Below are 144,179 nucleotides of genomic sequence, written 5' to 3'. Positions count from 1 at the left end.
TAACATCAATTACGGCGACCGACAATCCTCACACGCACCGTCACAAATCACTTGCATAACTTGATCACGCTGAAGGACTGATCACTACCAGCAATATGCCAATTCAACTATGGCTAACCAATCTATCTTCTTCCAATTTGTCCTTGATTGCCATAGAAATAATAATAAATCCATTCAAACTTAACACACTCCATTCGCACTCATCCCGAGTGACCTTGAATCACGAGACCACACTGTCTCAAATCCCACGAACCATCTCATACCTCTAAATTGCTACACTACAAGTCAAAACATTATAGAACATTCTGGGCCTCTTCTCATAAGCTGCTACAAAGCTTGATTCTTAACCGCACCTATAGGCTCGAAATCATTAGGCACCACACTTTAACCTTTGAATCCACTAGGACCGTTGTTGAGAGCCACCCGCTCTGACTTGGCCCCGAATATACTCAACTCCATGAATTTTCTAGCACATGAATACCCTTTCGAAGAAGCACCCGGCAGAATCACTTCCCTTGAAACCCGCATCTATACAAGGCATAAATTATGAATCCTTCCCCAAGTCTGAACATGAGCCAATAAGGCCAACTATAGCACACCTTTAACAATTCGTTTGCTCAAATTACCACTTATGTTCTTTTCCCGTATCTGAAATAACCCATCAATATGCTACTAACCAGAAACCTCGTAAGTAGTTAACCATGCAACCCAATCATAGGCGGTAGGACTCTCCCACTTAGCTTGAAGCCACTATTACGTACCTCTGGGATTCACTAGGATTCTTTATCTCTTATTGACATAACCTTGCGCAATCAACCGCCAAAATTCTCGAAATCTTACTGTAAAACCCCTTTTTATACTTTGAATCATCGACCACATTCGCACGACCGATCTCTTTGCTGTATAACCAATAGAATTCTTTGCAGAAGCTTCGACAACCACGCGACTGCCGATTTGCTCGCTAGAGATAACACACCTGTGGAATTTACGTACCGACATCTTCCAACGCTGCTGCACGGGGTACAATCACCATGACATCAATAACCCATCCGGAGTCCGAGCTCACTCACTAGCTGCACAAGTCCATTCACCCCTCGTGGACATCAATTAAACATGCGGCAACCTCCTTCCAATTCGAAGTTATGTTGTAACCTTCTTCATTTCAAGCAGCTCCTTTTCGTCATATGAAATCTACTGCCGCATAATAGCCCATACTTCAAATTAAATCTACTTCAAATTAAATATGTAGATCCCAATCACCAATCACTAAAATTCCCAAATCATTACAAACTCTCCTTAAGGTGCATAATCATCCTACCACAATGCCCATATGCAACTCTACCACTCTCCTACTTTGGCAGAACTCATTCCTTTAATCGACTACTCGACCTTTGCTTCTTATACCTGGCCTTCTAGAAATCTTAACCACCGCCTCACACTTCCCACATGTCTTTCTTCATCCTTTGCTACTCAGTTGTTGCCTTAATAAAATCTACCTTCGTAGCACTTGAACCCACAAATCGCTATTAACTTTAAACTTTTCCGGGGATCATCTTTATCGAGCCGTCGATATTAGAAACACCGATTCAATCCTGAACCACCGCACCCCGCGATCTCTAATCGTCACTTCTTCAATACTGACTCGCAATATCCTACTCCAAAGGTGAATTGTTAAAGATCATAACGCAAACTTAGTACATTCAATAAGGACAACGACACCTCATCATAGAAGAAAACTCCACCACGCTCGCAAATACCAAGTCTCGTTACCCCATCAACCTAAATCTGAACCGTCTTAGCCCGATTGCCTTTCCTCTGCCGGGAATAAAATACCGAATCTCTAGATCATGCACTGAGTAAATCTCCCTTCAAGCCATTCACTACCTTGACATCTAGGCAAACATCCTACCATCATATCAATACTGCGGAACAATCGTTCATAAGCATCATGGCAACTTGTGCCTAGCCTTAGAGCTCTCAGAAGTACCACTACTGAGCTGAAACAATAGAATATCCTTCCACAAGGCGACGATAATAGCTCAACAACCCCGTAGGGAGAAACACCTCGCACCACATTCGTAGTACCATTACAATCCTTAAATTCTCGATTTATAACAAGCGGTTCGCGTTGCGTAAGATTGAGTAGGAAGGAAACAAGGGCATAAGCCTCAAGGAATCAAATCCCACCATAAGGAATCAAGAAGGGAAGTACTCCTAACAGCACTGTAGCCTCCAAAAGATAAGTACAAATGTCTCTGTACCGATCCGCGAGACTCTACTAGACTTGCTCATGACTCGTAGACCTAAGGGAACCTAGTGCTCTGATACCATGTTGTCACAACCCAAAATCCAATAAGGGTCGTGATGGCGCCGGACATCGCTGTCAGGCAAGCCAACACCGAATAACTAGTAATTTCTTGTTTTGATATTTTTGAAATCATTTGTTTTAAGCATTAAACAATAAATAATTTATTTCACTGAATAAATAATGATATTGTTAACAATCTTAAAATATTGAATAATCCCATAGACATCCCAGAATCCGGTGTCACAAGTGCATGAGCTATCTCTAGGAAGTAAAATAATACAACAACCGTCTGGAATACAAACTGAACAGAAAGTAAATACAATAATCCGAAAGAGACTTTGTTAGCTGCGGGTCGTCTCGAGAAGTGAAGCTCACCTAAGTCTCTGAATCGACCAGCTGCTACACCCACTAGGCCACTAGAGATGCATGTCCCTGTGCAACAAAAATACACAGAAGTGTAGTATGATTACGAAAACAACATGTACCCAATGAGTATCCCATCTAATCTCGAAGAAGTAGAGACGAGAGGTCGACTTCGACACTTACTAGTGGTCCAATAATGTTATCTCAATAATATAGTAAATCGGTGATTTTTATAAACATGATTGTAATTCAATGGAATGAAGCAAATAAGCAATCCTTTCTTTTATAGGAAATTCCAAATTCCTTTTCATCATATATACAAATATTCTCAAGCTGGGAAGAGGCAATAACAATTTCAATAAGTTTCAAGGCAAGCAATACAAGCATGCACAAATCATGCCGAGGACGTACAACCCTATCCAACAAAATTTAAACTATGCACTGCCAGAGGGTCGAATGACGCGAACCATAGATGCATTTGTTTAATCTACCGAGGCGTTCGGCCCGTTCCGAAATTTAAACACACACAGACAGTCAATCAAGAAATCAATAGGGAACAATTATCCAAAGAAAAGCCAATTCTCTTTTAACAATTTAAGAAAATGAAGTTTAATCTTTTTAGAAATTCATTTACTAATTCGATGTGGTTTAAGCAATTCAAACTGTCAAAAAGATTACAAATATCACAAGTATAACATGCTTTTGAGTCCTAGACTACCCGGACTTAAACATAATAGTAGCTACGCATGGACTCTCGTCACCTCGTGCGTACGTAACCCCCACAAATATGAGCACATAATCAATTATTTCACCTGTGGGGACAATTCCCTCTTACAAGGTTAGAAAGGAGACTCACTTCGCTCCGAAGATCCATAATCGGCATTCCACGCTCTTCCGTAGAGTCGAATCGATGCACAATGCTCCAAAACTAGCCAATAATTGTGTAAATCCATTAATATATGCTCAATTACTCATTACAATATGATTTATAACAATTTCTAACCCCGATCGAAAAGTTGACGAAATTGCCCTCGGGCCCACGTGCCCGGATTCCTAACTTTTTCGAAGATAAAGTTTACCCATAACCTCACGAACTCAAATATATAATCTACTCTCAATTTCATACCCAAAATCGTGGCCAAATTCCAAGAATGTCAATTTTCTAGGTTTTTCCTCAAACCCCAAGCTTCTACCAATTTTCATACTCAAATCTGAAACAAAACTATGTATTTAACTCAAGATAGGTAGGGTTAGCTTACCTTGTTGATGATGACGAAAAACCCCACTTGAAGCTCTCCAAAATCATCCATACCAAATGAAAAATGGGGGAAAAATGATCATCTCCCGAGTTTAAAAGAATACACTGCCTCCAGCATTTTCACACCTGCGGTCACTTGACCGCTTCTGTGGTTCCGCAAGTGCAACCGCCTACCCGCTTCTACGGTTTCTCACCAAGCTACCCTTTTCCACTTTTGCGTCCTCTCCACCGCAGGTGCGGGCCCGCTTCTGCGGTGACCTGACCGCATTTTGAGGTCCCAACCTAGCCGTCCATTTCTGCTTCTGCGGCACGAAGGCCGCTTCTGCGGCTCCGCACCTGCGGCCCTTGCCTCGCAGGTGCGGTTATACTAGCAACTAGCAACTTCAGCCCTTTCCAAAATTCCATTTTCGATCCGTTAACCACCTGGAATCCATCCGAGGCCCCCGGGACCCCAACCAGTCATACTAACTAGTCCCAAAACACATTACGGACTTGCTCGAGGCCTCAAATCATATCAAACGACGCTAAAATCATGAATCGACCTCCAATCCAAGCTTTATGAACTTTAGAACTTCAAACTTCTACTTTCGATGTTTAAACCTAGAAAATCACGTCCGATTGACCTCAAATTTTGCACACAAGTCATATTCGATATTATGGACCTACTCCAACTTCCGGAATCGAATTCCGACCCCGATATCAAAAAATTCACTTCCGGTCAAACTTCTCAAAAACCTTCAAATTTCTATCTTTAGCCAAATGACTCCAAAACGACCCATGGACCTCCGAATTCACTTCCGATCGCGCTCCCAACTCCAGAATCACCATATAGAGCTACTCCCAGACTCGGAGTCTCGAACGGACATCGATAACACTGAAATGCACTTCAACCCAAACTTATGAAATTTCTTCCAAAATGCTAACTTCCACAATAGGCGCCAAAACGCTCCCGGGTCATCCAAAACCCTATCGGGGCATACGCCCCAGTCGAAAATCATCATACGAACCTACTGAAACCTTCAGATCCCGATCCCGAGATCGTTTACTCTGAAATCCAATCTTAGTTAATTCTTTCAACTTAAAGCTTCCGAAATGAGAATTCTTCTTCCAAATCAACTCCAAACTACCCGAAATGAAATTCTGACTATGCGTACAAGTCATAATACCTGAAGTTATATTGCTCATGGCCTCAAACCGCTGAACAACGCGCTACAGCTCAAAACGACCGGTCGGGTCGTCACATACAAAATTTAATAACAATTTAAAATAAAGGGTAGCAACAACAGTCTTGAATATTCGCGAGCAGAATATTCTCAAAGTGGTCACAATAATGAATTCTCAATTATGTTCGGTTTTTCTTTTTCTTCCGTAATTGTGCTTCATATCCACGTTGAAACACTTATTAATTAATTAAGTGATATATTTAGTTGCAAATTCCAAGTTAGTTTGACCCACAATCAACTTTGTAGACTTGTCAAGTGTAGTTTAAATTGGGAAAGAATTCCAGCCTTAGGTGCTTTACAATTGTATCCTCAAGTTATATAAATATTTAAGGTTATAAAAGTCTATCAATATTTCGAGGATATTTTAGTCGTTCAACATTTACCATAAATTATTCGTGCTTTTATATATATACTAGTATTATCACCCGCGCGAATGCGCGGATACTAACCATGTAATATATTTGAGTTATTTAGATTATATGTAAATAATCTTAAAACTTAAACTTTCTCTATTAAATATAGATAATCATTGGATATTAATTAAGAAACACTACATGAAAAAGATTAACCATTTCTCAAATTTCCTTGATATAATTCTATTTTTCTTTTTTGATACCATTCTCACCAGTGTCATTGGATCCTAAAATTAGTCGGGAAGCAAAATAATAACTCATATTTATCATAAAACAATCAAAGGTTGAGATTACGAATGACTCTTTAGATACGACTTGACTCTTTTACTACTACTTGAACTCTTATTTTTTGTGTTGATATCTTTCAAAAAATATTCCTATTTTAAAATTTCAATTTCTAAAACTTTATTTGTCAATAATAATTATTTTTATAATAATGTAAGTGAAAATACTATCCTTAATTCAAAACTCATTTTAGTCGGCTATCTAAAAATTTAAAAATAGCCAGTATTTTTTTTTTCCAGTATGACTCGATTTTGATATTTGATATTAACCATGTTAAATATCTAAGTTATTTGAATTATATGTAAATAACCTTAAAATTTAAACCTTCTAGATAATCGTTAGATATCAATTAAGAAACGTTACATGAAAAAGACTAACATTTTCTCAAATCTCGTAGTGATAATTTTATTTTTGCACCATTCTCATTGGTATCATTGGAACCTAAATATAGACAAAAAGTGAATAATAACTCGTATTTATGTCAAAGCACAAAGGTTAACACAATACGAACGATTCTTTGGTTACGACATGACTCTTTTACTACGACTTAAACTCGTATTTGGTATGTTGTTATCTTTCAAAAAATATTTCTATTTTGACATTCCAATTTCTAAAATTTTATATATATAATTCACTTTAATCGGCTATCTAAAAATTTGAATGATTCTTTAGCCGGTGAAATTTTATTTCAATATGACGTCATTTTGAGTCTATTGATATCTCTAGCCACATATTTTAAATTTGGAATACCCTACATACAAAGGTGGATCCAGGATTTATACTTTATGGATTCAATTTTTAAGGTATAGCATTGAACTCATTATATTTTTAGAGTTATGCGTTCATACCTACTATTTTTATAAATTTAATGATTTGTTACACACAAATTTTTGCTCAGCGTGAAAAGTTATGGGTTCAATTGAACCTGTCGTCAACACTCTACAGCTGCCTCTACATATATATATATATATATATATATATATATATATACACACACACACACACACACACAATAGTTTTTTTCTTTGAATCATTAAATGTTAAATTAGTTGACTGTTATTATATAACATTGCATATATTATCTTAAAATTGGCAAATAGTTTTTCTCGACACCATACTTGGCTTAACCTCAATTCAAACTACTCAAATTGCATTTATATTCAAATTCAGATATCATATCAGTTTGTTAATAATAATAATTTTTCAAAATCGACACACAATGGAAATTAAAAAAATATTCTAAGATATCCTTATCTTATAATCTATGTATTTGAGTTAAAAAAAAATTAAAATCGAAGATATCAACTTCCAAATATTTTATACTTAACATCGATGAAATAGAAGAAATTCGTTGTCATCTCTTATTTCTGGTTTTTAGATTTTTCATAAATTTTTCTATATTTATTTTCTTTTATTTTTTTCTATCCTTTTTTTTTTACAAAAAATTAATTTATTTCGCTATAAAAGGATGAGTTTAAATAGAAATTGTCTACATAAGAACTTTATTTATATTTTTAATCTTTAGCTGAAATTCTTTCATATTTTTTTTTTGCTTTATCTAATCAACCTAAATAAGTGCTCGCCTTACCACTTAAATTTAAAAAATTGAAGAATGTATAATTTATATATAATATGTGTATAATCGTGTATTGCCAGGATATCATCTATGGATATTAGCTATAAAAAGTAAACAATAAATTTGGCCGAATATTTATATAAATATTTCATAAGATTTCGGTTTCTTGATTTTATCCATGATATGACTTTTATTATAATAATTTAAAAACTCTAGCAAAATTCAAAAATATCTTATCTTTTTATTTTTAAAAATTATTTTTAAAAAATAATCCCATTGAAATAATTTGTTTACATTTTAAAAACAATATTTCACGTCATACCAATTTTTTTTAAATATATTTTTTATTACACTTGAAAATTGTTATAGAGACTATCAATTAGAAACCAATGTCCCTCTTGTTGAATTCAAGAAAAATAACTTTTCACATAATCCAATGATTCAAAACTGATATTCTTCAACAAAAAATGTTAAACCCTTGCAATGCTGGCTTGACTGCAGCTAAATAAAGAGGTTTCAACTTATACCCTTCAATTCCTAGTAGGTGCTAAATTAAAATTAATGATAGCAATTGTATAGTCAAAGTTTTGTTATTTGTTTGATGTCCATTTATACAAATTGACTCTTCAAACAAAAATTCTTCAAAAACAAAAAAATAATTTTTTTAATATTGATTGATTTTTGTGATGTTTCTTTCTCCAGCATGTAGGTTTACTTAATTATATATGTAAGTAAACTTTTATTCGATTTTTAAACTCTTTTTTGTTATCTGAATAATTATAGACGTGTACTCTATATATTACAATTATTTTAAAAGAAATTCGATTTACTCAAATATAGCTATATTATTTTAAAGAACTATAATTATAGGGTTTTAAATGTGAAAGAGTTTTATAGTTATATGGAATATTTTTTTTCTTTTTTGACACATGCGCAGTAGTATTTAAATAATCAGAAAAGATAACAAAAGTTCCTAGCATGATTGCATATGATCATTAATCGAATTAAGTATGATAACTTGTCAAAAAAAAAGATAAAATTCTTTTTGTTATTTTAATTCAAATTTAAGAAAAGGATATATTTATTTATTTGACTAACACAGTCAAATATAGAATAAAGTTACCATATATACTATTTGCATTTATTAGCTTATCACTTGACTTAACCACACAAATTATATATGGTAACTTTATTCCTTTAATATATATATATACAATGTAAAATATTTTTGACATATTATCAATTTTAGCCCGCGTCAGAAACTATTTACAGCTGGTAGTCGAAAAAATGTATAAAATTTGAATAATTTTTCTGTATAACATACAGAATGTATGCATATACAAAAAATATGCAAAATTTATATATTTTTTCGACTATTATTTTTAAAATGACTATACAAGGTAATTTTTCCAATTTTTTTACGCTCACCACTTCTTCGGGAAAGAAGTGTAAAACCTTTTTGGTTTACTTTACTTTCTTTCCTTTTTTGGGTCCACAGTTTCCTTTATTTATGTTGTCCTTTCCCAAGGAAGAAACAAAATGGACAAATTTCCTTACTGCAAAAAATGATCAACTGGAATCAAAGTTATGAGAAAATTAGAAATAATTCCCTTTTTTCTTTAGAAGTTTTTTTTTTTCACCCCTCGATTATTTGAAAATTAATGCTGAAAAACACTTTCTCTTTTTTTTTCCTTTCCTTATCACCACTGTAACAAATAAAGTCGTCTAAAGTAATTTTATTTAGCAAATAAAGCATAAGCATAATCCGTCTCAATTGGGAAAGAATTCCTACCTAAAAGACACGTGTCAATTACAAATTTAACCTTAAAAAGATGAGCCGCAGAGAATCGCAGTTGGAACCCAAAAACGGAATATTCCATCCTAAATTGGAGAATTTAGTTCCTCATACTCGAATATTCTCTCATATTCCCGCGCTTAATTTTCCCTTAATCGCCGCGCTAATCAAAACCAATGTATATACCAAAAGAAAAACCTCGCTTTTAGCCGTACGATGATCCGTTCAAATCCCGGGTCTAGAAAATCAAACGGCTAATATTTTGCCAAAGCACAAGGATTATCAAAACTTAATTATGAAAACATGAACTGAATATAATTTCATTTTATATATTTCTCAACATTACATTTATGAAGTTCTTGAGGTCTAAACGGAAGGAAGAAAAAAAAAAGTTGAACACGTATTAAATAACACTAAAATCATTGATCATGAATTACATATTCTACACTTACTTCTGCACAATTAATTTATCAAGATTTACTAGTCATTTAAAGGATTTTTTTTATTGCAAATCATACAAAGAACGAATCATAGATTACTCTCCTAAATTAAGAGATAACAGCACACTTTATGAGCAATAATTAATATTTTTTCATAAAAGCAAATTTAGATTCCTACAATGTCTAAACACTAATATCAGCATAATCTTCTCCATTAATGTAGAACCATAAATGTGAATATTATATGATATAAAAACAGTTCAATGACTCAATTATGACTCACAAAACATATGAAAAATGAATTCAACGAAAATATTACTAGTGATCTTCTTTATCTTTCTCTTTTGTAAATCCTTGTTTGGGCGATTTGATTGAAGATGTTTGTCGAAAGTCCAGTGACTACAAAATATGTGTCGAATCTCTTAGAGCAGACCCAAATAGCTCTTCTGCTGATCAAAAAGGCTTGACACGTATTATGCTTCAATTGTCTTTAGCTAAGGCTAAGAACATTTATAATGAAGTCTTAGTTCTATTGCAGCAAACAAAAGAAGCCGTTCTCAAGCAATGTCTTCAAATTTGTAAGGACAATTATGATGACATTACATCCTCTATTAAATATTTAGATGCAAATGAGTTTTTTTTTGCCGGTAATTCTGCAATAGAAGCCACTGATGATTCTAGCTCTTGTGAAGAATCATATTCCCAAGCCTCCATTAAAACCAAAGAGCGACGATTTTTTTCATTTTGTTGAGACAACAGTGACTTTGATAAACTTGTTAAGAAATTTGTAAACGCATCTCTTTTAGAGTTGCACCCTGAAACAAAGACTTTAGTAAAGCAGGATAAACAAGCTTTCATCTTATTATAAGATATTGTCACAATTACTATTTAATGATTTATCCTAAAGTTTGCTTTATAAGTTATTGTCTTCTTTGTCTCTTTACCTTCATATTCAATCTTTATATTAAAATTAACTTGCTATGAATATTACTTTTAGAATTCGTAGTTTTTATAGATGTTTTTTCCTAATTAATTCAAGAAACAAATTTATGTTGTTTACTCAAATGTTAAATTAGTTTTTATAACATTAAGGATAACAAATACTATTATTTGAGTTGACAAACATTGGTGTGTGAGGTCTTTTAAGAAAAATCGTGTGGGTTTCGCTCAAATTGAACAATATAACATATGTTAAGAGCATCTTCCGATTGGTTGAGCCCAATAACACATAAGTTTTCTATGTCAAGAGGATTCAACAACTTCATCATAGTTTCGACTACAATTTCGAGAAAAAATTCATGATAGGAACCTTTAAAGAGTTTTCAAATACTTAGTCAGAAATATTCAACCATTTTCGGGTCGTATTGCAAATTAAATCATATGACTACTGTAGTCGGAAGTCTTTTCCAACAATTTGGCAGTCGAAAAATCACTATTTTTTTTGTGGTGAAAAAATCTTTTTTACTCTATTTACATTTATAATTTTACGACGATGAACCCCCTTTACTTTACCTAGTTCATGCTTGCGATGGGATACATGACATAGATGTGTAAGGGATCTCTTTGTTGGTGATCAATGGAATTATGGTTGGTTGGGATGGCGTATTTACATAATCATCAATAAAAGCAACAAATCAAAAAAAATAATAATACAAGTGGGCCTTAGCCCATCACAAACGTAAATTAGCATCAGGAAAAAGGAAAGTGATTTTTATATTCCTATGCCATATTGTAAACTATATTACCCTACATGCTTAACTTTTAATATAATTATCTTTTATATACCTAATTATCATTTATGTACATTTTAGGGGTTTTAATGGTATTGATTAGTCTCCTAATTTAACTCTATCGTATATTCTCACTCCCCCCAAGTTTCTCTCTCCAAATCCCACTCCCTCACCCACGTATCAAACCACACCCCCACGATTTCCTCTTCAATCACCCACTATTTCCTCTTCTAAAACCAGCGAAAATCTGCAACCCCTCCACCATTGACAACCATTAAAAAAACTTTGAAGATTTGAATTCAAATTTGAGTTTTCAAAAGAGATTGTTTGTTTGGATTGGATGTTATTGCAAAGAATTGAGAATTCTCTCTACGTCTCTCTCTATCTCTCAATCCCAAATTTTAGTAATGTAAAGCAAAGGAAAAGAGAACAGCAATTCCACCATTGACAGCCATTAAAAAGCTTTGAAGCTTTGAATTCGAATTTGGGTTTTCAAAAAATCATTATTTGTTTGGATTGGGTGTTGTTGCAAATAATTGAGAATATGGTTTGGAGTTTATATCTCAATTTTGAGGGGTTTTGGTGAAGATTAGACTTGGTTTTGACTGGATTTCATATTGAAACTCGAAGAAGAAGAAGAAGACATGACATGCATTATATTGCAGAAATTGTAGTAAAATTATAGAAAAATATATTATGTGGTTTTTTTTTATTTTTCATTTATTCATTATACTATTGTATGAAAGTTGAACAACATTGTATAAAAATTATATTTATGTATGATATTATAGTTGTATATAATTGAGTAGAAATAATGTATGAAAATTGTAGATAAGTTATACATAAATTGTATAATATATAATTAGTTGTATGAAATTTATTTTTACTATGTATAAATTAGATACAAAATATACAAAACACATATTGTATAAAATTTGTATAAAATTGTATTAAAGTGATATTATATTGTAGTTGCATATAACTGGGTAGAAATAATGTATGAAAGTTGTAGATAAGTTGTATAATACATAATTGTTTTATAGGCAAATTGTAGTAGAAGAAGAAGAAGAAGACATGACATGACATACAATATAGTTACAAAATTGTAGTAAAGTTGTAGTAAAATTATAGGCAAATTATATTATGTTGTAGTTATATATATATATATATATATTTGAATGTTGTACGAAAGTTGAAAAATAGTTGTATAAAATTGTATTTAAGTTGTAGGATATTGTAGTTGTATATAATTGGGTAGAAATAATATATGAAAGTTGTAGATAAGTTGTATAATACATAATTAGTTGTATTCCCAAATTTATTTTTACTATGTATAAATCAGATACAAAATATACAAAAGACATTGTGTAAAATTTATATAAAAATTGTGTTTAAGTTATATGATATTGTAGTTGTATATAACTGGGTGTAAATAATGTATGAAGGTTATAGATAAGTTGTATAATATATAATTAGTTGTATGAAATTTATTTTTACTATATATAAATCAGCTACAAAATATACAAAAGACACATTGTATAATATTTGTATAAAATATATGGGACTCACTGCCAGGCTTTGGAAGGTAATTCTCTAATCCATGATCATGAATTTGACTTTTATATAATATGGGTAAGCTAAATTATGGACTAATTGAATTACTCATAGCATGGGGTAAATATAATTTGACGAAATAAGTTTCAAATATGAAACTCAAGGGCTTAGTATTCTAAATTAGCTTCAACAAGAAAATTAACATGAGATCGATGTTGAAGTGATTATAGATTGATTGAAGGAAGTCGTACAAGGTTGTCCAAGGTGATGAGTTTGATATTTCGGCATGAGTACTGTGAATAATGATCTTACCGCAATTTATGTTTTCATAACCTCCATGGTTTATACATTATCTTGAAAATAAAATGTATTACCAAATGTTTGAAATTTGCATGTGGGACAAGTCCTTTACTTGATATGGTACTGAATAGTTTACTTGATAGATTTACAATTATTTAGAATGTTCTCGCTGTTACTAGACAAGTTTTACTATTACTTGAGATATGATTACCGTTATCGAAATCGGATTACATGGTTTGATAAGAATTAAAATGCCATGTACTATTTTAAAAATGCTTTCATGTGAATATTTATTCTTTACAAAGAAAAGTATAAATCGGAGGAGACTTTGAAGGATCCCGTAGGTAACGGCGGGTTCGTTAAAACTGGTGCACCTTGTATTTACAGATTACCGATTACAGTTATAGCCCTTGCTAGTGGAAAGTTAGAACTAATATTTGACTCTTTTTACGAATGAGTCCACACAGTGATACAACTTACATGATCCTTTCTTGGAAACCTCCCAAACACAAGGAATTGATAGGACATAGTGCTTACTGAGTTTATTACCGAATTGTTAAATTGATTTTTGTCTCAAAAAGCACATGATGAGATTGATTATTCTTACCGTTTTAAATGGCATTTTATTTTTATGATAATTTCTGAATTTTATTATACATGCATGTATTTCTGACTTGTCCCAATAAAAAATGGTTGTGGTTGAGTGTTATTACTCACTGAGCTAGCGGCTCACTCCCGTTGTTTTTTATACAAAGACAACATTTGAAGCGGGCGAGAATTTCGTTAATTAGAGTACACGAGTTGATAGTTCCTGGTGAGCCTCGCACTTGTTCGCAGGGTAAAGAGTTTATTTATTGTTAATGTCTTTTCTTTTGAACTCTTAAAGTCGCTCCATAGTCATTTTTATTAATGTCTTGAGTATCCATTCGTTATATTGGACTAGTTACTAGTATTGCATTTTCATTCCATATTTTTGAGATGGGCTTTAGTATTATTATGGTAGTTTTGGTGAAAACTCGTTTTCTGTTAGTTCATGAAGGTTGTGGTTGATTTAGGTGAATATTGGTTGGTTGTATATTGCTTATGAGATAGAAAAACTTTTGAATAGTTCTAAAACGTGGGAGATTCTGTCCATAAAATACCGATGAAGCTTACTTGGAAGCACTTGCTCCTAAGCGCCCCAATCATGATCTTAAATCGGGTCGTGACAAGTGGTTGCGGGGCAAACCCGCGTAAACCTGCAAAGACTTCAACCCGCCTTGATTATTTCATGATTTCAAACTGCTCTCCCCACCCGCATAATCCTGTCCTACGTAACTTATTTTAAAAAAATTCCATTTTTTGAAAGAATTTGATTGTAAAATTCTTTTTCGTTTTCTGCTAAGTAGTATTAATTTTATTTAAAAGTTTTACACCATCTTTTAAAATACGTATGGAAGATGTTCTAAGTAAATTAGGATAGAAAAAATAAACAAAATAATATGATTAATTGCAGTGACCTCCGCTGTAGTTTATCATATTTAATTTCAAATTACCTATTCCCTGTGGATTTAGGTTACTTATCATTTAATTAAAGTAAATAAGACATGACTCAATAGAGATGAAAAACACGCAGTATTCCACATCAACTCTATGTGTTTAATATTTATATTTACCAAAATTAAAGATAAGAAGTTGCTGGTTCTTCAAAATTAGACATCTGTTACAGAGGCTGATAAACCACAATATTGTTTTATGATATTCAGCTTAAACAGGAATGCAATCCAACGAATATGGTTGTTGAATGTGAGTTATTATCCGGTCCTTATTCCGGGGATAACGTCCTTCAAAATACTACTAATATTTCTTTGCAATGTTTCAATCTTCTTTTTCATTTCACTGATTTCAAACTTTATTGGACTCAAACCGTATCTGGTAGGTATATATCTTCTCTGTAATAATTTGTAGAAAACTGTTGTTACAGCCACACTAAGTAGTGTTGCCTTTTTCATTGTCTTGGCTTCTGATGGTGGTGCTTTGAATGTATCCTATAAATTATTCAACAAATTATGACATCAAAGTCAGTAATGATTACATTATGTTTTTGTTCGAGAAGAAAGTGAAGCCTTGGCGTAACTGGTAAAGTTGCTGTCACGTGACTAGGTCACGAGTTTTAGTCGTGGAAACAGTCTCTTGCAGTAATGCATGATAAGACTATGTACAATGGACCTTAGTGGTCCGCCGCTTCCCCCGACCCGTATAGCGGGAGCTAAGTGTACGAGACTTGAAAGCTTCTCCAAATCTTCTTCATTTCAGTTACTTCAGTTCCAATACTAATCCCAGTGAGACTTCCTTGGATTTTTCCTGTTTCTGCAATTCAAATGGCAGGGCAAGGACAAAAAAAGTGAGCAAAACAGTAGCTAAAATTGCAAGATTTTGAAGGTCAAAAAGGTAAAATTTCAACAGACCTGCAACTTGGGAAACTCCTAAACCGAGACCAATGGTAGAGTATGTAAATGACATAACAGCAGCCACAATAGAAAGCCACAACAGCAGCCACAGTAACACTGATGCAGCTGGTTCATATTGCAATTGAAAAATTCTTGATTATTTGCACTTTTGAGAGTAGTTTGGACGAAAGTTCCCTTGGAAAGATAGGATAGGAATTATGATACCTTCTAAGTGTAGCTGTCGCATGCGTACAAACAATTGGCAGGAGCTGCGTGGGGCTATATATTTGTTTCAAATATTGAGGTCTGCGCAATCAAGGATCCTTTCTCTACCAAAGTATTGAGGTCCCTGCCATGTTAATGGTTCCCTTCATCCTTTGGCATTTTTGGATTATACGTAAATCATAATCTTTTTCATAATTCCCACAAGGAGTTGTTTGTCACTACTATCATGTATCATCTTATAGAATTTTATTTTCTTTCACCAGCCCGTTATCCTAAAGCTAACCCGTGCACTCTTTGCGTTAAATGGTACCCTCCGCCTAATAACTTTGTTAAGCTTAACATCGAAAGAGCCTTCAATCAAGCGACTCATAGACGGGAGCTGTAGGGATTTTTCTCAACTCCAACAATTACTGGATCTGTGGAGTTACAACCAGCTTAATCTACTTCTCTGCTACTGAAGTTGAACTAGTAGCATGTCGGCTAGGCTTACAGTTAGCTAAGGACTTTAGCCTCTGGCCACTTTAAATAGAACCTGATTCGCATGTACTATGCACCATGGTCGAACATGGCATGAACTTTACTTACCTGTTATTTGACTGCAAGTTACTGATGTTGTCACGACCCAAAATCCAACTAGTCGTGATGATAGCTAACCAACCCGCTAGGTAAGCCAATTAACCTCTGTCCAATTCCAATGAAATTCAATAAGACAACTAAGTAAAAGAAAATATCTAAATCTTATACATTTTCCCAAGGACTGGTAGTACAAATCATGAGTTTCTAAGATTAGAGTTTACAAAGCTGGTATGAAATAAAGACATCATCTATTCGAAATGTACATAAACAGATTTTTGTTAATCTAAAGCTACCATGAACAAGAGGCAGCTACAACCGGAACGCAAGTACATTTTCAAATCCAGCTCCTATCGAATACAGCAACATTAGCATTCAACATCTGCACGCAAGGTGTAGAAGTGTAGTATGAGTACAACCAACCCCATGTACTTAATAAGTAACAAACCTAACCTTAGGTTGAAAGTAGTGTCGAGCTGGAACAAAGGTCGAGTCCAACACAAATAGCCAACAATAGTTCATAACAACGTAAAACAAGTAATAAAAGAAGTAACTCAGAGATAAAATGTTCAGCTTAATCATGGTTCCCGAAAATAGTTTCGCTTTTCAAGTATATCAGTGAAAATCCAAGTCTCTTACCAAAATTGCCGAAAACATGAGTAAGTTTGAAAACTGTAATTTTTTCCAAAAACTTTCCACGGTAAATGTTTCATTTTCAAATGGCATGAGGAAAATACATCTCTATGCCTATAAGCCAATATATGTGAGAAGTCATAAATGACGTGATATCGTACAACATGAGGAAAAATACATCTCTATGCATGTATGCCATATGTGCATGCCAATGCCATGTACCTCAAAGATGACCTCATGTACTCACACTCGGAGAGTACTCAATCTCATTGTCTTATACTTTCCACACATCATTCTCAATCACTCAGTACTGTATATTGCCAATCCGGCCCAGAGAAGATCCATCCCAGAATATATATATCAACTGACCATCAGTCACTCAGTACTGAGAAGGGCCAAATCCAGCCCGTGGGGAAGATCCATCCCCAGGTATATAAATGCTTTGGACAATATCCATGTCCAGGGAAGATCCATTCCTCAATATAATTAACCGCGCTCACTGGGGTGTGTACAGACTCCGAAGGGGCTCCTTCAGCCCAAGCGCTATAATAATCCAGATCCAGGCATAAATCAATATAACATGCTGCGGCGTGCAGCTCAATCCCATAATATCACTCACACTCAGGCCCTCGGCTTTACTCAGTCATCAATCTCTCCAGTTTCTTGGGCTCACAATGCCATAAAACTAGCCCAAAATAATGATATAATGTGTCAATAAATAACAACAGAGACTGAGATATGATATGAAATGAATGAACATGACTGAGTATGAAATTATAATTTAAACAAATAATTCAATAGCAATATGACCTTAGTGGGTCCCAACAAAATAAACATGTAGCCTAGACATAGTTTCTAACATGAATCACAGCTCATAGCTCTAGTACATAGAGATTTTCATGGTTACAGATAAGATTAGGTAGCTACACAGTATCAGAATTCACACGGTGCACGCTCACACGCCCGTCACCTAGCATGTGCGTCACCTCAACACCAAACGCATAACACGTAGTTCGGGATTTCATACCCTCAGCACCAAGTTTAGAAGTGTTACTTACCTCGAACAAGCCAAATCCAATACCCAGCAAGCCAAACGATGATCCAAAAATGCCATCCTGCGCGTACCGATCTCCGAACGGCTCGAAACCCAATCCATATGGTGAAAATCACCTCTAAAAACTATCCAAATTCGAGCTTCCCAACTCAAAATATGAACAAATGTACAAATCTTCGATATTAAGTATTTTTGCCCAGCTATTCTGCCTCGTTTTGTGTGCTAAACGATCCCGAAACTCACTTTTGATGCCTCCAATGGATTCCTTGTAAAATTTCAGTCAAGTTAGGCTTTTGAATCACTCCATTTGACCTTATATTGAAGGAGATATGTTGGTTTCAATATTTAAAAATAGTGCAGATTTTTAAATACGAAGTCAGTGACAATTTCGTAATTAATCTGAAAAATCTGGCAACCCAATTCTTAGTAAAATGGCCGTAAAATCCTCATATGTTGTTCAAATTCGACGATTCCTTTTGTTATGACTCCGTAATTATGATACAGATCTAATACTTCAATCAAAACAGAAATCGGAGCTTATTTGTTTAATGTGGTACCATTTATACTTAAAGAAACGACATCGAAACATAAGAAAAACGAGCGCAACATAGCCCAAATCTATCCGAAACTCACCCAGGCCCCTTGAAACCCCATACGAACATACCAACAAGTTCCATAACATAACACAGGCATACTCAAGGCCTCAAATCACGCATAACAACATCGAAACGACGAAACGCAACTCAAATCAAACTTAATGAACTTTCGAACTTTCATTTTTCCAAAAACTCGCGCCGAAACATATCAAATCAATTCGGAATGAATTCAAATTTTGCATATAAGTCCTAATACATCATATGGAGCTGCTCGTTCCCCCAAACTACCGAGCAAAGTGCAAATGCTTAAAACGACCGATCAGGTAGTTACAGATGTTGGAACTAGACGCGTGGAGCTTAGACATGTCTACCGAGAAGCTAATGTTGTAGCAGATGTCTTGGCTAAGTATGGCATGAACCTCACTCCCTCGGATGGACGACAGCCATGGAATCCCTTATACTACTTATCTCCCCCTCCCTTTACTTTATCAGCTTTCAATAAGGACTGTTATGAAAGCTTGAACATTCGAACATTCTTGGCTTGTAATAACTACAACTTTTATATTACTTAATTTCTTATATAAGTCTCCTTATTAGCAAAAAAGAATGTTAGTAAAATTTCACCATAATTTTATAAGCCAAAGGAAATTTAAGTCCAACAAAATTTGAACTTTCCCTAGAGCAACGATATTGTGGATATATTGAGAGGGAGAAGAGAAGTAACGTTGCAAAATCAGATTTGGTGTTTTCAATGTTTTTTAGAGAGAAACAGAGATATTTAACCAATCGTAAAAGACATTTAAATAGCAGATCACGCATCTTTAGATTAAAATTCAAGTTTGTCTTTTCTTCTCTTTTCAATCACTAACTACACTAATAGGAAATGTTAAATAAAATTAGGATTATGCTCGAATAATTAGAAGTAGAATCTGTGCTCTTGCGCGAGATTCCCTGCTTGCTCTAGACTAGTCCTAAGTTATTATACATGAATACTAAAGAGTGACTCTTTGGTTATGGACATATTGCTTCCTTTTATAAATGATCGAAGTTTTGCATACTGATAGCATCAAGAACAAAGATATAGTTAAGGACAATGATAGAGATGATAGAGTTTTGGAAGTTCCAAGGCCATTTACAAGATCTCAAGCTAAAGAGTTGCAAGCTAAGGTTGCTAGACTTCAATGGCAAATAAAGAAGCTTTTAATTGTAGAGGAAGAGCTCACGCCCAAAGGAGATGAATTGTCCAAGTTTTACAATTATTTAGTAGTCCAAATTGAAGTCTAAGAGGAGGAAGATTGGGTTACCAAATCAGCCCTTGAAGTCCACCAATAGGGCTCAAAATGACCTTAAAAGAGGTCCAAAAGGGGGTGTTTCAAAAGGAGCCCAATTGGAGTCCAAACCAATGGCCCAAACTAATAGTTTTAAGGCCCAAATCTGCCCTAAAAGGATTTGGCCGCCCCCACTTAATTTTGATGGCTTTTGTTACCCCTTAGGAGCCACCTACCTAAGTTTGATGGTTATTGTGACCCCTAGCAGCCCCTACCTAATTTAGATGACTTTTTAGCAACCCCCTACATTATTTTAAGTGCTTTTAACTCCTATAAATAAGGAGTTCTTCTCATTCATAAGATACTACATTTATTGATTAAGTATATCATACTTTGAGAGTTCTTTTGAACCTTTGTTATTTGTGCTTTGAGATTTATCTTTCAACCTTTACTAGTTCTTAGTTCAAGGTAGTAAGATTACTTCTCTTTTATGATATCTTTGATTCCTTTATGGTATTCTTAGAAGGCGATTAATACTAGTTATTAATTGTTGTCTCAAGTTACTCGTAAAGTGGTCAAGATCCGAATCTATTATTTTGATTTACTTTTTAAGTAAAGGCGTTTGATTTCTTCCATAAATCAAGACGTTGTTACTTTGATCTTGTCAAGGCTATAGAACTTGCGTTCTTGGAAGTTCTTGAAATTCTTTCCTTGAATTCTTCCCATATCCTTTATTTTCATCTCTTTAATTCTAGTTGTTCAATACCTTGTTGTTATTGCTTCCGCATTTAATTCTCAAATTCTTACTCTAATTTGGATTCCCGACCTAGTTGTTATCAAGTGGTATCAGAGCGGTTTTATCAAGACTTCGTTCTTGGTAAGTCTTGGGATTTCTTGAATACTAAGAGCAAAGAAAAGAAAAGAAAAAAATTAAAAAAAAAACGAAAATCAGTTTTTAGAACAAAAAATAGAATTGCGTGCTCTCCGGGATATTTCTTTTGTATCTAATTTGTTACCAAAAATTAACAAAGGAAACAAGAAGAGGGGATCCTAGATTTTCTTACTCTTTCTAATCTAAACATATAATCCTTTCCTTTTTGTTCGCGTCATGTTTCAACCGAGCCTAATAGTTCTAGGATTTGGTTTTTCTTTCATTAGTTCCCCAAAAATCTGAATTTTACTACTAAGAATTTCATACGAGTTGGATTTAATTATAAATCTACAAAGTATTTTGTTCAAAGGTTATTTCGAGAAAAAAAAAGAGCTAATTTTTGTGATACAATTTACACTTTTTTTAAAGATGTCGCGTACAGGTAGTGATGATGAACGAAGGGTTCTCCAAGAAGCTGAAATCAAAGCAAGAAATGATTTTACCTTGCAAGCTATGCATCAACAATTTGAAAGGTTGAATTTGCAACTCCAAGAGATGAGGGATACCATTGCTGATCAAAATGATACAATAGCTGAACTTAGGAGGGAAAATAATGTTAGACCCCAAGCTAGGAGAAATGTACCCCATGCTCCCATTGTAAATCAAGAAAACCATATAGATGATTTTAATGATATTGATTTTGATAGGGTGGGAAGAGATAGGAGGGGACAAAGAGGTAGAGTAGAAGATGACAATATAAGTAGTATAAAGATGAAGATGCCATCATTCAAGGGAACAAGGGACCTAGAATTGTACCTTGATTGGGAGAGAAAGGTTGAAGCCATCTTTGATTGTCACAACTACTCTGAGGGTAAGAAAGTTAAACTTGCTGTTGTTGAGTTTTCTGACTATGCTGCTATTTGGTGGAAAAAGCTTGCTAGGGACAGATTGCAAGAAGGACAAGCACCAGTTGCTACTTGGGCTGAGATGAAGAGGGTGATGAGGAAGAGATTTGTGCCATCACACTTTCAAAGAGAGCTACAACAACGTCTTCAAACATTGAAGCAAGGGTCCATGTCTGTGGATGAGTACTTTAAGGCTATGGATATGGCTATGATCCAAGCTAATTGTACAGAGGAAGAAGAGGCTACAATGGCTAGGTTTTTAAATGGTTTAAATAAGGAAATAGCTGATGTAGTAGAATTACAACAATATGTAACAATAGATGAGTTAGTTGATTTGTGTGTAAAGATAGAAAATCAAAATAAAAGAAAGCAGACTAGCTCGTGGAAAGGTCGGACAAGCACCATCTCGAAGAAGCCATGGCCATATCATGAGATGAAGAGTTCTTCTAGACCTCAAGAAGACAAGGGTAAAGGTAAATTTGAGAACAAAGAGGGAGGTAAAACCTTTAACCCTAAACCTTTTACACCTTCTAGTTCTATTCAATGTCATAAATGTAAAGGAAGGGGACATATGATGCATGAATGTCCAAGTAGAAGAAACATCATTCTTAGAGAAGATGGAGGATATGAGAGTGAAAAAGGTGAGGGAGAAGAAGAGGGAGATGTGAGTGATGAAGATGATGTAGAACTACCTAATGAGGGCATGATTGGGGTAGTTAGAAGGATTATGACTATCAATTTGGCAAGCAATAGTGAAGAACAAAGGGAGAATATATTCCATACTAGGTGTGGGATAAAGGGAAAAACTTGCTCTATGATCATTGATAGTGGTAGTTGTGCTAATGTGGTGAGTTCATACTTTGTGGAAAAATTGGGACTTGCATGCATGAAACACCCTACTCCATATAGACTCCAATGGTTAAATGTTAGTGGTGAACTAAAGGTAAACAAACAGTGCATGATTTCATTTAATGTTGGTAGATATGAGGATGATATTCTTTGTGACATAATACCTATGCAAGCTTGTCATATCTTACTGGGTCGTCCTTGGCAGTATGACAGGAATGTTTTTCATGATGGAAGAAAGAATAGATATTCTCTTGAACTAAATGGCAGGAAATTTACTCTTGCACCTTTATCTCCTTCTCAAGTGTTTGAAGATCAAAAGAGATTAAGGGAAACAATGGGAAAACCAAGGGGAGAGATAAAAAGTGAGCTTGAGGAAAAAGAAAAGAAAGAAGGCCAAGAATTAGAAAAAAAAGAGAGATGGCCAAGAGAAAGAGAGAGAGGGCAGCAATTTGAGAGAAGAGATAAAAAAGGGTTTGAATAAAAAAAATAGACAGTCTTGGTGAGAGGAAAGAAGTTAAGGAAAGAAAAAAAGAGAGTTTTTATATAAAAACCAAAGAGTGTTTAAATGCAAGAAAAGAGGGGCTGCCCATAATACTACTTACTTACAAAGAGACTTTGATTAATTCTGAGTTGCTAACTTCTTCTTTGCCAAGTAGTATTTTTTCTCTTTTGCAGGATTTTGAAGATGTCTTTCCAGAAGATATTCCTAATGGATTGCCACCTTTACGCGGCGTTGAGCATCAAATTGATTTTGTACCTGGATCACAAATCCCAAATAGGCCAGCCTATAGGAGTAATCCAGAAGAGACAAAAGAACTTCAAAGACAAGTTGAGGAATTGCTTGAGAAAGGCTTTGTGAGAGAAAGCATGAGCCTTTGCTTGGTTCCCGTCCTATTGGTACCAAAAAAGGATGGAACTTGGAGGATGTGCGTGGATTGTAGAGAAATCAACAAGATTACGGTAAAGTATCGCCACCCTATTCCTCGTCTTGATGACATGTTGGATCAATTACATGGATCCAAAATCTTTTCTAAAATTGATCTAAAAAGTGGTTACCATCAGTTTCAAATGAATCCTGAAGATGAATGGAAAACTGCTTTTAAGACCAAATATGGGCTTTATGAGTGGTTAGTTGTGCCTTTCGGCTTGACTAATGCACCTAGCACTTTCATGAGATTAATGAATCATGTTTTTAAGGATTTTCATGGAAAATTTGTTGTGGTTTACTTCGATGATATCTTGGTCTTTTCTAACACTTTAGAAGAGCATGTAGAACACCTAAAACAAGTTTTGAAGTTCTTAGAAAGCAATTTTTATTTGCTAATCTTAAAAAGTGTACTTTTTATGTGGATCGTGTGATTTTCTTGGGTTTTGTAGTTAGTTCTAAAGGATTTGAGGTTGATGAAGAGAAAATCAAAGCAATAAAAGAATGGCCTACACCTAAGAGTGTAACTGAAGTTAGGAGTTTTTATGGACTTGCTAGTTTTTATAGGAGGTTTGTGAGAAACTTTAGCACCATTGCTTCTCCTTTAACTGAAGTTATTAAAAAGGATAAGATTTTTAAATGGAGAAAAGAACAAGATGATGCTTTTAACTTGTTGAAAGAAAAGTTGTGTTCTGCTCCATTTTTACAATTGCCTGATTTTTCTAAATCTTTTGAAATTGAATGTGATGCTTCAGGCAAAGGAATATGTGTTGTTTTGATGCAAGATTCTAAACCTATTTCCTACTTTAGTGAAAAGTTGAGTGGAGCCACATTGAACTATTCCACTTATGACAAAGAGCTATATGCTTTGGTAAGGGCTTTAGCCACATGACAACATTACTTGTGGCCAAGAGAGTTTGTCATTAAAACTGATCATGAATCCTTGAAATACTTGAAGAGTCAAGGTAAGCTTAGTAAAAGACATGCTAGGTGGGTTGAATTCATTGAAACGTTTCCTTATGTAATTTCTTACAAACAAGGGAAAGAAAATGTTGTTGCTGATGCACTTTCAAGGAGGTATGTCTTAGTTTCTACCCTGACTTCTAAATTAATGGGTTTTGATCAAATCAAGTGACTTTATGCTAATGATATTGATTTTGGCAAAATTTTTGCAGATTGTAAGTTGAGTCCTTTTGAGAGGTTTAACCTCCAAGATGGCTTTCTCTTTAAGGAAAATAAGTTGTGTATTCCTAATTGCTCTTTACGTGAAGTATTTGTAACGAAAGCACATTGTGGAGGGCTTATGGGACACTTTGGAGTCCCAAAGACACTAGACATACTGGCTGAAAATTTCTTTTGGCCTGGAATGAGAAAAGATGTTGAAAGAATGTGCTCACAGTGTTTGGAATGTAAACAAGCTAAATCTAAAGTGTTACCACATGGTCTTTACACGCCATTACCTGTTCCTACTTCACCTTGGATTAATATTTGCATGGATTTTGTGTTAGGTTTGCCTAGAACAAGATATGATAAGGATAGTATATTTGTTGTGGTTGATAGGTTCTCCAAAATGGCTCATTTTATTCCTTGTTTAAAGATTAATGATGCCTCACATGTTGCTGATCTTTTTGTAAAAGAGGTTGTCAAATTTCATGCTATACCTAGAACTATTGTTAGTGATAGGGATGTTAAGTTTTTGAGCCACTTTTGGCGTGTGTTTTGGGGGAAGTTAGGTACTAAATTATTGTTTTCTACTTCTTGTCACCCACAAACTGATGGACAAACTGAAGTAGTTAATAGAACCTTAGGAAATATGTTGAGGGCTGTTTTGAAAGGTAAATTAACTTCATGGGAAGATCACTTACCTATGATTGAATTTGCTTACAATAGAACAATCCATTCTTCTACATGTATGTCTCCTTTTGAGGTTGTTTATGGTTTTAATCCCCTCACTCCCCTTGATTTATTACCATTACAAACTAATGATATTGCTAATCTTGATGGTAGGACAAAGGCTGAGATGATGAAAAAAATTCATGAACAAACAAGGCTTGCAATTGAGAAGAAAAATGAGCAAACTGCCTTGAGAAAGAATAAGGGAAGGAAGCAAGTTATTTTTAAACATGGAGATTTAGTTTGGGTTCACTTTAGGAAGGAGAGATTTCCTTCCAAAAGGAAGTCAAATTTGCATCCTAGAGGAGATGACCCATTTCAAGTCCTTGAAAGGATTGGAGACAATGCTTACAAGTTGGACCTTCCTGGTGAGTTCCAAGTAAGTGCCACATTTAATGTTTCTAACTTATCTTTGTTTGATGTAGGATCGAATTCGAGGACGAATTCTTTTCAAGAAGGGGGGAATGATAGCATCATGAACAAGGATATGGTTATTGTGACCCCTAGCAGCCCCTACCTAATTTAGATGACTTTTTAGCAACCCCCTACATTATTTTAAGTGCTTTTAACTCCTATAAATAAGGAGTTCTTCTCATTCATAAAACACTACATTTATTGATTAAGTGTATCATACTTTGAGAGTTCTTTTGAACCTTTGTTACTTGTGCTTTGAGATTTATCTTTCAACCTTTACTAGTTCTTAGTTCAAGGTAGTAAGATTACTTCTCTTTTATGATATCTTTGATTCCTTTGTGGTATTCTTAGAAGGCGATTAATACTAGTTATTAATTGTTGTCTCAAGTTACTCGTAAAGTGGTCAAGATCCGAATCTATTGTTTTGAATTGCTTTTTAAGTAAAGACGTTTGATTCTTCCATAAATCAAGACGTTGTTACTTTGATCTTGTCAAGGCTATAGAACTTGGGTTCTTGGAAGTTCTTGTAATTCTTTCCTTGAATTCTTCCCATATCCTTTATTTTCATCTCTTTAATTCTAGTTGTTCAATTCCTTGTTGTTATTGCTTCCGCATTTACTTCTCAAATTCTTACTCTAATTTGGATTCCCGACCTAGTTGTTATCACATACTCATGTCATTCTAATTATATGTCTATCAAGAATAATTTGTATGGCCGCGGTGGGGCAGAGCCACCTTTTGCTAAGGGCAATCAATTGACCAGATATAGTGCATTTATCAGTTTGATATAAGCATGAGGTAATTTCTCCTAATTTTCTGGACATTAAATTCAATGATTGTTATTTTTCGGTGTGATTTGAGGGGAAATAAGTAACGGAAATATCTTCTACATTGAGACAATATTGAAGCATTTGGGAATAATGGATTGCTTCTCGGAGATTTATTCTAACCCAGGATATGTTGATGCGGAAGGAAAACTTAGAATTCAACCTTACCATGATTTTCACACTTGCCCTTATGGCTGCAGTCTTTGCCCTCCCAACATGTGTAAGGTAAGACACAACTATCACGACCCCAAATGCCCGATCGTGATGGCACCTATCACATTATTAAGCAAGTCAACCCAAACCATTAACCACAATAAATTTCTTTTATAAAACCATTTTTTAGCACTGATTAAATCTCAAAATTTTCATATGAAATGTATAAAACAACTGAAATGTGCAGAAGCATTACAGAAAATAGACTAACACAGCCTAACTATCTGGTGTCACGAGTCTAGAGCCTCTAAATACACAAATCCGACTGTCTAATACATAACTAGTCTAAAATACAGAAAGAAAATAAGATATAAAGGAGGAAAGCAGGGCTGCGAACGCCATGCAACTACCTTGCAATCTCTGGCAAACTCCGACAATGCTGAGGACCCTCACTCTGCCGCTCGGGCACCTGGATCTGCACACAAGGTGCAGGGAGTAATGTGAGTACACCAACTCAGTAAGTAACTAAAGTAAATAAGGTCTGAAATCAGTAACGAGCAATTAAAAATCATATAAAAGAGTAAACAACAGAATATCAAGTCAACTCTATAGTTTCAAAACAGTTTCTTCATAAAGCTTCAGTTTCAATTGAATTACTTTGAAATCATTTACTTAGCAGTTTTCAACAGAGGTTCATTATAAAAAAAGGGTGAAATAGCAAAAATATCATAAATGGGCGAGGTATCACTCATAAATATAGCCTATTAGGCAAGCCTCTCAGTCACTCGTGGCTCAACTCTTGTCACTCAGTACTTACACTTAACACTCAGGCTCAATAACACCTCATAATAGTAATAATCATAATAACCGCTGCGGCATGTAGCGTGATCCATAGTTTATAATTAACTACGCTCATTGGGGTGTACAGACTCCGGAAGGGATCCTACAGCCCAAACGTCATATCGCTGCGGCGCGCAGCCCGATCCATATAAGCATCGCTGCGGCGTGCAGCCCGATCCATAATAGATACATGTAATATTGCTGCGGCGTGCAGCCTGATCCGTAATATTTACAATCCTCACCATTAGGTCCTCAACCTCTCTTAGTCATTAACCTCACAGCCACTCAGGCATAACAGAGAATTCAGGGAACTCAATCCAAACAGTTCTCACATTTAAGGAGTAGTGTGATAAAACCAGTTTTAAAGATTAAACGGGTAAAACATGACTGGGGATATGCTTTCAAACAAATAGAGTGAGGAAAAAAAAAGTAAAAATGCCCCTAAGGGTCTTAACAGGTCGGCACAAGGCCCCAAACATGGCGTACAACCCATAATACAGTATAAATGTCTAAAATATGAGATATCATAAGATTTCAAATCAAATATGCGGCTTAATAGTCGCTACGGGATGGACCAAGTAACAATCCCTACCGGTGCATGCCACACGCTCGTCACGTAGCATGTGCGTCACCTCATTTATCAAAACAATTCGCAATACCGAGGTTTTGTACCCTCAGTTCCAGATTTACAATGGTTACTTACCTCAAACCGGATGAAATACTACTCCGCAATGCCTTTGCCTCTCGCCTCGGCCTCAAATCGCGCCGAATCTACCCAAAATCAGAATCATAACATTAGAATATGCTATGGGAATGAAGTCCAAACGAAAATAATCAAATTATATCAAAAGTACGAAATTGGTCCAACCCGACCCCCGGGCCCACATCTCGAATTTCGATAAATATTACATCAATGGAATCCTTATCCTCCCACGAGTTCATACATACCAAAACACCAAAATCTGACCAGAAATGGCCCCTCAAATCCCTAGATTAAAGTCTCAAGTTTCCAAGCCCTAACTCCCCAATTTTGGCTTCAAATTCCCCAAATTTCATGTTTAATTAGGTAGAAATCACAATAGGATCGAGTATTAAGTCCAAAATGCTTATCTCCAACAAGTTCTCTTTGATTCCCTCTTCAATCTCTCTCAAAAAGCTCCAAAACCGAATAAAAAATGGTGAACTTAGGCCAAAACTCGCGAAAATGACCTTTTAAACATTCTGCCCAGCGATCAGAAGTCTTTCTTCGCGAACGCGGTCAAAGCCTCGCGTTTGCAAAGCACAAAAATACCATTAAACAAAATTCTCTTACGCGAACGCGACCACCCCATCGCGAACGCGATGCCTCAGCATCTCAAACCATCGCGAATGCGTCAGACATCTCGCAAACGCGATGCTTCTTATTCCAACCTTTCGCGAATGCAGGACTTCCCTCGCGAACACGAAGGCCAAATCTCGAGCCTCCCATCCTAACCCTTCGCGAACGTGAAGAACAATTTGTTTACAACACTACAACAAATTTCTGCAATTTCCTTTAACTTGAAATGGTCCGTTTAACCACCCAAAACTCACTCGAGGCCCTCGGGACCTCAACCAAACCTGCCAACATATCCCATAACCTCATTCAAACTTGTTCCAACCTTCAGAATGCCCAAAACAACATCAAAACACCAAAATCACATCGGATTCAAGCCTAAGAATTCCAAAAACTTCTAAATTCCACTTTCGATCAAAAAGTCTATCAAACCACGTCCGAATGACCTGGAATTTTGAAAACACATCCCAAATGACACAACAGACCTATTGTAACTCTCAGAATTCCATTCCGACCCCTATATCAAAATCTAACCTATCAACCAGAAAACGCCAAAATTCCAATTTCGCTAATTTAAGCCTAAATCTACTCTGGACCTCCAAAATACATTTCGATCACGCTACTAAGTCCCAAATCACCTCCCGAAACTATCCGAACCGACGAAACTCATATCCGAGTCCTTCAACACATAAGTCAACATCCAGTTGACTTTTCCAACTTAAGCTTACTCAAAAGAGACTAAGTGTCTCAAACCTTACCAAGACCTCTCCGAACCCGAACCAATCAACCCAATAACATATAATACAACTGAACAAAATAATAAGAAGCAAAAATGGGTAAACGGAGTGGTAATTCATGAAACGACCGACCGGGTCGTTACATCCTCCCCCTCTTAAATAAACGTTTGTTCTCAAACGAGTCAACAAATGTACCTGAAGCCTCAAATATGTGAGGATATCTGCTCCGCATCTCCCACTCGGTCTCCCAGGTAGCCTCCTCCACGAGCCGACCTCTCCACTGCATTTTCACTGAAGCTATATCCTTTGACCTCAACTTTCGAACCTGACACTCCAAAATGGCTACTGGCTTCACATCATAGGTCAAATCATCATCCAACTAAACCATGATGAAATCCAAAACATGAGACAGATCGCCAATACACTTTCGGAGCATAGAAACATGAAATACCGGATGTACACTCGATAAACTAGGCGGTAAAGAAAGCTCATAAGCCACCTCCCCAATCCTCTGAAGTACCTCAAACAGCTCAATGAACCGAGGACTCAATTTACCCTTCTTCCCAAATCTCATAACACCCTTCATGGGTGAAACCTTCAACAGAACCTTCTTACCAACCATGTAGAATACATCCTGAACCTTCCGAAATCAATGACACAAGCACGCAACATGTCCTCCAATATCTAAATAGTACGCTCGGACTACCCGTTCGTCTGAGGGTGAAAAGTTGTGCTCAACTCAACTTGAGTACCCAACTCTCGCTGCACAGACCTCCAAAACTGTAAAGTAAACTGAGTGCCCCTATCTGAAATGATGGAAACTTGGACACCATGCAAACGAACAATTCCCGGATATGGATCTATACCAACCGATCTGAAGAATAGGTAGTACACACAAGAATAAAGTTCACAGACTTGGTCAGCCGATCCACAATCACCCGAACTGCATCGAACTTCTTCAAAGTCCGTGGGTGCCTAACTACAAAGTCCATGGTGATCCGCTCCCACTTCCACTCTAGAATATCCATCTGCTAAAGCAAGCCACCCGGTCTCTGATGCTCATATTTTACCTGCTGACAATTGAGACACCGAGCCACAAATCTCACTATGTCTTTCTTCATTCTCTTCCACCAATAATGCTGTCTCAGATCCTGATACATCTTCGTGGCACTCGGATGAATGGAATACCGCGAGCTATGGGCCTCCTCCAGAATCAACTTCCGAAGCCCATCTACATTGGGCACACATATCCGGCCATGCATCCTTAATACTCCATCACCACTAATTGTCATATCTCTGGCATCGTAGTGTTGAACTCTGTCCTTAAGGACAAGCAAATGAGGATCATCATATTGGCGCTCTCTAATGCGATCCATATAAGGAAGACCGAGAGATCACACAAGCCAATACCCGACTGGGCTCCGAAATATCTAACCTCACGAACCGATTGGCCAAGGCCTAGACATACACTGTAAGAGGTCTCTCCCTAACTGGAATATATGCCAAACTCCCCATACTCACTTCCTTTTGGCTCAAAGCATCGACCACCACACTGGCCTTCCCCGGACGGTACAAAATAGTAATATCATAATCCTTTAGCAACTCCAACCATCTCCGCCGCCTCAAATTGAGATCCTTCTGTTTGAACAAGTGCTGGAGGCTACGATGATCAGTAAACACCTCACACGACATACTATACAGATAATGCCTCCAAATCTTCAACCCGTGAGTTATGGAAGCCAACTCTAAATCATGAATAGGGTAGTTCTTCTCATGGGGCTTCAACTGACGAGAATCATAAGCAATAACTCTACCCTCGTGCATCAATACACACCCAATACCAACTCTCGAAGCATCGCAATACACGGTATATGAGCCTGAAGCTGATGGCAACACTAACACTGGAGCTATGGTCAAAGCAGTCTTGAGCTTCTGAAAGCTCTCCTCGCACTCATCCGACCGCCTGAATAAAGCACCCTTATAAGTTAACTTGGTCAAGGGCGATGCGATAGATGAAAAACCCTGAACAAACCGGTGATAATAGCCCGCCAAACCAAGAAAGTTGCGAATCTTTGTGGCTGAGGACGGTTTGGTCCAACTCTAAACCGCCTCTATCTTCTTCAGATCAACCTAAATACCCTCGCTAGACACCACATGCCCTAAGAAAGCCACTTAACTGAGCCAAAACTCACACTTAGGGAACTTTGCATAAAGCTTCTCCTCCTTCAATCTCTGCAACACAACTCTCAAATGCTTCGCGTGCTCCTCCTGACTACGCGAATACACCAGAATATCATCAATGAAAACTATGACAAATGAGTCAAGATAGGGCCGAAACATGCTGTTCATCAAATGCATGAACACTACTGGGGCATGGTCAGCCCAAAAGACATCACCAAGAACTTATAATGACCATATCAGGTCCTAAAAGTCGTCTTAAGAATATCCGAGTCCCTGATATTCACCTGGTGATAACCTGAACGGAGATCAATCATGGAGAACACTCTCGCTCAATAAAGTTGGTCAAATAAATCATCAATGCGAGGCAGAGGATACTTGTTCTTAATTGTTACTTTGTTCAACTGCCTATAATCAATGCACATCCTTATAGTGCCATCCTTCTTCTTCACAAACAAAACAGGCGCAACCCAAGGTAACACACTAGGCAAAATGAACCTTTTATTAAGGAGTTCCTGAAGTTGCTCCTTTAACTTCTTCAACTCCGCTGGTGCCACACGATATGGCAGAATAGAAATGGGCTGAGTGCCCGACACCAGATCAATACGGAATTCGATATCCCTGTCCAGTGGCATGCCTGACAAGTTTGCAGGAAATACATCGGGAAAAAACCTCACAACTAAAACAGAATCAATATTGGGAGTCTCTACACCGACATCCCTCATAAAGGCTAAGTATGAAAGATAACCCTTTCCAACCATCTGCTGGTCCTTCAAAAATGAAATCACCCTGCTGGGGACAAAATCAGTAGAACCTCGCCACTCAATCTGTAGCACACCCAGTATAGCCAATGTCACTATCTTAGCATGACAGTCCAAAATAGCACGACACGAAGATAGCCAATCCATGCCTAATATAACATCGAAGTCTACCTTACACAACAATAATAAATCCACTCGGGTCTCCAGACCCCCAATAGTCACCACACAGGACTGGTACATATGGTCTACAATAACAATATCGCCCACCGGAGTAGATACACGAACATGTAAAATAAGAGACTCACGAGGCATGTCCAAATAACGAGTAAAGTACGATGACACATAAGAAAAAGTGGAACATGGATCAAATAACACAGAGGCATCTCTGTGGCCGACCGAGACAATACCTGTAATGACAGCATCATAAGCAATAGCATCGGGTCTAGCTGGAAGTGCATAGAAATGGGCCTGACCGCCACCTGATCGACCTCCCCCTCTAGGGCGACCCCTAACTGACTGACCCCCAGATAACTAGGGATTATGATGCGTTTTGCACTCCTTCTTGCTAAAGTTTTTTTTAGAAATGTGTACAAGATAGTCCCAAAGGCTCACAAGTTGTACTTGATTGCAGGGTTTGATCAACAAGGTGACGAAGTGTCTAAAACCAGCTCAAAAAGGAGTGAAACATGCACAAGTACCAAGACTAAGGCCAAGCTCAGTCAAACAGGGCCAGTGCGGCCGCATACCATTTTGTGCGGTCCGCAAAGATAAAGATCAGAGAGTATGCTTTTCCGGCAGCCAGGCAATACGGTCGCAAAGGATTTTGTGTGGACCGCATTGACTTCATTGCGGACGCACTTGATTTTGTGCGGTTCGTAAAGCTCAAGTTCAGAGAGGTGACACTTTGGAGGAACCTGGACAATGGGTCCGCGGTCCATTCTGTGCGGATCACAGTAGAAGCCACCGCGGCCGCGATGCATTTTGTGCGGTCTGCGGTGGCCAACTTCAGATAGCAGATTAGTCAAGCCAAGGGACTTAGTGCGGCCGCACTCGATTTTGTGCGGTCCACACTAGCCCCAACGGGGTATTTTTGTCTAGAATTTTCAGTCAAGTATAAATAGTTTCTTTTCCCATTTTTAGGTCATCAGATAGATTTTGGGACAGAGCTGCGCTCGTGAACTCCTCCCTTTTACCATTTTGAGTAATTTTAGCTTAGTTTCAACATTGAATCTTTAAGTTTTATCTAGTAATTAATTATTATGGGGTTTTCTTCATCTATTTCTTTATTTTCTTCTATAATTATGAGTAGCTAGACCCATTAGCTGGGGTTGTGGCTCAACCCTAGTGTGGGTAATTGATGGGTCTTGTATTTTGATACTTGATTGTCTATGCGTGTTTGATTTTTGGCTAATTTAGGGTTTTAATGTTGAATTAGTGGTTGTAAACACTAGTTTATGTCTAGTAGATTTTGGCTCTTCTTGAGAAAGAGAGCCTAAGTCCATGAAATTGGTCCAACAAGTAATTTGGGCGTATTCAAGAGATAGATGGCCCTAATTAAAGGATTACACCTAGAGATAATAATACTCGAATGGAACGTCACTTGCTTGCACAAATTTGCATACCCAATTGGTCTTGAGAAAGTCAACTCGGAAAAAATCACTCAAACTACCGAGAGGTATAGAGTGAGTAGAATCGTGCAATGGTTATATCATACTCCCCAAATGTGACAATCTAGCCTTGGACTCAAGAATCCGTCAATCACCCACCTAGGAGAAAGTCACTACTATAGTGCCTTTTATCTATTTGATCAACTCTCAATAGTTTAATATTAGCTTTACTTAGCCTAATTTATCGTCTTAGTAATATAAAATTAGAAGTAAAACCAAAATAAACAATGTCTAGCTCCCTATGGAAATCGATCCCGACCTTCTCAGGTAAAAGCTGTTTTGACCTATCTTGCTACTTCATAGTAGTACAGGGTTGGCCTCGATCAATTTTTGGTACCATTGCCGGGGAGCTAACGGTTTTGGCTATCTATCTAATTAGTTTTGTGTATTGTTCTTCTTTCCTTCTGTGTTACTAATTTGTGTGTGTCACAGCTTTAGGTACTAAATGGCAGCAAACAACGCACCTCTTGGAGATATTCCGCTGGGGGAGGAGGTAGATGACAATATTGATGATGAGGTCCCTGTGGTACCTCAAGCTCAAAAGAGAGGCCGACAGGCCAATGAAAATATTCCAGACTCTCCCCCGCCACCTCCAAGAGTGGCTCCTCGAGTGCTTCCAAACTAAGGCTATGCAAGTGCAATTGTCCCGCCCCGGATTCGGGCGGGCAATTTCCAAATTACCAATATGATGCTGACATTGCTGGAGCAGCGTGGGTATTTTATGGGCACTGCCAATCAAAATGCTTACAAATATCTCAAGGGGTTCGTGGATACCTGTTGGGGGAGCAAGCAAACTAATGTGTCCGAGGATGCACTTCGGTTGAGACTCTTCCCATTTTCACTAAGAGGGAAGGCATTGGATTGGCTTGAGTGACTTCCCAACCATTGCATCACTACTTGGGATACGTTGGCAGACAAGTTCATTGCAAAAGTTTTCTCACCTGGGCATATGGCAGCATTGAGAGATGAGATCTTGGCTTTCAAGCAGGAGCCCACTGAACCTTTGCATGAGATTTGAGAGCGCTATAGAAAAATGGTAAAGAAATACCCCAACAATGATATGAGTGAGGCTATGATCCAACAGACTTTCTACTGGGGCATTAATACAACAAACCAGTGCATAGTGAACCAACTTGCTGGGGGAAACTTCATGAAGCTGTCTTATGATGAGCCTTGTGACATTCTTGACGAGATGGCTGACACTTCTTCTGCTTGGCAAAGTAGAGCCAATGTGCCCCAAGGTGACCCACGGTCACTCATTTGCACAAGGAGTTTCATGATCATGGGCATGCTATAGCTGAGTTGACAACTACAATGAACCAACTAGCAAAGACACAATTGCAACAAGTTTAAAATCCTTTCCAAGTGAATGCTATGGAGGGTGTCAACATGCTAGTCAACAAAAGAAGACAAAGGGGTCAACAGAACCAAGGGAATTTGGAGCAATTTGACAATGATTGTGGTGGATTCCAAGATAATAGTTATGATGGGCAGAATAAAGAGGTGCAATACGTAAACAATTATCAAGGCCAAAGGGGCAATTATTCCAACCAACAACAATGGAGACCCTAAGGCAATTGGGGCACTCGACAACAACAAGGCAATGGTAATTGGGGAAACAACAACCAAAATTCCAATTGGGGCAATTAGAACAATAATCAGAACAATCAGGGTAATAGGAATGGTAACAACAACAACTGGGGTGGTAACAACAATCAAAGTGGGTGGAATAATAGCAATTAAGGAAACCGGGGGCAAGGATTTCAAAGGCCCCCAATGTACCAACAACCAAACAATCCGCCCCCATTTCCATCCCTAGGTCCTAGTTCTTATAAACCTGATATGGGGAGAATTGAAATGATGTTCGAATAGATGATGAAGAAGAATGCGTATTCTGATGCTCAGTTGTCTTCCCACAATACTTCAATTAGGAATTTGGAGGTTCAGTTAGGCCAAATCTCACAGTCCTTGAATACTCACCCTAAGGGGATTTACCAAGTGATATGGTAGTAAATCCAAAGGGTGGGAACAATCATGTTATAACGGTAACTACAAGCAGTGGATGAGGCGGTGATGTGCATGCCTCCAAACAAAAGCAAATTTTGGGTGATGATGTTGAGTTTCAAGAAGATGAAGTTCCTTTGGTGATTGAAAATGTGATTGACGAGAATGTGAATGAATAAGTATGATTGATATTCAAGATGCCGAGGTGGAACTCAAAATAACGTGAACCCGTCTGGGGAACACGTAATAGACATGCCAGAGCCGGTTGTGCCTAAAGCCAAGGCTCCTTTGCCAAGTCCACCTCTGCCTTATCCTCAAAGGCATGCGAAGCAGTAAAATGAGAATCAGTTTAAAAAGTTCATTGATATGATGAAGAGCTTATCCATTAATGTGCCTTTGGTGGAGGCTCTTGAACAAATGCCGGGTTGTGCTAAATTTATGAAAGACTTGGTGACAAAGAAACGATCTATGGATTGTGAAACTATAAAGATAACCTACCAAGTTGGTGCAATAGTGCACTCAATGGCCCCAAAGCTTGAAGATCCCAGTGCTTTCACCATTCCTTGCACCATTGGGAGTGCGGACTTTGCTAAGGGTCTATGTGACTTGGGGGAAAGTATCAACTTGATGTCCTACTCAGTTTTTAAGACTTTGGGTATTGGGCAACCGAGGCCGACTTTCATGAGATTGCGAATGGCAGATAGAACGATGAAGAGACCATTGGGTATTATTGATGATGTGCTTTTCCGGGTGGACAAATTTATCTGGCGAGTTGATTTTGTGATCTTGGATTGTGAGGTGGATTATGAAGTTCCAATCATATTGGGGAGACCTTTCCTTGCTACTGGGAAGGCCTTAGTTGATGTGGAAGCAAGGGAACTCACCTTCTGGGTGGGTGATGAAAAAGTGGTCTTTCATGTGTGCAAGTCAATGAAGAAGCCCAACAGTTCCGAGGTGTGATCTTTTGTGGACCTTGTCACGGTAGTGATAGTTGATGACACCAATGCAATGATCAATGTGGAGGACCCACTAGAAGCCATATTATTGAATCTTGATGTCAATGATGATGAAGGCCGAGTGGAGTGTGTGAATGCTTTACATGGGATGGGCTTTTACTCTTATCCAAAAAACTATCTTTGGACCTTGAGAATAGGAAGACTCCACCAACAAAACCTTCAATTGAGGATCCTCCGGTGTTGGAGTTGAAGCCGTTGCCTCCACACCTCAGGTATGAGTTTTTAGGCCCTAGTTCTACTTTTCTAGTTATTCTTTCCTCTTGTCTTACTAACATGCAGGTTGATGCCACATTGGCGGTGCTTCAAAAGCGGAAAAAGGCAATTGGATGGACTTTAGCTGATATTCGGTAAATAAGCCCCGCATTTTGTATGCACAAGATTATTCTGGAAGATGATGCAAAGCCCTTCTTGGAACATCAAAGGAGGTTGAACGAGGCAATACAAGAAGTTGTGAAAAAGGCGGTGATCAAGTGGTTGGATGCCGGGGTTATGTACCCCATCTCTGATAGCTCTTGGACTTCGCTGGTGCAATGTGTACCGAAGAAGGGTGGCATAACCGTGGTTGCAAATTCACAAAATGAGTTAATTTCTACCAGACCGTCACCAGTTGGAGGGTATGCATGGACTACCGCAAGTTGAATAAAGTAACTCGCAAGGATCACTTTCCATTGCCTTTTATTAGATGTTAGACCGACTTGCTGGGCGTGCCTTCTACTGTTTCTTGGATAGGTATTCTGGGTACAACCAAATCTTGATTGCACCGGAAGACCAGGAGAAGACCACATTCACTTATCCATATAGCACCTTTGCCTTTTCTCGGATGCCTTTTGGGTTGTGTAATGCACTGACTATATTTCAGCGGTGTATGATGGCCATTTTCACCGATATGGTGTTCATGGACAACTTTAGTGTTGTGGTGATTCATTTGATGAGTGTTTGAAAAATTTTGATAGTGTTTTGGCCCGTTGTGAAGAAACCAATCTTGTTCTTAATTGGGAGAAATGCCACTTCATGGTGGAAGAGGGCATAGTTCTTGGGCATAAAATTTTAATGCATGGTATTGAGGTAGACAAAACAAAAATTGATGTGATTTCAAGGCTCCCTCCCCTACCTCTGTCAAGGAAGTTAGAAGTTTTCTTGGGCATGCGGGGTTCTACCGGAGATTTATCAAAGACTTTTCAAAGGTAGTGAACCCCTTATGCAAGCTATTGGAAAAGGATGCCAAGTTTGTGTTTGATGAGAGATGTATGCAAGCCTTTGAACTTCTCAAGCATAAGTTAACCACCACTCTTATCATTACCGCACCTAATTGGAGCTTGCCCTTTGAGCTCATGTGTGAAGCAAGCGATGTTGCGGTTGGGGCGGTTTTGGGCCAAAGAGTGAACAAAATGTTTCATCCGATGTACTATGCGATCAAGACAATGAATGATGCTCAAGTGAACTACACGGTTACCGAGAAAGAACTTTTAGCTATTGTGTTCGCAATGGAGAAATTTCAGCCGTAACTTATGGGTGCCAAGGTCATAGTCCATACCGATCATGCCGCACTCCGGTACTTGACGACGAAGAAGGATTCCAAAGCTAGACTAATGCGATGGGTCTTGTTACTTCAAGAGTTTGATTTGGAGATTGTGTACCGGAAGGGTAGTGAAAACCAAATGGCCGATCACTTGCCCCGCTTGGAGGAGGAGGGGAGGGTCTATGATGGCCTAGAGATCAATGATTCATTTCCCGACGAACAACTCATTTCCGTGTCGGTGAATGGTATGCCATGGTTTGTGGACGTTGCTAATTTACTTGTGACTGGTATAATCCCATGTGAGCTCTCTTATAACCAAAGGAAGAAGCTCAAACGGGATAGTTTGGATTTCTATTGGGATGAGCCGTAATTGTTCAAGATTTACACGGATGATGTGATCCGAAGGTGTGTCCGGAAGGAAGAGCAATTGAGTATCTTGGAGGCTTGTCATTCCTCTCCCTATGGTGGTCATCATGGCAAGGTGAGGACGGCTTCCAAAGTTTTTAGTTATGGGTTTTATTGGCCAACTTTGTACAAAGATGAAAGTGAACTTGTGAAGAGGTGTGATCAATGTCAAAGAGCGGGTGGAATTTTGAAGAAAGATGAGATGCCTCTCAATACCATTCTTGAGGTCGATATTTTTGATGTATGGGGCATTGATTTTATGGGCCCGTTTGTTAGCTCGTGTAGGAACACATACGTTTTTGTGGCGGTTGACTATGTTTCAAAGTGGGTTGAGGCTGTAGCTCTGCCCAACAATGGGCCTGAAGTGTTGTTGCATTTCTCAAGAAGAGCATTTTTACAAGGTTTGGCACTCCTCGTGCAATCATAAGTGATGGGAGGTCTCATTTTTGTAATATAGCTTTTGACACTTTGCTTACAAAGTATGGTGTCAACCACAAAGTTTCTACCCCTTATCATCCTCAAGCGAGTGGCCAAGTTGAAGTCTCAAACAGGGAAATCAAGAGTATATTGTCAAAGACGGTCAATGCAAATAGGACCGATTGGTCAAAGAAGCTGGATGATGCTCTATGGACTTATAGGACTGCTTACAAGACTCCGATTGGTATGTCTCCGTATCGGTTAGTGTTTGGGAAAGCTTTCCATCTACCGGTTGAGTTAGAGCACAAGGCCATGTGGGCTTTGAGGAAGTTAAATCTTGAATGGGATGTGGCAACAAATCTTCATGTGGAGCAGCTTAATAAACTTGATGAATTCCGATTCCATGCCTACTCCAGTTCGTCCTTGTACAAGGACAAGATGAAGTACCTTCATGATAAATGTGCTCGTAGTAAGGAGTTCAAAGTGGATGATTTGGTTCTCTTGTTCAACTCTCAGTTACATCTATTTCTTGGAAAGCCTAAGTCAAAATGGAGTGGACCTTTTGAAGTGGTATTTGTGACTCCGTTTGGTGCACTTGACTTGAAGAACAAAAATTGGGAAGTTTTCAGAGTGAATGGGCACAGGGTCAAGCATTACTTGGGAAAAATTGATGACAGCCACGTGGTGGCACTTCTTCATCTCAAATGATTTGATGGTAACCTGCGTCGTGTCGCGACGTTAAATCAGGCGTTTCTTGGGAGACAACCCATGTGTTTTTCTTCTTGTTTTTCTTTGAATTTTATTGTAGTGTAGGATTTATTTTTGGACTGACTGGTTGTGAGATGCTGTAGGATTGTGTTGATGCAGTGCAGGAAAATAAAAGTTGGAAAATGACCACTCTCTAAAGTTGTCAATACAGACAACACTCATTTTATGCGGCCACAAAGACCTTTGTGCGGGGGCAAGAAATCAATGTGGACCACACTGATGATTTGACAAAAGTGGGGGTTTTCTGAAGTTTATCACCACGGTCGCATTACATTTTGTGCGCTCCGCATTGGTCAATTTGTCAGTGCCCTATGATTTCGAGCAATACGGACCGCAGTGCCATTCTGTGCGGTCCGCGGTGGGTAGGTAAGCTGGGCCCCAAGACCTTTTTCTATAAATAGGACTTGAGGCCCTCCTTTTGAACTTTTCGATCCTTCTCATCTCAGAAGTAAAAATTACTGTTCATCTTTCTCATCTGCATGAAATTAACTGCTCAAGTTCATTACTCAACATTTCATCTAATATCTGGTAACATTAACTTCTTCTTAGTTGTTTAATCTATTTATTTTCTTTGAATTTTTTATTTTCCTTAGTTCTTCTTCTTTCCCTATTCGTGTTTCTTTCAATTTTGTAGCTTAGATTAATTAATTTTTGTTTAAAGCAGGATTAGGTAGTTAAAACACTGAACCAACACTTAGAGACTCATCAATAGGTGAAAACAATTGGACTAAAATTGATCAAAACATGAACCCTAGGTTGGTATTGCTACTGGGCACTCAGTGCGGACCGCAGTGCATTTTGTGTGGTCTGCGATGACCTTGTGCAGTCCGCAATGGTATTTTGTACGGACCGCAATGACAAAGTCTTGAAAGCTGAACATTTGAGGGCCGCGACCGCATTTGATTTTGTGCGGTCTACGGTGTCTTAATGCGGACCACGTTAGCATTTTGTGTGGTCCACATTGCATATATTCGGAGAGTGAGTAATCTGAACCCCACCTCTGTGCGGACCGCAATGGATTTTGTGCCGTCCACAATGGCCTCTTTGCGGCCGCACTGCATTTTATGCGGTCCGCACTCTGCAACATTAAAACTGTCTGCAACTTGAATTTCATTATTTTTATGGAAACTAAAAAAGTATGAATGAATGTTGTTTGCAGATAATGGTAAGATCAAGAGGCAAAAGTGGTAAACAGGAAGAGGAGAGTCCTCCCTGAGTGGGAAGCAAGGAATGATAAAATTAACCCCACAAGCCCGACAAAACATAAAGAATACAAGGAGGATCATAAAAGCTGCAGACATGGCTATTGACCAGTCGGGGAGTGGGTATGAGCCCTCCTGGGAGGCATCTTCAGACTCCGTGCCAGAGTTTTTTCCTAACTGGCCAGAGAGAAACCGATTGAGAGATACACCTCCAACACCCCCCAACTGCCCAAGAGTCAGTTCATCTATCTTCTGGGTCGTCTTAGGGTTCAACTGAAGGCAGTGAGGATGAGTACTCCACCTCTCCTACAACTTCATTATCCAAAGAGGGTGCATCAGCAGAAGAAGGAGAAGAAGCAGAAGGGGGTGAGCCCCAAGTTGGTGGGGTAGAACGGACTAGGAACCCGGAGGCTTGGGAGGACTGGTTCGTCAGTGAGATTGCCTACCACAAATTCAGAGAGTGGTGGCCAGAAAAGAGGTTAATACTTGAGAGAAAATTATCACCCGGGATCTTTTGCCTCACAACCCCAATGTGTTGAGGCAATTCAGAGATAAAGCTGGATGAGACTACTTCATAGGGCAGGTGGATGATGCCAATGAGCACTTGATGAAAGAATTTTACACCAACGTGGCCCACATCAAAAAGGGTACCACAATCACCAAAGTGCGAATTTTGAAAGTGAAGTTTGATGGCAAGACCATCAATGACTATTTAGGCTTCACGGAGGAGGACGAGTCCATGTACTTAGACAAGATGAAGTTGGGTGAAGAAGCTCGTCCGTAGTTGGCGGAGTACTTGGCAATCCCAGGTACCACCCCGAGTGGTTGACTACGGGGGTGAAGATATTGAGGAGGACGTTGAACTTTGAGGCAAAGGGGTGGGAGACATTTGTGTGCAGCAGGCTATGTCACACCTCCTTTTTACCACCCCGAGGGCAATATAAGGGAGTTTTTTCAATTTAAGTGACATAAATCGAAATGATATTGTTTTATTTATTTTTTAGAGTCACCACTTGGAGTAATTTATTTGGTGTCTCAAGTCACCGGTTTATTTAAAAATCCCAAATCGAAGAGAATCGAGTTTATTTAAAAGTCTGCGAAACCAGAAATTCTGTTAACCCGGGAGAAGGTGTTAGGCATTCCCGGGTTCCATGGTTCGAGCACGGTCGCTTAAACTATTAAAATTGGCCTAATTATCTGATTAATTACATGTTTTCAACCTAGTATTGACATCCAAGTTTGACCTTCCTTTCTTCCAAATTGTTTACTTGAGCTTCTAATAGCGTTAGTGATGTAAGAATGTTTAATATGATATTTTATTGCTCAAGTTGTTTTATTCAAAATTAATCAATCAATGATATTTTCTTTACAAATGTCTCTATCTTATTGAAATAATCATATTCTCATTCATAAAATATTTATTTAAGTTATTCATATATTATTTGCATGCGCATTTTATATTGGTTACATATTAAAATAGATTTCGCCATTTTAAATCATAATAATCATCATCATCATCATCATCATCATCATCATCATCATCATCATCATCATCATCATCATCATCATCATCATCATCATCATCATCATCATCATCATCATCATCATCATCATCATCATCATCATCATCATCATCATCATCATCATCATCATCATCATCATCATCATCATCATCATCATCATCATCATCATCATCATCATCATCATCATCATCATCATCATCATCATCATCATCATCATCATCATCATCATCATCATCATCATCATCATCATCATCATCATCATCATCATCATCATCATCATCATCATCATCATCATCATCATCATCATCATCATCATCATCATCATCATCATCATCATCATCATCATCATCATCATCATCATCATCATCATCATCATCATCATCATCATCATCATCATCATCATCATCATCATCATCATCATCATCATCATCATCATCATCATCATCATCATCATCATCATCATCATCATCATCATCGGTCTAAGTTAGAAGTCCAAGTAATTAAAAGGAAGAAGGGAAAATGCACAAAACCTTAAGGGACTAGCCCATTTCTGTCAGCCCATTCACCAGAGAAGTCCAAATTGCCAACTCATTTAGCCCAACTAAAGAGCCCAACCCGAAATGGCCTGTTTAATTTCAACCCTAAGACAATTAGGTTTATTTGTCATGTTTCCCCTCTGCAGACTCCTCTCTTGTCCCTCTCTCATGGCAGACACTCTGTTCCTTTTTCTATTTTTGATAAAACTCTAGACATCTTCATCCCTAGACTAGAAAATATCATTCCATTTTAATGAATCTTCATACACCAAACTTGGTCAAACTAGGCTCATAACAAAAAGCCAAGATTACTTTTTAGAGAATGAGATTTGGTCTCTGCATCAAAGATTCGATCCAACGTTCAAATGGTTTTTTTTTTTCAAAATTCAAACAGTTAGTCCGATTCCCGCTCAATAGTTCCCCAGCCCTAAAATCGTCTCTATAAATACATCCTATTGGTGTTTATTTTGGACATGTTTTGGAGCCGCACCTTTACCCCCCCTAAGAATTCTTAAGCTTCAGCCCCCTCCTTTAACCAAAAAGCTTCAACCACGCCTTTTACCCCCAAAAAACTGAGGCTCTGAGCCGCCCCTCTATCCCCTCTAAGTTAAAGGTTGAGCCGCTCCCTATACCCTCAAGCTCAGATTTTTAGCCGTCGTAGCTAATTCCTTAAAGCCGACTGTTGTTACTCGATTTTATCCCTAAAAGAAACACTCTTAAAAGCTCAAGCTCTCTTCCTTTTAATCTCTTTGCCTCTGTTAGCATTTAGCCATAACATAGGCTTTTGTTTTTTGTTTGTTCCGGTATTTGACGACTACCCGAGTACAACAAGTTCGAGGTTGAATCTGATACCCTAGTTTGCTGCCCGCAAAAAGGTCAGTAAATGTTAAAACTCTCCCTTTATGTCTCTTTTCTGATTAGAAGTAAATTTTATCTCTATTTGAATTATGTGCTACAGTTGGCTTGTTAATTATGGCTCAAGTATAAACAGCCTGTTATGAGCTTATGTTGTATGGAATTATAAGCTATAGCTCGTTTGTTTGTGGAATTATGTCTTTGGCCAAATAGAATAGATTTTAAAACAAAATAACCCATAAGCTGTTAAGTATTCACATGAATAGATTTGAGGTTAACTACTCCGAGCATTTTCCGGTTGTTACGGGGTTACACCAAGGGTCTGCGTTCAGCCCTTTCCTATTTGCCCTGGTGATGGATGCACTAACTCATCATATTCAAGGAGATGTGCCATGGTGCATGCTATTTGCTGATGACATAGTTCTAATTGATGAGACACGAGGCGGCGTCAACGAGAGGCTAGAGGTTTGGAGACAGGCCCTTGAGTCTAAAGGCTTCAGGTTGAGCAGGACGAAGACGGAATACATCGAGTGCAAATTTGGGGCTGAACCGACGGAAGCGGGAGTGGAAGTGAGGCTTGACCCTCGAGTCATCCCTAAGAGGAGTAGTTTCAAGTACCTTGGGTCAGTTATTCAGGGGATCGGGGAGATCGACGAGGATGTCACACACCGTATAAGGGTGGGGTGGATGAAGTGGAGGTTAGCGTCGGGAGTCTTGTGTGACAAGAAAGTGCCACCGTTACTAAAAGGTAAGTTTTATAGAGCAGTGGTTAGGCCTGCCATGTTATATGGAACTGAATGTTGGCCGGTAAAGAACTCACACATCCAGAAGATGAAAGTAGCAGAGATGAGGATGTTAAGGTGGATGTGCGGGCATACAAGGATGGATAAGATTAGGAATGAAGATATTCGAGAGAAGGTGGGCGTGGCCCCCATGGAGGACAAGATGCGGGAAGCAAGACTTAGATGGTTCGGGCACATTCAGAGGAGGAGCACTGAGGCACCGGTGAGGAGGTGTGAACGACTGGCTGTGGTGGGCACGAGGAGAGGTAGAGGGAGACCTAAGAAATATTGGGGAGAGGTGATCAGGCAGGATATGACGCGACTTAGGATTACTGAGGACATGGCCCTTGACAGGGAATTGTGGAGGTCGAGCATTAAGGTTGTAGGCTAGGGGGAAGGTGTGAGTATTTCTACAGCGCACTAAAGTGAGACTATCCAGTTAGGAGTTAGTCTTAGGATGCTACTGGTCAATTACTGATGTAGGGCTTTATCTGCTGGATATTATTATATCTTGCATCTTTTTCGTACTTCCTATATTTCTTATACTGTTGTTATTTTTATTTTATGTTATGGTATGTTATTTTATTTTATTTTATGTTATTTTATTATGAATCTATGGATAGTACTAATATATCGTCTCTTGTCGCTTTCTTGAGCCGAGGGTCTCCTGGAAACAGCCTCTCTGCCCCTCGGGGTAGAGGTAAGGTCTGCGTACCTATTACCCTCCCCAGACCCCACTAGTGGGATTATACTGGGTTGTTGTTGTTGTTGTTGTTGTTGTTGTTGTATCTACATATTTTACTTGAAAGGTTCTGTTACTTAGTCTATATTTTAAAGAAAAGGAATTGTTCTCTTAACAGAATCATGACTTGAGAGTTCTTGTTAGCTAGCATGCCTATATGAATCGCTATCTTTAATTAGATATTTAAAGGAATGAATTCTATATCATATTCAATATCTGCTTGAAATATCTGAGATAGACATTCTGTTGAAGCCAAAATCGGTTCAGAGTATATGATTATAAATTTAGATTGTCATTAACCCATGTAAGTGAAAAAAAGGAAGCATTCTTCTATTTTAAGGGCTGCAACCTTTGAGTATATGATTATAACTTTAGATTCTCATTAGCTACTGTTCTTGCTCACTTTGTGCTGTATAAAGGAATTACTTTACTGAAATTTGGTTACGATATGGGGTAGTAGAAAATATAAGTTTTAGATCTATAAATCGTGACTGTAGAACTCATTTGAAGCCACATACTGTTAAGTTTCTTGCCCCCATCATCATGCATGTCGGACTTAAAATACTTTACTGAAGCCAACATGAGCTCTTATATGAAATTCTAGTATGTGTCACATATTCTGTTTAAGTGAGGTTGCTAGTAGGTAAAAGTATTTTACATTTACTAATCTGAGATAACCTTAAAGAATTAGAAAACTTGTCTAGTTTGCTTGACTGGTTTATATGGTTAAATATTGCTTTATATTAAAGTTGTTATAGGTAACAAACTATTGCTAGTATCTGGACGTTGCAGAACCGAGAAGCAATGAGATTTCTTATCTTATGTGTTTCATTTTATATTTTAGAGTTAAATCTTCACATCTAATTCTTTATTTCTCTCTCTCTTTGCATATGCACTTGAGCAAATTTGGAGTTTTAATGCAAGACTCACCACCATACCGAGCATGGAGTCAGCAAATCCCTTATTCTTAGAAGGCACCGGATAGCAAGAAAACAAGCGAATCGCTTGGGGTCACCTATGTCGGCTTTTGTTTTTACTTTCTCGGCCTGTTTGTTAAACTAAGTGATTTGTTTTATTTGGACCTATAATTGATGATTAATTTTATTATATAGAATTACTACTATAATCTTCCCAAAGTATTTTGTTGAATAAAGACTTAAAAGGATACAATACACTTAGCATTTTGGGATAGTATTTTTCGTTTGAGACCTAAGAGAACTGTTTTCTCCTCATCACGTTTAATAAGTTTAAAACTTGGATTAATACTTTTCTTTTAAGAGTCATGCTTTTTCTTTAAACAGACAGTTTCAATGATCTTGATTTTGGTAATTTTGAAGACAAACAAAAGAATATTTGTTTCCCCAAGGTGCAAATTAGTTACGAGTTTTCATAAAAATGTCATTTTCTTTCAAAGCTATGCCTATATATATATATATTAGCTATAAACCTTATTCACTAAATTATATTTTGTTAAAACACCTCAAATGCTACTTTTAATAAGTTTTAAACTAATTAACCTAAGTTTGGCTGGTTAACTGTAGTTAACGGATCATAAAGGATGCCTTCATAATCTTTCCTATAGGATTAATTAGAACCCTTACCTAGAATTTCTAAGGTTAAGCAGACTGTAAAAACAGAGTTAACTTTAAGCACTACTTAATTAAAATTGGTGTCCTAATTCACCGTTAAAATAATTAGGTGGCGATTCTCTTTAATTACCAATATGTTATACTCTAGTTTGACCTGTGTTAAAATGGGGTATAACACCTAGTGTGCATTTTTAAATTTATAACTGCTTTTATTTATTCTGCAATATTCACGATTTATCGTCTTAGAATGCGCCTAAAGCAAGCTACGATGTTCATAATTTATTCTTTCTAAGTTTGAGATTATTGTGAGGCCAAGTTTATACACATGTATTTATTGAAATAAAAGAGCTTATTGCTTTCAAAAGATTGCTTGCGTCTTTACCAAATCATTTGCTGCAAAATTTGATGTTTCTTTATTCAACTTCAATATGGCCTAGGTCATACACCCTACTGTCCATATATACGTATGTATATACAATATATTCATGTCCCATTATTAACAAGGTGCAATTTTAAAGGAAACTTCTCTATTACAAAATAATTTTCAAACATGTACCCTTTCATGCCAGCACTATTATCTTTACATTTCAAATCATAAATATTTAAAGTATTCCAAAAACAAAATTAAGCAGTATTCAGAACCTTCAAAGTCCAAAGATGCCAAAATTTCAAATCAAAGGAAATGCACCAGCGTATGTAAGATAACTAATATGGCCACAATTTATTCAAGCACAATCTCCAAAGCTAGTACAAAATAAAGTGCAAAATATAGAGAAATGTAACTCTCAACAATAGCCCGGCAGAATTTACATGTAAATTTGATTATTCTATATATGTATAAATGAAAACCATTAATCATTCTTGAAGTATTGTGTCTGTGTTAATAAGTCCTCGAATTGCTCAATATGTTAGTGGAAATACTGATGTTATAATTGACATATTGCAAGACCATATACAACACATCAAAATTTATTTACTCCTTTTCTAGAAATATCTAAAAAGACTAATAATGGTTATAAATGCCTCACCATGATTAAGTCATCCCTTCGCTATAGATCTGAATTTTGGTACAAGTTCAAGGTCAAATAAAGGAATTATAAAGAGTCGAGACCACACACCTAACAAGCAAACAACAATAGTTTTTAATGTTTTAGTCAAAGAGTCATATCTGGACAGCAAGAACAATAAAATAGAAAATAATCTGAATGTGGAATGAAGCAATAGTAGCGGAAATTCAATTAGCTCAACAAGATATATTTCCTTTAATTTTGAACTGAGCCTCAGTGTGAGCACGTGATTTTTTCCCTATACAAATTACTCCCAAAAAATTCAAAACAAATAAATTTTTTCATTATTTGCGATTTTTGTGAATTTTAGTGGCATTTTTTGTTATTGTGTGAATATTGTCTGTGCCTGTTTATTTTATTTAGTAATGAAAAATAAAAATAAAAATTATTGTAATTGCATTTAGGATTTAGTTTGACATTTTAGAATTAATTAATAATTAGGTGTTTTATAAAAATAAAAAAATTCACAAAAAATAATATTTTTTTTGTATTTTTTGATTTTTCTTTTAATTTAGTATTTAATTATTTATGATAATTATTATTTAGAGTTAATTAATATGTTTAAAGCTAATTTGGGTTTATAATTTAATTTAGGATTTTACTTTTTATTTTGAAAAAATAGTTTGGGAAATAATAGAAGAGGAAAAGAATTAAATAGAAGAGGGTAAAATAGAATTGGGCCAAAAATCCCCAGTCCAAAACAAAATAGAACAAATACACCTAAAACTCACCCCAAAAAACGGCCCAGACTTTTCCCCAACCCGGTCTGTCTCTAGCTTCAAACCAAATGATGCCGTTTCAGGTGTCTCAATCTGGGCCTTTGAATTAATTTGATCGAACGGTCCAAAAGCCTTCACCTAATACCCAACCCGACTCGTCCACCCAATGCCCGGTCCGCCCCAGTTGCTACACCAAACGACCCCATTTCGGTAAAAGATCAATCATGGCCGTTGGATTCTCATCATCCAACGACCCTAATTTAATTACCCCTTTAGTATACCCTAACCCATTAGACCCTACCCTCAGAACCCCCCCCTCTCTCGTCTCTCTTCAGAGACCAACAAATCACCGCCTCACTCTGCTGCTTTCTGCCCGCCAGAAATCGTTCATGGCGGCGGACGGTGGCCAATCACCCTAAAAAATACACCATAGACTCCTCTCACCCTCCCCTTTCCAAACCCCTACTTCATTTCGTTCGAACATCCCTGGAGCTCTTCGAATATCGATTCGAAGGGATGAACCCTAGCGCCGCCTTAATATTCTCCGGTGGTGGCGCCACTTCCAATCAATCCCAAATTAACACCAGGGAATCCCCATGCCTCCCTCCTCCCTAATCTCCAAGTATTTTCCCTCAAATCCGTTCTAAACCCCTCGAATCTTAAATCCCAAATCCGGGTTCCAAGAGCCAAACCTAAACTCGAGGTTAATGATGATGGTTCCAGTTTTAGAGCTGGTTTTATCACAAAATAATGTTACTCACTTGTTTTGACAAAGAACAAGTGACTAACATTATTTGGCGATGAAATCGAAAAGTCAGGGAACCAAGTTGATTTCCAGCTTAGTCGGTGAGTTTCCCGATATCATTTTTTTTTATTTTAATGCCTATTCCACCTCTGCCTCTTCTTCTTCTCTTCTTTGTCTTTGAACAACTTAGTTAAGATGTGAATTAGGTTTTATTTGAAATTGTTAATTGTCCGTTTGATTTTAGTTCATGTTTGTATGTTGTTAATCAGTCTTATAGCTAGTTTTAGTTTTAGAACCCTTCAAATTATTGTTTTCTTCTGCTTTTGGTAAAAGCACTGAATTTGGCCTGGATCAGTTTGATTGTTTGGGACTTCAGGCCATTCTTGATCCCACATCAAAGGCCTGATTGGTTTTAGGTCAAGATTGACCCATATCTGTCTGGTTTCTTGAAAGTAATTGACAGAAGTTTAAGGGGTAATGTAGGGGTAGTTTTAAGTGAATCTCACCTAATTTAGGAAGCTTCTAATAAGTAGTAGGGTTTGAAAATGCACTACTGATTAAAGTAAAAAGCATTAAGTCAAGTGGATAATTAAGAATGGAAAAGGTGATTTGATAATGGGAATGACACTAATTGAATGCCTATTTAAAGGCTGAAAATTATGGAAAGGGGGGGGGGAATAGAAATTTCTGAAATAGCTAAGAATTCCACAAAAAATTCACTGTTTCATTGAGTGCTTCTTTGTGATTTCTTAGATTTTCAACTTCTGAAATGCATATTGATTTTTTTTAGGGTTGAAATTGTTTGATTTTTGAGAGATTAGAGATAGAGAATTCTGAAAAAATAACAGACAGCTAAAACTAGATGAAGTCATTGTTCCATTGATTTTTTCTGGTGATTCTTAAGATTTTCAATTTCTGATGCAACTTCTGATTCACTTGGGGGTTTAAAAATAGATTGATTCTGGGTTTGTAAAAGTTTGGTTTTGAGCTTTACTGGGTCTTTGTTCAATTGAAGCTGATTTTAGGATATTGTGCATCACCTTGGTTTGCAATTGGGTTTCATTGTTGCATTGTTGCTGTAGACTGCAGTTCTGAGCTTTAACCATTTCCTTTCCTTCTGTTTTGATTGCTGTATCCAGGTACTTTTTTCACACCATGAATGGAAATAAAGTTTTAGCTAAGCTGTGGTTCGAGTTATTTAATTCAAGTTGAAGAAATTGTCAAAGTGCTAATTCTTTGTTATTTGTTATCTATGTGACCTTACAGTGCTTTAGTTTGGTATCCATTATAGTTTAGCTTCTTAGGTGTAGTCGTTGGGTATCATCTGTTGTTCTAAGGCTGGAGTTGAGGTCTCCTTTGACTATGACTTATTCAAAATTTCATTATAGCCTAACATATATAATGGGACGCTACTAGTTTGGTTTGCTTGTGTTATAGGCTCAACAATTTGGTTTAATGTTATCTCCCTCTTAATCATTCCTTTAGATTTGCTTGCAAATGATTTGAAGTATAGTCCAATGTTTTGGTTTTCCCACATAAGCCTGCTTTTTTTTACGCATAAGCAATCTTGGAAGTTTAATAAAATCGTGAATGGAATGTGAAACTGAATTTTGGTATGTTAGCATAAAATCAGAATCCAGCAGTTGGAGGGAACATATCGGAAACTTATTTTGGTTTAAAATGATGAAATGGGTTGTAAATTGGTAATAGTTGGGTTGTTAAGTTTGCATTTTCAACATGGATCTCTTGTAGCAATTAATGCTCACAGTTTCGGACTGGGCTACAGCATTGGCCCAGTTTTGTCGAACTTCCTCTACTGGGTACATTGCAGTTTCGGGGCTTTACGTTTAAGCCTATTTTGGTTTTCTTGCTTATTGACATTTAGGTAGGTTATGAGTCTATAACCCACTTGGGTTTGGTTTTATGAATTCAATTTGCTATCACAAATTGTCAACATACGAGTTCTAGGTATTGAGTTTGAAATTTTCGCACTCGTAATTATAATTGTTCCATGTGATTTAATTTAGTTAACTCCTTGTAAAATAAAGTGTGCCATTCAAAACCAATAACAGCTTATGGCCCTCATGTATTAGTTTAGCAACGCTCTAATTAGAATAAATTGAGGTGCTCCATGCCAAACATAAATCTCAAATGTGTGGCCCTCGCTTAATTGTTTCTTTTAAAATACTTAGAATTCGAGGCGTGCCATTTAGCAAATTTCCATGGCCCTTGCAAAGTTAAAATCGCGTAGTTGCTCTAGGCGCGTATATTCAATAATATTACCTTCCTAAACTCGGGTGTGCATTTCATGTGACCCAACTCTAAATATCGTAACGTTGAATAAAATGTGTTTCGGATTGCGGGTACATTTCATGTTGCGCGATCCAACGACATGTTTTAAACGACGTTAAATCTTCTTCAAAATGAATAAAAGCGGTTAAAAGTTAAAATTTGCGCATAGGTTTAAAAATATTTTAAATTAGATAATTAAGCCGAATATAACAGTTGAGCGACCGTGCTAGCACCACGAAACTCGGAAATGCCTAACACCTTATCCCGGATTAACAGAATTCCTTACCCGGATTTCTGGTTCGTGGACTGTTAAACAAAGTCAATCTTTCCTCGATTCGGGATTTAAACCGGTGACTTGGGATGCTATAAATTATCCCAAGTGACGACTCTGAATCTCTTAATAAACAATCCCGTTTCGATTGTCCTTTAATTGGTAAAACTCCCTTATATCCCTTACGGGTGGGTAGGAAAAGGAGGTGTGACAGCTCTGGCGACTCTGCTGGGGATGAGAACCAAGAACTTCCGATTCAGGGTTCAAGAATTCGAGCTTGTTAATGCAATTTTTATTTGGCTTTATTGTTGGTATTACTGTATTTTGTGGACTTAATATGCTAAATGTTGCTTTTACCGCTTTGATATGGTTGAACTATATATATAAACTGCTACGAAACCCTCCCTCTTTCTTTTGTCTAGAGTCTTAACCCATTTTAGAATGAGGTTCGGACAAGTTACAAAGCCGGTGAAGCTTCTGTATTCCCAGTACACTGCCCCCCCCCCCCGGCTCGAGTTGTTCGCTCAGGTAAGCCAGGTCTAGAACAATACACCCAGGGTTTTAAACCTAGTATAACAAAGCTTCATGCCGGATCCCTTGTAGGAACGCTTGTTTGCATCACACGCATTTGACTTTGGGGACTCAACACAGGGGTTGGGTCCGTCTAGGACAGGTGTACCCAAATTAAAAAGACTATACTGATGCATATTTTGCGTGCTACTTGTGCATTTATTTGTTTTGGGTTCGCATGCTGACCGGCTTTTGAATGATGAGAGAAAAGTTGGAAAAGAAAATATCGGTATAAGGGTTGAGTGAGTTAATCACCTGTTTTGAAAAAACCAATGTCCAAATAGTACTGAAACTCCGCCGAAATTTTTGAGAAAAATGAAATGAAAGAAAAAAGAGAGGGTTTTTGTTTTCAAAATAGTTGTTTTTGTTTTATTGCCCGAACTATGCCAGTTTGATTCTCACCGGATGTGGGATACGTAGGCAACCCTCATCGGGTCCAACTTTCCTATTTTGCAAGAATAGCCCAAAAACAACAAAATTTTGATTTGTGTCACAAATAAGTCGGGTGCGGACATTCTTGTTTAAAATAAGCCGAATGTCTCCAAAAGGGAGCCGGAAGTCTGTTTTTGCAAGAACAGCCACCTGGGATCATTTTTAATGGTTAGCAGGCACAACCTTAAAATCTTCTTCCCCGAAGTGCTGAAAGGCCGTATCTGCAAAACCAGGCTTTGTTTTTGAAATGAAAATTTTGAAAAAATGGTGTTATTGTTTTTTTCAAAATGAGTTATTAAATCACCTTAATAAATGTGCAGGATGAGCACAAACAAAATTGAATCATTCGCAGTCCTTAATGAGATCCTCTTAAAGCTCCACATGTGGTGGAATGATCTAGGAAAAGGCAGTAGAGAAACAATGGTAAAGGTTTTGGGAGGCCTCGTCGGGCTATTGAATATCAAGCCAAGGTTGGACATAATTGAAGCTTTAATACCTTTTTGGGACCCAACTCGCAATGTGTTCCGTTTCTCTGACTTTGAGCTCACACCTACATTGGAGGAAGTTGAGGGTAATGCGGGCCCTAACGAAAACCTTAGAAGTCGATATCCATTGGAACCAAGACCGGTATCCCCCCATAGATTTCTAGATTTGCTGAGTATTAGTCAGGATATTCAGGACGGAAAGTTATCTGAAGGGTATTGCATGCTCCAGTTTTTGTATCATCGATATGGTAACCCCCGAGGTTTTGAAGAGCCGAACATTGGTCTAACCCATGCCGGAAATAAAGACTAATGGGAGGCAAGGCAGGGATTAGCTTTTATGGTAGCCGTCTTGGATGTTGTGATTTGTCCGTGAAAAGATGGCAATATAGAGATAGGTATTGTGGGAATGATCGATGTTGCAATCAAGAAAGGCAACAACACTGTGGTTCCTCTGATCTTATCTGAAATCTACTGAGCCTTGACTATCTGTCGGGAAGGGGAAAGTTCTTCCAAGGCTGCAAACTGTTGCTATAATTATGGATGCAAGAACATCTCTGCCACCGAGTTGGGTATATGAATTACGGTTTGACCAGTTTAAGCTGCACTGAAGAATTCGGAAGCCGAGTGGCAGGTATTGAATTCCCCGAAGGTACTAAAGCTTGCCTTACACATTTGAGATCCTTGACTGCTGATAAAATTGAGGGGGCATTCAGATGACTCCCTGTCACCGAAGCAGTGTACACGTCAGCTGAAGTATGTTATATCCTCTTGATGGGCATCCGGAGCATCCAGCCTTATGCTCCCTTCAGGGTTTTGCGCCAATTAGGAAGATTTCAAACTATCCCCATTGATGAAGATTTGAGTAAATATGCCATTGAACTGGGCCCAAAAGCCGCATTTCCAGAAGGGAAAATTCGCCAGATATGGAATGAATGTAGGGTTCTTGAACCTAAGACCATAGTGCGAGATTTAGCTAGAGGTGAAGTGGACCCTAAGTACATTGTCTAGTTTGGCAAAAGATTCCAGATCCCCGAGAGGCCCGCAAAGAGACCCCATGTCCAACAAATCACCGATGGGGCACAAGTGTAATGGGATTGCTTGACCAAAGAAAACGAGTATAGGGCCAAAATAGGCCAGTTGGAAAGGCGATTCATGGAGCTTCAGTTTGAAAATGGTGTTCAAGCCACTGCAGATAAGGGAGAAAAGAAAAAACTAGCTCAGAAAAATGAGGCCCTCAAAGCTTAGATCCAGAAGATGAAAATAGCTGCCATAAATCCGGAAAGAAGCCGGGCTGATAAAAGACTCATAAGCGGTGTGAAAAAGAAAACCCTCGAGTGTCAAGAAGACCTGGAAAAATCTGAAGCTAGTCTAGCGAAAATCCGGGTAAAATGGACAAATAAGGCAGAAGAGTGGGCACAGTTTGTGCAACAAATGAAGAGGAACTATGAAGGGACCATCACTATCCTAAGAAGAAAGATAGCCACTCTCGAGAATGAGGCAGTCAAGCAGGCTAAAGATTTCAAAGCTGATAGGGAGCACTGTTATGATCTGATGGCTCAAATAGAGGAAGGAATGCAACAATTGCAAAATTAACACCTTCATGACTCTCAAATGTTAGGAGCCTGGAATCATCACATAGGGCGGTTGCTTCAAGAAAACGGCTGAATTAGAGAAAGGATCAGAAACATCGCTGACTACATTATCATGAAGTGCCAAGCGTGCGAGGACATGACTCGTACCACCTTTTTCGCTGCAGTGATGACTTTCGTCTGCCAAGTTATGAGTGATTTGTAGCGACTGCAAGGGGATCTCGCATTTAGGCCTGCGACGAGACCGAATGATGTCCCGCGGGCACCAGGAGCATTAATGTATTCTTGATTTTACTTGAGTCTGTACCTTTTAGTCGGAGTCCGTAAGTCAGTTAGTGAGCCTGTATTGTCATTATGTTGTTGGAGTCTGTTGTTTTCCTTTTGAGTCTTTTACTTTTGAATCGTTCAAAGAATTTCCTTTTTATGAGAAGAATTGAAAATCCCAAAATATTTTGCTATTCATTTTTACACTTTATTGCGCCAGAACTACGCTCGATCTGATTCATGCGGGGTCACGATACGTAGGCAATCTCCATAGGATTCGACCACAACCAAAAGAAAATAATAAAATGGAAAAAGAAAAAAAAGGAGAATAAAAGATAGGCGTGAGTAACAATAAAAGGGAAAGGTCATAAAAAAGAAAAGCCGGGATGACACAAGCAACCGAGCAAATACATGATAGAAATGACTAATTGCCTAGGTGCATTGCATTCCTATGTACGGTTGTCTATTTGTTAAAACTCTAATCACTAACAAGTTTTTTTGTTGTTCTCAGAATTCAAGCAGTTAGTTCACCTAAGTATACTGGCAACCCACCCATACCAAACCAGATCCAAAGGTGAAATAATCATGTCTATCCCAGATATAGACACCAGTGTCATCGATCCTTCAAGAGAAGAAGAAGAGTTGGATGTCAATGCCATGAAAGAAGAGATGTACAAATTGAAACAAATCGCGCTGTCAGAAATGTATCAGGCCTGGGCTCAAGGACAACCACCATCAGCTTACCCGGCTAACCCTACCTTCACCCCACCCCCGGCTCAGTCTCCGGATCATCCTGTCACTGATCTGTCCCCGAGCTTTCCCATTTACCAACACTACTGGGGCACCACTTCTCATATGCCACAGTCTCCACCCCTTAAACCAAGTCCATACCCTCCTCCACCAGTAACTCTTGTCTTCGTAGCACCTCCACCAGCTACACTCCACAAATCTCCTAGCGAGCCAATGTTCCAAGCCCCAGACAATCAATACTACCCCTCGGATCCCACTTTCAAAGCTCCAGAAGCCCATTCCTATACTCCTCGCTTTGACTTCCCGATAGAAGCTGATAAACCATCCAAAAATCCTGAACAGGAAGAGATGTTCAGGAAAGTCAAAAGCTTAGAAAAATCATTCAGGGACATGCGGGGATTGGGAGGACAAGTAAGTGTGGCCTACAATGACCTATGTCTGTTTCCAAATGTGCAATTGCCGGCAGGCTTCAAGATGCCCAAGTTTGATCTATACAACGAGCACGGTGATCCAGTAGACCACTTGAGGGGTTTTTGTAGCAAGATAAGGGGAGCGAGAGGAAAAGATGAATTGTTAAGGGCTTACTTCAGTCAGAGTTTGAGTGGATCAACATTGGAATGGTATACCTGCCAAGACCATGGAAGATGGTACATATGGAATGATTTGGTGCAAGCATTTGCTTGTCACTTCCAATACAATCTTGAGATCATTCCAGATCGGCTATCCTTGACTAAACTGGAGAAGAAGCACAATGAACATTTCAGAGAATATGGTTTCCGATGGAGGGAGCAAGCAACAAGAGTAGATCCCCCAATGAAGGAAAGTGAGATGGTAGATTACTTCCTACAGGCTTTGGAACCTACCTACTATGGCGATCTGGTCTTAGCTGTGGGAAAGTCATTCAACGAAGTGGTGAAGATGGGGGCATGATAAAAGAAGACCTCAAGTCGAATAAAATTATGAGCTATTCGGCTATCAAAGCAACTACTCAGGCTATTCAGGGCGACATAGGAGGGATTGGGAAAAAGAAGAGAGAGGAAGCGGCAATGGTTGAGTCAGGAACTTGGTCCGGATCCAAAGGATCACCTTACTACTACAATCAACCTCGACCCCACCAACAAACTTACCATCACAATCCATCCCAACACTATTATCCCCCACCAGAACCTCATTTTTCCATCCACCATGCACAAGCATACAACTAACCTCCTGCCCACACGTAATGGCGTGCTCCAGCTCCACAAAATACTTATCCACGTCCACAAGGACCAAGTTTCCGGCCTAGTAAAGCTTTTAAAGGTGAAAGGTTGCAAAAAAAAGAAATCCTTTACTCTGTTGGGAGAGTCATACACTAGTCTGTTCCACAGGCTAAGACAACTGGATATGCTAAGGCCGATACAGTCCAAACTGCCAAATCCTCCTCCAAAGAATCTTGACTATACTATGCACTGTGAGTATTGTTCTGGTACTCCGGGTCATGATACAGAGAAGTCTGGCACTTGAAAAGTGCGATACATGAGCTCATTGATACCAATAGAATTGAAGTTCAAGCTCCCGAGGCACCCAATATCAACAGGAATCCTATGCCATCCCACCAGGAGGCAAATATGATTGAAATAGTGCATGAGGAGGGAGAGCCCAAGAAGCCATCACAGACCGTCATGATGATTCGGTCCAGTGGAATCAAAATAGTTGAACAATCAGCGGGTGAGAAGTCGGTGCTCAAGTCGAGCAAAAAGAGTGTTGAGCTATCTGTGGCAGTTGAGAAGGGATCTTCAAGCAAGGTTGCAATGAAACAGGAACGGATGAAGGTAATCGTACCAGGAGCGACCAGCAAACCCGTCATAATCGTGGAATGTGCCCGTGCAGATCGGGTTATTATCAAGCCAGTAACCCAGTTACCAATAATTAGCAGCAAGGCTATTCCATGGAATTACGAATATGTAACAGTGATGTACAAAGGGAAGGAAGTCAAAGAAGAAGTCTGTAAAGCACAAGGTTTGACTCGCTCGAGAAGATGTTTTACTCCCGAGGAGTTAAGAAGAGCTAAAGATAATCCAGCGCTGGTAAAGAAAGTTGTAACTGAAGAAGAAGCAGAAGAATTCTTGAGGAAGATGAAGCTACAAGACTACTCTATCGTGGAACAATTAAGAAAGACACCTACTCAAATTTCCCTATTGTCATTATTGATCCATTCGGATGAGCACCATCAAGCTTTAATGAAAATCTTGAATGAGGCGCACGTTCCCGATAAGATCTCCGTGAATCGCTTGGAAAAAATAGCCAACAAAATCTTCGAAGTAAACAGAGTTTCTTTTTCCGATGATGAATTGCCTATAGAGGGTACTGAGCATAATAGAGCCCTTTACCTTACATTGAAGTGTGAGAACTCTGTGGTAACCCGGGTATTGATTGACAATGGGTCAAGCGCAAACATCTGTCCTCTCTCCACTCTAAGCAAGTTGAAAATAGAAGATGAGAGGATCCATAAGAACAGTATTTGCATGTGGGGATTTGACGCCGAAGGTAAAGATTTAGTTGGGGACATAGTGCTGGAGCTGACGATAGGGCCAGTTGAGTTCACAATGGAGTTTCAGGTGTTGGATATAGCTGTTTCCTATAATTTGTTGTTAGGTCGACCATGGATCCATGTTGCTAAAGCAGTCCCATCAACACTACACCAGGTAGTCAAATTTGAATGGTATAGACAAGAAATAGTTGTGTATAGGGAAGACAGTTTATGCGCTCGCAGCAATGCCATTCTACCGGTCATTGAAGTGGAAGATGACCAGGGACCATGGGTCTACCAGGTTTCTGACACGATGTTGGTAGAGAAAGTTTCGGAGGGGAAATACATTCCAAATTCGAAGATAACCGCCGCATCGGTCATGGTGGCCTATGAGATGTTGAAGAATGGTTTTGTACTCGGTAAAGGTTTGGGCTCATCTTTGCAAGGCATCATACAGCCGATGTCCCTTCCTGAAAACTTGGGAACATTTGGTATGGGATTCAAGCCCACTGCCGCAGACATAAAAAGGGCCAGAAAGCTAAACAGAAGGCATGGGTCCCTTCCAAATCCAGTCCCACGTCTTTCCAAATCATTTGTCAAGTCCGGTACCAGAAGTCACCCAGTAACAACAATTCCCAGTCCTATGATTGAGCTGGATAAGGAGTTAATTGAAATATTTGAGAAGTTGTTTGATGGTGTGAACATGGTGGAAAGTGGTGAAGGTCCTAGCAACGCAGAAATTCAATTCGTTGGGCCAGAAACAAAGCTTAATAATTGAAAAGCCACTTCTCTCCCCATTCGAAAGGAGTCTTGGTAGTTTATTTTGATTTTCTTTCAGTTTGTCTGGGTTATTCCAGGGTTGTAATCTAGATTTTTATATTTCAGTCTGTTTGAAGTGTGCAAACCTTGTTATCTTTCATCATTCAATGAAATGCAGTTTCCCTTTCTTTATCATTCCTGATAGTTTTTCTTTTGTTTTTCTTTTCTTTTATGTACAGTTCTTTTTACGTTGGTTCTAATGACATGGCATGCATAAGGAATCCTCAGCCCAGTCTTAAAAATCAATCTGATTCCGAAATAATAGTTCAAGAAGTAGATTGTGACTACGAATCAGAATATAATGAGGATGAAGCCTTCGAAAAGATTAGTAAGGAGTTAATTCACTTCGAAGAAAAACCCAAACCCAACCTGAATGAAATAGAAACAGTCAATTTAGGGAACGCAGATAATATTCGAGAGACTAAAATAAGTGTCCAACTCGAGCCAAAGATCCGATAAAAGTTAATAAAATCACTCATTGAATACAAAGATGTTTTTGTGTAGTCATATGACGACATGCCGGGTTTAAGCACTGATTTAGTAGTCCACAAATTGCCTACTGATCCAGTGTTTCCTCCCGTCAAGCAAAAGTTGAGGAAATTCAAAACTGATATGAGTGTGAAGATTAAAGAAGAAATTACCAAGCAATTGGATGCAAAGGTTATTCGGGTCACTCGATATCCTATTTGGTTGGCTAATGTCGTGCTTGTGCCAAAGAAGGACGGCAAGATCAGAGTATGTGTCGATTACCACAATCTTAACAAAGCAAGTCTGAAGGATAACTTCCCACTACCCAATATCCACATTTTGATCGATAATTGTGCCAAGCGTGAGATTGGATCTTTTGTGGATTGCTATGCCGGCTATCATCAGATTCTAATGGATGAAGAAGATGCAGAAAAGATGACATTCATCACGCCATGGGGAACTTATTTCTACCGGGTAATGCCATTTGGTTTGAAGAATGCTGGGGCAACTTATATGAGGGCAATGACTACTGTGTTTCATGATATGATACACAAGGAGATTGAGGTACACGTAGATGATGTGATCATAAAATCAAAGCATCAAGCTGAACACGTTGGGGATTTGAGGAAATTCTTCTAGAGGCTTCGCAGGTACAACCTCAAACTTAACCTTGCCAAGTGCGCATTTGGTGTTATATCTAGAAAATTGTTGGGATTCACAATCAGCCGTCAAGACATTGAGTTGGACCCGTCAAAGATCAAAGCTATCCAAGAATTGTTGCCTCTGAGGAACAAGACTGAGGTGATGAGTCTGTTAGGGAGATTAAACTATATCAGCAGGTTTATTGCTCAGCTCACGACAACTTGTGAGCCTATTTTCAAGTTGCTGAAGAAGGATGTTGCGATCAAGTGGGCTGATGAGTGTTAAGAAGCATTTGATAAGATAAAAGGATACTTGTCAAACCCACCTGTGTTGGTTCCGCCAGAACCAGGGAGACATTTGATTCTTTACTTAACAGTCTTGGAAAATTCATTTGGCTGTGTACTGGGGAAGCATGACATCACCGGCAGAAAGGAACATGCCATCTACTATCTTAGCAAAAAGTTCACGGCTTATGAGGTTAAGTACACTCATATGGAAAGGACATGTTGCACCCTAACTTGGGTGGCTCAGAAATTGAAACATTATTTGTCATCCTACACTGCTTACCTCATTTCGCGCTTGGATCCATTAAAGTATATCTTTCAAAAGCCTATGCTGACAGGAAGAGTTGCGAAGTGGCAGATTTTGCTCACAACATTTGACATCGTCTATGTGACTCGGACCGCAATGAAAGCCCAAGCGTTGGCCTATCATTTGGCCTAGAACCCGATCGATGAAGATTACGAGCCATTGAGAACTTATTTTCCCGATGAAAAGGTGGTATATATCGATGAACTGGAGCAGATTGAAAAACCGGGTTGGAAACTTTTCTTTGATGGGGCTGCCAACATGAAAGGAGTTGGAATAGGGGCTGTGCTTATTTCTGAAATAGGGCATCACTATCCTGTTATGGCTCAGCTTCGGTTTTATTGCACCAACAATATGGCTGAGTACGAGGCATGCATTTTGGGTTTAAGGCTAGCTGCAGACATGGATGTACAGGAAGTCTTGGTCTTGGGAGACTCGGATCTTCTGGTACATCAAATTCAAGGAGAATGGGAAACACGAGATTTGAAGCTCATACCGCACCGACAATGTTTGCATGATCTTTGTCAACGGTTTAGATCAGTGGAGTTCAGGCATATTCCAAGGGTCCATAATGAGGTTGCCGATGCTTTGGTTACCCTGGCATCAATGTTACACCATCCGGACAAAGCTTATGTCGATCCTTTGCATATTCAAGTCTGAGACCAACATGCTTAATGTAACATGATAGAAGAAGAACTTGATGGTGAACCATGGTTCCACGATATCAAGGAGTACATCAGAATGGGGATATATCCAGTGTAAGTCATGGGGGATCAAAAGAGAACAATTCGACGGTTGGCAAATGGATTCTTCTTAAGTGGAGGAGTTTTGTATAAGAGAACACCAGATCTTGGATTATTAAGATGCATAGATGCTAGACAAGCTACAACTGTCATGTCCGAAGTACATTCGGGAGTCTGCGGACCACATATGAGCGGATATGTGCTGGCAAAGAAAATTCTCCGAGCAGGTTATTATTGGCTCACCATTGAGTGAGATAGTATCAGTTTTGTGCGCAAATGTCATCAGTGCCAAGTAAATGGAGATTTAATTCATTCTCCGCCATCCGAGTTGTACATAATGTCTGCATCATGGCCCTTCGTTGCTTGGGATATGGATGTCATTGGACCAATTGAGCCACCAGCATCGAATGGGCACAGATTCATTCTGGTAGCCATTGATTATTTCACCAAGTGGGTTGAGGCCAAAATTTTCAAATCGGTGACCAAGAAAGCAGTGGTCGATTTTGTTCTCTCAAATATCATCTGTCGATTCGGAATCCCAAAGGTGATCATCACGAATAATGGTGCTAATCTTAACAGTAATTTGATGAAAGAGGTATGTCAACAGTTTAAGATTATACATCGCAATTCTACCCCATATCGTCCCAAGGCGAATGGAGCAGTCGAGGCAGCCAACAAAAGCATAAAGAAGATACTTCGGAAAATGGTAGGAGGTTCGAGACAATGGCACAAAAAATTACCATTTGCGTTGTTGGGTTATCGCACCACTATTCGTACTTTAGTAGGTGCAACTCCTTATTTGTTGGTATATGGCACTGAAGCAGTAATACCTGCAGAAGTTGAAATCCCATCCATTCGGATTGTCGTTGAGGCTGAAATTGATGATGATGAGTGGGTCAAAACCCGTTTGAAGCAGTTGAAATTGATTGATGAAAAAAGATTGACAGCAGTGTGTCATGACCAGTTATATCAAAAGAGAATGGCAAGAGCATATAACAAAAAAGTGCGTCCCTGAAAGTTTGAAGTGGGCCAGCAAGTGCTGAAACGTATCCTTCCACATCAGGCTGAAGCAAAAGGCAAGTTCGCCCCGAATTGGCAAGGGCCATTCTTTGTAACCAAAGTATTGTCCAATGGTGCTTTATGTTTAACAGATATCAAAGGAAAATGCATAGACATGACTATAAATTCTAATGCAGTCAAGAGATATTATGTATGATTTCTTTGGTATAATTGTTGATTGTTTGTATTTGGCATTATTTCGAAGATTGAAACGACGAAGGCAATTTGTTCTGCTATCTAAACATTTTACCCTTTGTTCCCCTTTTGAGCCTTATTTATTTCTTTCATACCCCTTTTTTGGAATCAATAACGAAAAAGAGAGAAAAGAAAGAAAAGAAAAGAAGTGAAAAGAGAAAGTATATAACAAGGAAATTCAGGTGTGAACTACGTTTGACCTAATTCCTGTTAAGGATACGTAGGCAGCTTCACGACTCGGTCATAGTAAAATAAAATATCAAAAGTTCCCCAAGCTAGAAACTGGGGCAGAAGTTGTGATTGTAATAAGAAATGTGATTCCAAAAGTTGTAATTCTAACCCATTTGAATTGTTTTGAGCCCGTTTTATACCCTTTTCTTTCCAAACATATCTAAGAACCCACATTGCTGTCCAAAGAAAGACCTCCCGATCAATCTTCGAGAGATGCCAAATCAAGCAAGTAAAGAGAATTCATATCAGGGGAAACACTCCGGTTTAAGCAAGAGAAATAAAAAAATGAGAGAGTCTTATTGGTGAAAACCCTCATGGGCACCATGAGGCGACGAAAGTTGAGAGAAAGTAAAAATGAGAGAGTCTTATCGGTGAAAACCTTCGCAGGCACTATGAGGCGACAAGGAATTGAGGAATAAACAAATGAGAGAGGTTTGTCGGTGAAAACCCTTCAGGGCACAGCAAGTCGAACAAGGTCCGTAAGTTGGCGAAAAGTAAATTGGGGTCTTGGAGCACAAAGTAAAACAATTGGAAAGGAGATTGGTTAAATAGACTGGGCTGATTAATCCAAAATGCATACCATGGTCATCGGTGCCAGTGACTCCACTCAGATAAGTTTCTTTTTCCTATCCCCAACAATCATCCAAATTTGTAATTTTCTTCTTTATTCTTAATTCCCAAAATCGTCGCATTTCATTGATGTTAATTTTACTCCTCTAAAGCTCTTCCAAAGTTAGCCTTGTAAGAAAGAATTTCAGAGTTTACTACTAGTTTCGAAATTGTACAAAGCAAAATGCGGCTAGAACATGCCGGATATAATATGATGAAAATTGGGACATAGGGTGTAAGCAAAGGTTATATCGGTGGAATGGTTCAGTAATGTCGTGGGAGATGTACAGGTTCAGGTAGAAAGGTCAGAAGGGGAGATCAAAAGTTGGGGGATCCTGTAGTTAAGGATCAGTCAGAAGGTCAAAACAATCTTTCGACCAGTTCGAGGTAGTCGGACGAAGCAAAGCATGGCAAAGAGAAAACCAGCAAGAATGCCACAACTAACGGCCACGTTTTAAACTGACAAGATTTTCTTTGATTTGAAACAGAGGAAAAGATGACATTTGTTTCAGGAAGCACCCTGTAAGGAAATCAAGTACCATGCAGTTTTGATCGCAGAATTCTAAGGACCCTCCTGAAAAATGGGACTTAGTTTAAGATCTAAAATAATCATGAGGAGCAGAATTTGGCATAAATGCACCCCAAAGGATTATAAGTGGAGCTTCGAAATTTGCATGTTTGAGATACACTTTGGACATTACCCCAGAGGCCTCGGATTTCAAAGTAATTTGGGGAAACTCTCATGGCCTCTATCTCTCGGGTTGGCCAACAAAGGGACCAAAAAGAACCCATTTCCGCTTTACTTCCTCAAGAAAAAAGAAACACCATCTTTTTCCACCTTTTTACCCTATGAGAACAAAGATTTTGACTTCTCTTCTTTCCCAGACTGGTGGTTATGATTTTCTGCTTCCTCAACCTTTTTCCCTAAGAAGAAACATCATCTTTTTCCACCTTTTCCCCCGATTTAATTGGAAATTCTCAGGACCCTCCTGGATAATGGGACGCAGCTTTAATTCAAACATTCATAAGTACAAGATCTAGCATAAGCTCTACTTTGTGAAAATATAAATTGGTATGAAGTTTTTATTCTTAAGACAAGACTAAATTCGAAATTTCAGGACCCTCCTGAAAAATAGGACCTAGGTTAAACTCCAAAACAATCATAATTAGTAAATAAAGGACAAATGTGAACCAAAAGGAATATAAGTTGGCTTCAAAGTTCGCACAAGAGTTTTCAGGACCCACCTGAATAATGGGACGTAACTTTAAGCATTCCATCAGATAAGTAAGTGTTATTATAAGAAAGTACAGTTTTGCGTTGAAATTGTCATTCGTAAGATAAGCTTTAATTCGAAATTTCAGGACCCTCCTGGATAATGGGATGTAGCTTTAAGACTGTCTTAGATAACAAGATTCGACGGAAGTCATACCTCTAAAAAATATAATGTAGCTTTGGAAACTTACTAGAGATTTTCAGGACCCTCCTAGATAATGGGATATAGCTTGCAGATTGTTAGAGATATTTGGTAAAAGGATTCAATTAACACTCACAGATCCGCCCGATTACCAAACTGGGGCAGAAATGTTCTTCTGTTGTCTATGTTTCTGAAGTCAGATGCCCGTCTGAAGAACAGGGAAGAACAACACGGATATTAAAAATAAAAAGCAGAGCAAGACCAAGTAATCAGGGGCCCAGGAGAACAAGGAAAAACCAATCAAGTTTCAAGGAAGATTGGCACAAGTATTTGTAATCAGGCGCCCACCTGGATGAACGAGGGAGAACAAGTCAAAGAAAGGCAGTTGCAAGAAGAAGATGATTCAAATTTCAGATATCAGGCACCCACCGGAGAACAAGGAAAAACAATTAAAGATTCAGCAATCAGGCATCCACCTGGAAAACAAGGAAAGACAGTTGAAATATCAGCAATCAGGCGTCCACCTGAAGAACAAGGAATAACGGTTGAAATATCAGCAATCAGGCGTCCACCTGGAGAACAAGGAAAAACAGTTAAAGTATCAGCAATTAGGCGTCCATCTGGAGAACAAGGAAAAACAGTTAAAGACCCGGTAGTTAGGAGCCCACCTGAAGAACAAGGGAATGCAATTCAAGCTTCAGCAATCAGGCGCCCACCTGGAGAGCAAGGGAATACACCTCAAGTTTCGACAATCAGGCGCCCGCCTGGAGAGCAAAGGAATACAATTCAAATTTCAAGTAATCAAGAACCCGCCTGGAGAACGAAGGGAAGAAGCAATTCAAGTTCAAGTAATCAAGAGCCCGCCTGGAGAACAGTTGATAGGCAACAATGGTCAAAGGAAGACGTTTAAAGGATCAGCAACAAGGTGCCCGCCTGGAGGAAAGGGAAAGCATCTCACAAATACACTTCAAGTCAGCAACAAAGGAACTTCTACAGGGAAATACAAGTCAACAAAGGCAACAATAGTCACAAAGACCAAGTTTGAAAATAAATCTTTGTAAAGCATAGATTATAAGCTTAGTCTAGCTTCTTTATTTTGTCATGGTGTAATAAGGAGATCAATAGGCAGTAACAGCAGCAACAAAAATAGTGAAACCACAGCTTCATGGTAGTCCCAGCTACCAAAACTTCCCGAACTACATTGACCTGATTCCTTTATAGCCAAGGATATGTAGGAAACCTTTGAAGCAGAGGGTCGGTCAAATCTTTCAAAAATGCTTCCCACGGAGTATTCAAACAGGCAAAAATCGCTCGTATCCGCTCACTTTATCTTTGCACAAAAACTCTTCATGTTTCCGAGCAAAGAGGGGCAGTTGTGAGCACGTGATTTTTGCCATATACGAATTACTCCCAGAAAATTCAAAACAAAATAATTTTTTCATTATTTGTGATTTTTGTAGATTTTAGTGGCATTTTCTGTTATTGTGTGAATATTGTCTATGCCTGTTTGTTTTATTTAGTAATGAAAAATACAAAAAATATATATTGTAATTGCATTTAGGATTTAGTTTGACATTTTGGAATTAATTAATAATTAGGTGTTTTACAAAAATGAAAAATTTCACAAAAAATAACATATTTTTATTGTATTTTTTTATTTTTATTTTAATTTAGTATTTAATTATTTATGATAATTATTATTTAGCGTTAATTAATATGTTTAAAGCTAATTTGGGTTTATAATTTAATTTAGGATTTTATTTTTTATTTTGAAAAAATAGTTTGGGAAATAAATAGAAGAGGAAAAGAATTAAATAGAAGAGGGTAAAATAGAATTGGGCCAAAAATCCCCAGCCCAAAACAAAATAGAACAAATACACCTATAACCCACCCCAAAAACCGGCCAAGACTTTTTCCCAACCCGGTCCGTCCACCCAATGCCCGGTCCGCCAATACCCAACCCGACCCGTCCACCCAATGCCCGGTCCGCCCTAGTTGCTACACCAAACGACCCCGTTTCGTTAAAAGATCAATCATGGCCATTGGATTCTCATCATCCAATGGCCCTAATTTAGTTACCCATTTAGCATACCCTAACCCATTAGACCCTATCCTCAGACCCCCCATCCTCTCTCTCGTCTCTCTTCAGAGACCAACAAATCACCACCTCACTCCGCCGCTTTCAGCCCACTGGAAATCGTCCACGGCGATGGACGGTGGCCAATCACCCCCAAAAATACACCATAGACTCCTCTTACCCTCCCCTTTCCAAACCCCTACTTCATTTCTTTCAAACATCCCTGGAGCTCTTCGAATATCGATTCGAAGGGATGAACCCTAGCGACGCCCTAATATTCTCCGGTGGCGGCGCCACTTCCAATCAATCCCAAATTAACACCAGGGAATCCCCATGCCTCCCTCCTCCCTAATCTCCAAGTATTTTCCCTCAAATCAGTTCTAAACCCCTCGAATCTTAAATCCCAAATCCGGGTTCCAAGAGCCAAACCTAAAACTCGAGGTTGATGATGATGGTTCCAGTTTTAGAGCTGGTTTTGTCACAAAATAATGTTACTCACTTGTTTTGACAAAGAACAGGTGACTAACATTATTTGGCGATGAAATCGGAAAGTCAGGGTACCAAGTTGATTTTCAGCTTAGTCGGTGAGTTTTCCGGTATCATTTCTTTTTATTTTAATGCCTATTCCACCTCTGCCTCTTCTTTTTCTCTTCTTTGTCTTTGAACAACTTAGCTAAGATGTGAATTAGGTTTTATTTGAAATTGTTAATTGTCCGTTTGATTTTAGTTCATATTTGTATGTTGTTAATCAGTCTTATAGATAGTTTTAATTTTCGAACCCTTCAAATGATTGTTTTCTTCTACTTTTTTGTAAAAGCACTGAATTTGGCCTAGATCAGTTTGATTGTTTGGGCCTTCAGGGAATTCTTGATCCCACATCAAAGGCCTGATAGGTTTTGGGTCAAGATTGACCCATATCCGTCTGGTTTCTTGAAAGTAATTGACAGAAGTTTAAGGGGTAATGTAGGGGTAGTTCGAAGTGAATCTCACCTAATTTAGGAAGCTTCTAATAAATGGTAGGGTTTGAAAATGCACTACTGATTAAAATAAAAAGCGTTAAGTTAAGTGGATAATTAAGAATGGAAAATGTGATTTGATAATGGGAATGTCACTAATTGAATGCCTATTTAAAGGCTGAAAATTATGGAGAGGGGAGGGGAGAATAGAAATTTCTGAAACAGTTAAGAATTCCACAAAAATTTCACTATTTCATTGAGTGCTTCTTTGTGATTTCTTATATTTTCAACTTCTGAAATGCATATTGATTTATTTGGGGGCTGAAATTGTTTGATTTTTGAGAGATTAGAGATAGAGAATTCTGAAAAAACAGACGGCTAAAACTAGATGAAATCATTGTTCCATTGATTTTTTTTGGTGATTCTTAAGATTTTCAATTTCTGATGCAACTTCTGATTCACTTGGGGGTTTAAAAATGGATTGATTCTGGGTTTGTAAAAGTTTGGTTTTGAGCTTTGCTGGGTCTCTGTTCAATTGAAGCTGGTTTTAGGATATTGTGCATCACCTTGGTTTATAATTAGGTTTCATTGTTGCATTGTTTCTGTAGACTACAGTTCTGAGCCTTAACCATTTCCTTTCCTTCTGTTTTGATTGCTGTATCCAGGTACTTTTTTCACACCATGAATGGAAATGAAGTTTTAGCTAAGTTGTGGTTCGAGTTATTTAATTCAAGTTGAAGAAATTGTCAAAGTGCTAATTTCTTGTTATTTCTTAGCTATGTGACGTTACAATGCTTTAGTTTAGTGTCCATTATAGTTTAGCTTCTTAGGTGTAGTCGTTGGGTATCATCTGTTGTTCTAAGGCTGGAGCTGAGGTCTTCTTTGACTATGACTTATTCAAAATTTCATTCTAGCTTAACATGTATAATGGGACGCTACTAGTTTGGTTTGCTTGTGTTATAGGCTCAGCAATTTGGTTTAATGTTATCTCCCTCTTAATCATTCCTTTAGATTTGCTTGCAAATGATTTGAAGTATAGTCCAATGTTTTGGTTTTCTCACGTAAGCCTGCTATTTTTTAACGCATAAGCAATCTTGGAAGTTTAATAAAATCGTGAATGGAATGTGAATCTGAATTTTGGTCTGTTAGCATGAAATCAGAATCCAGCAGTTGGAGGAAACATATCGAAAACTTATTTTGGTTTAAAATGATGAAATGGGCTGTAAATTGGTAATAGTTGGGTTGTTAAGTTTGCAGTTTTCAACATAGATCTCTTGTAGCAACTAATGCTCACAGTTTCGGACTGGGCTACAGCATTGGCCCAGTTTTGTCGAACTTCCTCTACTAGGTACATTGCAGTTTCGGGGCTTTACGTTTAAGCCTATTTTGATTTTCTTGCTTATTGACATTTAGGTAGGTTATGAGTACATAACCCACTTGGGTTTGGTTTTATGAATTCAATCTGCTGTCACAAATTGTAAACATACGAGTTCTAAGCATTGTTCCATGTGGTTTAATTTAGTTAACTCCTTGTAAAATAAAGTGTGCCATTCAAAACCAATAACAGCTTATGGCCCTCATGTATTAGTTTAGCAACTCTCTAATTAGAATAAATTGAGGTGCTCCATGCCAAACATAAATCTCAAATGCGTGGCCCTCGCTTAATTATTTCTTTTAAAATACTTAGAATTCGAGGCGTGCCATTTAGCAAATTTTCATGGCCCTTGCAAAGTTAAAAATGCGTAGTTGCTCTAGGCGCGTATATTCAATAATATTACCTTCCAAACTCGGGTGTGCATTTCATGTGACCCAACTCTAAATCTCGCAACGTTAAATAAAATGTATTTCAGATTGCGGGTACATTTCATGTGGCGCGATCCAAAGACATGTTTTAAACGACGTTAAATCTTCTTTAAAATGAATAAAAGATTTTAAAAGTTAAAATTTGCACATAGGTTCAAAAATATTTTAAAACCAGATAATTAAGCCGAATATAACAGTTGAGCGACCGTGCTAGAACCACGGAACTCGGGAATGCCTAACACCTTCTCCCGGGTTAACAGAATTCCTTACCCGGATTTCTGGTTCACAGAGTGTTAAACAAAGTCAATCTTTCCTCGATTCGGGATTTAAACCGGTGACTTGGGACGCCATAAATTATCCCAAGTGGCGACTTTGAATCTCTTAATAAACAATCTCATTTTGATTGTTCTTTAATTGGAAAAACTCCCTTATATTCCTTACGGGTGGGTAGGATAAAGAGGTGTGACACTCAGCACAATGTTTATGTGCAGCAACCAAATCATCTTTACAAGAACATCCTATAACAGGAGGAAAAACATCGCACAATGGCCAGATAAAAGCCAAGAAGTGGAAGTTTGGAGCTCAGCAAAATGCAAAGAAGCAACAACGAATTCATCTTGAACCAATCGTGAAGGAAAATCCAGAAAACACGTATAAATTCGAAGCTCACTCGAACTTAAGTTAGCCGACGGACTGGAATTCAACCTTGGAGCTGCTCTTTTTCGCGAGAATGGACTGTTTTTAGGTGATTTTCCAGCTGCGTAGTGAGATCGAATGAAGTCATTCGTTCTCTCTTCCGTCCTCTTCGTGTTTGTGTGTGGCTTACTTAGGTGTGGAGGAGGGTGGGTGCAGCTGAAGCTTTTCCTTTTGTTGTGAATGTGTGCATGTCTTCTTTAATTTGATGAAGGAAGATGATAAAGATGGGAGAAGGGAAAACCGCTGCAATCAAGGTGTAGGGATCTGATCTCGTTCTATGATGTCCAAAACCAGAGATGCGTCGCTGCTCTGTTTTTGAAGGAAGGGGTTTTTTCTCTTAGGTCTCTATCCGATCTCCTCCTCTAGGTCTAAATTTTAGGGGTTTTAACGAGAGAGGGGGCTTGGGCCGGTACGGGTAGGCTAATTATTTGGGCCGGAACATTTTGGATTGGTTTTATATTAAAGTGGCCCAATTTCAAAATAAAAAAACCTCCTTGTTCAATTCCCCTTTTATTTCCTTTTTCTTTGTTTTTATCTTTTCTTTTTCTTTAATTAAAAATCCTAAATTAAGTTCCTTAAATTAATCTAAATTGTAAAATTAAGCTAATTATCTAATTATTAAATTTATAACAATTACTTGATCCTAAATTAAAAGGGAAAATTCATTAATCTAAAAATTAAACGGTAAAAATGTAAAAATGAACCATTTTTTGTAATGTTTATTTTTATTAAAGCAATTAATTAATTAATTAATCCTAAAATATAAAAATGAAAATCTAAATGCAATGCATGGTATTTTTGACATTTTTAACAAAAATTAAACGTGCACAAAAATGCAAACAATTAATAAAATCCTACAAAAATCCTATAAAATGGCAAATAATCGGAGAAAATCTATTTTCTTTGATTTTATAGGAGTATTTCATATAGTGCAAAAATCACATGCTCACAGTTGCCCCTCTTTGCTCGAAAACATGAAGGGTTTTCGGGCAAAGATAAAATGAGCAACTACGAGCAATTTTTGCCCGTTTGAAACTCCATTTGGAAGCATTTTTTGAAAATGTTTGACCGAACTTTGCTTCGGAGGTTGCCTACATATCCTTGGCTATAAAGGAATCAGGTCGGTGTAGTTCTAGAAGTTTTGGTAGCTGGGACTACCGAAAAACTGTGATTTCACTGCTGTTGCCGCTTGCTAAGCTCCTTATTACACCAAATTGAAAAATAAAAAGCTAAACTAGCTAAGCCTATCAACTACGAGTTACAAGATTCCTATATATAAACCTTCTAAAACTTGATCTTGAGTCTTGGCTGGTTCTTCTTGCAGACTCTGATCTGAACCTTGATGCTCATTAATTGCAACCGCTGCTTCATTCTTCAGCTTTTCGGATCAAGGCGGGACATGCAAAACTTGTGACTTCAATTATATCTTGAGTAGTCCGCATCTTTGCTCCTCTTCTACACTTGGAGTTCAACTTCTTTTCTTGTTTCTCATTTTCTTTTATTTGGGTTAAGACTCCTTCTTTTAGTCATCTCAATCTTGTGCTTCATAGGAAAAAACATGTTCATGCACCAAAGCAAACAAATGAACGAAATTTTCTGCCCTAGTTTTCACTAGGAAAATTTTGTAAGTTATTGTAACAAAATCTAAACTATTTCTTTATTAAAAGCAATTAAAATCGGGATTGTGTATCCCTGAGAAAAAGATCAGGGAGTGGAGACCCTATATCTAATGAAATCAACTATGGAGTGGAGACCTTATGTTGGAAAAGAGACTAGGGAGTGGAGATCCTATATCTAAACTAAAATCAACTAGGGAGTGGAGACCCTATGTTGGAAAAGTGACTAGGGAGTGGAGACCCTATGTCTAAAATAAAATCAACTAGGGAGTGGAGACCCTATGTTGGAAAAGTGACTAGGGAGTGGAGAACCTATATCTAAAATAAAATCAACTAGGGAGTGGAGACCCTATGTTGGAAAAGCGACTAAGGAGTGGAGACCCTATATCTAAAATAACTTCAATTAGGGAGTGGAGACCCTATGTTGGAAAAATGACTAGGGAGTGGAGACCCTATGTCTAAAATAAAATTAACTAAGGAGTGGAGATCCTATGTCTAAATAAAATCTACTAGGGAGTGGAGACCTTATGTCTAAAATAAAATCAACTAGGGAGTGGAGACCCTATGTCTAAAATAAAATCAACTAGGGAGTGGAGACCCTATGTTGGAAAAGCGACTAGGGAGTGGAGACCCTTTGTCTAAAGATAACATCAACTAGGGAGTGAGAGACCCTATGTTGGAAAAGAGACTAGGGAGTGGAGACCTTATGTCTAAAATAACTTCAACTAGGGAGTGGAGACCCTATGTTGGAAAAGCGACTAGGGAGTGGAGACCCTATGTCAAAAATAAAATCAACTAGGGAGTGGAGACCCTGTGTTGGAAAAGCGACTAGGGAGTGGAGACCCTATGTCTAAAATAACTTCAACTAGGGAGTGGAGACCCTATGTTGGAAAAGCGACTAGGGAGTGGAGACCCTATGTCTAAAATAAAATCAACTAGGGAGTGAAGACCCTATGCCTAAAATAAAATCAACTAAGGAGTGGAGACCCTATATTAAAAAAGCAAACTAGGGAGTGGAGACCCTATGCCTAAAATAAAATCAACTAGGGAGTGGAAACCCTAGGCTAACATGATTTTGAATTTTTCTTCTTCTTATTTTTTGTTTTTTGTTTTGTTTTAAGAAAATGAGTAAAAATGCAGGAAAGAATTTGGAGGAGACTTCCCTTTTGGATTGATTATTGTTGCAAAGCTGTTTCTAACTCTTGCGCAGTTTGTCTTTGGTTGCACCTGCTTCTTGCAAGGTTGCTTTGGATTGCACATGTTTCATGTTTTCAAACAAAGAACAATTGTTAGTTTGAAATGGTAGTTGGTTTTGTGGCCTTGATTGTTTCAGTCACTTGATCTCGGCCCGGCTTCTTTGATGAAGATCTCAATTGCAACTGCTCGTTTCCTAGGGACTAATTTCATTTCAGGCCCTGAGAACTTCTGGTTTTTCCAGATTTTGCAACGATGGTTGGTCAGTGGAACTCAACCTTTTCGACTTTATTTTTCCTTCATAGGCCTTTCCCTTTTGACTTCCTCTTTTTTTCTCTTTTTTTTTCTTCTTTTTTTTTTCTTTTTAAAAAAAACTTCGGAGCATTGGAGAACTTTTGGCTCCTCAAACTTCGTCGCAACGGCTAGTCGCGTGGGACTTAACCTTTTCCAACTTTATTTCGCCTTTACTGACTTTTCATTTCTGGCTTCTTTCTTCCAACTTCAATTTCGGAACATTTGGGGTACCTTGGCTTTTTCAAATCTTTGCTGAAACGGTTAGTCACGTGGGAGTTAACCTTTTTTAACTTCATTTTGCCTTTGTGGATATTTGACTTTGATTTCCTTTCTTTTCAGAAGTTTTTCAATTTCAAAACATCAGCCGCCATGACTGGTCGAGGTTGACTTGACACCCCGACGAGGCTGGATGCCTTTTTGCATATTAGCTTGTATCAAATGAGAACCCTATAAATCAGTCTTACCATCATTTCTTTGTCTTAGTTTTTGGAACAGAGTCGGACCGAAAGGGATTCAAACAAAATAAACAATGGAATGGAGAATGAGTTTGAAACAAGAAGTGTCCTTTTCGGGAAAAGGAAGGAAGGACTTGTCTGGAGTACATGCAGACTTCAATGAACATGACATGCCTTTTGGACTGGATGCCTTATCTGTGTAAACCGTCTGACTCTCAGAAATTCATCACAACTTTTGCCTCAAAATCAAGAAACCTTGCCAGGACTCTGTCAACGTCGATGGCTGTGAGGATCCTCTTTTCGATTAGGGATGCCCTTTGCGGGTTTTCACAAGCTGACCTCTCTCATTTCTCTTCTTACCATCGCCTTGTTCTCTTTGTGAGTTTTTACTAACAAGACTCTCTCATTTTCCATTTCTCTGCTTACCATCGCCTTACGATGCCCGTGTGGATTTTCACCAATAAGACTCTCTCATTTTGATTGCATCAGATCCAAGTAGTTGTATTCTCCGATCCTTGGATATTCTCACCGATTGATCGGAAGGACTTAAAAGGATTTGGGTAAAAATGATTTGGACTAAATTACAACTTTGGAACCATTCACGCGGGATCATCGCCGAAACATTATAACATCTGCCCCAGTTTCACTTTTGGGGAGTTTGGATTTTTATTTTGGTGTGACTGAACCCCAGAGAGAGGCTGCCTACGTATCCTTTCGGAATCAAGTCGAACGTAGTTCAGGGAACTTTTTTTTTTCTTTCGTTATTCTTTTTTTGTTTTTTTTCTCTTTCTTTTTCCTTTCCGTTTTCCTCTCCTTTTTTTTCATTTTTTTCATTTCATTTTCTTTGTCTTTTCTTCCCCCTTTTTTTTGTATTTTTTGCTCTTTTTTTTTTTCATTTTTCATTTCAATTTTCAATAACACTTCAGGTTCCAAAGAGGGTAATCAACGAAGAGTGACCGGCTCAAAGGGTTTGCAAAGGGTTAAATATTTGGATAGTGAAAAAGAAAGCCTTCTTCATCTCAATTGGAGAACATTAATGCTATTTAGAGGATCCAACATAGTACCTTTTGACTACATTTGTATTGACAGTTGTTTTAGGGGTATTTCCTTCGATGTCCCCCAAGTACAACGCACTCTTTTGGCAGTACTCTTGTTGCAATTTATGGACCTTTCCAATCTGGAACTAATTTTCCTTCAGATGTTCCCATTCTTTGTTTTATTTCCTTAAACTTATCTGCATTGCGATCTAATTCTTGATTCGTTATTTCGGGGTATGAAAGCTTTCATGATCTGGGCATGAAGTCCGCAAGCATGTCATGTTATTGAAATCTGCATTTAACATAACTAAAAAGAGAATAAGAAAAAAATGACAAGATTAAGAAGATAGACATTCCTGGACAACGAAATATTTATTTCATTTGATTTTTGATTTTTTTTTTGATTCAAAAGATATAAGGGTTAACATCGGAAAGTAAGACAATAAAGCAAAACATCCGGATCACACTCTAAGATAATCCGGATGCAGAAAGGATAGAAAGATTGGCTATCGAGACTCCCATCTGATGAGGAACTTTCAGGCTTGGCGACCGTCTTTCAGCTTTTCTTCTATTTCGGCAATGGTTGCAATAACCTTCAGTACCAGATCAAATTTCTCAGCTTCACAAATCATTCTGACTATTGGCCCGTTGTTGCGGGCAGGTAACTGATTGTTCATCACATCAAGAGCTTCTTTATCTTGAAAAACAATTCTTTCAGCTTCATTCAAATCTTCGACCGCCCTTTTGAGGGTCCAACAGTCCTCCGTACTGTGTCCCACTGCTCCAGAGTGGTATTCACGTCTAGCATCAGCTCGATGCTAGGAGGACTCGGGGTTTGGCTGGTTCGGGGCCACTGGCCGCAATAGATCTAGCCTGATTAGTTTTTGGAACAAGCTTGAATACGATTCACCAATATGGGTGAACTGATTCTTTCTGAAAGGCTCTCTTGGGCGAGGATTGTACTAGGGATCATTTGGTTGAAGATTATATGGAGCTTGGTAAGGATATGCATTTTTGGGAGGTGGAGCTCAGTTGTAGATAATGTTGTAGCCGGGGGTAAGGTTGCGCGTTCATCGCCGCATAAGGTGGTGGTGCCACGACATAAGCAGCATCTTGAAGGGGACAATAGTGTCTTGACACCATTATGGCTCCCTCTTCAAACCCATTTCTGTTCATCAAACCCTCCGAACCATTCTGAGCAGCCTGTGATGTGGCCTTAAAGGCAACATGACTCAAGATTCACCCTGTTTCTAAACCGTTTTCAACCATTTCCCCAATTTTGTAGCCTTAACAAATGGCTTTCCCATAGCAGACATCATGTTCTGGAAGTAGTCCGCCACTTGGGCCTGTAAAAAGACCGTGACCATTTCAATTTCATCTATTGGAGGTTTTACCCTAGCATCTTGCTCACGCCATTTGACAGCATATTCGCGGAAGCTTTCCGTGCTTTTCCTTTTCAAATTGGACAAAGAATTTCTGTCGGGAGCGATGTCCACATTATACTGGAGTTGGCGGACTCTCGGGCTATATCGTCCCACACATGCCAATGAGTAATTTCTTAATCCGTATACCATCCAGAAGCGATTACGGTGAGGCTTTGCCCAAAATAGGCCATTAGCAGCTCCTCTTTTCCACCAGTGCCTCTCAACTGGTTACCGTATCATTTTAGGTGAGTGACCGGGTCTCCATGCCCGTCGTACTTTTCAAATTTTGGCATCTTGAAGCAAGCTGACAAGCGGACATGGGAAAACATACAGAGGTCAGAGTATGAGACACTCTTTTGGCCATTCAGACCTTGCATGTTTTTCAGGCTTTGTTCCAGGCTCTTCATCTTTCGAGCCATTTCCTCTTGCTCGAGATTTTTAACAACCTTTTCTTGCTCCCCCGAGAGATCATATTACGGAGGTTGAGTGAAAACGTATAGGGTCACATATGTTATTTCTAATTGAAGCAGTGGACCCCTGGAAACTGGCGCTTGGGGGCGAACCACAGAAGGCGTGCTGGGCAACATTGGATGGTGGCCGCATGGGAAAAACGTGTTGGGCACAGGGGCGTTGGTAACCTCACCTGACCTGGGGATCAACTCAGGGAACCCCGGGAATGCACTTGGCGGTTCCCTACCGTTAGACCAGGCGTCCCACATTTCCAATATGCGGAGACGTAACACCCTGTTCTCTTCAGCAGCTGCTGATTCTAGCTACAGAATAGCCGATGCCGGGCTATCCTCAAGATTGACGATTGGTAGATTGCTTGTAGAGGCCATCTGTGCCTTTAGATCTTGTGAAAGAGGGAGGCTAGACTACCAACAAAACCAACCACCACAACCTAGCTAATTTGTACACCCAACAACCTTGTTAGTTTTGAGACGTTTAACAAATAGGAAATCGCACGTTTGGATGCAATGCACCTAAACAGTTAAACGTTTCTACCATGTGTTTGAACGGTTGCATGTTTCATCCCGGCCTTAACCAACTCTCTTTTTCACTCAATATCTCTTTTCTTTTATTTTTGCTTCTTTTTAATCACTCCTGATTTATTTTTTTTCATATTTGCCGCTTTTTTATTTTTGGCACTCTCTTTTCTTTTTTGTTTTTGTCACTCTTTTATTTTTTGTCACTCTTTTTTTTTCCTTTTTTTTCTTTTTCACTCAAATTATTTTTTCTCTTTTTTTTCAGTTTATTTTATCACTCAACTAATTTTATGGCTATAATTGAATCCGATGGGGATTGCCTACGTATCATGACGCCGTATGAATCAGATCTTGTGTAGTTGGGAAGATCAAAAATGGAGTAAATAAGCTAACTTTTTTTTTATTTACTTTTATAAAACTCAGACCATGAAAGCTTTAAGCAAAAGAAAAACATATTTGATTTTTTGATTTTTTTTCTGTTGGAATTCTCTAATAAAATACTTTAAAAGAAGAAAGGGAATATTTTTTTTTTGAATTTTTGATTTTGAATTTGATTATTTTTTAAAGAAAGACTTCTAAAAATTCCTTTTCTTTTTATTTGAACTTTGTAAATTTCAAAGTAAGAAGAAAATATTTTTGTTTGAATTTTCATTTGTTTTATCTTTTTCTAAGGAAGAAAACAAATATTTTTGGATCTTGCATATTGCCTCTTAATATTCGAAAGAAGGACTTTTAAGAAAATATTTTGGATTTCTGAGTTTTTTATTTATTTACAAAAGTACTTCTAAAAAAAGCAAAATATTTTTGGACTTCAATTTTCAATTTTTTTTTACGTTTACGAAAGAAATACTTTTAAAGAAGGAAAAGAATATTTTCCTTTTTTGGATCCTATTTTTTGATTTTTTGGAAAAATACTTCAAAACAAAGAAAACCCGTATGAAATACTCCAGAAAGAAGGAAACTACTTTTTTTTTTTTGAGTTTTAAAAACTTCCCTTTTTTGTTTTGAATTTTCTAAGGAAAGATTTCTAAAGGAAAATATTTTTGGATTTTTGAAAATTAGATCGGAACCGATGAGGTTTGCCTATGTATCTCACATCCGGTGAGAATCAGACCTGCGTAGTCCGGTCAGTTTTGACGGAACATGGGAAACATAGCACTTGAAATTTTGGCTCATTTTGAAATGACTTTTTTTTTTCAGAATTTCGGCAGAGTTTCAGAATTTTCTAAATACTTACATCTCACTTTTTTTTTATTTTCTTTCCCTATTCTAGAAGCCGGTCAACATGCATTCTGAAGCAAATAAATGTATAAGTGGCAAGTAAAAGGCATCAGGATAATTTGTTGATTTCGGTACACCTGTCCTAGACGAACCCAACCCCTGTGTTGAGTCCCCAAAGTCAAATGCACGTGATGCAAACAAGCGTTCCTATTAGGGATCTGGTATGAGGTTTTGTTATACTAGGTTTAAAACCCTGGGTGTATTGTTCTATACATGGCTTACCCGAGCGGACAGCTTGAACCGAGGGAGGGCAGCGTACCGGGAATACAAAAGCTTCGCCGGCTTTGCAACTTGTCCGAACCTCGTTCTAAAATTTGGATATGGCTCCAACAGAAAAGAAGATATACGAGTGCACACTTCCTAGATGATTTAGAAGACTCAGAGAGAAGAGGGTTTCGTAACAATTCATATACAATTTAAGCAATATCAAAGCGGTAAAAAGCGGCACTTAGCACATTAGGCTCAAACATGTAAAAGTCGGATAATAAGTAAAGCCAAGTATAACAGTTATTCTAAGCTCGAATTCTTGAACCCTGAACCAAAAGTGCTGGGTTATGATCCCCAGCAGAGTCGCCAGCTATGTCACACCACCTTTTTACCACCTGAGGACAATATATGGGAGTTTTTCCAATTTAAGTGACATAAATCGAAATGGGATTATTTTATTTATTTTTCAGAGTCGCCACTTGGAATAATTTATTTGGTGTCCCAAGTCGCCGGTTTATTTAAAAATCCCAAATCGATCAGAATTGACTTTATTTAAAAGTCTGCGAAACCAGAAATTCTAAGTAAGGAATTCTGTTAACCCGGGAGAAGGTGTTAGGCATTTTCGGGTTCCGTGGTTCGAGCATGGTCGCTTAAACTATTAAAATTGGCCTAATTATCTGATTAATTACATGTTTTAAACCTAGTGCGCATTTTTAACTTTATAACCGCTTTTATTTAATTTAACCACTTTTAGGATTTATGGACTTATTTCTTGAACAAGTTACGATTGCCGTATACTTGTTTGTTTTGGAACACACCGCAAACCTCGCTACATGAAATGCACCCCCGATTCGCGACATGTTTATTTTTATTAATATTCGACGTTATTATGATCGAATCACATGAAATGCACATCCGAATTGGGGATTAGATATCACGGCCATGCCACGTGAACCGTACCCATAGCCATAATGATTTATTTAATTAATGCGCCTAAAGCATGCTACGATGTTCATAGTTTATTCTTTCTAAGTTTGAAATTATTGCGAGGCCAAGAGTTTATACACATGTGTTTATTGAAATAAAAGAGCTTATTGCTTTCAAAGGATTGCTTGCGTCTTTACCAATTCATTTGCTGCAAAACTTGATGTTTCTTTATTCAACTTCAATATGGCCTAGGTCATACACCCTACTGTCCATATATACGTATGTATATACAATATATTCATGTCCCATTATTAACAAGGTGCAATTTTAAAGGAAACTTCTCTATTACAAAATAATTTTCAAACATGTACCCTTTCATGCTAGCACTATTATCTTTACATTTCAAATCATAAATATTTAAGGTATTCCAAAAACAAAATTAAGCACAGTATTCAGAACCTTCAAAGTCCAAAGATGCCAAAATTTCAAATCAAAGGAAATGCACCGGCGTATGTAAGATAACTAATATGGCCACAATTTATTCAAGTACAATCTCCAAAGCTAGTACAAAATAAAGTGCAAAATATAGAGAAATGTAACTCTCAACAATAGCCCGACAGAATTTACATGTAAATTTGAGTATTCTATATATGTATAAATGAAAACCATTAATCATTCTTGAAGTATTGTGTCTGTGTTAATAAGTCCTCGAATTGCTCAATATGTTAGTGGAAATACTGATGTTATAATTGACATATTGCAAGACCATATACAACACATCAAAATTTATTTACTCCTTTTCTAGAAATATCTAAAAAGACTAATAATGGTTATAAATGCCTCACCATGATTAAGTCATCCCTTCGCTATAGATCTGAATTTCAGTACAAGTTCAAGCTCAAATAAAGGAATTATAAAGAGTCGAGACCACGCACCCAACAAGCAAACAACAATAGTTTTTAATGTTTTAGTCAAAGAGTCATACCTGGACAGCAAGAACAATAAAATAGAAAATAAGCTCTGAATGTGTAATGAAGCAATAGTAGCGGAAATTCAGTTAGCTCAACAAGATTTATTTCCTTTAATTTTGAATCGAGCCTCAGCACAATGCTTATGTGCAGCAGCCAAATCATCTTTACAAGAACATCCTATAATAGGAGGAAAAACAGCGCACAATGACCAGATAAAAGCCAAGAAGTGAAAGTTTGGAGCTCAGCAAAATGCAAGAAAGCAGCAGCGAAGTCATCTTGAACCAATCGTGAAGAAAAATTCAGAAAACACGTATAAATCCAAAGCTCACTCGAACTTAAGTTAGCCGGCGGACTCGAATTCAACCTTGGAGCTACTCTTTTTTGCGAGAAGGGACTGTTTTTAGGTGATTTTTCAGCTGGATAGTGAGATCGAAGGAAGTCATTTGTTCTCTCTTTCGTCCTCTTCGTGTTTGTGTGTGGCTTACTTAGGTGTGGAGGAGGGTGGGTGCAGCTGAAGTTTTTCTTTTTATTGTGAATGTGTGTGTATCTTCTTTAATTAGATGAAGGAAGATGATGAAGATGGGAGAATTGAAAACCGCTTCTATCAAGGTGTAGAGATCTGATCTCGTTCTCTGATGTCCAAAACCAGAGATGCGTAGCTGCTTCGTTTTTTAAGGAAGGAGTTTTTTCTCTTAGGTCTCTATTCGATCTCCTCCTCTAGGTCTAGATTTTAGGGGTTTTAGCGAAAGAGTGGGGCTTGGGCCGGTTCGGGTAGGCTAATTATTTGGACCGGATTTTTTTGGATTGGTTTTGTACTGAATTGGCCCAATTTTAAAATAAAAAAACCCCTCTTGTTCAATTCCCCTTTTATTTCCTTTTTCTTTGTTTTTCTCTTTTCTTTTTCTTTAATTAAAAATCCTAAATTAAGTTCCTTAAATTAATCTAAATTGTAAAATTAAGCTAATTATCTACTTATAAAATTTATAACAATTACTTGATCCTAAATTAAAACGGAAAAATCATTAATCTAAAAATTAAACGTAAAAATGTAAAAATGAACCATTTTTGTGATTTTTATTTTTATTAAAGAAATTAATTAACTAATCAATCCTAAATAAAAAACAAAAATCTAAATGCAATGCATGGTATTTTTGACATTTTTATGATTTTTAACAAAAATTAAAGGTGCACAAAAATGTAAACAATTAATAAAATCCTACAAAATTCCTATAAAATGGCAAATAATCGGAGAAAATCTATTATCTTTGATTTTATAGGAGTATTTCATATAGGGCAAAAATTACGTTCTCACAACTATCCCTCTTTGCTCGAAAACACGAATTGCTCGAAAACACGAAGGGTTTTTGGGCAAAGATAAAATGAGCAACTACGAGCAATTTTTGTCCGTTTGAAACTCCATTTGGAAGGATTCCATGCAGACGGACGGCCCATAGGGAGTTTCTTTTTCCTCTTTCCTCTACTTTTGTGCTTATTTTGGTTATTTGGCATTGAGGACAATGTCAGCTTTCATTTGAGGGGGTAGGCCCTATTTGGATGACTTTATATATATGACAGATTTTATGATTTCTTTCTTTCCTCTTTATCTTTGGTATGTATATAATTTCAGCATTTCATTACATTTTTCATACGTTTTACCTTGGGTCTGCATATAAAAGTTACGTTTCATTGTATATATTCATCTCCCCTATTGTATATTCGATTAAATCCCCTCTTGTACATATTCATTCTACTTTCCGCATTTTTTTCTTCTCTTAGCTTCTTATTTTATATTCGTAGCTTCTTGTTTTGAGTTTTTGCAATAAGCCTTTGGTTTTCTTAATGGCACGGTTCTTTTCAAATGTGGAATTTGTGTGAACCAGGTGGCTCTTCCCGATGATGGATGACATGACAACCTTCTTAAGGGTTTGAGTCTGTTTTTTTTTTTGCTTTTAGTAGTTAGTTGGTAAGGGTGTATCAAACAAAAGCTTCACTTGGGCCTAACACATTTGCCTTTGATCTTATAGTCAAAAACAAATCGTTGTGTATAGGATGATGAAAGTTGTGACCTTGAGACTCTTGTGTTGGCCGATAATCATCAAGTGATTTTTCGGGACCATTGTGTGCTCAAAACTTATCTAAGGTTATTGTGGTCCCCCGACTCTATGTCTTTAGCGACCCCATAGCTTGTGTGGTGAGAAATTGCATTGCAAGTCCAAGTCCCGAGCCATTGATCTAGAACTTGCCCCGAATGTTTGTCGAGGTGAAATCCTAAGTGTAATTTGACTTGAGACATGATTATAGGCTCTCCTTGATCCAAATGATATCTTGAACACTTCCATAGCCTACCAATGATAAAATCTCTAGTCAACCCTTTTGAGCCTTAGACCTTTTTCCTTCAAGAACCATGATACAAACCTTTACCCGATCTAAAGATACCCTCTCTTGGCACCCGATCTTTCCTTAGCACAGGGCAAAAGTATAAGTTTGGGGGTAGAAATGAGGATTGCAACAAAGTGGTAAAAATGTACAAAATGAAGAAAAGGAAAGGGAATGAAAAAGAAAGAAAAGCAAAAAGACAAAAAAAATGTTCAATGTAGAAATGAATAAAAGGGATTCAATAAAAGCAAAGAATAAAAGGTGTGGAAAGTTGAGAAAGGAGAAAAGATTTGAAATGAACATATAAAAGAGTGACAGTGTGTCTCTTTAACCTCTTAGAATGAAGTGAAATGACTTAAAAAGTCAAGTGAATGCATGCCAAAATGAAGCAAAAGAAGTGCTAAAGGGAAGATGGAACCTACTTAGACCAAACATTTCCTACCCTGAACCAAAAGCCTTCACTATGTCTCCACAAAAGCCCTACATGATCTTGAGTTTAATGAAACTTTCATTAGTAGTGACTTACATAAGGGGCAAGCATATGGTACTTAGAGCCGGACTTGTGACTTTTCCTTGAGAGAGATGAGTATATTTTCATTAACCTCGTTCTGAGTGCCACTATCCTAAATGTGAGGTTTGCTTAGAGAGAGTTGAGGATGTGTGAGTTTGGGTTCCACAACGACTAAAGTAATAGAAAGAGTCTTTTTGATGTGACGAGTCAACTCTTGATGCTCTTGTGTCGCACTAAATCCATGGTGTTTAAAAGAGTGAATGTTGTTAATGATTCATTTGAATTGAGGGCAATTGTTAGTCCCAATTGATGCTAGATGAGATCACTTTAGGTCAGCTGAATTTTCTTGGATTGACTCTTAAAGGGTGGGTCGTATTTTGTTTGCTTGAGGACAAGCAAAAGCTTAAGTTTGGGGGAGTTGATAAATAGGGATTATGATGCATTTTGCACTCCTTCTTGCTTAAGTTTTGATTAGAAATGTGTACAAAATAGTCCCAAAGGCTCACAAGTTGTACTTGATTGCAGGGTTTGATCAGCAAGGTGACAAAGTGTCAAAAACCAGCTAAAAAAGGAGTGAAACATGCACAAGTACCAAGACTTAGGCCAAGCTCAGTCAAACAGGGCCAGTGTGGCCGCACACCATTTTGTGCAGTCTGCAAAGATAAAGATCAAAGAGTATGCTTTTATGGCAGCCATGCATTGCGGTGATTTTGCGCGGACCGCATTGACTTCATTGCGGCCGCACTTGATTTTATGCGGTCCGCAAAGCTCAAGTTTAGAGAGGTGACACTTTGGAGGAACCTGGCTAATGCGGTCCGCGGTCCATTCTATGCGGACCATAGTAGAAGCAACCGCGGCCGCAGTGCATTTTGTGCGATCCGCGGTGGCCAACTTCAAATTGCAGATTAGTTAAGCCAAGAGTCTTAGTGCGGCCACATTCGATTTTGTGCGGTCCGCACTAGCCCCGCATGGGGTATTTTTATCCAAAATTTTCAGCTAAGTATAAATAGTTTTTTTTTCATTTTTAGGTCATCAGATAGATTTTGGGATAGAGCTGCACTCGTGAACTCCTCCCTTTTACCATTTTGAGTAATTTTAGATTAGTTTCAACATTGAATCTTGAAGTTTTATCTAGTAATTAATTATTATGGGCTTTTCTTCATCTATTTCTTTGTTTTCTTCTATAATTATGAGTAGCTAGACCCATTAGCTAGGGTTGTGGCTCAACCCTAGTGTGGGTAATTGATGAGTCTTGTGTTTTGATTCTTGATTGTCTATGGGTGTTTGATTTTTGGAATAATTTAGGGTTTTAATGTTGAATTAGTGGTTGTAAACACTAGTTTATGCCTAGTAGATTTTGGCTCTTCTTGAGAAAGAGAGCCTAAGTCCATGAAAATGGTCCAACAAGGAATTAGGGCATATTCAAGAGATTGATGGCCCCAATTAAAGGGTTAAACCTAGAGATAGTAATACCCGACTTGAACCTCATTTGCTTGCACAAGTTTGCATACCCAATTGGTCTTGAGAAAGTCAATTCGGGCAAAATCACTCGAACTACCGAAAGGTATAGAGTGAGTATAATCGTGCAATGGTTATATCATACTCCCCAAATGTGGCAATCTAGCCTTGGACTCAAGAATCTGTCAATTACCCACCTAGGAGAAAGTCACTACCCTAGTGCATTTTATCTATTTGATCAACTCTCAATAGTTTAATCTTAGCTTTACTTAGCCTAATTTAGCGTCTTAGTAATATAAAATTAGAAGTAAAACTAAAATAAACAATGCTTAGAAGTGCAATTAGGAACAAATACACAACTCCTCTTTAGATAGAAACTCAACTCCAATATCTAGCTCCCTATGAAAATCGATCCCGACCTTCTCGGGTAAAAGCTGCTTCGACCTCTCTTGCTACTTCATAGTAGTACAGGGTTGGCCTCGATCACCTCCACCCCTAGCTGCTTGAGCGGGTGGTGAAGTGACTGGAGCTGAAGTCGAGGGCTGACCCCTCTGCTGAGACGGACCCTCAAGAAGACGAGGATACTGCCTCCTCATATGCCCAAACTATCCACACTAATAACAACTCCCCAGTGCTGGAGACGGGGACTGAAGGGAACCCCTGGAACCAGAATGACCAGTACAAGGACTTGGCATGGAAGAACTCTGAACTGACGGAGCACGGGACGAACTCTAGGCTGAAAGGGCATTGAGTGATGAATGTCCCTGATGAGAACTGTGAGAATCATGACCAGATGATGCCCCACGATAACCTAGGCGAGATGACTGAGCCTGCCTGAATGGACGACCTCTACCGTGCTGAAACTGACCTCTCGCAGGAGTACTACTAAAGCTACCAGATCCCCGAGGCTTATTGGCCTCATCTCCTCTCGCTCTTGGCGATGAACCGACTCAATCCCACGGGTGATGTCAACAACCTCCTGAAAAGTAGCACTTGACACCCTCTCCCTAGTCATGAGAATCCGAAGCTGATATGTGAGGCCATCAACGAACGTCCTGATCCTCTCTCGATCTGTGGGAACCTCATAACTTAGAAAATCACATCTCATACTGTGTCACAGTCATATCTCCCTGATGCAACTGCTCGAACTGCCTGCGCAGCTCCTCTCGGCAAGACTGTGGCACATACTTCTCCAGAAAGAGAATAGAGAACTGCTATCAGGTAAGGGCACTGCGCCAACAGGCCTGCGCCTCTCATAATCCTCCCACCAAGTAAAGGCAGCTCCAGAAAACTGAAAAGTAGTAAATGCTACACCACTGGTCTCTAGAATACCCGTTGTACGTAGAATCCTCTAACACTTGTCCAAGAACCCTGGGCATCCTCGCCTCAGTACCGCTGAAAGTCATAGGCTGAAGTATACCAAACCTCTCCAATCGATGTTGCTCGTCATCAGGCATAACTGGTACCACATGTTCCTAAGCTGATGCAACCGGCTCAGCTGGAGGTGCCCCCGATGTTTGAAGTCCTTACACAACCTGCTCAGGCATGCGAGAAACGGGAGTTTGAGTACCTCCCCCGACCTGAGAAGTAGCTACGGCCGTAGTAACTGACACCGCCTGAGCCAAACTAGTACACACTGATAGAATCTGAGCTAAAGCCTTCTGAAGGCCTGGAATCACAATAGGCACAGCTGGTGCCTGAACTGGTGCTGCTGGAGCGTCCGCAACAAGGACCTGATCCTGAATTGGGGCGGCTAGTGGATCTGCAGGTTCTGCCTTAGTTGATGTGCGGGATACACCCCTGCCCCTGCCACGGCCTCGACCGCGTCCTCGGCCTCTAGTGGTTCCAACTGGTGGTACTGGTGGTCGTCCATCCTGACTAGTAGCACGTGTCCTCACCGTCTGTGAGAGAATGGAGTAATAGAATTTTAGTACTCAGATCAACAGATTCGCACGACAAGAATTTCAAGAATATGAAGTTTTTCCTAAAGGTTCTGCAGCCTCCCGAGGATAAATATAGACGTCTCCATACCGATCCGCGACTCTACTAAACCTGCTCATAGCTTGTGAGACCTATGTAACCTAGGCTCTGATACCAACTTATCCCGACCCCAAATGCTCGGTCGTGATGGCACATATCACATTACTAGGCAAGCCAACCCAAACCATTAACCACAATAAATTTCTTTTATAAAACTATTTTCTAGCACTGATTAAATCTCAAATCTTTCATATGAAATGTATAAAACAACTGAAATGTGCGGAAACATTACAGAAAATAGACCAACACAGCCCAACTATCTGGTGTCACGAGTCTAGAGCCTCTAAATACACAAATCCGATTGTCTAATACATAACCAGTCTAAAATGCAGAAAGAAAACAAGATAGAAAGGAGGAAAGTAGGGCTGCGAACGCCATGCAGCTACCTTGCAATCTCCGGTAAACTCCGGCAATGCTGGGGACCCTCACTCTGCCACTCGGGCACCTGGATCTGCACACAAGGTGCAGGGAGTAACGTGAGTACGCCAACTCAGTAAGTAACTAAAGTAAATAAGGTCTGAAAGCAGTGACGAGCAGTTAAAAATTATATAAAAGAGTAAACAACATAATATCAAGTCAACTCTACCGTTTCAAAACCAGTTTCTTCATAAAGCTTCAGTTTCACTTGAATTACTTTGAAATCATTTACTTAGCAGTTTTCAACAGAGGCTCATTATAAAAAAAAGGGTGAAATCAGCAAAAATATCATAAATGGGCCCCTCGGGCAAGGTATCACTCATAAATATAGCGTCTCGGGCAAGCCTCTCAGTCACTCGTGACTCAGCTCTCGTCACTTAGTACTCACACTCGGCACTCAGGCTCAATAACACCTCATAATAGTAATAATCATAATAACTGCTGCGGCGTGCAACCCGATCCATAGTTTATAGTCGACTACACTCACTAGGGGTGTACAGACTCCGGAGGGTCTCCTACAGCCCAAGCGTTATATCGCTGCGGCGCACAACCCGATCCAATATATATCGTTGCAGTGTGCAACCCGATCCATATTAGCATCATTGCGGCGTGCAGCCCGATCCATAATATATACATATAATATTGCTGTGGTATGCAGCCTAATCCGTAATATTTATAATCCTCACCATTAGGTTGTCAACCTCTCTCAGTCATTAACCTCACAGCCACTCAGGCATAACAGAGAATTCAGGGAACTCAGTCCAAATGGTTCTCACATTTAAGGAGTAGGGTGATAAAACCAGTTTTAAACATTAAACGGGTAAAATATAACTGAGGATATGCTTTCAAACAAATAGAGTGAGGAAAGAAATTGTAAAAATGTCCCTAAGGGTCTTAACAGGTCGGCACAAGGCCCTAAACATGGCATACAACCCATAATACAATATAAATGTCTAAAATATGAGATATCATAATATTTCAAATCAAGTACGCAGCTTAATAGTTACTATGAGACGGACCAAGTCACAATCCCTACCAGTGCACACTCGTCACCTAGCATATGTGTCACCTCATTTATCAAAACAATTCGCAATACCGGGGTTTTGTACCCTCAGTTCCAAATTTACAATGGTTACTTACCTCAAACCAGATGAAATACTACTCTGTAACGCTTTTGCCTCTCGCCTCGGCCTCAACTCGAGCCGAATCTACCCAAAATCAGAATCATAACATTAGAATATGCTAAGGGAACGAAGCCAAAGCGAAAATAATCAAATTATACCAAAAATCTCGAAATTGGCCGAACCCGACCCTCGGGCCCAAGTCTCGAATTTTGATAAAAATTACATCAACAGAATCCTTATCCTCTCATGAGTTCATACATACCAAGAACACTAAAATCCGACCACAAATGGCCCCTCAAATCCCTAGATTAAAGTCTCAAGTTTCCAAGTCCTAACTCCTCAATTTAGGCTTCAAATTCCCCAAATTTCATGTTTAATTAGGTAAAAAGCACAATAGGATCGAGTTTTAAGTCCAAAATTCTTAGCTCCAATAATTTCTCTTTGATTCTCTCTTCAATCTCTCTCAAAAAGCTCCAAAACCGAGTCAAAAATGGTGAACTTAGGCCAAAACTCGCGAAAATGGCCTTTTAAACATTCTGCTCAGCGATCAGAAGTCCTTCTTCGCGAACGCGGTCAAAGCCTCGCATTCGCGAAGCACAAAAATATCATTGACCAAAATTCTCTTATGCGACCACCCCATCGCGAACGCGATGCCTCAGCATCTCAAACCATCACGAACACGATACTTCCTATTCCGACCCTTCGCGAACGCGGGTCCTACCTCGCGAACGCGAAGGCCAAATCCCCAGGCTCCCATCCTAACCCTTCACGAACGCGAAGCACAATTTGTCTGCAACACTACAACAGATTTCTGCAATTTCCTTTTAACTTGAAATGGTCTGTTTAACCACCCGAAACTTACCCGACGCCCTCGGGACCTCAACCAAACCTGCCAACATATCCCATAACCTCATTCAAACTTGTTCCAACCTTCAGAACGCCCAAAACAACATCAAAACACCAAAATCACATCGGATTCAAGCCTAAGAATTCCAAAAACTTTCAAATTCCACTTTCGATCAAAACGTCTATCAAACCATGTCCGAATGACCTGGAATTTTGCATACACATCCCAAATGACACAACAGACCTTTTGCAACTCCCAGAATTCCATTCCGACCGCTATATCAAAATCTCACTTATCAACCGGAAAACGCCAAAATTCCAATTTCGCCAATTCAAGCCTAAATCTACTCCGGACCTCCAAAACACATTCCGATCATGCTCCTAAGTCCCAAATTGCCTCTCGAAGCTATCCGAACCATCGAAACTCATATTTGAGCCCTTTAACACATAAGTCAATATTTTGTTGACTTTTCCAACTTAAGCTTACTCAAAAGAGACTAAGTGTCTCAAACCTTACCAAGACCTCAGAACCCGAACCAATCAACCCAAAAACATATAATACAATTGAACAAAACAATAAGAAACAGAAATAGAAAAAACGAAACGGTAATTCATGAAACGACCGGCCTGATCGTTACAACAACAAAAAACTTAATCTTACTCGATGTCTCCACAAATTCAACGATGTCAAAACACATGCTTTTACATATCCTGTTATTACGTAATTATGCTAGTGTTAAGTTAATATGATTTTGGTGTAAACATCCGATACTAATCTCATAACTTTCTTTTTATGGCTCCAAGCTAGGTTCCGACTTGCTTGTTAGATGGTACTAGAGTAGTAGTTTTCCTAATGTTATTCGAATATGCTGAAATACAGAATCTCTCTTTTGATAATGTAGTACAGTACTTTCATATCAAGACTATGGCCAACAAAATTCCTCTTTATATTTTTCTTTTAATCTTTTATATGTATAATATTTAGATTTATAAACAATTAATATATTCTAATGGATGAGTTCCTTTGTTAACAAACATAATAGGGCCTCATTATAGAAAGAATACAAGCTTCTCTGGCTATGAAAGGGAAGAAAAGAATGATTTATTTTGGTGACGGAGCAGGAGAATTCTACCCCATCTTGAAAATCAAAGAGGAAGATTTCGTAATGCCAATAAAGATTTTCCAGTTTAGAAATTAATAAACGAAAATCGCAAACTCGTAAAAGCAGGAATCCACGGGTGGAAGGATGGAGAAGAGTATGAACATATTCTGCTTCAAATTATTAAAACAATTACAATTGACGAGAACCAATTGTTATCAGTTGACTGCAAGTTTCAGACTGTCACTACCCAGAATTCTTACCTTCAAGATTGTGATAGCGCCTAACATTTCACTTGCTAGGCAAGTCAACATTAGAGATTCATTAATCCAATTCTCATACATTTCAATAATTAACAGTAATTAAGCTATAACGAGTTAAAATGAAAGCAAAAATTCATGAACTTATATATATATTCTACTACATGGACCTGGAATCACAATTTACGAACTTCTAAGATTTCACTACAAGTAAATGTCTGAAAGAAATACAACTAATTTCGAAATGAATGAAACAGTAAAATGAAATGTCTAGAAGGGGACTCCAGGGTCTGCAGAAGCTGGCAGATCTACCTTGGGTCTCCTATAGGATGGATCTAGCAGCTAACCTCATGATCAGCTTGGGCCAGTACCAAAATCAGCACAAAAAGTGCAGAGTACAGTATTAGTACAACCGACCCCATATACTGGTAAGTGTTGAGTCTAACCTCGGCGAAATAGTGATGAAACTAACACAAGACACCTACAAATAAACCTATGCAGTATAACAATATATGTACCAATAACAACAATAAAAGAAACAAGACAAGCAATATTGGGAGGGGGCATGCTGAGGAGATCAAAAGATAAAGGGTCACTACAGTAATAAGCACTTTGATCAACCGATATATTTTGAGCAATTAGGAACAAGTAACCACGGTAAAAGAAAGTGTACGACATCACCCTTCGTGCCTTTAATCTCAACCTCACCATATGAATCAATAGAAACGGCACAACATCACCCTTCGTGCATTTACTCTCTCATAACATGGTACGGCATTGCCCTTCATGCATTAACACTCACAATATGACACAGCATCACCCTTCGTGCACTAACACTCACAAAATATGGCACGACATCACCCTTCGTGAATTAACACTCTCCCTCACCAAAACAATGAACAATAATAACAGGGAGATAGAACTAACAAGAACAAATCTTACTTCAACATTTGGTTTCACATTACCAACCTCAACCATGAGTCAATACTCAACCATTACCAAAATTCGTAAACATGATAAGAATGATCAACACAATGATAAACTAATCTAAGTATGAATAATATGATCAAGGAAAGCAACAAATACAAGAATAAGATTCATTCGCATGTTATGACTCGACAACAACGCATAGGTACTCGTCACATCACCTATACGTTGTACCCAACATTCAAACACGTAGCAAATAGGCAAATAAGACATAATCCCTCAAGCCAAGGTTAACTATGACACTTACCTCGCTCTAGTGGCCAAACTCAAAGCTCAACCACGACTTTTCCTCTCAAACGAGCCTCCGAACCGATAGAATCTAGCATATTACCAACCAAACGATTCAAATTAAGCCTTAGGAGCTATCCACGATCGTAAAGAATTCAATTTAGGCCATTATTGAAAAAGTCAACAAAAGTCAACACCCGGGCCCGCTTGGTCCAAACCTGAAATTCATACCAAAACTCGATTACTCATTCACCCCCGAGCCCGGATATATAATTGATTTTGGAATCTGACCTCAATTTGAGGTCTAAATCCCCAATTTTCGAAATTCCTAGTTTCTATCCAAAAATCCTCAATTCTACCATGAAAATCTTAGATTTTAGGTTGAAATCTTGCGAAATGTCGTGAAAAATTGAAAGAAGATAGGTTAGAATCACTCAACAATGATTTGGGGAAGAAAGAGTCTTTGAAAAATCGCCTCTTATGTTTCTAGGTTTGAAAATATGAAGAATAGGAGAAAAATCCTGTATAAGTCATCTTTTGTTCAGCTGCAGGTATCACATTAACGCGAACCCGCAAATACGACATTTTCTTCACAAATGCGAAAGGAGTCCTAGACCTACAGTCATCGCAAATGCGAACAGGAGAGGATCACAAATACAACCAAAACTTCGCAAATGCAAAGGTCCACCCCCAGGCCACAGCTCGCAAATGTGATGGTTTCTTCGCAAATGCGCGGCTCGCATTTGCGAGCCAGATCTCGCAATTGCGATATTTGCAGGTCCGATGCACACCAACTATGATTTCTAAGTATTATTCACTCCGTAGCGTATCCGAAACTCACCCGAGCCCTCGGGGCTCCAAACAACTATGTACACAAGTCTAAAAATATCATACAAACTTGCTCGCTCGATCAAAACAGCAAAATAACACCCAAAACTACGAATTGAACACCAAATCAAATGAGATTTTCAAGAAAGCTTTGAAACTTCTAATTTCTCAACCAGACGTCCAAATCACGTCAAACCAACTTCGTTTCTCACCAAATTGCACAGACAAGCCATAAATATTATATTGGACCTGTACCGGCTCTAGAACCAAAATACGGACCCGGTATCAACAAGGCCAAACATCAATAAATTCTTAAAACCATTAAACTTTCAGACTTTTAATTTTCAACAAAAATTCGTAACTCGAGCTAAGGACCTCCGAATTCGATTCTGGTCATACGTCCAGGTCCTACATTTCAATACGGACCCACTGTGACTGTCAAAATATGGGTCGGATCCATTTACTCAAAACGTATATCGAAATCAACTAAAATTAACTTTTAAGGCAAGAATTCTTATTTTTATCAGTTTGGTGGACTCTTAATTTCTTTTAGTTTACAAGAGTTGTTTTGAACAAGTTGAGGTACCTTAATGAAACTTTGAGGGGTACAGGGGCCGGATGTCAAAACGGAACAAGTAAAGGTGTATGTTAGGCGATTCCGCCAAGACAAAGTTCTTTCTTTTATTTGTCCCGTTTTCACAATATTTTTACTTTGAAAAGTAACATTTTGAAACCTGAAAAATGGTTCAACGACCCAAATAGATTATCAAATCTTAAATACGAAATCTGGAATTGAATATCATTTCTTTTTATATTTTCTTAAATATTAGATTTCTGAAGTTCTTGAGGTTTAAAAGGAAGGAAGAAAAAAACAAGGAAAGTTGAATGTGGCGTATCAACGAATATAAGAGGTAGTTTAACATGTATTAAATAATAACACTAAAATCTTTGGTCATGAATTACATACTCGGATCTTCCTTCTGCACAATTAATTCATCCAGATTTACTAGTCATTTAAAGGAAAAAGTTTTATTGAAAATCATACTTAGAATGAATTATAGATTATTCACCAAAATTAAAAGTTAACAATACAAACTTTATGAGTAAGCAATTACTTCTTTTCATAAAAATAGAATCAGATTCCTACAATCTTTGTACACTCATATCAGCATAATTTTCTCCATTAATGCAGAACCATAAATGTGAATATTGTATATTATAAAAATAGTTCAATGAGTCAATCATGATTCAAAAAATATATATGAAAAATGAATTCTATGAAAACATTATTAGTGATCTTCTTTATCTCTCTCTCTTTTGTAAATCCTTGTTTGGGCGATTTGATTGAAGATGTTTGTCGAAAGTCCTTTGACTACAAATTATATGTCAAATCTCTTAGAGCGGACCCTAAGAGCTCTTCTGTTGATCAAAAAGGATTGACACGTATTATGCTTTAATTGTCTTTAGTTAAGGCTAAGAACATGTATAATGAAGTCTTAATTCTGTTGCAGCAAACAAAAGAAGCCGTTCTCAAGCAATGCCTTGAAATTTGTAAGGACAATTATGATGGAGCAGTGGATCACATTACATCTTCCATTGAATATTTAGATACAAATGAGTTTTTTTTTGCTGAGGGTTTTGCAACAGATGCCGTTGATGATTCCAGCTCTTGTGAAGAGTCATTCACCGAACCGCCTATTCGCAAGTCTCCATTAAAACCAAAGAGTGATGATTTTCAACATTTTGTTGTAACAACAGTGACTTTGATACAATTGCTCAAAAATTTATAAATGCATCTCTTTAGCGTTGCGCCCTAAAACAGAGACTTTAGTAAAGCAGGATAAACAAGCTTTCATCTTAATTATAAGATGTTGCATAATTACTACTTAATGATTTATCCTAAAGTTTGCTTTACAAGTTATTGTTCCTCTATATTCAATCTTTATACTTAAATTTACTTGCTAGGATAATATATTTAGAATTCACAGTTTTTTATAGATGTTTTTGTCCTAACTAATTCCCAGAAACAGATTTGTGTTGTTTAATCGAATGATAAATTAGTTTCTATAACATTTATATCATTAAGGATAACTAGTACTATTATTTAACAAACATTTGTGCGAAGCCTTTTAAGGAAAATCGTAAGGGCTTGGCCCATATCGGACAATATAATATTATGATAATAGTATCTTCCGACTGGTTGAGCCCAACAACTATTATAGGTAAAGTTTCTTTTTTCTTTTCAAGGAAATTCAACTGCTTCGTCGTAGTTCTGACTAGGGATATGCATTCGATTTATCGATTCGATTTTGACCCTTATCGATAATTACTTATCGATTATCGATTTGTACATATGCTTATCGTTATCGTTTCAATAAGGTTTCGATTTCGATTTATCGATTTTTGGGGCTTATCGATTACACCAATAAGAAAATTTGCGGGATTCCACGGAAAGTATTTCACTATAAACACGCCTAACTAATATGGACAAAAAGAAACTAAAATAAGATGAACACCGTTTATAACATAAAAATTGTGTCAACAAGCACATGCAACGAAACTAAAGTAAGGGATCAAATATATGCCACCAACACTCCAACAGTATAAAAAAACAAAATACATCATCACGGCTAATTCTGTTTTCCATTAATTTGAACTTCATTCCCGTAAATCGAAACCCGGTGAAGTAGGCTCTCTCGGAGATTCCAAAGTGGATTTCTTTCCGGCGGAAGGACAAAATCGAAATCGAAATCGATAACTCAATAAGGAAAATTTCGAAATCGAAATCGATAAACCGATATCAATAAACTGATAACAAATAATCGATTAACCAATTTAAAAGCTTTCTTCCGACTACAATTCTGATTAGTCAAAAAAAATAAAAAATGCATAAATTTATTACATTTTACAACTAGCAGAACAATTATTATAGGTAAAGTTTTTATGTCAACAGCTTCGTCGTACCGTTTATAGTTCGGTCTGAAATAGTAAAAAAATTACTTAATTTATTATACTTGTCCGACTACTTTTCCGAGTGTTTTGCCCAAATTCCGTGTTCCAATATTTTGACTGATTTTGTTAGATTAGTGAAAATTGAAAATATATTTTTGACCAGTATTTCGAGTATCGCAATCGGAAATTAGAAAAAGAATTACTTTAAAATTCGACATCAACACGAGATCCCAGATCCGTTTTTAATTCATATATGATCAGATGACCGACTGTTGTAGTCGGAAGTTTTAAACTAATAACAAATGGGAGTACCTATTTATTCAACATTCTCACTCTATTCTCTCACCTCCCCAACCCCTCCCCAAAAAAACCATCCACTATCTTTCTTTCAAACTGTTCTCGGTGAAAGAAGCACTGATAATTTCAAACTTTCAATGGTAGGCTAGAAACATAGATTCTTAGCTACTTTGCACCTATTATTTGTTGCACTTTAATTGTATTTGATTTAAAATATGAATAATTTATACTCATTACGTGATTTTTAATTGTACGTCTTGGTTCGAGCTAAGATGAATTTTGGAACTAAAATAATTGAAAAAAGAATTTTGAAATCTGAATAGAAGTTCGAAAGTTAAAGCCAAAGTTCCAGTTCGAGGGTTGAGTACACATGCGAAAAATGGAAGAAAAATGTTTTATGGCATGGAATTGCCATATCACGTAGTGGCTGCCAACGTGCCTAATGTTGTGACAAGCCAACTTCATCATCTGTCAACAAAGAAGCCCATTAATACCTTAAACTTGAAAGACATTTGGGTATACAACAAATCATCCAACGAAAGAAAGAATAAATTAATATTTCTTACCTTCATTCTTAGATTAGAAAGTGTAACGATCCGATTGGTCGTTTTGTACATTTACACTTTGCTCAGTTTTTGACGGCATGAGTAGCTTCATATGATGTATTTATGACTTATGTATATCGTCAGTTTTGGTTTTAAGGTTATTCTGAATTGATTTGGAGGAATGATTCTCAGCTAGAAGCTTTAAATTTGAAAGGTTTGACCAAGTTTGACTTTTCGGTATTTGACCTCGGATTGGATTTTGGATGGGTTCGTTAGCTCCGTTGGGTGATTTTGGACTTAACAATATGCTCGGATCGTGATTTGGAGGTCCCGTAGTAGAATTTGACTTAAAATGGCGAAAGTTGAAATTTTAAAAAGTTTGACCGGGAGTGGACTTTTGATATCGGGGTCAGATTTCGATTTCGGAAGTTCGAGCAAGCCTGTAATATCAAATGTAACTTGTGTGCAAAATTTGAGGTAAATCGAAAGTGATTTGATAGGTTTTGGCATCGGTTGTGGAAGTTTGAAGTTTCAAGTTCTTTGATTTCGAATTGAGGTGTAATTCGTCGTTTTGATGTTGTTATATGTGTTTTAAGGCCTAGAGTAGGTCTGTATTATGATATGGTACTTGTTTCTATGTTCGAACAGGGTCCCGAGGGACTCGAATGAGTTTCGGATAGGTTTTGGTTGTGTTGCGCTCGCTTTTTATGTTTCGACGTTGTTTCTTCAAGCATAAATGGTACTACATTAAAAATATGAGCTCTGATTTCTGTTTTTATAGAAGCATTAGATCCATATCATAATTATGGAGCCATAACAAAAAAGAAGCATCGAATTTGGACATCATATGAGGATTTTATGATCATTTTACTAAGAATTGGGTTCCCAATTTTTTTTAGATTAATTACAAAATTGCCATTGAGTTCGTATTTAAAACTCAGCACTATTTTCAAATATTGAAACCAACATATCTCCTTCAATATAAGATCAAATTGAGTGATTCAAGAGTTTAACTTGACTAAAATTTCACAAAATATTCATTGGAGGCATCAAAAGCGAGTTTTAGGATCGCTTGGCTCGAGAAGCGAGGCAGAATAACTAGCAGAAAAATATATAAAATAAGGGCTTGTTCATTTGGTCATATTTTGAGTTGGGGAGCTCGGAATTGGGCAAATTTTGAGGCGATTTGCACCATATAAATTAGGGTAAGTATTCTCTACTTGGTTTTAGTTATATTTCGTAAATCTATCTTCGTTTTTGGTAATTGGTTTGTGAATTTAAAGAGAAAATATAGGGGGGGGGGGTTGCCTAAAGTTTTATAATATGAATTTTTGAGTTTTGAACATCGATTTGAAGTTGGATTTAAATGAAACTAGTATGGTTGTGCTCATAATTGAATGAGTTGTCAAATTTTGTAAGTTTTGTCGAGTTTCGAGGTGCGGGCCCGGATTGGGCTTTTTGGCCGATTTTGGGTTTTTGATTAAAGATTTGACCTTTTTCGATTGGGATTGGTTTCTTTAGCATTGTTTGATGTATTTGAGTTATTTTTGGTTAGTTTTGAGCCTTTCGGAGATCGAACGCGCGAGATAACATTTTTGGAGCATCACTTTGCTTGCTCGGTACTGGAATTGGCTTGTTTGAGGTAAGTAATCTTCTAAACTTAGTGCTTAGGGTATGAAACCCGAGTTACGTGTTATGTGATTAGTGTTAAGGTGACGCACATACTAGGTGACGGGCGTGTAGGCATGCACCTTGTGAATTGTGACTCCGTTGTTTCTATGACAATGTATAATGGCCCTATCTTGTTGATATCTGTGTTTTTACCATGTGATAAAGTAATTGAGCTATTAATCATGCTAGATATTATGTTTAGGATTTATGTCGATACTGTTGGGACCCATAGTGATCATTTCTTGTTGTCATCTCATTGATTTTTACTGACATTTCGTACTTAGTCATATTCATGCATCATATCATATCTCAGTGTTAGTTGTTATGTATTGATACATCATATCATTGTTGTCGGTCTAGTTTCATGACATTGTGAGCCCGTGAGTGAGACTGCAGAGATTGATGACCGAGTGAGGCTGAGAGCCTGATAATAAGTGACAGTTATGGGATCGAGCTGCACGCCATAACAGTTATATTGATTTATGATAGCGTTTGGGCTGAATGAGCCCCTCTGGAGTCTACACACACACACCTAGTGAGTGCGGTTTGATACTATTGAGAGATGCATTTACCTGGACATGGATTTGTCCGAAGTACCTAATACATGAAGATTGATTTCTCCACATGGTTGGATTGCCCTTTTTCCTCGGTACTGGGTGACTTATAGTCAATATTATATATGTTCCGTGATGGACTTTTTAGGCCGTATGAGCCATATACGGTACCGAGTGGTTGAGCATAATGAGTGAAAAGTGTGAGGCAGTGAGATTGAGTACTCTGAGCACATGCACACATAACATACAAGTATAGAGATGCATTTTTTCCTCATGTTGTACGGTATCACATCATTCATGACTTTTTACACACATTTATATGTGGGCGTAGAAGGGTATTTCACACTTGCTATCTGGAAAGAAAATGAAACATCTTACCTATTGTGAAAAAGATTTTGGAAAAATTATAATTTTCAAACTATCTCATATTTTTCGACGATTTCGGTAAAGGATTTGGGTTTTCACATTTTATTCTTGAAAAACGAAACTATTTTCAGAAAATTGTGAAAACGTTGAGCATTTTACTTCTGAATTGCTTCCTTATTCATATGCTCTACATTGTTATAAATTGTTGATTGGCTATTGGTGTTGAACCCGACCATGTTCCAACTCGTCACTACTTTCAATCTAAGGTTAGGTTCGTTACTTACCAGTACATGGGGTCGGTTGTACTGATACTACACTTCTGCACATTGCGTGCAGATGTTGGCTGTTATTATTTCTGTGTTTGATGGTTGCTAGATTTGAAGATGTACCTGCGTTCCAGTTGTAACTGCCTCTTGTTCATAGTAGCCGTGGTTTTATAAAGCTCTGTTTATGTACTTTTCAAACAGAAGATGTATTTCCTTCATATCAACTTTGTAAATTCTATTCTTAGAAGCTTATGATTTATACTACCAGTCCTTGAGAAATGTATAAGATTCAGATAATTTCATTGTTTAATCATCTTTTTAATATTATTGAAATTGGATAGTTATTAATTGGCTTACCTAGCGGGTTGGGTTAGGTGCCATCACGACTAATGGATTTTGGGTCGTGACAAATTGGTGTCAGAGCTCTAGGTTCATAGATTCTACAAGTCATGAGCAAGTGTCTAGTAGAGTCTTACAGATCGATATGATGACGTCCATACCTATCTTCGAGAGGCTACAAGGCATTTGGGATATACTTCCCTTTTTTCTTTCCTTATCTTGCGGCATTAATTCAGCTTGAAGAGTATTCCTTTGAATTCCTTCCATGCATTCATATGTGCACGTGAGCATTTGGTATCAGTTGTGTATTGAAGGCTTATGATTCTAGTGATGAGGTACGAGATTTGATTTCTGTGTGGTGATGATGGGACAGTCTGGAGGACTTGAGGCCGGGTTTTGATTGTAGCTTGAGCACTGAGGTGTTGATTATGTGATCACGTGCTTTTGGATTTATATATCCAATAGTGTAACGACCCAGTTGGTCGTTTCATGAGTTACCACTCTGTTGTCCCCATTTCTGCTCCTTTATGTCTTATTCAGCTGTATTATGTGGCATCTTATTGGTTAGTTTAGGTTCGGAGAGGTTTTTGTAGAGAAATGAGACGCGTAGTCTCTAAAGTTGGCCTTTTAGTTGGAAAAGTCAAGCAAAAGTTGACTTGTGGGTAAACGATCTCAGAATCTGATTTTTATGATTCAGATAGCTTCGGGAGGTGAATTGGGACTTAGAAGCGTGATCGGAATGTGTTTTGCAGGTCCAGAGTAGATTTATGCTTGAATTGGCAAAATTGGAATTTTGGCATTTTTCGGTTGATAGGGGAGATTTTATATAGGGGTCAGAATGGAATTTCGAAAGTTGGAGTAGGTATGTTGTGTCATTTATGACGTGTGTGCAAAATTTCAGGTATTCGAACGAGGTTTGATAGACTTTTTGATCAAAAGCGAAATTTGGAAGTTTTTGGAATTCTTAGGCTTGAATCCGATGATGATTTGGTGTTTTGATATTGTTTTGAGCATTGTGAGGGTTGGAACAAGTTTGAATGATGTTGTGGAATATGTTGGCATGTTTGATTGAGGTTCTGAGGTCCTCGGGTGAGTTTCGAGTTGTTAAACAGATCAAATTCTTGTTTTGAAAGTTGCAGATTTTCTGAGGTTTCTGTTGTAGACTTTTGTCCGTCGCGTTCGCGAGAGGGTTCTCACATTCGTGAAGGGATGAGTAGTGAGGCTGGAAGTTTGGCGTTCGCATTCACGATGTTGGTCCCGTGTTTGCGAAAGGTGAGGTTCAGTGTGTTTCGCGAGCGCGATGAGGTTCCTGTGTTCGCGTAGAGTAAATGGGAGCAGTTGGGGTTTTGGTCATTTTGTGCTTCGCGTTCGCGTAAGAGGAATTTTGGTCAGCGTATTTTTGTGCTTCGCGAACACGAGGCTTTGACCGTGTTCGCGAAGAAGTTAAGGTTCACCTGGGCAAAATGTTTAATTAGCCATTGTTCGCGATTTTGGGTCTAACATTTACCATTTTTGAGCGATTTTGGAGCTTTTTGAGAAAAATTGAAGAGAGAATCAAAGGGAAACACTTGGAGGTAAGATTTATGGACTTAATACTCGGTCTTATTGTGATTTCTACTTAATTAAACATGAAATTTTTGGAATCTAAAACCTAAAATTGGGGAGTTAGGGCTTGGAATTTGAAACTTTGATTTGAGAATTTGAAGGGTCGTTTGTGGTCGGATTTTGATGTATTTGATATGTATGAACTTGTGAGAGTGCAAGGATTCTAGTTTTGTGATTTTTATTGGAATCAGAGACGTAGGCCAGGGGTCGGGTTTGACAAATGTCAGGATTTTTGATGTAAATTGGGTATTTTTGAGTGGGCTTTGTTTTAATGCTTATCATATTTTGATGGTATAAATCTATTTTTGGTTAGATTTGGAGCATCCAAAGGCCAGTAGAAAGGAAAAGGCATCACGGGCTAGAGTTTGGACCGAATTGAGGTAAGTAATAATTGTAAATGCTGTCCTGAGGGTATGAAACCCCGAATTTCACATCGTTGTCCTACTTTGAGGTAACACACATGCTAGATGATGAGCGTGGGGTCGTAGCCCAGTGCTTCTCCATCCTATCTATTTTTTGTTTTGTATTAGCTTTGATTTAGACTATGTTGTCTTTTCATATTCCTAGACGAGTTGTAGTTGCTCATGACTGGTGACATCCTGATGTCGGGTTGTGTTTTGTTTCTGCACTATTCTATTCTACCTTACATTTTGGGATTTTAGCTTATTAATGACTTTTAAATGACTTATTATAATTGTTTGGTTGGTTTTGGAGTTTGTGTCGGCTGGCCTAGTTTCACGATAGGCGCCATCATGATCGGGTCTGTTTTAGGGTCTTGAAAGGTTGTTATCAGAGCCTATGTTACATAGGTCTCACGAGTCATGAGCAGGTTTAGTAGAGTCTAGTGGATCGGTACAAAGACGTGTGTATTTATCCTCGGGAGGCTGCATAACCTTTAGGAAAACTTCATATTCTTTAATTCTTGTCGTGCGAATCAGTTGATCCGAGTACTAAACTTCTGTTATTCTATTCTCTCACAGACGGTGAGGACACGTGCTACCAGTCAGGATGGACGACCACCAGTACCACCAGCTGGGGCCATCAGACGCTGAGGACACAGTCGAGGACATGGTAGGGGCAGGGGCGTAGCCCGTACAACAGCTAGAACAACATCTGCAGATCCCCCAACCGCTCCAGTTCATGATTAGGTCCCAGTTGTGGACGCTCCATCAGCGTCAGCTCAAGCACCGACTGTGCCTATTGTGATTCCAGGCCTTCAGGAGGCCCTGGCTCAGATTCTATCAGTGTGCACTGGCCTAGCTCAGGCGGTCTTAGTTACTTTGGTCGCAACTACTTCTCAGGCAGTGGGAGGCACTCAGACTCCCGCCGCTCGCACACCTGAGCAGGTCGTGCAAGGACTTCAGACACCGGAGGCACCTCCAGCCCAGCTGGTTGCAACTGCTCAGAACTATGCAGCTCCTGTTATGCCAGAGGACAAGCAGCGCAAATTGGAGAGGTTTGGTAGACTCCAGCCTCCAACTTTCAATGGTACAGATGGCGAGAATGCCTAGGGTTTCTTGGACAAGTGTTAGAGGATTCTTTGTACAACGAGTATTCTGGAGACCAACAGGGTAGCATTTACTACTTTTCAATTTTATAGGGCTGTCTTCACTTGGTGGGAGGCTTATGAGAGGTGTAGGCCTGTTGGTGCAGCGCCCCTTACCTGACAGCAGTTCTCCGTTCTCTTTTTGGAGAAGTATGTGCCACAGTCTCGTTGAGAGGAGTTGCGCAAGTAGTTTGAGAAGTTGCGTTAGGGATATATGACTGCGACGCAGTATGAGATGAGGTTCTCGGAGTTAGCTCGTCATGTTGTTTGGTTGGTTCCTATGGATAGAGAGAGGATCAGGAGGTTCGTTGATGGCCTCACATATCAGCTTCAGATTCTCATGACAAGGGAGAGGGTGTCTGGTGCTACTTTTGAGGAGGTTGTTGACATTGCTCGCAAGATTGAGTCAATCCGTCGCCAGGAGCAAGATGAGAGAGAGGCCAAGAGGCCTCGGGATCTGGTAGTTTTGGTGGTGCCCCTTCGAGGGGTCAGTTTCAGCACGACAGAGGTCGTCCATTCATACATGCTTAGTCAGCTCGCCTAGGTTATCGTGGGGCATCATTGGGTCATGGTTCTCATAGTTCTCATCAAGGCCATTCATCACTCAGTACCCTTCCAGCCCAGAGTTCGTCCCGTGCTCCATCAGTTCAGGGCTCTTCTATGCCAAGTGCATCTGTTAGTTATCCCGGTGCTAGGAGTTCCCTTCAGTCCCCGTCTCCAGCACCAGGGAGTTTTTATGAGTGTGGAGAGTTGGGTTACACATGAGGCAGTGTCCTCGTCATCTTGGAGGTTCATCCCAGCATAGGAGTCAGCCATTGACTTTGGCACCAGTTACTTCACCACCCACCCAACTATCTAGGGGTGGAGGATAGTCCGCTAGAGGTCGCCCCAGAGGGGGAGGTCGATCAGGTGATGGTCAGGCCCATTTCTATTCACTCCTAGCTAGACTCGATGATATTGCTTCAAATGCTGTGATTATAGGTATTGTCTCAGTCTGCCACAGAGATGCCTATGTTTTATTTGATCTCAGTTCCACTTTTTCATATGTGTCATCATATTTTGTTCGTTATTTGGATATGCCCCGTGAGTCTCTTGTTTTATCTATTCGTGTATCTATGCCGGTGGGCAATACTATTGTTGTGGACCGTGTGTACCAATCGTGTATGGTGATTATTGGGGGTCTGGAGACCCGAGTGGACCTATTATTGCTTTGTATGGTGGATGATATTGGGCATGGATTGGCTATCTCTATGTCGTGCTATTTTGGATTGTCATGCTAAGATAGTGATGTTGGCTATGCTGAGTGTGCCACGGATTGAGTGGCGAGGTTCGACTGATTTTGTCCCTAGTAGGGTGATTTCGTTCTTGAAGGCCCAACGGATGGTTGGGAAAGGTTGTCTTTCATACTTAGCCTTTGTGAGGGATGTCAGTGCAGAGACTCCTAGTATTGATTCTATTCTTGTAGTGAGGGATTTTTCCGATGTGTTTCCTGTAGACCTGTCGGGCATGCCACCGGACAGGGATATTGATTTTGGTATTGATCTGGTTCCGGTCACTCAACACATTTCTATTCCACCGTATCGTATGGCACCAGTGGAGTTGAAGGATCAGCTTCAAGAACACCTTGATAAGGGGTTTATTCGGCCGAGTGTGTCGCCTTGGGGTGCACCTGTTCTATTTGTGAAGAAGAAGGATGGCATGATGAGGATGTGCATTGATTACAGTCAGTTGAATAAAGTAACAATCAAGAACAAGTACCCTTTGCCTCGTATCGATGATTTATTTGACTAGCTTTAGGGAGCGAGAGTGTTCTCCAAGATTGATCTCCGTTCAGGTTATCAACAGTTGAAGATCAGGGACTCAGATATTTTTAAGACGACTTTCAGGACTCGATATGGTCATTATGAGTTCCTTGTGATGTCTTTTGGGCTGACCAATCCCTAGCAACATTCATGCATTTGATGAACAGTGTATTTTGGCCTTATCCCGACTCGTTTGTCATAGTTTTCATTGATGATATTTTGGTGTATTAGCGTAGTCAAGAGGAGCACGCAGAGAATTTGAGAGTTGTGTTGCAGAGATTGAGGGAGGAGAAGCTTTATGCAAAGTTCTCCAAATGTGAGTTTTGGCTCAGTTCAGTGGCTTTCTTGGGGCACGTGGTATCTAGTTAGGGTATTCAGATTGATCCAAAAAAGATAGAGGCGGTTCAGAGTTGGCCCAGACCATCCTCAGCCACAGAGATTCGTAGCTTTCTTGGTTTGGCGGGTTATTACCGTCAATTTGTTTAGGGATTTTCATCTATCATATCACTCTTGACCAAGTTAACTCAAAAGGGTGCTCTATTCAGGTGGTCGAATGAGTGTGAGGAGAGCTTTCAGAAGCTCAATATTGCCTTTACCACAGCTCCAGTGTTAGTTTTTCCATCAGCTTCGGGTTCATATACAATGTATTCTGATGCTTCAAGAGTTGGTATTGGATATGTGTTGATGCAGGATGGTAGAGTTATTACTTATGATTCTCGTTAGTTGAAGCCCCATGAGAAGAACTACCCCGTTCATGATTTGGAGTTGGCTGTCATTGTTCACACGTTAAAGATTTGGAAGCATTATTTGTATGGTGTGTCTTGTGAGGTGTTTACTGATCATCTTAGCCTCCAGCACTTGTTCAAGAAGAAGGATCTCAATTTGAGGCAGCGGAAATGGTTGGAGCTGCTAAAGGACTATGATATTACTATCTTGTACCATCCAGGGAAGGCCAATGTAGTGGCTGATGATTTGAGTAGGAAGGCGGTGACTATGGGGAGTTTGGCGTATATTCTTGTTGGGGAGAGACCTCTTACAGTTGATGTTCAAGACTTGGCCAATCGGTTTATGAGGTTGGATATTTCGGAGTCCAGTCGGGTATTGGCTTGTGTGGTTTCTCGGTCTTCCTTATTTGGTCGCATCAGAGAGTGCCAGTATGATGATCCATATTTGTTTGTCCTTAAGGACAGAGTTCAGCATGACGATGCCAGATATGTGACTATTGGTGATGATGGGGTTTTGAGGATGCAGGGCTGGATATGCGTGCCCAATGTGGTTGGGCTTTGGGAGTTAATTTTGGAGGAGGCCCATAGCTCACAATATTCCATCTATCCGGGTGCCGCGAAGATGTATCAGGATCTGAGACAGCATTATTGGTGGAGGAGAATGAAGAAGGACATTGTTGGATTTGTAGCTCGGTGTTTCAATTGTCAGCAGGTAAAATATGAGCATCAGAGACTAGGTGGATTGCTTCAGCAGATGGATATTCCAGAGTGGAAGTGGGAGTGGATCACCATAGACTTCGTAGTTGGGCTCCCACGGACTCTGAAGAAGTTCGATGCTATTTGGGTGATTGTGGATCGGCTGACCAAGTTTGCGTACTTCATTCTTGTGTGTACTACCTATTCCTCAGAGCGGTTGGCAGAGATATATATCCGGGAGATTGTTCGTTTGCATGGTGTCCCAGTTTCCATCATTTTTGATAGAGGTACTCAGTTTACCTTGCAGTTTTGGAGAGCCATGTAGAGGGAGTTGGTACTCAAGTAGAGTTGAGCACATCACCCTCAGACGGACGGGCAGTCCGAGCGCACTATTCAGATATTGGAGGACATGTTGCGCGCTTGTGTCATTGATTTTGGAGGGTCATGGTATCAGTTTTTACCGCTCACAGAGTTTGCTTATAACAATAGTTATCAGTCAAGTATTCAGATGGCTCCATATGAGGCTTTGTATCGGAGACGGTGTAGATCTCCGGTCGGTTGGTTTGAGCTGGGTGAGGCTAGACTTTTGGGTACGTACTTGGTGCAAGATGCTTTAAACAAGGTGAAGGTGATCCAGGAGCGGCTTCTTACAACGCAGTCGAGACAAAAGAGTTATGCTGACATGAAGGTTTGTGATGTGTCCTACATGGTTTGTGAGAAGGTTCTATTGAAGGTTTCACCCATGAAGGGTGTTGTGAGATTCAGAATGAAGGGTAAATTGAGTCCTCGGTTCATTGGACCTTTTGAGGTGCTTCGGAGAATTAGGAGGTGGGTTATGAGCTTGCTTTGCCACCCAGCTTATCGAGTGTGCATCCGGTATTTCATGTTTCTAAGCTCTGAAAGTGGCGATCCATCTCATATTTTGGATTTTAGTACAGTTTAGTTAGATGATGATTTGACTTATGATGTGGAACCAATAACTATTTTGGAGCGTCAGGTTCAAAAGTTGAGGTCTAAGGATATAGCTTTAGTAGAAGTGCAATGAAGAGGTCAGACTATGGATGAGACTACCTAGTAGACTGAACGGGAGATGCGGAGTAGATATCCTCACCTATTTGAGGCTTCGGGTATGTTTCTTGACTCGTTCGAGGATGAAAGTTTGTTTAAGAAGGGGAGGATATAATGACCATGCCAGTTGTTTCATGAGTTACCGCTCCGTTTTCCCCATTTCTGCTTCTTTATGTCTTGTTCAACTGTATTATGTGGCATCATGTCTGTTAATTTGGGTTTGGAGAGGGTTTTGTAGAGAAATGAGACACTTAGTCTCTTGAAGTTTGACTTTTATTTGGAAAAGTCAAGCGGAAGTTGACTTATGGGTAAATAATCTTGAAATTTGGTTTTTATGATTCGGATAGCTTCAGGAGGTGATTTGGGACTTAGGAGCATGATCAAAATGTGTTTTGGAGGTCCGAAGTAGATTTAGGCTTGAATTGGCAAAATTAGAATTTTGGCGTTTTCTGGTTGATAGAGGAGATTTTGATATAGGGGTCGGAATGGAATTCCAGAAGTTGGAGTAGGTCCGTTGCATCATTTTTGACGTGTGTGCAAAATTTCAGGTCATTCGGACGAGGTTTGATAGACCTTTTGATCAAAAGCGGAATTTGGAATTTTTTTTGAATTCTTAGGCTTGAATCCTATGATGATTTGGTGTTTTGATATTGTTTTGAGCATTACGAGGGTTGGAATAAGTTTGAATGATGTTATGTAACATGTTGGCATGTTGGGTTGAGGTCCCGAGGGCCTCGGGTGAGGTTCGGGTGGTTAAACGGATCAAATCCTTGTTTTGAAAGTTGCAGATTTTATGTTGTTTCTGTTGCAGACTTTTGGCCTTCGCGTTCGCGAGAGGGCTCTCGTGTTTTCGAATGGATGAGTAGTGAGGCTGGAAGTTTGGCCTTCACGTTCGCGATGTTGGTCCTGCGTTCGCGAAGGGTGAGGTTCAGTGTGCTTAGTGAACGCGATGATGTTCTCGCGTTCGCATAGAGTAAATGGGAGCATGTGGGGTTCTAGTCATTTCGTGCTTTGCGTTTGTGTAAGGAGGTCGCATTCGCGTAAAAGGAATTTTTGTTAGCGGATTTTTGTGCTTCACGAACACGAGGCTTTGACCGCGTTCACGAAGAAGGAAAGGGTCACCTGGGTAGAATGTTTAAATAGACATTGTTCGCGATTTTGGGTCTAACTTTCACCATTTTGAGCGATTTTGGAGCTTTTTGAGAAGAATTGAAGAGGGAATCAAAGGGAAACACTTGGAGGTAAGATTTATGGACTTAATATTCGATCCTATTGTGATTTCTGCCTAATTAAATATGAAATTTGTGAATTCTAAAGCCTAAAATTGGGGAGTTAGGGCTTGGTATTTGAGACTTTAATTTGAGGATTTGATGGGTCGTCTGTGGTTGGATTTTGATGTATTTGATATGTATGAACTCATGAGAGTGTAAGGATTCTATTTTTGTGATTTTTATTAGAATCTGAGATGTGGGCCCGGGGGTCGGGTTTGACCAATTTCGGGATTTTTTATGTAAATTGGGTATTTTTGAGTGGGCTTTGTTCCCTTAGCATATTTTGATGGTATAAATCTGTTTTTGGTTAGATTTGGAGCATCCGGAGGCCGAGTCGAGAGGCAAAGGCATCGTGGGCTAGAGTTTACACCGGATTGAGGTAAGTAATGATTGTAAATGTTATCCTAAGGCTATGAAACCTCGGATTTCAGATCGTTGTGCTACTTTGAGCTGACGCACACACTAGATGACGAGCGTAGGGTTGTTCACCATTGGGGATTGTGACTTAGTCCATCCCGTATGATGGTTAAGTCGCGTATTTGATTGAAAACTATTTGATATCATTGTGTTTTAGAAAGTATTATCATGTTTTGGGCCGAATGCCATATTTGGGCCTCGTGCCAATTTTTTTGGACCCTTAGGAGATTTTTACTACTATTCCTCATTGTCTTGACTTCATATTTGTACTCAATCATGTTGTATTCTACTATTTTCATAACTCAGCCATATTTACTCCATTTTGATATTTTAAATGATATCTTGGGATGAGCATCGTGTTTTACTGTTGCCCGAGTGGCTTGGGAGATTTTTGACTGAGTGAGGCCTAGCGCCTATGTTATGAGGATATTATGGGATCGGGCTGCATACCGCAGCAGTGTTGTACTGATTCATGATTATGAGGCCGAGGGTTAGTTTGATTATGCCACGAGATGGCTTGTTATAGAGCTTGGGCTGTAGGAGCCCCTCCGGTGTCTACACACCCCCAGCGAGCACGGGTACCCAGTATGAGATGTGATATTGCCCGAGGGGCTTATGTTGTTTCATGTAATTGCTCGAGGGGCTGATACGAGTGATTGTAAGGTAGCCCCAACGACTGATTCTGTTGATATTTTGCCCGATGGGCTGTTTTATATTTCTATCCTTTTTCTCACTATTTTTCATCACTCGTTTGAATCTATTGTAAGATGTTTTAAAAAGGTTTTCTGAACTGAGGTGTTTTCACGTGTTTTACTGCTTTACTGCATTGTTCTGGATTTATAATGTTTTGTTTGTAGTGTTATGCTGTGGTTTATGTGTTTTCTTACTGCTCAGTTGCCTTTACTTTTATTACTTATTGAGTTGGCGTACTCATATACTCCCTACACCCTATGTGAAAATGTAGGAGTCTCAGGTCACGCTAGCGAGTGCTGATTTGTCTTCCAGCATGCTTTCGCAGTTGACTAGGTAGCTGCTTGGCTTTCGTAGCCCAGTGCTTCTCGATCATATTTTTATTTCATTTTGTATTAGCTTTGATTCATACTATGTTGTCTTTTCATATTCCTAGATGAGTTATAGTTGCTCATAACTGGTGATACCCCGATGTCGGGCTGTGTTTTATTTCTGCACTGTTCTATTCTACCTTATATTTTGGGATTTTAGCTTATTAATGACTTTTAAATGACTTATTATAATTGTTTGGTTGGTTTTGGGGTTTGTGTCGGCTGGCCTAGTTTCACGATAGATGCCATCATGACCGGGTCCGTTTTAGGATCGTGATAGGTAGAGTCCCTATTAGTGGAATTTGTGGTTGGATGGCTACGTGATGAGTATGATGTGACTACGAGATGTGTTCATATGATTTGAATGTGACGAGAAGGGTTTGCTTGAGGTGTAGAAAGAACTATTTGGTGCTTGATTTCATCTTGATTTGACATATAGTCTCGAGTTATAGGTGTGTTGAAAGATCCTTTTCATGTAGTTTAGTTGAGGAGTGGAGTAGATTTTCATGTCGTGATATGAGTTCAGACTTAGGAAGATTAAGTGGTTGCGTAATGGTTATGACTATGGAAGGGTACAGAAAGATGTCAGTTTGAGGCTAAGCAAGTGGGTTATCTCCTGCAGGATGTCCTGAGATTGTATGATCCCTATGTTGTGTTGTTGAGAGTTCTCTTTTACTAGTGAATTATATATAGTGCAATTTAGTTGGATCGCTTGTGGAAGTTGGTTGACTGTTACGAGGATGAATGCGAGATTTGCAGATGATTTGAGGTATTATATGGTTTGTGTTACATAAGCTTATGAAGGATTTAGTTGAATCCTATTGCGGTATTATGCCAGTATGGGGTGGCTATGGTAAGTTATCAAATGTTTTATTCCTTGACTTTGAGCCAAGTGGGGGAATGTGCTATCGATGGGTTGATTGTGCGGTTATGTGTTGTATTGGTTCCAGTTTGAGGTGTACTAGTGATGGCTTACAAAGGTTGAGATCGAGGATGATTCGAGTAAAGGAAATTTTGGATAAGGGTTGTGTTATGCTTTATAGATATATGAGAAACATTGGATGATTGAGTTGTTATTTGTAAAGGATGTAGCGTGCATGGAGTAGGGATTCACTCGGTTGCTTAGAAAAGTGGATTACTTCCTTGGGTGTTGTTGTGCTAATGGGGCACAGGTTGTTTGATTCGTTTGATCAGTCTAATTGAGATCTGAGTAGAGTGGAAGACTCTCAAGAACGGTTCAAATGGATGTAAGATCTAAATGTGGCAATTGAGAATTTTGCGGATTTTGTACATAGCTAGAATCAGAGGGTTACATTGGATGGTGTCGAGACTCACAGTATTTTTATATCATTGTGGATTCTACATTTCAGTATCAGAAAAGTAAAACGAACAGCTTTAAACTCATAGAAGGTCTCTTGAGAGTGAGTATCTCGGTTGAGGTACTTGTGGGGTGCTTAAGAGAGCATTCAACCGCTTATGAGCCTTATGGCGGTGTGGTCCTATGCTAAAGTTTGTGGGGCAAGTTTTGGTTAAGGATTGTAGTATTCTAGCAAGGAAAAGTATCAATTTGAAGGCAATTCGGAAGGAACTCGGAGAATTAGGACAGCTTAGTAATGAGTTGGATCAGCATGGTAACAGATGTGATTGGCTCTTTTGGTTCTTATGATATAGTGAGTTTCTACAAGTGTTTTTGTCACGCCCCAAACCTGGGGAGGCGTGGCTGGCACCCGGTACCGCACTGGCCTGAGCAAACCACTCTATAACTTTTTTTTGTAACTATCATGGGCCAAATTGACCACAAATCGTAATGTATAACTATAAGTGGGCAAACACTGTATCAATGAACCATCGTTCTTAAAACATGAATACATATGGGTCGTCAAGGCCTCTGATATACTGTACAAAATAAACCTATGTCTACAAAGCCTCAAATAGGATGATTTATAGACTCGGCTGCACTCCGAATGAGGTGGAGTCTTACCGATCCTTCATTGAATGCTAACCTCGTCTACTGTGAGGGCTCGTTAGACTGATTGTCTATACCTGTAGGCATGAATGCAGTGTTCCCAACAAAAAGACGTCAGTACGAACAATATACCGAGTATGTAAGGCGGAACTGAAACATAACAATAAGTCAACATTAATTAAAGACATATAAAAATCAGCCTGAATCTCTGAAGTGCCACTGTATATGCATACTTATCGTACTTATATATAATTGCTCCTTTTTTAGACTATTTCTATTATCCATATCGTATGATTAATGACTACCCAACTAATCAGTGGTAAATGCCCGACCGACCTTTGCACGGTGGTAAATGCATAATTGCCCGATCGATCATAACTCGATGGTAAATGTGTAACTGCTCAACCGACCGTAGTGCAGTAGTAAATGCATGACTGCCCGACCGGCCGTAGCTAGGTGGTAAATGCATAATTGCCCGACCGGTGGTAAATAATGATACATAACTGCCCAACCGGCGGTAACTGCTTGACCAAATCTCACCGATAGTCGGGTCATTTTGAGAGTAATCTCTCTGATAATTGAGCTACACTGAGAGTAATCTCTCCGATAGTCGAGCCACATTGAGAGTAATCTCTCTGATATTTGAGCGGGGATGAGTACCATCCCCTCATAGGCATGAATCATATTCTCAAACCATCCCCTCATAGGCATGAATCATATTCTCAAACCATCCCCTCATAGGCATGAATCATATTCTCAAACAAAAACAAATCCTTCTCGTTTCACCTACAAAAAAAAGATGAGGAAAAACGCAGAAGGAAAAGAGAACAGCGCCCTTGCTCTGTAATTGTCTAAAGGCACAGAAGGTGAACACTCACAACCAAAAAACCGACCCGGTCGTGATGGCGCCTATCGTGAAACTAGGCCAGCCAACTATTCCCGAATCAACCATTATTCAATAAAAGTTATTTTTATACCATTTATTAATCAATAATCTCATGATGTAAATCTAAATAAACAGTGCGGAATAAATATACAAGCCCGACATCGGGATGTCACTAGTCATGAGCATCTACTACAACTGTGTGAGCACCTAATTTTTGACAATATCTAATTTTTGTCACTTTTTCTATGTAAATATTTTAGGGGTTTTAACCTACAATTTTTAGCTTTGTTACAATTTTTAATATAGGGTAAAAATATAAATTTTAAAAGGTGAATTATTACTATTAATATTATTTTACAATAATTAAAAAAAATCCGAAAATATAATTTTTTTATTTTGGGAGAGATTAAATAAATAAGAAAAAAGGGAAGTAGGGAAATAAAAAAAATAAAAGTAAAAGTAGATGGAATTCTCTTTTAAAAAGTAAAAAAAATAAAAAATTAAAAAAATAAAAGTAAAGTTTTGTGAAAATTTAAAAAATAAAAAGTAAAAGAGAGTGGGAATTAAAAAATAAAAGTAAAGATGGCTGAAAAAAAAATTAAAAAAAAAAAGTAAAAGAAAGTAGAATTTTTTAAAAGAAAAGTAAAAGAAAGTGGATTTATTTTAAAGAAAAGTAAAACAAGTGGAAAAATAAAAAAAAGAAAAGTAAGAAAGTGGTATTTTAAATAAGATAAAAGTAATTAAAGTTGGAATTTATAAAATAAAAGTAAATAAAGTGGGAATTCTTTTTATAAAAAAAAGAAAAGCAAAATGTAAGTGTGATTTCTTTTAAATAAAAAAATAAAAAATAATTAAAAAACAAATCTGAAAATTTTCGAAAATTCTCTTATAAATAGAAGAAAAATATTTGAAGAAGAAAGGAGAGAGGAGGAGAGAGAATTGAGTGAAAACATATCTTCTTCTTCTATGCAAAAATAGAATTTCTACTATTTTCATTCTTTCTTCCTATTTCTTTCAAAAAAGAAATCAGTTCATTATCTTGTTTAAGATAAAAAAGAAACCAAAAATTAGCTCTTTAAATACCTCAAAATTAGCCCCAAAATAACCATAAGAATTCGTGGCATGAACCCATTTTCCTTTGAGTTTTAGTTACAGTCGAGTAACGAAATTCAATCCGTCGAGGTTGTCGGTTCAAAGTTCAGTCAATAGCTTGTTGTGTCCAACTCGATTTGGAGTTTTACATTTGGAAAATATTGAGCAAAGGTCCGTTCTAATCTTTGTCATTTTCGTGTATTCATGAATAAATTTATACTATACTTAATGAATATTGTTCTATTTAAATTGTGTTTTGCAAGATATATGTTAAGTTGTATTTTTCTTTGAATATTTTCATGTTATCTTATTCTTTGAATATTTTCATGTTATCCTTTTAATAATAAAATTTGAAAAAAAAATATTCACTGATTGAGTTATATATATATATATAATCATCCATTGTGGCAATGTTTAAATATTTTGTGTTAATTTGGTGGGTATGTTTTGTGGTGGAGTTATGAGTTTATTTGTTGCTTTAGATTTTATATGATCCATGAAGGTTGTTTTTATTTATACTATTTCTTGTGTTTTTCACATATTTATTATCTTACATTTATAAATGTTAGATTGGTCAAAGATAGAAAGATTTAGGGTTTGAATATTTTTTTAAAAAATGTTAAATTAGTTAAAATAATTCAATAATTTTCATCTACCATTTTTTTTAATAACTTTGATAATTAACACACTATCATGAGTTGCATATGCATATGACATTCTATATTTAAAAGATCGTGCAATTCCTTTTTTTTCATTTCGTCTTTTCTTAAATTTTCTGAGTATTTTCTTTTCTTTCCTTCAAATTTTTACTAAGATTCTTAAATTTTCTAAGTATTGGAGTTTTTTTTTATTAATCTTAAAGACATACACTTTACAAAACCTTTACATGATCTTTAAGTATATAATTCCATTTTTTTTAATATTTAAGTAAATAAATCATGACTTTCACATTATTCTCAAAGTAATGTAGAATAAATACTTATGTACATCGTAGTTTGGCTTTAGGCGCGATTAATAAATCATCGTCGCTATGGGTACGGTTCTCGTGGTATGACCATGATACATAATCCCAAATTCGGGGGTGTATTTCATGTGACCCGATTATGATAACTTCGAATAATAAAGCCCTTTGAAATAAATTGAGGCGTGCCATGCCACACAAAATTTATAATCCATAGCCCTCATAAGACTAGATTCAAGAACTAACCCCTTTTAGTTAAAATAATTTGAGGCGTGTCATGCCAAATGAAACCCCTAAGCCCGTGGCTCTCACAAAACTAGTTAGCTTTTATAGAAAATTTTGAGGTGTGCCATTTTCATTTAGTTAATTTTAATCCTTTAGAAATCGAGGTGTGCCATTTAGTTGAATTTTCCATGGCCCTCGCAAACTTGAAAGTGCATAGTTGCTTTATGCGCGCTATTTAAATTAATTTCCTTAAACTCGGGTGTGCTGAATCTTCCTAAAATTAATTAAAGGCGGCTAATAAGTTAAAATGTACCATAGGCTAAAACATGTATTAAAATCATATAGTAGGCCAATTATAATAGTTTAAGCGACCGTGCTAGAACCATGGAATCCGGGGGTGCCTAACACCTTCCCTCGGGTTAATTGAATTCCTTATTCAGAATTTCTGGTTCGCAGACTTCAAAAGGAAATTCGAATTTTCCACGACCTGGGATTTTAAAATAAATAGGTGACTTGGGACACCAAATAAACTATCCTAAGTGGCGACTCTGAATTGAATAAACAATCCCATTTCGAATAATATTACTTTGATTGGAAAAACTCCCCTATACCCTCTTGGGTGTGATAAAAAGGAGGTGTGACAGCTCTGACAACTCTGTTGGGGATCCAAACCCAGAACATCGGTTCAAGGTTCAAGAATTCGAGCTTAGGATAACTATTATACTTGGCTTTATTTATTATCTCATTTTTACATGTTTTGAGCCTAATGTGCTAAGTGCCTCTTTTTACCGCTTTGATATTGTGTGAATTGTATATAAAAACTGTTACGAAACCCTCTTCTCTCTGAGTCTTCTAAATCATCTAGGAAGTGTGCATTTCGTGTGACTTCTTTTCTGTTAGAGTCATATCCCAATTTTAGAACGAGGTTTGGACAAGTTGCAAAACCGGTGAAGCTTTTGTATTCCCGGTACGCTGCCTCCCCCCCCCCCCGGCTCGAGCTGTCCGCTCGGGTAAGCTAGGTCTAGAACAATATACCTAGATTTTTAAACCTAGAATAACACATCCTCATGCCGGATCCCTAGTAGGAACGTTTGCTTGCATCACTTGCATTTGACATTGGAGACTCAACACAGGGGTTGGGTCTGTCTAGGACAGGTGTACCCGAAATGAAAAGACCATCCTGATGCATTCTACTTGCTACTTGTGCATTTATTTGCTTCGGATTTGCATGTTGACCGGCTTCTGAATAATATGAGAAAAGTTGAAAAAGGAAAAATCAATTTGAGGGCTAGAGAGATAATGACCTGTTTTTGAAAAAATCAATGTCCAAAAAATACCGAAACTCTGCCGAAATTTTGAAAAGAAAAACAAAAGAGAAAAAGAAAATCTTGTTTTAAAAAATAGTTAGTGTTGTTTTTATTTTGTCAAATCTGATCGAACTACGCGGGTCTGATTCTCACCGGATGTGAGATACGTAGGCAAACCTCATCGGTTCCGACCCCAATTTTAAAAAATCCAAAAATATTTTCCATTAGTTCCTTCTTTAGAAATCTTTCCTTAGAAAATTAAAAAAAAAGGAAATTTAAAAACTCAAAAAAGTAGTTTCCTTCTTTCTAAAGTCTTTCATACGGAAAAAAAAAAATCAAAATCCAAAATACGGACTTCCTCTATTTTGAAGTATTTTTCTCAAAAATTTAAAAAAAAATATTTTCCTTGTTTAAAAGTCTTTCTTTCGATTTTTTTTTTGAAAAATTGAATTCCAAAAATATTTTCGCTTTTCTTTAGAAGTGATTTTATAAATAAATAAAAACTCAAATCCAAAACATTTTCTTAAAAGTCATTCTTTCGAAAATTAAGAGGCAACATTCAAAATCGAAAAATATTTTCTTTCTTCTTTAGAAAAAGAGAAAACAAATAAAAATTCAAACAAAAATATTTTCTATTTACTTTTAAAATTTCCAAAGTTCAAATCAAAAGCAAAAGAATTTTTAGAAGTCCTTCTTTCAAAAATAAAAATAAGATCAAAATCAAAATCTAAAAGAAAATATCTTTCCTTTCTTCTTTTAAAAGCATTTCTTTCGAAAATTCCAAAAAAAAATAACAAAACAAAAAATTCAAAAAATATGTTTTTCTTTTTCTTAAAACTTTCATGGTCCTAGTTTTATAAAAGTAAAAAAAAGAGAGAGATAGTTTATTTACTCTATTCCCAATCTTCTTGAACTACGTAATGACCTGATTCATGCGGCGTCGTGATACGTAGGCAATCCTCATCGGATCCGGTCATAATTTCTTGTAAATAACTCAAATAAATAGGGATGTGGAAGGAAAGAACCAAAAGAAAAACCAAAAAGAAAGAAAAAGAGAGCCAAAAAAACCAAAAGAAAGAAAAACGAAAAAAAAAGAGCAAGGAAAGAGAGAAAAGAAAAGAGAGGAAAATGGGAATAAGAGGAGAAACACAAAGAGCCAAAGTGTAAGCAGAGCCGGGATGAAACATGTAACCGTTGTGAAACATGTAGAAACACATTTAACTGTATAGGTGCATCACACCCCCAACGTGCGATTACCTATGTGTTAATTGCTTCAAATTGACTGATTTGTTGTATATTGTTAAGTTCCAAGTTTTATATTAAGGTGGTTGGTTTGTGGTAATCTGGCTTCACATTCGTACTTCAAAAGGTCAAAAGGAAGTGTTGCAATGTCTTCGGAAAGTCAGCTGCCAACAATCTCTATCCTGGAGGATAGCCCGATCTCGGCCATCCCAACTTCTGAGTCAGCAACTGCTGAAGAAAATAGAATTCTGCGTCTCCGCATGATGGAAATGTGGGACGCCTGGGCCAACGGAAGAGAACCACCAAGTGCGATACCTGGGTTCCCTAAGTTATTTTCCAGGGAAAGTGGGACTTCCAACATCCCCATAAGTTATCCAAACACCCACTGGGATATTCTACCATCTCAGCCCACTTTGTTGGAACACCTTCTGAGGCCCGCCCCAGGTGTCAATGTCAGGTGCGGCCTCAAACATATTCAGTGCGCCGCCTTGTCCAGCTACGGCACAACCCACTCTACCCAGGCCTAGTTTTGACCCGTCATCCTTCACCTTTCAAGCACCATCTTTCCCCATGGAACCAACCCAGTTCACTACTAATTCCTACCCTCAGCAACCCCGGTACGAGTTCACCGCGGGGCAGGAGAAAACCACAAAAACCCTTAACAAGAGGAGATTACCAGAAAGATGAGGAGCATGGAGCAGAGTCTTAAAAATATACAAGGTTTGAGCAGGCAAAAAAGCGTATACTACACTAACCTGTGTATGTTCCCACACGTGCACTTACCTTTGGGTTTCAAAACCCTGAAGTTTGAAAAGTATGACGGGCAAGGGGATCCCATAGCCCACCTCAAGAGGTACTGCAACCAATTGCGGGGAGCAGGTGGAAAAGAGGAGCTTCTCATGTCCTATTTTGGAGAGAGCCTGGTCAGCATTGCTTCTGAATGGTACATGGATCAGGATATATCTTGGTGGCATATCTGGGACGACCTGGCTCGGGACTTTGTCAGGCAGTTTCAATATAACATCGACATTGCCCCTGACAGGAATTCATTGTCAAATCTAAAGAAGAAGTCCTCGAAAAGCTTCTGAGAATATGCTGTCAAATGGCGCGAACAAGCGGCCAGAGTCAAGCCTCCAATGAACGAAACAGAGATGGTTAGTGTCTTTCTTCAAGCCCAAGAGGCTTATTATTATCAGAACATGATGTCTGCGATGGGGAAACCTTTTGCCGAGGCCATCAAAATTGGTGAAATGGTTGAGAATGGTTTAAAAATAGGGCGAATCTGCTATAAGGGCTACCTCCCAAGCAATTCAAGGCAGGTTTGGAGGTGTAGCAAACCGAAAGAAGAAAGAGGAAGCGGCAATGGCAACTTCAAGTAAAAGAAAACCCCGTCCACCCAGACCTTATTTCTCTGAAAGAACCCCACAACATTACTATCCCTATCAGGATGTGGCCTATGCTATGGTTCCTCGGCCATACGCAGTGATGAATGCCCAACCCTACGTTAGGCCACAACAACAATTCAATCAAAACCGAGCTCCATTTCCCAGAAATCAACCTCCTCACCAAGCTTAGTATAATCCCCGACCTCTACAGAACAACTTCCCCTACAATGCCAGTGCCTAGGAACCACCCAAGATGGCAAACTTCACACCCATTGGCGAGTCATATTCCAACCTTTTCTCCAAACTTGTCCAGATGGGTTTGCTGCATCCTGTACCACAAACCAGGCAGAACCTAGCGTCACCCGCTTACAGAGCTGGTACTCGATGTGCTTACCGCTCAAGGGTGGAAGGGCATGATACAGATGACTGTTGGACCCTAAAAAGAGCTGTGGAAAACCTCATAGAACAAAAGTGAATAGTACTAAGGGACGAAGACGTTCCTAATGTAACCAACAATCCATTACCGACTCACAACAACGAACCAGTTATTAGAGTGATTTGTGAAGATAGAGAGTTTGACTCAGCTCTAAAAGCCATCATTGCCATAGCCGATGTGGAAAAGAAGCCAAAGGTTGTCGCAAAACAAGACAAAGGGGAGAAGAAGAGTAAACCTGCCCCTCAGAATACAGAAAAGAAAGTGGAAACCGAAACTAGGGCAGCGCCCTCAAAGATGTCGTTCTCTATGTTCCCCGGGGTCACAAAAAAGAACAGATGTCATTGAGCCCTCCAAGAAGGTTTGAGCTAAACAAGGGATCTAAAATGTATGTGACTAAAGGGACCTACGTGGTGCGGGTGCCAGTAATTTCACCAAGGCTGAATGAGCCCGTGGTTATTGGCCGCGCACCGCAAGGGCCCATGACAGATCCCACTGTCGTACCATGGAATTATAACAAGGCGGTAGTAACTTACAGGAGTAAAGAGATCTCGGGAGATGTTAAGAAAAATAACCCGGCAGAGAAATACCTCAATTTGGAGGAAGTGAATAATGTCGCGAAGAAGCGTTTCCCACTCAAAAAGCCAGTGAGTGCTGAAGAATAAGAAGAGTTCTTCCGAAAATGAAAATGGCGGACTACGAGATAATTGATCAACTCCGAAAGTCTCCTGCTCAAGTCTCTTTGTTGTCTTTGCTAATGAATTCAACTGAACATCAAAAAGTGTTGATCAAAACTCTCAATAAAGCATATATACCCATTGAAACCACTGTGGAACATCTAGAGAGGATGGCAGAAAGGTTTTTTGCAGTCAATCAAATCTCTTTTAGCAAGAATGATTTGCCCCCGGAAGGGGCCACCCACAACAAAGCCCTTCATCTAACAGTTAAATGCGAGGGGTATATGTAAAAAGGGTCATGCTAGATGGTGATTCTAGGGTAGATATCTGCCCAACAGTGGTTGTGTGCGTGCTAGATGGTGATTCTAGGGTAGAAATCTCTCAACTCTACAACGAATGGAAATCAGTACTGAGAGAATCAGGCCCAACAACGTCTGTGTGCGTGCCTTTGACAGCATCATGAGAGATACAATAGGCGAGATTGATTTGATTCTGACTATCGGCCTGGTGGATTTCGAGGTGTCCTTTTAGGTTTTGGATATGGATACTTCCTATAATTTCCTCTTGGGAAGACCTTGGATTCATGCAAGCAGGGGTTGTACCTTCTACTCTCCACCAGATGGTGAAATTCAAACATGAAGATCAGGAGATTGTAGTTCACGGAGAAGATGAGCAGTCGATCTACCGGGACCCGTCAGTCCCGTGTCTCGAAGCTAGAGAAGGAAGTGAACATATAGTCTATCAGGCTTTTGAGGTTGTGGTCGCGGACCAATGTAAAGAAGGAAACCCTTTCCCTCAACCCATTCTTTCAAATGCGTCAATTATGGTTGCCAAGGAAATGATTAGACTTGGTTACAAACCCGGGAAGGGGCTCGATACGTCATTGCAAGGAATCACCGAACTTATTACTCTGGCTGCTAGCAAGAAGTTCTTTGGGGTAGGTTTCTAACCCACGCCAGCTGATAAAAATGGGCGGATAAACGAAAGAATAATGGTTGGGTTTTGCCTCAACCGATTCTGCATCTTTATAGAACATTTGTCAGGCCCAAGTACAATGAGGAAGAGGAAGATGAGGCCTTCACAGCCGAAGAAATTGAAGAAATCTGTGGGGCTATGAGGCAGATGTTCTATGAAACCCACATGGTTCAGCCAGGAGAAGGTTCAAGCACCGCTGAGGTATTATACATGGGGCCCAATGCCAAGCTACAAAATTGGAAGGCTACTCCGTTCCCAATCAGGCGGGAATCCCGGTAGTCCAGTCCTGCCACTTTTTTTGCCTCACGAGTTATTTCAGGGTTTAACTCGGATGTTTTCTTTAGTTTCCTGTCTTTAATTTCCAATGTAAACCCTTTTATCTTCAAATTCAATGAAATGAAATCAATATTTCATCGTTCATCTCTCTTCATTCTTTCTGATTTTTGTTACTTTTCTCTCTTATTTCTTTTTTCAGTTCTAATAATGCGGCTTTAAATAACATGACATGCTTGCGGACTTCATGCCCAGATCCAAACACGCTGTCTAATTGTGAAATAATGAACCAAGAATCGAAATATGATGAAGAAGAGGCATTTAGGGAAATAAATCGAGAACAAGAACAATTTGAGAATAAACCTAAGCCGAACTTAAATGATACCAAGCCGGTTAATTTGGGTAATTCTGAAGAAGTCAAAGAAACCAAGATAAGCATTCACACAGATGAAAAAATCCGGGATGCATTGATCCAACTTTTGTTTGAATTCAAAGATGTGTTTGCTTGGTCATACGATGACATGCTAGGACCAAGTGTTGATTTGGTGGTTTATAAGTTGCCAACTTACCCCGATTATCTCCCTGTCCAACAAAAGCAAAGAAAGTTTTAAACCGATATCAGTGACAAGATTAAAAAAGATGTCACAAAACAGTTGAAAGCTGGGGTGATCTGAGTAGTTCGATACACCACATGGTTAGCCAATGTAGTTCCAATGGCAAATAAAGATGGGAAAACCCGAGTGTGTGTGGATTACAGAAATATGAACAAAGTAAGTCCTAAGGATAATTTCCCTTTGCCGAACATCCACATCTTTGTTGATAACTGTGCCAAACATGAGATATAGTTCTTCGTGGATTGTTATGTAGGATATCACCAGGTGTTGATGGATGAAGAGGATGCGGAAAAGACAGCTTTCACCATACCCTAGGGAACCTACTGTTATAGAGTCATGCCTTTTGGTTTGAAGAACGTCGGGGCAACCTATATGAGGGCCATGACTGCCATTTTTCATGACATGATGCACCAAGAGATAGAGGTGTATGTGGACGATGTGATCATCAAATCCAGGACCCAAGACGACCATGTTCGAGACTTGAGGAAATTCTTTGTGCGACTGCGTAAATATGATCTGAAGTTAAACCCAGCCAAATGTGCATTTGGGGTTCCGTCTAGCAAACTTTTGGGATTTATAGTCAGTCGGAGGGGCATCGAGTTAGACCTAACGAAGATAAAGTCTATTCGAGATTTGCCTCCTCCAAGAACCAAGAAAGAGATTATGAGCCTGTTGGGAAGGTTGAACTACATTAGCCGATTCATTGCTCAGTTGACTTCTACATGTGAACCCATCTTCAAGCTGTTAAATAAAGATTAAGCAATTAAATGGACAGATGAGTGCCAAGAAGTCTTTGACAAAATCAAAGAATATCTATCGAACCTGCCAGTCTTGGTCCCACCTTAACCTGGGAGGTTTTTGTTTCTGTATTTAACAGTCTTGAAAAATTCTTTCGGCTGTGTCCTCGGGCAACACGATGCGTCTGGAAAGAGGGAGCAGGCAATCTACTATTTGAGTAAAAAGTTCACAAGCTATGAAGCTAAATATACCTTGTTGGAAAGGACTTGCTGCGTTTTGACTTGGGTTGCTCAGAAGTTGAGGCATTACTTGTTGGCCTACACCACTTACCTCATTACCAGGTTGGATCCTTTAAAATACATATTCTAGAAGCCAAATGCCCACAGGGAGGTTAGCAAAATGGCAGATCCTGTTCACTGAATTTGACATAGTCTACGTCATCCGCATGGCAATGAAAGCCCAGGCTTTGGTAGATCATTTGGCTGAAAATCCTATTGATGATGAATACCAGCCTTTGAGCACCTACTTTCCGGACGAAGAGGTAAATTCAGTTGAGATAACATCATAAGACACCAATGCTTGGAAAATATTCTTCGATGGGGCTGTAAACGCAAAAGGTGTTGGAATTGGGGCAATCTTGATCTCACCCACTAGTCAGCATTATCCAGCCACAGCTAAGCTTCGGTTTTTCTGCACAAACAACACTGCCGAGTATGAAGCCTGCATTATGATTATGAACATGGCAATCGACCAAGATGTTGAAGAATTGTTAATCATGGGAGATTCGATTTTGATTATTCGACAAGCCCAAGGAGAATGGGAAACTCGAGATATAAACTTATTGCCTATATGCAACATGTGGAAGATCTTAGTAGACGGTTCAAGTCGGTAGAGTTCAGGTACATTCCTCGTTTTCATAATGAGTTAGCCGATGCGCTCGCCACTTTGGCCTCGATGCTTTCATACCCAAGCAATGCCCACATTGACCCATTAGAAATCCAAATTCGAGAAAGGCACGGTTACTGCAGCACGATTAAGGCAGAACCGAATGTTCACCCATGGTATCATGATATCAAGAGGTTTCTGAAAACTAAAGAATATCCCGAGCAAGCCAGTGGAGACCAAAAGAGAACCATCAGACGGCTCGCAAGCAGTTTCTTCTTGAGCGGTGAGGTCCTATACAAAAGGACTCTAGATCTCAACTTGTTAAGATGTGTTGATGCTGAAGAGGCCATAAGAATCATGTATAAAGTGCACGCAGGAGCGTGCGGACCCCATATGAACGGGTATGTTTTGGAAAAGAAAATCCTCTAAGCGGGATATTATTGGATGACTATGGGAAAGATTGCTTCAGTTTTGTTCGAAAATGTCATCAGTGTCAGGTGCACGGTGATCTGATTCATGCACCACCTACAGAGTTGCATCCCATGTCAGCACCTTGGCCGTTTGTTGCCTGGGGTATGGACGCCATTGGGCCGATTGAGCCAAAAGCTTCAAATGGGCATAGATTCATATTGGTCGCTATTGACAACTTCACGAAGTGGGTTGAAGCAATTGTCGTACCTCCTTTTTACATACCTCGCGGGGCGCGTGGGGGGTTTTCTCCAATTAAAGGACAGTCAAAACGGGATTTATTTAATTATTTCAGAGTCGCCACCTGGGAATTTTAAGGCATCCCAAGTCACCAATTTTAATCCCTGAATCGAGGAGAATATGACTCTGTTTATTATTCTGCGAACCAGAAATCCTGAGTAAGGAATTCTGTTAATCCGGAAGAAGGTGTTAGGCATTTCCGAATTCCGTGGTTCTAGCACGGTCGCTTAACTGTTTTTATTATTGGCTTAATTATCTTGATTTTATTAAATACATTTGTTACGTGATTTTTCTACCGCTTTTTACTTATTGTTTACGATTATAGGGACGAATTACGCGTACGTATATTCGTATTATATACTTTTTATATTTACCGAGGATTGTGCCACGCGTACGTGTACACAATAAATTTGTCCATGTTATAGTTTTTATAAAATATATATTCGAAAATAAAAAATAAAATCAGGAACATCATCACCCCTTTTGTTTAGATAATGAACTGCACACCTCGGGTTATATGAAATTATTTAACACCTTTGGAAAAATCCTTTTCTTCAATATTCGCTCGAAATTGCGCGTACGCATAATCCGAGTTTACTTTTTAAAATATAATCAGAGTACGCGAACGCATCCCTAATTGCGCAAAATACTTGTAATGGTATTATGGATTTTTCACAAATTGTTTATTATATTCATACATTTTTATGTGAAAATCATGAGAACTCCCATTTTAGAGGCCTTTGAATTCTTTGAAAAGAATTCACAATCTATTAAAGGTTGCCCGTCGATAATTTCCGAGTATAAATTATATTCATTCCAACTATTCAAATTCAAAGAACAGAATAAAAATATGATTAATGCTATTTTTGACAAATATAACATATATATGCCAAAGAATGAATTGTATATGAAACTGAAAATGAATTATAAAGGAAAGAATATTTTTCAAGAACTTTTATTATTATTAATTAGTGCAAGTTCTATTCCTAATTACCATTGATATAAAGTTTTGCAATTTGTGTTCGCACATCTCATCTTATTCTCATATACTTGTTTTGATCCAATAGGCGAAATTAATTTAATTAATTATGCCTATGATTGAGTTATATATATAATCAAACCCATTTGATTCTAAATCTATGTGAATTATTACAACTATTAACTTTCACATCGTGTAAGTTCCTAAACCCTTTTATTATTAAGAAAGAGAACAAGTCTAATTGACTTAATAAAATGATATTGCATGCAATATTACTTACCATATTTGACATCGTGAACATAATGGATTATACTAACTCGTCTTTCAACTATAGATTAGGAACACAACCAATGTTATGCCAAAAGATAGCTAATTGCAACCAATCATCATCTAGCTTTAAACAACAACTAATTAACTAACAAAATAAACTAATAGCATATTTTCTTTGATATTTCCATATTATGCTATACCTATCTAATAATACCGTAAAGTGTAAATAAAGCCAACTTTCTGCCATGCTTCCTATTTACACAACTCAAAGATAACTAAACTAATGAAATTTCAGCATGGATAACATTATTACAAAGTGAAAAAATAAGACAATCAACTTGTAGCCATCAAGTCGAACTCACTACTGGCTATCCAACATGAAATCAAAGTTGAAACTTAAATGTTTAAACTTAAACGATATGAGGCAATATTACAATTCAAAATTTCATTTATTTGTCATGTTGAATCTCTTTCCAACATAAAGTTTAAGAGATATGTACCTGAAAATGAAGGTAGAAGGAGTAAATTTCAGCAGTTGCAGCAGTAATAAATTCAGCAGAATATGCCAAATAATTCAGCAGATTTGAGCAACAAACAGGATCCGAGGAACCCAAATGAACAGTGACGATATTTTTTAAAAGACACTGCAGATTTTAATTGAACAATGGAATCAAATAAAGTTGAACAGATTCAACAAAAGAACAATATTTCAGATTTTAGTTTCTTTTCAGTTTCAAATTCCCATTTTTCTGATTTTTCTGTTTCTGCTGCTGTATCTGTGTGTGTGTGTGTGACTATTCTCTTTGTTTCTTTTATGTTTCTTCTTCCTCTTCAGATTCCGAAAGAAATTTGATTTTGCTGCTTGATTTTCCTCACTCAAATCTGACTTTTCACTCTCTTAAAATCTGCAAAGTCAGATTTTCTTTTGAACTACTGATTTTCTCTCTTTCCTTTCTTTTCTGTCTGAAAAGGTTCCTAAATCAGATTTTTTCTTCTTCTCCTCTCCTAAAATCTCTCAAACTCTCTTCAAGTCCCCCTATTAAGCTGTCCAGCTCCCTGTATTTATACAGTGCTGGTCCTATACTTTTAAGTGCTTCTTGGACCCCTTTATTCTTTTTTAAAAAACAGAAAGTTCCACTACAAACTACTTTTTAATACTTTATATGATCCTATCCTGATTTTAAGCAGCCCCATTACCCTTTGTTTCCCATTAGTATCTTAAATTATAGCCATTACATTCCACTTCCAGCACACTAGCACTAACACTGTTTTTTACTGTTTCATTCCCAGAAATGCCCTGAAATCCTACTGTTATTACTGCCCATTAATACAAGATCAAAATCTATTATGAAACAGATTTAAAAATCTGTTCAAACCTAATTATCAACCTGATTTAAAATAGCTAATATCAATTCTCTTAAGTTCCTAACACAGTTGTATCTACCCAACAATTGTGAAATTGAATTTACTTAACATCTCAACAACATCACACAGAATTCAACAGAACAATTCAAACTAAATTTGAAATATGTATGAATGCAGGGGCATTGTCAGTATACTGACACTGCCTGAAACCAACTGCTCAGAAATTAATACTCAAATGTTTGATAAACTTTCTGACTTATTAAACAAGAACCAACTAATTAGCAAGGACTAACTAACTGATTACAACAACATGATAATAGTCAATCAAAACAGGTGAGCAGGTTATTACAATGTATTATCATAAACGGGGATTCATAATGTAACTAATCGACGAACTTAATCGAGTCGATTACACACATTGTAAACAAACATAACCAACAGAAACATTTCACTTTAGGAATCAAGTAGAATGGGTAGGGGACAGTATAACAAAATTGACTAGAAAATTATGAAAAATTAAACAGACTAATGAAAACAAACATATAATACACGTAGAATACACATGAGAAATAGAAAAAATACCTCTGACCCTTCAAATACATTCCGACTTGGACTCAACTTGGATTCGTATTTGGTTTGAAATCAAACAGACCTTAATCGAAGTATTTTCCACTGAAAATACTTCAACTAAGGTCGATTAAACCTCAATCTTTTAATCAATTTGGACAAAAATCCAGAAGTTTGGTATTTAGGGCTCCTGAAGGTTCGATTTGGGATTTAACCATTTCTGGTCAGATTCGAGGAGAACCAAATATGATACAAGGGTGAGGGTGGCCTAGGGGTCATTTGGTGTTAGTTTGAGGTAGGTTGGGATAGGTTCAAGTTTTACTCGAATCTTCAAATGAAGATTCGAGCAGTTCCAGTAGGACTCGAGCCATGCAACTAACAGATCTGTGATGAGGGTATCTAGGGGAAGTTGTGGTGTTATTTTGGAAGCCATCGGAGAAGGTAAGGTTTTCAGGCCAACCTTCGATTTAAGATTCGAAGAGTTGGGGCCTGATTCGAAGGAAACCAATGTTAGATCTGTGTAGAGGATGTTCAGGGGATTCTAGGGTGTTATTTTGGTGACCGGCGGCGTTGATGCCGCCGGGTTTCAGGCGGTGGGATCCTAGGGCGGCTAGGGTTAGGAGTGGGGTTTGGGGACGATGATGAACAGTGAGAGGAGGGGGGTGTTCAGTTAGGGGCCGGGGTAGGGGCTTGGGACTTATATAGGGGTGGGGTGGATTGATACTAACCGTTAGATCAAGTAGAATGAAGGGCCAGGATCAATTCATTAAACCAAACGATGTCGTTTGGTTTAATGCCTGGGTCGGCTGAGTCGGGTCACTGGGTCGGGTTACGGGTTACGGGTAAGGGGTGAGATCTTGACCGTTGGTTGGATTTGATCCAACGGTCCCCGAGAAGCCACGACCAAACGCTGTCGTTTTGGCTCGTCTGGTTTGGACCAGACCTGGGCTGCCTAGATTGGGCTGTGGGGGGTTAAAAATGGTTTGGGCCTAATTTTTTTGTTTAGGATTTTGGCCCAGATCCGTTTTACCCACTTAATTTCTACTTCTTTTAATTTCCTAATTAAATTCCTAATTATTAAATTCCTAATTAAAATAATAAAAACAAAATTATCATAATAATAATACTAATTATCTTTTAATAACCATTAACACGTAGATAAAACATTAATCATACAATGACACAATTAATATGACGAAAAAATAAAAATGCATATTTTTTGTGATTTTGTTTTGAATCAATTATTAAATGCATAATTAAATCCTAGATATGCATGAAACATATTTTTTTTTAATTTTCAATTTATTATGACAAAGTAAACATTTATTGACATAACACAAATATTTAACACCACGCAAATTCAAGAATTATACAGTAAAAGAAATTTATTTTATTTTTTGATTTATTTTGGAGTGGTTTTAGTAAAGCAAAAATCACGTGCTCACAGCTGCCCCTCTTTGTGCGGAAACTCGAAGAGTTTTCGTGCAAAGATAAAGTGAGCAGACACGAGCGATTTTTTGCCCGTTCAAATACTCCATGGGAAGCATTTTTGAAAGATTTGACCGAACCTCTGCTTCAAAGGTTTCCTACATATCCTTGGCTATAAAGGAATCAGGTCAATGTAGTTCGGGAAGTTTTGGGTAGCTGGGACTACCGTGGGACTGTGATGTTACTGCTGCTTCGTGCTGTTTTTACTGCTTGCTGACCTCCTTATTACACCTTAATTCAAAGGTAATACAAAAAAGCTAAACTAGTCTATGGTACATGAATTATAAAAAATCTTATCTAGATCATGCCCTTGCGTTTCTTGTTGTCTTGATATCTTGGTGACTCTTGGGCATTTGGCTTATTCCGTATTCCTTTTTATTGTGTCCCGTATTTTCTTTTGGGACTCTCGTTGTTTCTTGCTGGGGATTTTGTTGGACTCCTCTGCTTTATTGATTCTAAATGTGCTCCTTTATCATATGAGCGGGCTTTTGATTTCAACGCTTCAATTGTATTCCCTCGTTCTCCAGGTGGGTGCCTTGACTGCTTCTTTTCTTTCTTCATCCTCATTCTCCAGGTGGATGCCTGACTTCTTTAATTCTTCATCCTCATTCTCCAGGTGGACGCCTGACTTCTTTTTTCTTATCCTCATTCTCCAGGTGGACGCCTGACTTCTTTAATTCTTATCCTCATTCTCCAGGTGGACGCCTGACTTCTTTAATTCTTCATCCTCATTCTCCAGGTGGACGCCTGACTTCTTTTTAAATTCTTCATCCTCATTCTCCAGGTGGACGCCTGACTTCTTCTTTCTCATTCTTCATCCTCATTTTCCAGGTGGACGCCTGACTTCTTTAATTCTTCTCATCCTCATTCTCCAGGTGGACGCCTGACTTCTTCTTCTATTCTTCATCCTCATTCTCCAGGTGGACGCCTGACTTCTTCTTTTCTCATCCTCATTCTCCAGGTGGACGCCTGACTTCTTTAATTCTCATCCTCATTCTCCAGGTGGACGCCTGACTTCTTTAATTCTTATCCTCATTCTCCAGGTGGACGCCTGACTTCTTTAATTCTTCATCCTCATTCTCCAGGTGGACGCCTGACTTCTTTAATTCTCATCCTCATTCTCCAGGTGGACGCCTGACTTCTTTAATTCTCATCCTCATTCTCCAGGTGGACGCCTGACTTCTTTAATTCTCATCCTCATTCTCCAGGTGGACGCCTGACTTCTTTAATTCTCATCCTCATTCTCCAGGTGGACGCCTGACTTCTTTAATTCTTCGTCCTCATTCTCCAGGTGGACGCCTGACTTATTTAATTCTCTACCAGGTATTTCCTGACACAAATATTGTATTTGCCCCTATTTTAAATCAAAGAAAACTTCGTTAGTTTAAAGCAAGGTGGTTAACTGGGGCATTCTTGCCGATGGTGAGGCTTCTCCTCATCTCTCTTTATTGCTTTGGAATGGTTAAAAAGACTATTTTGTCCTTGTAATTGATCCTTGACTATAGGATTCCTCTCTGTACGTTTTCCTTCAAAACCCTTTTAACTGTAATCATATGTCCCTTCTGACTTTGCTGATCCACTTTTGATTTCACCTTTCTTATACCCATATCTTTTATCTCCCACCTTTCGTGGCCGTGTTTTGTATCATGTAACCTTGAATCTTGGTAGTATACCTTGACATTCCTTCTTATTTGTTTGGAATAAAACTTATCTCAAAGATTTTAGAAAAGTAAGATTATTAGTGACGAAACACGCTGATTTCGACAATTATAGAATGAAAAGAAAAAAATCCAAGTTTGGATGACTGTTGGAGAAAGAATAAAAACTTATCTGATTAGAGTTACTGGCACCAATGATCAGGGTATGCATTTCGAATTAATCAACCCAGTCTTTTAATCAATCTCCTTTCAATTGTCTCATTTTTGTTTTTGCCAAAATTTCCATAATCCAACTTCATTTTTCATTTCACAGACATGTTGGACTTGTAACGTCTCAAAGAGTTTTCACTGATAAACTTTCCTCATTTGTTCATTTCTCACTTCATTTTCGCCTTATGGTGCCCACGAAGGTTTTCACCAATAAGACTCTCTCATTTTACTTTCCTCTCAACTTCTGTCGCCTTATGGCGCCCGTGTGGCTTTTCACCTATAAGACTCTCTCATTTTTACTTTCTTTTCTTGTTTGTACTAGAGTGTTATGAACCATCTTCATTGGCGTGACTCAGCATTTTTCTAAGATTGATCGAAAGGTCTTTTTGGTATGGGGTTAGAAAATGGAAAAGGTATTAAAAGCTAAATAGCTTTGGTATGGGTTTAAAATTACAACTCTTGGAATCTTTTCGTTATTTCCAATATAATTTTTGCCCCAGTTTCTTGATTGGGGTCGCTTGATGTTTCTTTTTGTGCATATTATGTATATTGTGCACCCTATGACCGAGCCGTGAGGCGCCTACGTATCTTTTTTTGAGGAATTAGGTCAAACGTAGTTCACTTGATGATAGTGATTTTTTTTTTATTTCATACTTGATTTTCATTGATTCCAAGAGAGGGTAGGAAAGAAACAAGTATGGCTCAAAGGGGAAACAAAGGGTATAGTGTTTCGGATAGCAGAATAAATTGCCTTTGTTATTCCAATCTTCAAAATAATGCTAAATACAAACACTCAAAAAGTTATGCATAATATCTCTTTACCGCGTCAGAATTGATCGCCATATCTATGCATTTGCCTTCAATGTCTGTTAGGCATAGTGCACCATTTGATAATACTCTGGTCACAATGAATGGTCCTTGCCAATTCGGGGCAAATTTGCCTTTTGCCTCAACCTGATGTGGAAGAATACGTTTCAGCACATGTTGACCCACTTCAAACTTCCGTGGACGCACCTTTTTATTGTATGCTCTTGCTATTTTTCTTTGATATAATTGACCATGACATACTGCGGCCAATCGTTTTTCATCAATTAAGTTTAACTGTTCCAGACGGGTTTTGACCCATTCATCATCATCAATCTTTGCTTCAGCGATGATCCGAAGGGAAGGAATCTCAACTTCTGCAGGAATTACTGCTTCAGTGCCATATACCAACAAATAAGGAGTTGCTCCTACTAAAGTGCGAACAGTAGTGCGGTATCCCAATAATGCAAATGGTAATTTTTCATGCCATTGTTTTGAACCTTCTACCATTTTCCGAAGTATCTTCTTTATGTTTTTGTTGGCTGCTTCTACTGCTCCATTCGCCTTGGGCCGATATGGGGTAGAGTTGCGATGCGTAATCTTAAACTGTTGACATACTTCCTTCATTAAGTTGCTGTTGAGATTAGCACCGTTATCTGTGATGATCACCTTCGGGATTCCGAATCGACATATGATATTTGAGTGGACAAAATCGACCACAGCTTTCTTGGTCACTGATTTGAATGTCTTGGCCTCAACCCATTTGGTAAAATAATCAATAACTACCAGAATGAACTTGTGCCCATTGGATGTTGCCGACTCAATTGGTCCAATCACATCCATGCCCCAGGCAATGAAGGGCCATGGTGCCGATATTGTGTGCAACTCGGATGGTGGAGAATGAATCAAATCTCCGTGTATTTGGCATTGATGACACTTGCGCACAAAACTGATACAATCTCGCTCCATGGTAAGCCAATAGTAACCAGCTCGGAGGATTTTCTTTGCCAACACATATCCACTCATGTGGGGTCCGCAAACTCCTGAATGTACTTCAGACATGACAGCCGTAGCTTGTCTGGCATCTATGCATCTTAATAATCCAAGATCTGGTGTTCTTTTATACAAAACTCCTCCGCTTAAGAAGAATCCATTTGCCAATCGCCTAATGGTTCTCTTTTGATCTCCTGTGGCTTGTGCGGGATATATTCCCATCCTGATATACTCCTTGATGTCGTGGAACCAATGGTTCACCATCAAATTCTTCTTCAACCATATTGCAATAAGCGTGCTGATCGTGGACTTGAATATGTATTGGATCTACATAAGCTTTGTCCGGATGGTGCAACATTGATGCCAGGGTAGCCAATGCATCGGCAACCTCATTATGGATTCTTGGAATATGTTGGAATTCCACTGATTGAAACCGCTGACAAAGATCATGTAGACATTGTCGGTATGGTATGAGCTTCAAGTCTCGGGTTTCCCATTTTCCTTGAATTTGATGTACCAAAAGATCCGAATCTCCCATGACTAAGATTTCTCGGATACCCATGTCTGCGACTAGCCTTAACCCCAAAATACAAGCTTCATATTCAGCCATATTATTGGTGCAATAAAATCGCAATTGAGCCGTAACAGGATAGTGATGCCCTGTTTCAGAAATGATTACAGCTCCTATTCCGACTCCTTTCATGTTAGCGACTCCATCAAAGAAAGGTTTCCAGCCAGGCTTTTCAATTTGCTCCACCTCGTCGATATGCATTGTTTCTTCATCAGGAAAATAGGTTTTCAATGGCTCATATTCCTCATCGACCGGGTTTTCGGCTAAATGATCGGCCAGCGCTTGAGCCTTCATTGCAGTTCGAGTCATATAGATGATGTCAAATTCTGTGAGCAATATCTGCCACTTTGCAAGTCTTCCCATTGGCATAGGCTGTTGAAAAATGTATTTCAATGGATCCAACCGAGAAATGAGGTAAGTAGTGTAGGATGACAAATAGTGTTTCAATTTTTGAGCTACCCATGTTAGGGCGCAACATGTCTTTTCCAAATGAGTATACTTAACCTCATAAGCTGTGAACTTCTTGCTAAGGTAGTAGATGGCCTGTTCTTTTCTGCCAGTGAGGTCATGTTGCCCCAATACACAACCAAATGAATTTTCCAAAACCGTCAAGTAAAGAATCAAAGGTCTTCCTGGCTCTGGCGGGACCAACACGGGTGGGTTTGACAAGTACCCTTTTATCTTATCGAACGCTTCTTGACACTCATCGGTCCATTTGACCGCAGCATCCCTTTTCAACAATTTGAAAATTGGCTCACAGGTTGTTGTGAGCTGAGCAATAAACCTGCTGATGTAATTTAACCTCCCCAACAAACTCATTACTTCAGTTTTGTTTCTTGGAGGTGGCAGTTCTTGGATGGCTTTAATCTTTGACGGGTCTAGCTCGATGCCTCGTCGACTGACTATGAATCCCAGCAACTTTCCAGATGGAACTCCAAATGCGCACTTGGCAGGGTTAAGCTTGAGGTTATACCTGCGAAGTCTTAAGAAGAACTTCCTCAAATCCCCAACGTGGTTGGCCTGATGCTTTGATTTTACAATCACATCGTTCACGTATACCTCAATCTCCTTGTGTATCATATCATGAAACACTGTGGTCATTGCTCTCATATAGGTTGCTCCGGCGTTCTTTAAACCGAATGGCATTACCCGGTAGCAATAAGTTCCCCATGGTGTGATGAATGCCGTCTTTTCTGCATCTTCTTCATCCATTAGAATTTGATGATACCCAGCATAACAATCCACAAAAGACCCTATATCATGCTTGGCACAATTGTCGATCAAAATATGGATATTAGGTAATGGGAAATTATCCTTTGGACTTGCTTTGTTGAGATTACGATAGTCGACGCATACTCTAATTTTGCCGTCTTTCTTTGGTACAGGAATGATATTAGCCAACCAAATATGATATCGAGTGACTCGAATGACCTTTGCTTCCAATTGTTTGGTGATTTCTTCCTTAATTCTCACACTCATGTCAGGCTTGAATTTTCTCAGCCTCTGCTTGACAGGAGGCACCGTTGGATCATTGGGCAGTTTGTGAACCACTAAATCAGTGCTCAGGCCTGGCATGTCGTCATACGACCATGCAAAAACATCTTTGAATTCTATGAGTGCTTTAATTAACTCCTCTCGGATCTTTGGTTCCAGATGGACACTTATTTTAGTTTCTCGGATATTACTCGTGTCCCCTATATTGATGTCCTCGGTATCACTCAAGTTAGGTTTGATTTTTTCCTCAAAGTGAATTAACTCTTTACTAATCTCTTCAAAAATCTCATCTTCATCATATTCTGATTCATAATCACAATATATTTCTTGAATTAATATTTCGGAACCAGATTGATTTTTAAGACGGGGCTGAGGATTCCTCATGCATGCCATATCACTAGAGCCAGCGTAAAAGGAACTGTACAGGAAAGAAAAAGAAAAGAAAACTATCAAGAATGATAAAAAAGGAAACTGCTTTTTTATTGGATGAATGAAAGATAACAAGGTTTTGCACACTTCAAACAAACTGTAAGATAAGCTTTGGGATTACAACCCTGAAGTAACCCAAACAAACTGAAAGAAAATCAAAATAAACTACCAAGATTCCTTTCGAATTGGGAGAGGAGTGGCTTTCCAATTACTGAGCTTTGTTTCTGGCCCAACGAATTGAACCTCTGCGTTGCTACACCCTTCTCCGCTTTCCAACATATTCACATCACTAAACAATTTCTCGAACCTTTCAATTAATTCCTCCTCAGGATTGACCCGGGATTTAGGAATTGTTGTTATCGGGCGATTTTTAGCACTGGTCTTGACAAAAGACTTTGACAGATGTGGGAATGGTTTTGGAAGAACCCATGCTTGGTGTTTCAGCTTCCTAGCCCTTATCACGTCATTGGCAGTGGGTATGAACCCCAAACCGAATGTTCCCCAGTTCTCGGGGAGAGATACTGGTTGTATAATTCCTTGAAAAGATAAACCCAGACCTTTGCCGGGTATAAAGCCATTCTTTAACATTTCATAAGCTACCATGACTGATGCAGAGGATATCTTTGGATTTGGAAGGTATTTCCCCTCTGGAATTTTCTCTATCGACACTGTATCGGTCACTTGGTATACCCATGGTCCCTGGTCATTTTCTGTTCCCTCGACCGGTAAAATGGTACCGCTGTGAGCATTTAAACTTTCTTCTCCATACACGACTACTTCTTGATGATCCCATTCAAACTTGACAGCCTGATGTAGTGTTGACGGGACTGCTTTAGCAGCATGGATCCATGGTCGACCCAACAACAAGTTGTAAGAAACAGTTATGTCCAACACTTGGAATTCCATTGTGAATTCAACTGGCCCTATTGTTAGTTCCAACACTATGTCGCCAAATGAATCTCTGCTTCCACCGTCAAATCCCCGTACGCAAATACTATTTTTCTGGATCCTCTCCTCTTTAATTTTTAATTTGCTTAAAGTGGAGAGAGGGCAGATATTTGCACTTGACCCATTGTCAACCAATACCCGGGTTACTACGGAGTTTTCACATTTCACGGTGAGGTAAAGAGCTCTGTTGTGCTCAATACCTTCCACAGGTAATTCGTCATCAGCAAATGTAATTCTATTTGTCTCAAAGATTCTGTTGGCTATTTTTCCCAAATGATTTACAGAGATCTTTTCAGGAACATGAGCCTCATTCAGGATTTTCATCAAAGCCAGACGGTGCTCTTCTGAATGGATCAGTAATGACAATAATGAAATTTGAGCGGGGGTCTTCTTTAATTGATCCACAACAGAATAATCATGGAGTTTCATTTTTCTTAAAAAATCTTCCGCCTCTTCTTCCGTCACAGCTCTCTTTGTTGGCGTTGGATTATTTTTAGTTTTTCTTAACTCTTCGGGAGTAAAACATCTTCCCGAACGAGTCAAGCCTTGCACCTCACACACTTCTTCCTTGATTTCTTTTCCCTTGTACATTATAGTCAACCGTTCATAGTTCCATGGGATGGCTTTGTTGTTGATGATCGGTAGCTGGATTACAGGTGCAATAATAACCCGATTTGTACGGGCTCCTTCCACGAATACAATGGGTTTGTTAGCAACCCCTGGTACTATCACTTTCGGCCTTTCTTGTTTTGCAGCAACTTTGCTCGATGATCCCTCATCGACTATCATAGATGGTTCATCACCATTTTTGTTCTGCTTAGACACCGGCTTCTCCTCTATCAACTGCTTATCTGGCTTGGTTTCATGAGACTTGATCATCATGACAGTTTGTGACGGCTTCTTTGTCTCCCCCTCAGCTTGTATGATTTCTATCATATTAGCCTCTTGATGGGCTGGCATTGGATTTCTATTGATATTTGGGGCTTCGGGGGTTTGAACCTCGATTTTATTAGTATCAATCAGCTCTTGTATTGCATTTTTCAAATGCCAGCATTTCTCCGTATCATGGCCTGGCGCACCGGAGCAATATTCACAGCTAATGGTGTAATCCAGATTCTTTGGAGGAGGATTGGGTAGTTTGGATTGTATTGGTTTCAGCATGTCTAACTGTCTCAGCCTGTGGAACAGACTAGTGTAAGATTCTCCCAACGGAGTGTAAGTTTTCTTTTTCTGTTCCCTTTCTCCCCTGAATGCTAGCCTAGGCCTGAAACCTGGTCCTGGATAGGCTCGTGGGTAAGTATTTGGTGTGACAAGAGCACGCCAATTGGTGTGAACAAGTGGCTGATTGTATGCTTGAGCATGGTTAATGGAAAAATGAGGCTCTGAAGGGTGATAGTAGTGTTGAGATGAATCATCGTGGTAAGCTGATTGGCGAGGTCGTTGTTGATTATAGTAAAGCGGTGAACCTCTGGGTCCCGGCCAAATTCCTGAATCAACTATGGCTGCTTCCTCCCTCTTCTTTCTTCCGATTCCTCCTACCCCGCCTTGAATAGCTTGAGTAGTTGCCTTAATTGCTGAATAGCTCATGATTTTATTTGTCTTGAGGCCTTCTTCCACCATACCTCCCATCTTCACTACTTCGTTGAATGATTTCCCAACCGCTGAAACCAAATGGGCATAGTAAGTTGGTTCCAAGGCTTGGAGGAAGTAGTCTACCATTTCGCTCTCCTTCATAGGAGGATCCACTCTTGCTGCCTGTTCTCTCCACCGAAAACCATACTCTCTGAAACTTTCATTGTGTTTCTTCTCAAATTTTGTCAAAGATAATCGATCTGGGATGATTTCCAAATTGTATTGGAAATGGTATGTGAATGCCTATGCCAGGTCATCCCAGGTGTACCATCTCCCATGGTCCTGGCGTGTATACCATTCCAAAGCTGATCCACTTAAACTTTGACTGAAGTAAGCCATCAATAATTCATCCTTTCCCTCAGCTCCTCGCATTTTGCTACAGAAACCCCTTAAGTGGGCTACTGGGTCGCCGTGCCCGTTGTATAGGTCAAATTTGGGCATCTTGAAGCCAACTGGTAATTGTACATTGGGAAATAAGCACAAATCTTTGTATGCTACACTGACTTGCCCACCTAATCCTCGCATGTCTCTGAACGATTGTTCTAGACTCTTGACCTTCCTGAACATCTCTTCTTGCTCAGCATTTTTGGCTGGCTTGTCAATTTCGGTTGGGAGATCAAAACGAGGAGTGGTTGAATGAATTTCGGAGGCTTTGAGGGTGGGCTCCGGGAGGTAATATTGGTTGTACTGGGCCTGGAATGTAGGCTCACTAGGAGATTTGTGAAATGTAGCAGGGGGAGGTGCTACGAAAACAGGAGTCATAGGTGGAGGAAAGTACGGAACTGGTTTCGGAGGTGGAGACTGTGGTGTCTGAGAGGTGGTGCCTCGGTAGTGCTGGTAAATGGGGAAATTTGGGGATAATTCAGTGGTGATATTATCCTGTGTTTGGGTCATTGATGGAGCAGGGTTATTTGGGTAAGATGGGGGTAGCTGTCCTGTAGACCAGGCTTGGTACATCTCAGCCATTTGCTGCTTGAGTTTAAACATCTCTTCTTTCATTTTCCCGGCATCCATCTCCTCTAGCTCCATACATGTGTCAACATCTGGGATAGACATACTTTCGGGTATTGGTCCTTTTAATCTTGTGTGATAGTGATAATATGCCAGTATACTCTTTAGGGAAACTAACTGCTTGAATTCTGGCAATGAACAAACTTGTTAGTTTTGAGAGTTTAACACATATATAATCACACATTGAGATGCAATGCTTCTAGACAAATAATCCCTTTCTATTATGCATTTTCTCGGCTGCTTGTGTCGTCCCAGCTTTCTTGAAATTTTTATTGTTATTCACTTTTATTTATTATATATATCTTTTATCGTGGTGGTCGAATCTTAGAGATTGCCTACGTATCATGCCCCCACATGAATCAGACCTTGCGTAGTTCGGACTAAAGGCAATCACTTTTGTTCATTACACAAAGATGGAATTACATTTGAAAATTTTAAGAAAATGGCTTGAAACACACACACTTAAAAAAAATAAAAGATACAATTCTTAACATCTCACAACGTGCCCCACTTTCCACTTGTGTTAGACTATTTGCTTAATGTGGAGCTTGACCTGGATGACCTCCCAGCGTACGATACATCCTTTCCAATTCCAATGCTAGATGACGGGCAAAAATGGGTGCATGTTCTGTAAACCTTTCATAGTCCATTCCCTGACAGTTTACGTAACTCTGAGAAGTGTAGACCGCCAGGTCATGGATTTGTGCCCTGAAATCTTGGAGACGTTGGTCTTGGTTCTGCAATTGCTGCTGACGAGTGGTGGCTATATCTCTGACACGATTTTCCCGATCTAGAGCTGATTCTAATAAAGCTTGGAGTCTGGCCAGCTCTAATCTTGCTTGCGCTCTTTCCCTGTCGAGGTCTGCTTGTTGATGTTCTCTATTGCATCTTCTTGCCTCTTCTAGTTGTGAACGAAGCTGGTCTTCTGATCGCATCCAATAGACTTTTTCCTTCTTGAATTGTGCCTTGTCTTTTTCGGATTGCCTATCCTGGCGTTCCTTGTTAGATCTGGCTTCTTCGTTTAATTGTTGGATCCTTTCTTTTGCTTTGCTCAATGCCCTTTCATTTTCCGCAAGAATGGAATCATAATCTTGCATTCTTTCAAAGAGATTGGCGATGGTTTTTTGATCCTTCCAACTCCTCTTTGGCGTTTCAGAAACTCTTTTTCATTTTTTGGAATCGGACATGAAGACTTTCATTCTCACAAGCTAGACTCTTCTTCTCGCCTTCGGCTTCTTGTGCCTGTAAATATTTCTCCAAACTGAGGCTTCTCAGGTTTTCTTTTAGGGCATGGATAGTTGCTTTGTACCCTTTTTCTTTTTCTCCCCAGATCAACCGCTCTTGGATTTTATCATTGAAGTTTTGAACATGGGGCCTTTTGTTGGCCTTTTTAGCTCAGGTTCTGGTACATCATCCACGCGAGACTGTTTTTCGAACCACCTTGCATATCCAGGATTTATCTCACCCTTTGTAATGTCTGGGACTTGAGTATCACTTTTCAAGTATCGACATCCATTCCACATCTGCTGAAGTAGAGCTTCGGGAATAGTGGCTTCTGGGTGTAATTCGATTACTTGCATACTCAAATCTTCATCATCAGGAACTATTTTATATCTCCCTAGTTGCCTTAGGACTCTTAGTGGTGCATACGGCTGAATGCTTTTTAATCCCAATAGTAGTAGATAACTATTTGAGGTTGACATATGTATTACTTCCCTCATCGGGAGCCATCCCAGGGTCCATTCAATTTGATTTGCCGTTAAAGCCTTTAGATGAGATACCCATGCTTCTATTCCTTCTGGAGCTCGATAAATTTTTGTTCTTTCCTCATAGCTCTCGATGCAATTATCATTGTTTGACCCATACTGTATGATCTTGGGTTGTTGCTGGAGATGTTCAATCACCCACATTTGCAACAAAATTTTGCATCCTTCAAAGACTTTTGCTCCTGATTTGTATAAAGTCAAAGCCCGATAAATGTCTGATAGAATGATGGGGACAAGGGTGTGATTTTCTTTGGTGGTAAGGATTTGCACAACTTTTGCGGTGCGAATATCAATTGTTCGCTCTTTGTTTGGGAAGACCATGACTCCTAGAAAAGCCACCATGAAAGCAAATCGACGGTGAATCTGCCAAGTGTCTTTGTTTTGCTTATTAGTAAGGCCTTTCTCATGAATTTCGAACCCATCTGATTTTCCAAACCTTGAATACAAAAAGTTGAAGGAACAACATCCATTGATGACATTGCTTTTCCTGATTTGACTGCTGATGTTCAGAAGACCGAAGAATCGATGTACCGAAGGAGCCTTTGTGAATATCAAGCTTTGATTTCTTAGACTTCCGTCAAAACCAGCATAGCCAGCTATCTCCTCTAATGTAGGAGTAAGCTCGAAGTCAGAGAAACGAAAAACATTGTGAACAGGGTCCCAGAAAGTTACTAACGCCGCAATCAGATCATCACGGGGTTTAACTTTCATAATGTCCGTGAGATTTCCCAAATGCTTGACGACCCATTTTTGACTGTCTTCGCCTAAATCATACCACCACATTTGAAGCTGACATAGAAATTCTTCCGTACTTGTGGACGAGGGGCTTTGTGTGGTGCTCATTTTGTATCTGAAATTTAATTTTAATAAAGTCAAAATTCATTTTGAAAATTTATACTAAAAAAATCATTTTCGAAAATTTTTTTATTTATTAAATACCTTTATTTCAAAATTTTAAAACTATTTTTCTTTTTTTTAAAAAAAAAAACAACCTATTTTATTCTTCAGTTCTCACCATGATTTCATTTAAGCTGGTCAACAAGCATGTTCGAGGCAAATGAATGCACAAGTAGCAAGTAGGATGCATCAGGATGGTCTTTTTGTTTCGGGTTCACCTGTCCTAGACAGACCCAACCCCTGTGTTGAATCTCCAAAGCCAAATGTGTATGATGCAAATAGACGTTCCTACTAGGGATCCGGTACATGGCTGAGTTATTCTAAGTGTAAAACCTGAGGTTGATTGCTCTAAACCTGGCTTACCCAAACGGACAGTTTGAGCCGAAGCGGGGGCAACGTACCGGGAGCACGAAAGTCTGCCCGGCCTAGTTACTTGTCCCAACTCCGTCTTATTTGGTATGACTTTAACAGAAAGGTGGGTCACGTGCACGTGTACACCATAAATTCAGAAGACTCAGAAAGAAGGGGGTTTCGTAGCAGTTGTATATATTCACGATTCAAATAATATTAAAGCGGTAAAAAGCAACATTTAGCATATTAGCATATAAACAGTTGAAAATCATATAATAAATAAATCCAATTATTGCAGTTATCTTAAGCTCGAATTCTTTAAACCATGAACCAATGGTTCTGGGTTACAGTAACACTTTTGTCCTCAGCAGAGTCGCCAGAGCTGTCGCACCTCCTTTTTAAATACCTCGCGGGGCGCATGGGGAGTTTTCTCCAATTAAAGGACAGTCGAAACGGGATTTATTTAATTATTTTAGAGTCGCCACCTGGGAATTTTAAGGCGTCCCAAGTCACCAATTTTAATCCCTGAATCGAGGAGAATATGACTCTGTTTATTATTCTGCGAACCAGAAATCCTGAGTAAGGAATTCTGTTAATCCGGAAGAAGGTGTTAGGCATTTCCGAATTCCGTGGTTCTAGCACGGTCGCTTAACTGTTTTTATTATTGGCTTAATTATCTTGATTTTATTAAATACATTTGTTACGTGATTTTTCTACCGCTTTTTACTTATTGTTTACGATTATAGGGACGAATTACGCGTACGTATATTCGTATTATATACTTTTTATAATTACCGAGGATCGTGCCATGCGTACGTGTACACAATAAATTTGTCCATGTTATAGTTTTTATAAAATATATATTCGAAAATAAAAAAATAAAATCAGGAACATCATCACCCCTTTTGTTTAGATAATGAA

General features: G+C 38.6%; 1 pseudogene; it reads left to right on the top strand.

The window, feature by feature from the left end:
* Positions 1 to 26,569: 26,569 nt before the first annotated feature.
* LOC142182243 (inorganic pyrophosphatase 1-like) lies at positions 26,570 to 92,261 on the top strand (annotated as a pseudogene).
* The last annotated feature ends 51,918 nt before the right edge of the window (positions 92,262 to 144,179 follow it).

The sequence above is a fragment of the Nicotiana tabacum genome, chromosome 6 (genome assembly GCF_000715075.1).
Source record: "Nicotiana tabacum cultivar K326 chromosome 6, ASM71507v2, whole genome shotgun sequence".
Taxonomy (NCBI): domain Eukaryota; kingdom Viridiplantae; phylum Streptophyta; class Magnoliopsida; order Solanales; family Solanaceae; genus Nicotiana; species Nicotiana tabacum.
Note: the sequence above shows the minus strand (reverse complement) of the source record. Positions and strands in the feature narration are given on the sequence as shown.